The 133,313-nt window shown below is 41.1% G+C and overlaps 9 protein-coding genes and 2 long non-coding RNA genes across 13 annotated transcripts; 4 read left to right on the top strand and 7 right to left on the bottom strand.

The window, feature by feature from the left end:
* Nucleotides 1-3,167: 3,167 nt before the first annotated feature.
* Nucleotides 3,168-5,996, bottom strand: LOC125020255. Its single transcript, XR_007114184.1, has 8 exons — nt 5,939-5,996; nt 5,627-5,846; nt 5,425-5,513; nt 5,128-5,321; nt 4,756-5,004; nt 4,159-4,241; nt 3,822-4,063; nt 3,168-3,706 (listed from the first exon to the last, which is right to left on the bottom strand). It is a non-coding gene; the product is annotated as an uncharacterized LOC125020255 (long non-coding RNA).
* Nucleotides 5,997-6,474: 478 nt separating this feature from the next.
* LOC125020256 lies at nt 6,475-11,955 on the bottom strand. Its single transcript, XR_007114185.1, has 3 exons — nt 11,816-11,955; nt 6,637-7,304; nt 6,475-6,517 (listed from the first exon to the last, which is right to left on the bottom strand). It is a non-coding gene; the product is annotated as an uncharacterized LOC125020256 (long non-coding RNA).
* A 7,052-nt stretch (nt 11,956-19,007) lies between these two features.
* LOC125019440 (coagulation factor XI-like) lies at nt 19,008-23,240 on the bottom strand. Its single transcript, XM_047604214.1, has 10 exons — nt 23,222-23,240; nt 22,237-22,317; nt 21,821-21,977; nt 21,442-21,542; nt 21,191-21,353; nt 20,480-20,598; nt 20,253-20,385; nt 19,844-19,950; nt 19,302-19,461; nt 19,008-19,180 (listed from the first exon to the last, which is right to left on the bottom strand). The coding sequence occupies exons 2-10, from the start codon at nt 22,289-22,291 to the stop codon at nt 19,075-19,077; spliced, it is 1,101 nt and encodes a 366-aa protein (XP_047460170.1). The 5' UTR covers nt 22,292-22,317; nt 23,222-23,240; the 3' UTR covers nt 19,008-19,074.
* Nucleotides 23,241-27,421: 4,181 nt separating this feature from the next.
* Nucleotides 27,422-31,711, bottom strand: LOC125019644 (glutathione S-transferase A-like). 2 transcript variants are annotated; one of them, XM_047604543.1, is made up of 7 exons: nt 31,624-31,711; nt 30,683-30,863; nt 30,462-30,527; nt 30,149-30,254; nt 29,256-29,374; nt 27,844-27,929; nt 27,422-27,719 (listed from the first exon to the last, which is right to left on the bottom strand). In XM_047604543.1, the coding sequence occupies exons 2-7, from the start codon at nt 30,848-30,850 to the stop codon at nt 27,590-27,592; spliced, it is 675 nt and encodes a 224-aa protein (XP_047460499.1). In that variant the 5' UTR covers nt 30,851-30,863; nt 31,624-31,711; the 3' UTR covers nt 27,422-27,589. The 2 variants fall into 2 exon arrangements, with proteins under 2 accessions (XP_047460499.1, XP_047460498.1); XM_047604542.1 differs by lacking the exon at nt 31,624-31,711 and having other exon boundaries at nt 30,683-30,928.
* An 876-nt stretch (nt 31,712-32,587) lies between these two features.
* LOC125019643 (glutathione S-transferase A-like) lies at nt 32,588-35,968 on the bottom strand. The gene is made up of 6 exons (XM_047604541.1): nt 35,702-35,968; nt 34,395-34,460; nt 34,192-34,297; nt 33,636-33,754; nt 33,474-33,562; nt 32,588-33,343 (listed from the first exon to the last, which is right to left on the bottom strand). The coding sequence occupies exons 1-6, from the start codon at nt 35,867-35,869 to the stop codon at nt 33,211-33,213; spliced, it is 681 nt and encodes a 226-aa protein (XP_047460497.1). The 5' UTR covers nt 35,870-35,968; the 3' UTR covers nt 32,588-33,210.
* A 754-nt stretch (nt 35,969-36,722) lies between these two features.
* Nucleotides 36,723-40,122, bottom strand: LOC125019642 (glutathione S-transferase A-like). Its single transcript, XM_047604539.1, has 6 exons — nt 39,897-40,122; nt 38,335-38,400; nt 38,140-38,245; nt 37,565-37,683; nt 37,403-37,491; nt 36,723-37,279 (listed from the first exon to the last, which is right to left on the bottom strand). Exons 1-6 carry the CDS (start codon nt 40,062-40,064, stop codon nt 37,147-37,149), a joined length of 681 nt encoding a protein of 226 aa, XP_047460495.1. The 5' UTR covers nt 40,065-40,122; the 3' UTR covers nt 36,723-37,146.
* A 1,413-nt stretch (nt 40,123-41,535) lies between these two features.
* Nucleotides 41,536-46,831, top strand: LOC125020236 (ankyrin repeat and MYND domain-containing protein 2-like). 2 transcript variants are annotated; one of them, XM_047605566.1, is made up of 10 exons: nt 41,536-41,793; nt 42,371-42,435; nt 43,638-43,776; nt 43,886-43,984; nt 44,060-44,220; nt 44,719-44,933; nt 45,220-45,328; nt 45,562-45,690; nt 45,777-45,900; nt 46,030-46,831. In XM_047605566.1, exons 1-10 carry the CDS (start codon nt 41,727-41,729, stop codon nt 46,206-46,208), a joined length of 1,287 nt encoding a protein of 428 aa, XP_047461522.1. In that variant the 5' UTR covers nt 41,536-41,726; the 3' UTR covers nt 46,209-46,831. The 2 variants fall into 2 exon arrangements, with proteins under 2 accessions (XP_047461522.1, XP_047461521.1); XM_047605565.1 differs by having other exon boundaries at nt 41,537-41,793; nt 45,220-45,355.
* Nucleotides 46,832-55,573: 8,742 nt separating this feature from the next.
* On the bottom strand, nt 55,574-58,368 carry LOC125020154 (sclerostin domain-containing protein 1-like). Its single transcript, XM_047605441.1, has 2 exons — nt 58,133-58,368; nt 55,574-57,998 (listed from the first exon to the last, which is right to left on the bottom strand). Exons 1-2 carry the CDS (start codon nt 58,326-58,328, stop codon nt 57,565-57,567), a joined length of 630 nt encoding a protein of 209 aa, XP_047461397.1. The 5' UTR covers nt 58,329-58,368; the 3' UTR covers nt 55,574-57,564.
* A 1,832-nt stretch (nt 58,369-60,200) lies between these two features.
* ssr2 (signal sequence receptor, beta) lies at nt 60,201-64,564 on the top strand. Its single transcript, XM_047604594.1, has 6 exons — nt 60,201-60,286; nt 61,259-61,419; nt 62,869-62,967; nt 63,402-63,510; nt 63,600-63,677; nt 64,004-64,564. The coding sequence occupies exons 2-6, from the start codon at nt 61,265-61,267 to the stop codon at nt 64,112-64,114; spliced, it is 552 nt and encodes a 183-aa protein (XP_047460550.1). The 5' UTR covers nt 60,201-60,286; nt 61,259-61,264; the 3' UTR covers nt 64,115-64,564.
* Nucleotides 64,565-66,621: 2,057 nt separating this feature from the next.
* si:dkey-240h12.4 (death-associated protein kinase 2) lies at nt 66,622-85,338 on the top strand. Its single transcript, XM_047604593.1, has 12 exons — nt 66,622-66,997; nt 74,136-74,310; nt 77,300-77,521; nt 78,423-78,561; nt 78,643-78,772; nt 79,493-79,541; nt 79,759-79,785; nt 80,043-80,195; nt 82,286-82,331; nt 82,441-82,530; nt 82,837-82,923; nt 83,449-85,338. Exons 2-12 carry the CDS (start codon nt 74,249-74,251, stop codon nt 83,527-83,529), a joined length of 1,086 nt encoding a protein of 361 aa, XP_047460549.1. The 5' UTR covers nt 66,622-66,997; nt 74,136-74,248; the 3' UTR covers nt 83,530-85,338.
* Nucleotides 85,339-90,165: 4,827 nt separating this feature from the next.
* On the top strand, nt 90,166-102,192 carry LOC125019524 (homeobox protein MOX-2-like). The gene is made up of 3 exons (XM_047604344.1): nt 90,166-91,005; nt 94,949-95,121; nt 101,443-102,192. Exons 1-3 carry the CDS (start codon nt 90,528-90,530, stop codon nt 101,671-101,673), a joined length of 882 nt encoding a protein of 293 aa, XP_047460300.1. The 5' UTR covers nt 90,166-90,527; the 3' UTR covers nt 101,674-102,192.
* Nucleotides 102,193-133,313: the final 31,121 nt, after the last annotated feature.

Genomic DNA, 133,313 nt, shown 5'->3' with positions numbered 1-133,313 from the left:
CTGAGCGCTGATGAACGGCAGTTGCGACGAGTTGTTTCTCAAGAAGATCAGAATAATTGTGCCGTGCTTCACCAAGAGTGCTCCTGGGGGATGAGAGAGCAGAGAAGAGTCTTGTGTGTGTTTACTGCTGGGGAACGCTTTGATCTACTTCAGGATGCAATGTCTGTGGTCTGCGGTCCAAAAATGTGTGTGTTCCGCAAAGTGCATATTGTTTATTTGAGCGAGTGTGCGAGTGTGCTCTCAAGCCAGTCTCATGCGCTCCCTCTCCTCGTGTGTGTGTGCGTGCGAGCGCGCGCGCGCTTCTTCCGCGCGTTTTGTTTATGTGGTGCGCACACATGGCGTGTGTGCGAGTGTGTGTGTGTGTAATGCGAGTATTCAGGGCTGGCGTCAGGACTGAACCGCGGTGACGGCGTGGCTCTCGTGCGAGGCCGGCCGGCGGTCGGACGGACGGTACGGTGGTGGAATGTTTGTGGAGGGTGCATGCAAACACACACACACACACAGACACACACACACACACACAGGCGACACACAAACATAGACGCACACTGGCTGGCTGGCACTATTCTAGCCTCTCAGCGGAGGAGCCAGAGTCACCACCACAGCTTCCAGGAAGGACAACCACAGTCACACTGCGCTGGGTTTCCCACGGGGGGAGGGGAGGCCGGAGGGAGCGGCGAGGAAGGAGGGAAGGGAACTTCGGAGAAAGGAAGAGCCGCCGAGCGCGTGTGTGTGTGTGTGTGTGAGGCAAGGGGACATGAGGAAGAGAGGAGGGTTGCAGGGAGGGAGGACGGAAGAAGGGAGATGGGGTAAAAAAAAAAAAAAAAGAAGCAGGAAGTGAGAGGGCATTTTTCATCTGTTTCTGCCTGATCAAATGCGATGCGGCATTACCTGAGCACATTTCTTCAGTGCAGATTAAGTGTATTTTTTACACTTAGGAGGGACGAACCGCGGTGATTTATGAGATGATGCCTAGCGCCTAGAACACATGCACTGTGTCACAGGCTGCAGTAGCACCAGTTTATGTGAATTAACTTAAAAAGAGTCTGAAAATGATTGTCAGGTTTGCAACAAAGCCACACAAATGCTCAGCTATGTATACACCTGGGTCCTTGGTCTACCACATCTGGGAAGGTCGTGGCTATTCCCCTCCAGAGTCGTGAGAGAGCAGGTGAGTTCTTGTGTCTGACCATGATATACACAGAGCAGTCTACGATGACGTATGGCTGTGCAGAAGTGAAATCACAGAGTAAGTGACACATACAGAAGAAAATAACACTCATCATCTTGTGACAATTCAGTGTTCTGCTGGAAAACATTTGGGCCTGTCATTCATGTGGATGTTACTCAAACATGTACCACCCACCTAGACCAGACCAGACACTCCGCACATTAACAATGACACTCCTGGGTTGCACTGTACCTGATCCACAGAGGCCCCTCCCCTCGATGTAGACGACACTGGTCATAGGACCTAAGGCCCCTCTCTCAGAAGTCCCATGTCCATTCTCTGATGAGTCACAACTGATTTGGAGGCACAAGGGAGACCTACACAATATTAGGAAGGTGGTCATAATGTTATGTCTGATGGGTGTACAATTATCTGCCAGGGTCTTTAAATGGGTTCCAACCCTCCTGAAGTTCGTTACGTGACATTTGGGGCTGTGATCATTTGAGTTCACGCTTGTACATTTCAGATCCACCGGGGAAGTGAGCAGCAGTGGTTTATCTAAATGTTTCAGTGACCTCTGCTGACAAAACTACCAAAGTACTGAAAAAAAAAATAATAATAATAATAAAACAGCAGAGGCAAAGATGCCACTCAAAAAATCTCTATGTCCAGCATATGTATTTTCTGCTTCACGGGCATTTCTACGCAGCATCTCTGCAACCACACAAAACCAATTTGAATATACAACTTTAGATTGCACCAGAAAGTGTTAAAATACTCAGGAATCTATAACAACATCAGGCCAATTGCCTGTCAATGCGGCCCAGTTAAAATTACAAGTCGGTTATATTATTTGGAAACTGGTAGGTAGCCAGAAAGACACAGTTATTATCAACTGTCCCCATGCCGAGCTGGGGTTAAGGATGATTTGTATGTAACAACAGACAGGAACCACAACATTATCCAGTCTGAGTCTGCCAGTACAGTCAATGTACTGACGACATGGAGACAGAGCAGGATGGAAAAAACTGGCAAGAATATTCATGATAGACTACATCCTGCACCCTGGGAGACTTTTGTTATAGCTATATATATATGAAGTTGTAGACTGGCATTGATTCTCAGTGTAGGCGCTGACACTTTTCAAGTCTACAGACTTTAATATAGCGAATGTCATCTAATGGGAACTTTTATGCGTGGCAAAAAAGAAAAAGAAAAAAAAACTTGAATTTGCTGAATTAAATTCGATTTTGGATGGAACACACTGGGTACGTGGTACGTGCTGTGATCCAGCTGACAGAAGCCTGCCGGTAACTCATAACTCATATCAGATGTGCTCCCAGCTGCTGAAACTCTGAGGACCATTTTAAGTCCGTACTGAAAATGTTTTGACATACTGACGAAGACAGCACAAGTACCATGCAGGTATCAGGGCTCCCAAGTTTTGAATTTAGCTTGGAGTAAGCTAGAGTAAGACGTTTTAGCAACTAGCAACTACCATAAAAAGTAATAATAATAATAATAAATTAAGTGACGAAGTGATTACCAGATCCCTGACTTCCACTTCTTCTTCGACGGGTGCACATTTTCGGGAATTTGTGGAAGGCGTGGTTTCATCGCTCCTATTTCACCTAGCAACGACAAATGCTATTTTCTTATTGGCCGATTCGTCGCTAGTATTTTTCGATTGGTCGCTGATCGAAGCGGAGCAGCCTGCCTCCGTCTCATCCGTTCATCGATTACTATTCTCGTTTAAAGTGTATGTGCGGCGAGTTTTATCATTTTTCGGCGTGAGAAATGTCATGTGTGGCGTGAGAGCTGAACTTTTTTTTAAAAAAAATGCGTGCGTGAGACTTCAGAGCCCTGGGTATATACACTGTACACATTATTCTAATGAGTAGAAAAAGCAGATCTTTATATTATAACCAATGAGAGAAAAAAAGAGTGTACATACTTAATTGAGTCCAGTGATCTCAGTTCAAATCTTTGTGGCACCTTAATTAAAGCCAGGATAACCTCTTCTGATTAGACCTCCTAACCAATATTCCTTTGATAAATCTCATTCTTTGTCATTTTAGATTCATGTGAGCAGCATGACTTGGTAAAGAGACAAAAAACACTACACAATATATACAAAAGCTGTTAAAAATGTTTGAATCTTTTCACACCGTCCATAGAGGAAGTAAACAAGGATAACGTAATAAAGCATAAAACAATAACTTGACCTGGTTGACAGGTTTAAGTACGTTTAAAGACTTTATGGACCACATAATTTTATCAGGAGCTGTAAAAATGAGGGCTGTTTGAAATAGATGATGTATTGGAGTGTGTAAATATTTCAAAAAATAATAATTGCAAATCCAGATAAAATTGTAATTAGTGCCTCTTTTCTATTGTTTGTCAGCTTGTTTCCAGAGGTTTTCAATATTGTTTGTGACTTCTGACAAAGCCTTTGGGCTCCAGTTAATTATTTCATGCAAATCATCATCACAACTTCTTGGCTCTTCTTCTTCTTCTTCTCTCATCATATTATTGCTTCGAAGAGAAAATAAAAATGATAAAATTAACTTTAGGAATTATTGTCAAGATTTCTTTTAGTAAATGTATGGGATAATTTATAGGATATTTACCATTATTAATGAGCCCTTACCTTCCATATGTTCCCCTGTGACCTCCTTTTTGTCCTTTGGTTCTGTTTCTCCTTCTTTTTGTCATGTTTCTCTTGCTTCATCCTTACATAATTGTTGCTTCTTGATTTAACAGGCAGCAGCTGTCATCATATAGAGGTCAGTGCTCTGTGTTGTGGCCGTTGCAACCCCGGTTTGAATCCTGGGAAGAGTCTTCATTTGTCTTACTTTTTGCATAATTTCTTCTTCTCTTTGAATCCTCTGCCTTGACAATGAAAAACAGTCAAAGAAATAATGGAATTAATTCATTGAAACCATGTGTAAAAAATGTATTTCTCACAGGGAATCACCATGTTTTACCATAACGTTCATTCAGAACACATCCTCACTGGCTCCTTCTTGTTCTTTTTCTGTCTTGTTTCTTTCTCACGTCATGTCTTGGCCTATTTTTAAAAGAAAAAATGGCCGTGAACCCATTGGAATCATTGGTTAAAATAAATACAAATTATACTAAATTCTGAAATACAGTATATGTTTACTTCACAGTGCAGGTGACCATGTTTAGCCTATGTGGCTTCTTCTACTTCTTCTTTGTTTTTACTTCTACTTCTACTATTACTACAATTTCTCCTCTTTCTAAAAGATTAAAGGCAAATAAGAGGATACATTTCAAATTCCTTAAGCAACAGAAAAACTACTGATTATTCTCAGAAATTTTACACAAAATAAATGTACAGGCTGTTTTTGGAGGATTTGGAACAGGGCCTATACTTTCATAACACCCTACTCTTCTTCTTTTTGTCTTTCTTCCTCCTTTCTTCTATTTTTCTTTTTTCCTCCTCACGTCATTGCCTTGTCTTGGTATCGCACTTCTGCGCCCATTGTAAGGTTGATATCAAGGGGTCATACAGGGACACCAGATCAGCCGTGAGTGTATAGAGGTGCAGAGGTTCGTACTGTCTGTTGTGGCAACAACACTGGTTCAAATCCGGGTGGTGGCAAAGACTGCTGAAGAGGAAGAAATCTCTCCTGTTGTTGTCTCTCCTCTTTGAAAAAGAAAAACTGCCAAAGAAACAATCAAATGAATTCACTCAAATCACGTGTGAAAAATGTATTTCTGGTATAGAATCAATCACCATGTTTTACCATAGTGTTCATTCAGAACACATCCTCACTGGCTCTCTCGTTTCAAGGCCTCTCTTATTTCTAAAAGATAAAATGGCGTAAAAAAAAATAAAAAAAATTAGGGAAACATTTAATCAACCCATTAGAATCATGTTAAAATAAAACGAAAATATGATACATTTCTGAAATACAGTATATGTTTACCTCAGAGTGCAAACTGTCACAGGGACTTGGCTTCTTCTTCTTCTTTGTCTTCTTCTTCGTTTTTCTTCTCTCCTCACATCATTGGTTCTAACTCTCTTGTCTTGCTTTGTCTCTTTCTCTATCAATTGTAAGGTTGATACCAGAAGTGGAAAATCACTGAAGTGGAAGAAACTTCTTTTATCTTAATTTCTCTCCTGTTTGAAACAGAAAAATGACCAACAAAACAATGAAATTACTATAAAGGAAACCACATGTAAAAAATGTATTTCTGGTGGAAAATCAATCACCATGATTTACCATAGCGTTCATCCACAACACATCCTCAGTGGCTCCCTCTTATTCCTATTCTGTTTAGTTTCTTTCTCACATCATGGCCTCTGTTATTTCTAAAGGAAAAAATGGGATAAAAATAATAATGAAGGAAACACTTATTGAAGCCATTAGAATCATGTTAAAATAAATAAACATTATTCAATTCTGAAAGACAATATATGTTTACTTCAAAGTGCAGGTGGTCACATGTCCTTGGCTCCTTCTTCCTCCCTCAGTTGTGAAGTTGGTATCCAGAGGTCTTTAAGTGTCGCTGCCCAGCGTCAGTCAGCCGTTAGCCTAGCTGTTAGCCTAGCCGTCAGCGTAGTAGAGGAGTAGTGCACTAGCCTCGTATTACCGGACCTATACAGGCCTTCGGCCGAAACTGTGCAAGCTGCTCCTCGTCCTCCCTGGGCAAAAATGGGCAAAAAAACAATTAATTCATTGAAACGATGAGTAAATAATCTAGTCTGGTAGAGTATCACCATGATTTTAAATTTACCATTTTAATAGACCAGGGTGTTTCCTTTCATAATTCCTGCTGTGATGTCTTTTTCTTTTTTCCTTTATGGAGAGAAATAATTTTAAAATAATGACTGATCATAACGGACATTTTGATAAAATGAATAAATGAATATATACTTCAGAATGCAGGTAGTCTCTTATCCTTGAGTCCCTCTTCTCTTCTCTTCTCTTCTCTTCTCTTCTCTTCTCTTCTCTTCTCTTCTCTTCTCGTCTCTTCTCTTCTGCTCAAAAGACAAATGTCAAATCGATTTCAGAATATCAGAAAAGTGATTGAATATCAGAGAAAATTATCATCACACCATCAAGTAGTTTTACCAACCGGAGAAGTTGTGGGGACGTTTCTTCTCGTCGCGTCTCAGCTCATTTCTTCTTTTCTCTCTTGAGGAATGAAGAAACTGCAATAAAGAATAAAAATAAAATAAAATATGGAAAACTGCATCAGAACAACACGATAAATGTTATTCAATATTCAGAGGAATTTTTATAATGACATAAAATAAAGGAATATTTACCAGTTTTAGAGAGAGTGGCTGCAGTGGATGGTGTCTTTCTCTCTCTACACAAGACACAAAAATAATAGTAAGAGTTAAAACCTCCAGATTTTTTCCATAATTTGGGGGAATAACTTCTGGCTTGCGTCACATGAACTTGTATTTACAGGAATGGACTGCTTACCTTGTTTCTTCACATGTTTGCAGCTCATCTTGTCCTTGTAGCTCAAACTCTAACTCTCTTTCTTGGTGGAGAAGGGCTGCTGGTGATGCTGACGCTGTCTTCCTCTTGTTGCTTTCTCTTTGACTTTGCCAGCTGGACTGTGTGTCTCATGAAGTGGCAGAGGACAGACATGGTGAGCTGGCCAGATGCATCATAGTTGGTGACTCTCCACCGGTTTGTGAGCTGCTTGTCTCGTGATCGATAAACAGGGGAGATGACTCTCGTAAAAGTGCTCCCATCGCCGGACTCCAAAGTGTGGACACAGTTTCTACGGTCCCCCTTCAGCACTTCCATATCCGCTTTCTCGGGGATAACTGGAGTGAAGATCCGTCGAATGGGAGCGCCTGCAGCCGGAGCCAGCATGCCAGGTGGTGTGCGGGTGAAGGGAGATGGTGTGGCGTTCTCCCAGTTGTCTGGCTCCATCTCCTCGTCAAAAGGACAAAACACATACATCAAGCTGACAATGTTGTCGGCCTTGATCATGGGGAACTCTCTGGATCCCGTGAGCAGGTTGTGGTAGAGGCTCAGGATGGACTCGCTCATGGAGTTAACGTCGTCATGGGTCAGAGGACGGTTTCTCATGTTGGAGAGGAGCAATTGCGGAACGGTTCCTGGCTCCACCAGATCAACTACAAGGAGACAAAGACACGAGTCACGTTAATTTTGACATGATCAGAGTCATTATTATTATTAAACATCATTAATGTGACTGAAACATGGGAAATAGTCATGTGAAGTATTCTTTGCTCTGTAAGAGTTCACACTTATTTTTTAACTGAGCACGTTGTAGACGAGCTCAATGTAAAAAGAATAGATTCAGTGCATTAGTTCTAAGCAGAGACTGATTAATATCCGATATATGTCTGTCTGTCTGTCTGTCTGTATATATGTCTATATGTCTGACTCGTGGGCACATTGCCAGTTGACTTTAAACTCATTTGCCACTTCGTTAGGTACACTGGTAAACACAAATGCATTCTCATATAACAGTCCTGCATTATTTCCCTCTGATCTAACCTGCTGCACCCCCCTCCCTGAAACCCTGTTCCCATAATTTAATCTGGAAGGATATAATCTTTTCTTTCTTTCTTAGTTTTGTGTGTGCATACCACACAAATTTCATCTATCGTTGTCACAGCACTTATACTGTATGAATTAGCTATTCCTATGTTGTACCAGACGTCAGATATTATTATTATACTATACTACCATGACACTATTATCATGACAAAATATTAGCAACACTGTTTCTCTTTGTATCTCTCCTCCTTTACATTCATTTACTTCCTTCCAGACTTAAAAATTCATAAAAATGACACAACTCAGCACAGTCTGTGATTGTTAAAATGTTCAGTTTGTGTTGAAACAGTTTAAGAAACATTGTAATTGAACTCATTCTATGGAGGTTGTAGTCTATGGCACTAAGATATGAAAGATATCTAAGTTATATAATAATATGATGCATAATATAATGCTGTGTAAAAATATACAGTAGTATCAGCAATGACTAAAATGGAGCTGTCAAAATAATAGAAATACAACAGAATACATGGAAACAATAATAGAAACAAACCAATCCACAGAGTACGTGGATAAACTTAAACTTTCTCATGTTTCTCCATCAGGAGCTGAAATACCAGATAATGATCACACATGGAACACAGGCTTTGACTCCACCATGTTCAAACAATAACAGACCCAGACTGGCCACACTGAGGTCGTATTCATGGAGCTTGAATCATTCAGAATTTTAGCATCATTCAAAAACGAACCAGGTGCCATCCTTATATCCTTATATCCCTTTAATTTTAATGTTGACTAAAAGGCCTTGGTGAACAAACAACCCCCAATATATAAATATATAATGTTAGATATTTTGTTAAATGAATAAAAAAAATAGGTAGAGAAATGTATTATTATGTCAGGTCGTTCCTGTGTTTTTACCATAGCGTTCATCCAGAACACGGACAATGCCGTAGGTGAGGAGAAGTTCCTCGCGTCTCGCTGTCATTTCTCAGACTTTGGTGAATCTCTCGTACAGATATCCACGCTTCAGATGCAGTTTCTTTCGAATTTCAGATTTCTCTCAGGCTTCTCAGATTGTGTTCAGCAACAACGTTGAAAACTTTCGTCGAAGTCCAAGTGAACAATCGATGTACAACTGTTACCATGACGATCACCATGCAGCGATTCGTTCAATTTCACATAAACATGTTTATATTTAAACTGCACAGTAATTAAATCAGAAAGGGTTACTATTTTTGTAGTTTCTTGATATAATTGAATATTTTAAGTGTTAAATAATTAGTCACTGATGAATTTGTTTATAAAATAAGAATTTACATTGGTTTTACTTTCATTTTATTTTTATATATTTTTTATTTAAACCACATTGTTTCTTACAGATTTAAAACAGAAATGGTCATCAACTTTTTTATTATATAATTTTTTTTTTTCAGATTTAAATATCTAAAATATTTAAATCTGAAAAATTTTTTGAAAAAAAGTGAAATCGATTAGGCAATAATTAGTTGGTTGGTATGTATAAAAAAAATAAATAAAATCAAGGACCACTATAACAGTGGGGACACAATCATCGTTTTTGTTTTTGTTTCTGTTTCTTATAAAGGTTGTAATCAGGATTTTTATACTATTAATTCTACACTCATACCTATACTTACTGCTTATTGCACTTCTAAATTGAGTAAAAGAGTTGAAATCACACACACAAAAACACACAATATAGTTCAAATCACATTTGAAATCTGACAAACTGAAGAAAGGATGAATGAGTTGGTTAAGAGACATGGTTGTACAATTACTGTTCCAGTGTAAAATCTGCAGTGTCGACGTACATGTGCTCTCTCAGAGTCTGTGGCGGCCGTGCATTTTCCGCTTAGGCCTTCAGTTCCCACCAGCCTTATTCAAACACCTCTTAATACGATTACTATGACACGACTGCGATAGAAACCATCAACGTCATACGGACGGTTGCATCACAGACGGGTATCTCCTGTAGCGAGATGAATGCCATGACAAAAGCAAGAAACTCATTTAGAACAGTTCAAAAAATCTCCTCTCACTCACTGCAGCCACCAGCGCCACATACTGTACGTCAAATCCAGCAAAGGAGCATCAATGTCGACCCAAGAAAATGGCGAAAATATACAAAAAAAGATGTCATTCATTTTACTCAACAGAGCTTAAACAATTTAGAGTTCTCCTCAGAGCCTGTCAACCAATGGTAGCACAGTCACTGTCCCGAAAGTTTCCCTGGGTCAACCTAGCCAGCTCTGGGGTTGGGCAGCATTTCCCTACAATATCCAACTGTAAAAATGTCTAAGAAGATCTCCAACCAGATCTACAGCTCTACTGACTGTGGTCAGCGTTTATAGGAGGCCAACTTTGTAGCCTGCAGTAGCCTACTCCTGTGCTTACATCCATGAACCGGTCTCCAATACTGTCAACAAGCCTGACAATCAGCCTATCCTAAGAAGAGATGACTAGATCTTTAGCTTTCTCAGCAATAACTCCCTTGAACATGTTGCTTTGAGTTCAGTCATCATTGGACCCTTTCTAATTAAATAGATCATACATTAGTACCCTTAATAATGCCTTTTCTCATTTGAAAAGCATTTATTTGAGATTTGTTTCAAATCAATACCTGCCTGTGCTGGAGTGCAGGCAACTGTATGCCTCTGCAATGGTAATGATGGATCTCTGGAGTGACTGTGATAGGCTATACAGATGACAGACAAGGTCGCATAGGAATGCTAAAACTGCATTTGAATGGCAACAGCTGACAGATTAGCCTTAAACAGATAAGCTAACAGATTGATTTTATAAGATTTTTTCAAATGAGGGGTCTAGATGTTTAACAAAGGCCTGATAACCTTCAAGAGATGGACTAGTCAGTCCAGTGCCTGCAGATCTTGTTGGCATGAGATTATTTGAATATTTGTAGCTCTTGACTAGGTTTGCACAGTTGAGAGGACTCACATGACAGAAACTGTAAAACAGCCCTGAGAGCAGACTCAGACTGATGCTCTCGATTGCATCTTTAAAACTGAGCTCAAGTCTGTGTGTCATGCAGTGGACCCCAACAACATAGGGTGTCTTTTCCTTAAGGCATGAGACACTATTCTGGCTCCTACGAACACTGATGGCGACCGCCTTGTCCTCCCAGGTGTGACACACTGACTCCACAATCCCCTTGATTGCAGTGGTGATGTTCCCTGTATCAGCCTTCTCTACTGTGGTTATGCCGATGAATGTTGTTTCCACTTTGCCTGCCACACGTGTTCTGACCAGGCCTTGATTTACAAACTTTTTCATTTTTAAATGTAAATGACCCTTGTACACAAGAATCATGAAATGTTTAACACTGCAGGTCATTATCAAATATTCAGCTCTGATAAGGTTCTGCCTAGGCCTAAAGCTCCAGTCTATAGTAATAAAAAGTGCTTAGAACACAGCTTACAACTAAATTATTCGATAATGTGACTCAAATAATGATTCAAGGAGATTTTTAAAAGCGCTCTTTTCTTTTCTTCACTGGGGAAATGTTACTTTTCAGCCATGTGATTTACACGGGAATTTAGTGGCGCAGCTCAGTTCACCTGCAGTGTGAAATGTGAACCACCAAATTACCTGATGATGTCGATGTGCCTGCCTGTGGAAGCTCCAGGTATGTATGTTTGTATGTATGTTCCCAAGTATACATGGGCTTATGCGTGTAAGGTTTATTTGAGTACTAATAATTAAAACAAAAAGCTCCAGGGTTGCAAGAGCTGCACATTCAGTTCTCAATACAGGTCCACTCCCATAATCCCAGAGACCGATCTCTGAAGGGCAGTGATTTTTTTCAATGTGAATTAGCCCTATGTCATCCTGGTGACAGCTCTCACAGCGGGAGGTCAAGAGGACTGCGACTGCTGGCAGTCTGAATGCCCACCAAGGTGGGCCGACCCTGGTCAGAAAATCCCGCGTTAACGTGCCATTTTCAGTGCGAAAGCGGGAATACTGCACGTATATGCACATACAAACACACACACACACACACACACACACACACACACACACACTAACGATCAGTATAGACACATGTAGGAATGAACCAGGTGAGGAAAAAAGCACTTACTGACACATCCAGACGATGTCTGGCAGCCTCTTGGACCATTTCACCAAGGCATGAACAGTGCGAAGGAGATTGTTAATCCTTGTGGCGGTCAGTTTGGTCATAGTGAGTTCTGTTGTAAGGGACACCGCTGCTGTTGTGGACATCCTTACAGCACTTACGTGGCGTTTGATTTACATGCTCTTTGACTGTTTCCAACTTCATCGTGGTAGATCCAACCACGAAGGAGCATGTACGCCTCTCTCCATTGGAACGATGCATCAACGTGGCCGCCATCTTGGGGAGTCGTGTCCACTGACTGTATGAAAGGAGGCAGAAGCTTAGATATATACACACAGGTGATGCATTCAGGCTTGTCAGACATGTCAATGCGGCTAAATTAAATTAAACGACCGTATCTTATTACTAGCTTGTGTAAAGGTAAGACAACAAAATATGTTTTTGTTAGTAAGACATCAGTAATGCGATCAAATATATAACATATAACATTAACTGCTAACGTAAGTTATGCATCTGAATTGTAACTACATACTCAGAACCCAGCGTTGGTCAGATGGAGTTGTTTTGTCCTTCAAATGTAAAGTGCATTATAAATAAAATCTATTATTATTGTTATTATTATATTGTGTTATTTCACACATACTCTTCCGGCAACTGTCTTGTTTTATTTTGATTATTATATCATACATTTGATTCTATTATTATTATTATATATAATATTGTTATTATTTTATTTTATTACTATATCAGTATATATTTTATTATATATCATTCCGTTTTGATATCAGTTTATAAATACCTCGAAGCTTTTAAATAGTTTTGCACATTGTCTGCATTTTTGATTTAACCAATCTAGGCCTAAATTGTATCATAGATATACAGTGGGGGAAATAAGTATTTGATCCCCTGCTGAATTTGTAAGTTTGCCCACTTCCATAGAAATGATCAGACTCTGGTTTTTATGGTTGTTTACTGGTTATGGGTATAGACAGAATATCAATCGAAAATGCATAAAAAACACACAATCTAAAAGTTATAAATTGTATTTTATTAAGGGAAATAAGTATTTGATCCCCAACAATTCACTTAGAATTCAGGCTCCTACAGATTGGCTGGTTCGCATGTGGCACACAGCTGTGCTCAGTCAACTAATTACCAATACTCCTGATCTTAACTCGTCATGTATATAAAGCACACCTGCTCTAAGAATCAGTTTCTTACATTCCAACTTCTACAGCACCATGGGCAAGACCAAAGAGCTGTCAAAAGATGTCAGGGACAAGATTGTAGACCTGCACAAGGCTGGTATAGGTTACAAAACCATCAGCAAAAGGCTTGGTGAGAAGGTGACAACTATTGGTGCCATTATTCGCAAGTGGAAGACCCATAAAAGGACCATCAACTGTCCTCGGTCTGGAGCTCCCCGCAAAATCTCGCCTCATGGAGTGAGGATGATGATGAGAAAGGTGAGGGAGCAGCCTAAAACAACACGGCAGGAGCTTGTTAATGATCTGGAAGCAGTTGGGACCTCCGTCACCAAGAAAACAGTTGGCAACACACTGTGCCGTTATGGATTGAACTCTTGCAGTGCCCGCAAGGTCCCCCTGCTCAAGAAGGCACATGTACAGGCCCGCCTTAAGTTTGCCGGTGAACATCTAAATGACTCAGAGAAGGCTTGGGAGAAAGTGCTGTGGTCTGACGAAACCAAAGTTGAGCTATTTGGCATTAACTCGACCCGCCGTGTTTGGAGGATGAAAAAACGTGAGTATGACCCAAAGAACACCATACCCACGGTTAAGCATGGAGGTGGAAACATCATGTTTTGGGGCTGTTTTTCAGCAAAGGGTACAGGGCAACTTCACCGCATTATGGGGCCAATGAATGCAGCCATGTACTGTAACATCTTGGACAAAAACCTTCTTTCCTCAGCAAGAACACTGAAGATGCCTCGTGGGTGGGTTTTCCAACATGACAATGACCCAAAACATACTGCCAGGACAACAAAGGAGTGGCTCAAGAAGAAGCATATTAAGGTCATGGAGTGGCCTAGCCAGTCTCCAGACCTTAACCCGATCGAAAACCTGTGGAGGGAGCTGAAGCTCCGAGTTTCCAAGAGGCAGCCAAGAAACTTGAAGGATTTAGAGACTGTCTGTAAAGATGAATGGGCCAAAATCCCTCCTGCGCTGTGTGCAAACCTGGTGACCAACTACAAGAAACGTCTCATCGCTGTGCTTGCCAACAAAGGTTTCTCTACAAAGTACTGACTTGTGTTGTGCTTGGGGATCAAATACTTATTTCCCTTAATAAAATACATAACAATTTATAACTTTTAGATTGTGTGTTTTTTATGCATTTTCGACTGATATTCTGTCTATACCCATAACCAGTAAACAACCATAAAAACCAGAGTCTGATCATTTCTATGGAAGTGGGCAAACTTACAAATTCAGCAGGGGATCAAATACTTATTTCCCCCACTGTATGTCTGACATTTATAATAAACCAAACAGATTGAAAATCGGTTGAAAATTCAGTGAGTTGTGATGATTTTAATCTTTGATAGACCTCTGCCTCCGTTGACTAACGCAGTAAGTGGACACGGCTCCCTCCTCCCCAACGGCCGCGTTGACGCATCGTTCCAATGGACAGAGACAACGGAGGCGGCATATACCTAAGAGCAGAGGTCTATCAACCATTAAAATCATCAGGAAGAGTGTGTGAAGTAACATAATATTATAATAACAATAGATTTTATTTATAATGTACTTTACATTTGAAGGACAAACAACTCTATCGGAACAACGCTCAGTTCTGCATGCTACAGTAACGTTAGCTACAATTCAGACACATAACGTTACCTTATGATAGCAGTTAACGCTATGTTAATGTTATATGTATATATGAAACTGATTTAATCAATAATTTAGGAATAATATGGCCTACTTGGTACAATTACATACAGTGGCTGATAGCGAAATGTCACTTTCATCATCTTACTGATATCTAGCCAACAGATCTTTATCCTTACATAGCTAGCAATAACATTCAACACGTTCATAACAACTAAATAATATAAAACTTCTTCTCACTGGTTAAATATCATTCCCTGTTGCTTGGTTTGGGTGTTCCTTTCACGGGAACACTGGTAGCACAATAGTCTATCATTTTAGTCAGTCACTGTGCACTGACAGCGGTCTGTCCACCATTGCTCAGAAACCCCTGCCCAAGATGGCGGCCGTGTTGACATATGGCATAATAGGTCAACCGGAAAGATGGCCGTATTAACTCTCTGAAAAGACACATATCGCCACCTAGTGTGGAGGAGTAAGACATGATCTCGTCAGTTATTCGATTTTCTTGGCTGCATGTAAACTGGGACAAGGACGTATTCAGAAATTCGAATTTTGAGCACAGCTTGATTAAGCTGTGCATGTAAACCCATTGTATGCCATGTCCATTTATCTCAGTACTTGAAAAAGGCTTGCCCCTATGTGCAGGCAAAAATGAGGCATGCAGTGTTACCGAATACAATGGTGTGGTCTCTGTGTGTGCGTTTGTTTACCTATGTTAAAGGTTTGTGTTTGAGTTTGGATTTTATTAGAGGGTCCAGACACCAGCTCAGCTCTCACTACAATGTTATAGGCATCCTTGGTATTGTATAGGCTACCTAAGAGCAAATGGACTAATAACATTACAGAATGACGAGATAAATGTACAATGCAACAAAGAGTTAAAATAAAAGTAACCGGATTTTCCCAACCCTAAACCTAACCCCAACAAATTGGTGGGAGTTCAAGGCATTCCCCCCCTTATGGAGGGCTGTTAATATGTTAATATAGGTTAATATGTGAGCAGCTAGTATCAGATCAGGCTGTAGGAAAGTGTCAGTGACGAAGAGAGCCTGTGGAATGGCTCGCAGCTACAATTTCTTTTCTTTGCACTGGAGGGACTTCACAGAGTTGGATAACAAATGAATGAATAATGCATACAACTGTAAGCGCTTTGAGCATCTAAAAATCAAAAAACGCAATATAAAACCAGTGCATTATTAGTATTATCACACAGACTCTTGCAGATGTAAAAAGTATGGATTGGCCTTCAAGCTGTCCATGGAGGGACCTGCATTGTAAGTGCAGTCATACCATAGATTAAAACTCCTTTTTCATTTGTTTAATAATGGTTGTTCTAGTTTGACATAGATGCCTTATTTACCAGTGTGAACCATGGGGCTTTTTCGGGCAAAATACTATGTGTACCTGTATATGGTATTGTAATCATAAAAAGAGTGTCTCTTGTCCTTCAGCTGTAGGTGGACTGCTGAGTCTTTCCCTAAACGTGGCTTTCCCCTGGTTTGGCATGTGCTTGAAAACCAGTACCTTTGCTTTCCCAGTAGTACAGGTGTGTTCATTCCCTATTGAAATGAGTAGCGCAGATTACACTGACCATCTTATTTCCTGCATGTTTTACCCTTACGTTGGACATTTTCTTTCTTCCTGTTCTGTTTTGACCAAGGCCTGTTTTGAGTAACCACCAGATACACAACAAGTGTTTCTGTACAACTTCTCCGTTTTCTCTGTGTTTGTGAGCCCAGAACTGTGGACTTCTGATTGTCTTTAGAGAGTAAAAATTCCCAGCGTGCGTTTTTGCGCTCATCTGCCTTGTCCGACCTAAGCCACCAGATGTCACCGTTTGCACGGATTTGCTCTACTCAGGACAATTTAGCTTGCAACAACAAGCTTAAAATAGCCATTCAAGTCAATCATTATGTATGTTTATTTTACACCATACCAGTTGGTGTTTGTACTTTTGGTCCCTTTTTATTCAGGAAATTGATTTTTATTTTGCAATGACCATTTAATGAAGTACCCTTGACAAAACATAGACAAACGTTTAGTAACAGAAGTATGCTTCGGACTATAAGAAAATGCAAAACAAACATATACACATCACAAACGCAGCATTATGTAGAACTGTCACAACCCGGCCCACTCAGGAGAGCAGTAACATATAATTGAGATTGGAAATTAGGTGGAAGCGACAACTGGACAGGCTCTGGTTAAAGTCAGAAGTTTAATTAACCAATGAGAGTGCACTTGCACAAGAAAATGTCACAAAAAAACTATACAGGTGCTGACAAATAACCAGTACACAAAGTGACGGACTTCAGTGCAAACACCCTAAACTCCGCAGGTCCGGTTGAATCAATGCCACACCAGTGACAGATGCCAGGGAACAGCAACCAGGAAGTAGGCGGTCTCAGCTTCAGAGGGACCAATCCTCGACAGGGAATCACACAGCTGGATTTGCATATCCAGCAGAATCACTGAAGAAAACACAATTAATACCTGCTAAATGGCAGCCAGTGGCAGCCATAATAAGAACAAAGTCTGAATGCTTGTATTTCAGGTTATAGTAACTGTCGTGCCCTCATGCCTCCCAGTCTGAAGGCACCTTTCCTTTTTCTCTTGCCTTTCTCATCCTTAATAACAGTAGTGGAGTCACGTGTGATGAGCGGCGTTCATCAGCTGCCTGTAAAATACCACTGACCCTAATGGGAATATTAGGCTTTTACTCCACCACGTAACCAGATTGTAGTCTCAGTCACCACTCAGCTGTTTGTAAGGTCCCGTGTTTCTTTGCCTCTGACCCTGTTTGTTTACGCCTGTATCTGTGCTTGTTAGTTTTGGAACCTCTTTGAAATTGCAATAAAGCACTCTCTACCCAGCTCAATAAATACCCATTGAACACCTGCTGAAACGCCAATTGTGGTGTTCTGCCTCGAGGCTCTTACCTGCCACAAAATGTCCGTGGGAACTTAGAGTGTAGTTTGGGTTTCCGTGAGTTTCTAATTTATCCATATAAATGTGTTCCCCTGTGATAGACTCCAGATCTGTCCAGCAACTAAAGAGCAACATTACTGAGAATCTACTGCATGTTGTTACTTGTTGGTTTTATCTGACATTTTTTCCTCTTGATAAGGCCGGCTGCTTCTTCTGATGGTGACTGAGTTGATAAGATGTAATTCCTACGCCGTTCACCTGATTTGAATATAAATACCCTCAAATTAAAGCAGAAAGTCTGCAGTTGAAGCACATCTTGTTTGTTTCATTTCAAATCCAGTGTGGTGGCGTATAGAGCCAAAAAGATTAGAATTGTGTCGATGTCCCAATATTTATGGACCTGACTGTAAGTGAAACAACATAGCAGAGAAAATGTGAATGTGCAAAATGTACATCATCTATCATTAACTTTAATTTGGGGAAAAAAACATTTTCCAGAGTCAATTGTCTGTTTCTGTTCCTGTTCACTTTAAAACTGAACTATAGTCTTTCTTTTAGAGAAAGAAAAATAACCACATTGTGAAATCTATTACTGCATAAGTAAAGACTAACTCTGTACTCAGTCCAAGTGACCATCTGTGCCATGTACTGGATAAACAAGTCTGATTCTTCGAGGCTTATCTCCACCCTGGTAACACAAGACTTTCAGAGGTATTGTGCAATTTGTGTCTTGACTGAACCGAGTGGTTTTGGCAGTAGGAGAGGATTACAATATTAGGCAGTTGGTTTCAGTGTTGTGCATCTCCAGCAAAGAAGCACAGTGTTACAGATAATGTGCTCATGTCTATCGTCATTTATCTACCTCACAGTGGACGGACCTTTGGAGGTGTTGTTTGTTTGTTTTTCCTGACTTTGATGCACTATGAAATGACTGCAAAGCATTGTCGGAACTAGTCCTCGATTCACAAAACTTTGTATAAATTCTGACCAAGTGGTTCAAGTGGTGTCCACACAAGTGTTCATCATAGTGCAAAAGTCAGTATACCAGTAGACTGTAGCAGACCCAGTTACTGTAGCAGGATGAAGACTTTTAGGAATGTGGAGCAGCTATTATGAGAAGTGGCGAAAAGTGGAGTTTTCATTATAAAGCATTACTCTCCATCTGCTGTATGCAAGTCTGTATGCAAAATTATTTTCTATTTTTGAAATATCTCATTTGAAAGTATGAACATTCTGTATGAATACCCTTTCTCCCTATTGAGGCAATAGAGAAATGAAGAGATGAAAACTAATTTTAAGGCAAAAGGAAATTGAGTTTTGTTGACAACTAGTTCTGGAAAAGAAGGAGGCATGAATACGGAGTGAAGAATGTGTGTTTGTCAGAGAGAAGAGTCAAAGAAAGGTAACACGGAAGCTCAATAAGAAAACCACTTTTGGTTTAATCTAGACGTCTGTGTACATCTTCAGGTGTATATGAGTAGGTCACGCTGCGCAGTTCCTCAGGGAGAATCCAGACACAGCAGTGGACAGTTTGGTGACTTCAGGAATAATAGGCACACTGATGACACGCTTCAGATAGCAACGGCCCCTGGAACACCAAACAGTCATCATTTAAACGACTGGAAATCCAGTCGTCAGAACATTGCAGAACAATTATTTATTTGAAAGGTGTTGCTTAAGAAGGTTTGAGTGTATGATTTGTACTGTACCGATATTCCCGGACAGAGAAATTTTCATCGACATAGGTGTAGAACTGACAGTTATGATCGTCAGTGCAATTCCTCTGACATGATTCTGCATCACTGAGCAGCTCAAAGCGAATGTCAGAACCTGTGAAATCTATTCCTTCATGAGCCACCGTAATCCAGTCTGTTAGCAGAGACAAACAGGATTAAACTTCTGCTGCTAGCTAAAATGGACAGGCAGATGAAACGAAATATACGTATATACTCTACATAAGTCGCCATGTTAGAAGCCACCAGAGATCATAAAAGCCATCATGGTACATCATCTGGCAACCATGAATGTAAGCCCGGTTCTATTGATAAAGAATAGTGCATAAATGTGTGAAATGGGCTTGAAGTGCTGTTATTCAGACACAGCTCCATGACATCACAGAGAGAACGTCTTTCCGTCATTTTGTTACAGTCCATCTCACAGCTGTTGAAATATTGCAATGGATAAGTGAAAAACGTACTGACCCACTAAGACTAGTATTGCCATGCTTCTAGTGCTCATCAGTGGTACATACTTTTATCAGGCTGGCAGAAGCGTGCTGGAAACCCCGAGGTGGACCCTTCTTTGGATCTGATCACCATTTCATTCGGATTGTTCTTCAAATAACAGCTGAGGTCAGGGCTGCATAAGTATTACACATTTAAGTACAGTACACTACGAGGTAAACAACGGGCAGCATGGTTTTTGTCAATGCTTTCAGTTTTTTGATGAACTGAAGAATGGACAGTCTGACAGGCAGTGACAAAATCAGAATGTGACAGGCAGGTACATCAACATCATCGTGTAAATTAGCGGGTCTACGTGGCATTCATGTTCACATCAAAGGCGAGCCAAGCCGAGCTGATAAAATCCCGGGTCGATTGCCGGGGTCTTTCGTCTGATGTGAAAGGGGCTTAAGACAGTGGGTCAAACACATACACTACCTGATGTAAGAGTAGTAGGTGCAGAGAGGGTGAGCAGAGCACAGTGTCTGGCAGAGTTCAGGAGAGGGAGACGGAAGCTTCTCAATGTCATTTCCTGGACTGTCAGTGCTCAGAAACAACTTGCTCTCACATGCTGGATGAAGCATAAGTAATACAATAAGAAAAAGTGCACAACCACCTGCAAGATAGGTCCATAGTGCAATGACTTTGATTTTGACTTTGTATACTTGGGTGAAAGTCTTGAGTTATTTGCAGTCTGTGGGAGAATCCGGATGTTACACCAGTTTTCCTTTCTACAGTAGGAGGCCTTGGTACATCAGAGCTGAATTTAAGATGACACTTGTACCTAAAATAGACCAAGAAATGACACCGTTATTGAATCAACACCATTCCACGCTGCTGTTGCCAGAAACAGATTTTCATTCAGTCATCCAGGACACAGTATATCCAAAGAACAAAGTTTAACCATGGCAGCTGGATTTGTTACTTGAAGATGTTTAACCACTCATCCAGATAGCTTCTTCAGTACCAATCTGTGTTTGGTGCCCACTGAAGCTTATATAAGTAGGGTCTGTAACAACCAGATACTTACCGGTGAATGGTACTCTAATAACCCCTCATTGGCCCAAGACTCCAGACTCAAGATGTGAGCAAGGGTGAAACCTTCTGGGGACAGATGTTTTGTGTGTATTGTGAATGAAACTTTTGGACAGGACTTTTGGGGACAGCCATAAGAACAGCAAGAAAAAAGGAAGAAAACACATCAGAAAGTTCTGTTTGTTGATTCAGTGTATCTCCTTGGAAGGAGAATTGCTTGGTTCCCTCATGGATCACTAAAGTCTAAGTTATTGAAACCTGAAGACATTACAACAGCTCTGTCTTCAAAAACTAATCAGTCTCTTTGAACTACAGTGTCACATTACCCGGTCCAGGTTTACCTGTATCTCTCTGGTGTGAAGTCCACTTTCAAAAAGGTAAAGAACCGACAGCCAGGGTCGTGGGTGCAGGCCCTCTGACATTCTTGATAGTCGGCTGTGAACAAGGCCCTGTAGTCTGCCCCTTTGAAGTCCACGTTCTGGTACACCTCAACCTGGCAAGGGTCTGACACAAGAGAGATAAGGAAAACATGAGTATACCTTATGAATTAATGATGGTTTTTGGAAAAGTTTGACAGTGTTAGTCAGCTTACTTAGATCTGGGGGGCAGTGTTTAAGAGATTCACCAGAGGTGACGCCCAGTAGTGGTTTCCTGGCTGGAGTCGGATTGGACTTGAGGTAACAGTAGAAGTGGCTGCACATATATTAGTATTAGTAGTATATCTTTTTAAACAATGCCTCAAAACTATTGTTCATATTACAAATACTTAAATACCGGAAATTTGATAGATTATAAAAAAATAATAAAAAAACTTAAGTTAAGTTTATATATATATATATATATATATATATATATGTTCAGTGAGACAGAGTTCAAGATTGATTTTTCTCATGTGGTCTTCCAAATAATTTTAAATAAAATGAATCAAACTCTTGGCAAGTACTCTGAACTGTTCCTTAAGCATTTGTGACCTGTTATCTTGGGTCCAGTCAGCTCGGATGAAGGTGAAGAAGAGGCAGGCGGGGTGCTGGGTGCACAGCCGCTGACAGTATTCCACGTCAGGAGCGTATAGGAACATTATGTCCCCTCCTGGATAATCTATGTTCTCGAGAAGGTCCCGATTACATTCTGAAGAAATGCAAAGTGGTATGTTATTTTACTTTAAATGTTATTGTGGGCAATGTTATTTTACTTTATAAAATAAATACATGAAATAACTTAGTAAATTAGTAAACAAAACACTAAGCATATAGGTGGAGTCCTTTCTGAAAAACGGGAAAAAAATCACATGTAGAAATCTTTCTAAGAGAAATAAAAACACATGCTGCCACAGATAAATAGGATAGTAACTCCTGTCATTACAATATATAGTGTAAGTATGTACTACCTTGACTAAAGGAAAGGCTGCAGAGGAAGAGCAGGCCCACCAAACGTGTCACCATCTTCTGTGTCTGGTTGATACACTGTTCTGCAGAGAAAATGAGATTCCTAAAGCGGAGCAACAATTTATTCAAGTTGTTCTGCCAGTTGAGCAAAGATCTATTTTGCTCATCTCCACACACATCAGATCTGTTTGCACAATTGATTGTTCATGCGTTTATTGACTCAGTTGCAGAGGACTATGTACCTCAAAAGTATTCAGCCCCCTACTTTGTGGAACCGCCTTTTGCTGCAGCAGCTGCAAGTCTTTTGGGGTATGTCTTTTTTTGCCCGTTCTTCTCTGCAAAACTGGTCAAGCTCAATCAGATTAGATGGAGAGTGTTTGTGAACGGCACTTTTCCGATGTTGACACAGATTCTCGATTGGATTTAGGTCTGGACTTTGACTGAACCATTCTAACACATGAATATGTTTTGTTTTAAACCATTCCATCCCTGGCTTTCCGTTTGAGGTTGTTACCTACTGGAGGGTGAAACTCCTGCCCAGTCTCAAGTCTTTTGCCGACTCCAACAGGTTTTCTTCCAAGATTGCCCAGTATTTGGCTCCATCGATCTTCCCATCAACTCTGACTATCTTCCCTGTCCCTGCTGAAGAGAAGCACCCCCAGAGCATGATGCTGCCACCACTGTAAACCTTTAACTAGGGCCAGGTTCACTTCTGGGTGGAGTTTGCATGTTCTCCCTGTGTCTGCGTGGTTTCTCTCCAGGTACTGCGGCTTCCTCCCACCATCCAAAGAAGTGCTTGTTAGGCTAATTGGTCATTTTAAACCGGCCATAAATGTGAATGTGAATGGTTGTCTGTGTTATCCCTGCCAAAGACCAGAGACCTGTCCAGGGTGTCATTACTCGATGACAGTTGGGATAGGCTCCAGCCCCCCCACGACCCTCTAGAGGACTAGCAGTTATGGAAGACAAGAATGTGAATGATCCTACCTGACCCCTTGGGTTCACTGTCATGCCTTCTGGAGACTTATGCTCCTCTTTCTCAAAGGAGGGCAGTTTTTGGTTGTATCCCTGCAGGTTCTTCTCCTCCAGGGTGATCATCACCCTCCACCAGGTGGAGCCCTAGCAGAGAGTCATGTCCTTTGATATGGTCTTCTGAGGGAACTTGCCTTGAGAAGTGGCGAAGGAAAGGAAAGAAGCAAGGAGTAAGGAGTAAACACACACACACACACACACACACACGCACATATATGAATTGTTGGAATTGAGACCCATCCCACTTTTGTGTTATCGTTACTGGCCTGTAACTCAGGGTGGTTAAGGTAGTATACACATTAAGTTTGAACTTAGTGATCCTAGGCGTGCATCACTCTCCATTGGAAGATTTAAAGGGCTCTTGTTCATGCTGCACCTATTTCCTACTGCTAAAACATTTCTAAGAATATATAATGAATCACTGAATGAATCAGTCTACCTATTCCTGCAGGAATGTGCAATTCTCCTGTTGCGTGTTGTGCCAATGATTGTGATAGTTGAACACTCACAGTGACACAGCACTTTTCACTCACCCCTGCACACACAGACAAAGAAAAGTCATTTCATTCAGATCCTCGCTCAATGTAACCAACTCCGCCCATCTAATTCATCCTTGCATTTGAGATCCGCGTTTCAGATGGCAACGATTGGAAGAAATGCACCAGTTCACGTAGCCCGAGGGTAAGTTGCCAGTTTCTTTGTGCCCCTCGTTCCTCGGGGCCGAGTTGCCAGTAACAACGGGGCAGCTTGTGGAGAAAAACAACAGTTCTGCCAAACGTTTAACACACTTTCTCTCACGCCGCTGTTCTCGCTCTGTTGCGGCGATCTTGCCGAAGGAAAGTGTGCGCAAGAAGTCACCAAGAAGTCATCCTTTTCCGTCAAGAAACACGTTTAGTGTTTGTGTGGTCTTATTTTATTTCCTGAGATACTTGACAAAAATCTGAATGCATCCTCTGCCTCTTCCAAATTCCTTCCACTGGACAAACCTGCATCTCGGTCTTTATCAGCATGCAATCTGTCTCACCTGCAAATGAGCTGGTTTTGCTTGTGCAAAATGACATAAACATTTTCCATTTATTGTGTTGGTGGAATCCAGTGATCCATTTACTCTCCACCAGTGCCACCTGACCTTAATTTCAAAGTCTGATTGAGGGATTTCTTATGTAAGATTGTAAACATGGCCTTTATGTGGATGACGGCTGCAACCATAAAAGTCAGGGCGTGAATCTGTCACCGCTTTTAACTCGACAACTAAAACACTTTGGAGCATGCAACACCTTAGTTGAACATAAACATTTAAACACTTTGCTTAGTTGATTGCGGGCAGGGCAGATGTCTCGTCTCTCTACCACATGTTATTGAGTGATTTCACCCGACAGCAGAAAAAAACGTTGAAGACAAGCATTTGCTTACTTGGTCTCGTCTTTATCAGCATGCAATCTGTGTCTCGCCTGTCAGTTTACTTCAACCTGGAAATGCGCATGAACAGGTTTTGCTCGATCAGCATGACGAAAGCATTTTCTGTTGCTGCAGCAGAGGAGAACAATGGTGTTTATATTACAACTGTCATGTTGACCTGGGTATCTGCTTTGCTATCATGTAATAACAAACATGTAATCCCTCTTTATTCTTTTCACCCATGCGCCACCTTGGTTAAATAAAAGTCGTGTGGATGGATGAATGCAGAGTGAGGAAGAAGTTCTCTGATACATTTTCCAAGCAAAAGTCACATTCAGATGGTCACTGTACGTTCACTCATCCTGCGGCTGCATGAAGAAGTAGGTCTGGTTTGCAGAAAGTGACTTTAATGGCATGTAACAATATGCAACCCGGTGAGAGGACGTGCACTCAACATAAAATGCAAAATTATGCAAAGGGTGCGATACCTGATTCATGTAAATGATAACACAGGGCATTTGAGTTACCTTTGTGCAGAACAAACGTGGCATTGTGAAACTAATTAATAACATCCACTGAGGAAACGCCTACCTACTTTTACAGTCATCTAAACACAAATAGAAGCGTCTGGAAGGTCCAAACTTCACTTTGCGTTTTACACTCAAATTATAGGCATTTTTGTGTTGTTTGTCCTTGTTGTAGCCCCGGTATGTTTGCAGAGAGACTAATATGAACCTGTTTCAGCAGAACAATTAGCTTCAGAGAACAATCAACACATACTACAAACTGTTTTTATAGCAACCTGAATCTGCAGAGATCGACTTCAGATATAAACACAATGAATGCGGGCACAAAGCAGCAATGTCCCTTGACGGGGGCAATGTCAATGTAATACTCTCCAAGTTTAGGGTAAAGCTCAGCAGACAACCTGCGGATCAGACGGTAGCAGGCATTTAGAACTGCAATATAAACCAACTATGACTTTTAATTGGAAAAACCAGCACATCTGCGCACCATCCCATATCGTCAAGTTCACAGAGGGCACGACTCTTGTAGGCCTGATTAGTTACAACAACAGGACGACTGCACGGATGAAGTTCAAAGACTCTGAAAACCCAAAGAGATGGTATTTGACTTTAGGAGGAACAGGGGGGACATGCTCCTATGTACATAACAAGGAGAAGGTCCGTGAGTACAGATTTCTGACAACACACATTTCTCAGGACCTAGCATGGCACACCAACACCATTGGCCTTGTGAAGAAAGGCACAGCAAAGACTGTATTTCTTGAGGCCACTGAGAAAGATCTGCTGCTGTGCCGAGGAAAGCGCAATCACCCACCACATCCTGGTGTTCAGAAGCTGCACCGTGACTTAAAAGAAGGCTCTGGATAGAGTCATCGTGCCAACACAGGACATCGTCAGAACACAGCTTCTCACACGCAGGGTGAACCAGAAATCTGCACAAAGCCACAGACATCCCAAAGCACTGCTCCCACCCAGGCCTCTTTACGCTGGGAGGCGCTACAGAACAGTCAAAGCTCGCACCTCTGGACTCATAAACTGTTTTTACCGAGCCAAATGCTTGAGACTCTGGACTGTGCAACCCATGATGCAACTTCACTGTGCAATGTCTGATAAAAATACTTGACACTGATACTAGTATTATAGTCTTACACTTATTCCTGCTGGTTTGACCTGATCTGTCGTCACTGGAAATTCTTTACATAACACTGTACATGCACCACTTAGCCCTAGTACTGTCATCTCTATTCATACCTGCATCAACACATCTGATTAAATGCTAGTTGTGTTATATTGTGCGTGCACTCAACACAGTGACAATAAATTTGAATCTAATCTCATCTTATTGACAGCATAGTAACCTTTGAACCTGGAACCTGGAGTTCCTCCATAGTGTCTGGGGCCTTCATTTAACTTTATTGACGGACAGCTTTTACAACAACAACATTTAGCACAGCAGTGGTATTGCTGTGTGTATGGATGCGTCCAGAGTTCAAGTCTTAACCCTTTGACTGGCTGACATGGTTGACCTTTTTCGTAGTAGTAGTAGTACTAGTAGTAGTAGTAGGCAATAAAATGCTTAATTGCTCTTTTTATAACCAGTGAGAGTCATTCAATTTGTCAGATACACAAAATTGCCCTTTGCCCACATTATATATACAAATATCTAAGCTGTGGTGTGTTTTATATTTTTTGAGCTATAGCACTTGTGAACTGATGACCATAGCTCGAAAAAATACATCATACAGTTTCAGTATTTATATTATATGAATCTGTACAATCAAGTGAACATTTTAATAATGTTATGTCAAAATACTCAGTTTGCAGTGCACACTATTAATATAGATTAAAAATTAATTATATTTAATCATGATAAATCATATTTCTTAGTGTGGAAGTCAAAGGGCTAATCTGAGCTTTTAGGCAGGTCTCTGTGAGACAGACTTAACAGAGTGTTATGTTCCACATTTTTTTTTTAATCATGTTACCATGCCCATACACAACAACCAGCTCTGTTCATGGCTATGAAACTGTGGTAGCACGGTGTTGAGCAGTTGTTTCTTCAACATTCTACTGCATCCCAAATGACACATTTTAATGGCAGGCATGAACACACATCTTGTCTAAGGTCTGAGCATGGCCTCATAGATGTTTAGCACCTTTTTACTCCCCCCAATGCATTTGACCTCTTGCTGTGTGGATAATAACCTAAAAATAAATAAGGCACATAATGTTGAAATTCAGTTTTTATTGATTTTGTTTATAGCACAAACCATTCTATAGTTGACGTCATAAGTCACCGCTATAGTAGTGCAGTGCAAGGAGTGGTTACAAGTTAAAAAAAAAAAAAAAAACATAACAGGCACAACGGTTAAGTTAAGTGCATCAGCTGATCAGTGTCTCAGATGTCTTTCAGTGCGGACTGTCCTGGAGTCTCCAGCCAGGTAGGGGGCCAGGAGGCTTTGATGCTGGGTCTGTCTTTAAGATTGTTATAGTAAGCGGTCAGCTTAGGGTAACGTTCCTCAGAAATCCTAAAGAAAGGAGAAAACAGTGTGTAAGTCTCTTTAAACTGTGCGTCCATCTGCGCTTATTATTGAATCAATTAATGTTGTTAAGACGCTAATTGCAATTTTTGTAGTCCTTCAGTTCACTCACCCAAGACGAAAGAGATAAGCAATCACTGGGAATACACACACATCAGCCAATGAATAGGTCTTTCCGGCCAGGAAACTGCCTGTTCCCTGGAAGAATTAAGAAAAAAAGTTAAGATGTTAGCTTGAGGAAAAAAAATAGTACACTCATGCAATTTCCATAATGTAACAATTTACTTTTTTAAAGGACCAGTCTGTTGGATTTAATGCCATCTAGTGATAAGGTTGCAAACTGCAACTAAGTGAATCCCCCCTACCCCATCCTATACACTTCCAACCACACAGTGTGGGTGCCCTGCCCAGTGCTGTTATAGCATCATGGAGGAGATGAGATTGGTTGTCCATCAGTGATGACAGCAGCTTCTTCACCAGTCTATTCAGTCTTTTCTTGTCTGCTGCTGAAATGCAGCTGCTTCAGCAGACGACTCTGTAGTGGACATCTAATGCCACCACAGAGACGTAAAGGATCCTCAGGACTGCTCCCTGCACCACGAAGGACTTAAGTCCTAAGGCAGAGTCTGCTCCGGCCTTTCTTATTAAATGCCCTAGCACGGTCAGACCAGTCCAGTTTTTTGTTGGTGAAAACCCAGGTACTCCTAAGAGTCCACTATATCCATGTCCATTCTCTAGGTGTTCACTGGTGTGTGCAGTGTCCATCAGTTTTCCTGGCACCAGACTACAAAATCCCAGATGAATCCTCTATATTCTCCGTCGTCCCCATCCTGGATGAGGCAGACAACTGCAGAGTCATCTAAGAATTTTTGCAGATGACAGCTGGTTGAGAGGTGTCTAAACTCAGCGGTATGGGGAGAGAAGAGGAAGGGAACCAGGACAGTTCCCTGAGGGGCCCCAGCGCTGCAGACCACCACATCAGAAACCATTGTTTCCATAGTTCTGGTAGTCCAAAACCAGAAAGTGAGGTTGTGGTCCACTCCTGTGTGCACTTGCCTGTCCCTCAGTTTAACAGGCTGAATGGTGTTGAAAGCATTGGCAAGGGTCTGTAGCTCTTTAGATCTTTGGGTTGTTCAATCTTAGGCACAGGTATTTCAGATACCATAACTCTGAACAATGAGTGAAGGTGTTAAATGGACACTATCCAAAACCATAAAAAGGTGCCAACAGTATTATTTGAGATACAAATATAACTACAAACAACTATTTTCCAAAGAGTTGCTGCTAAACTGCTGAGCAGCCTTCCTTAAATGCACCAGCATGTATCTACCAGTTTAGTTTACAAACAGCTCCTGCGGCTTTGCAGCCTGGCATACACGTTTCAGGGTATGGTGAGTTTTGTCTCACTATACCCAAACAAAGGACACTTGACTTGTTTGATGTCTGAGGCTTGTGTGTAGTTGCTTTTGATGCAGCTATGTTTAAGATTGTTTTGTTATGTTATTAGATGGTCTTCAGGTTTACCTTCTGCAAGTATCCTTCCCAGAGCTTGACCTCAGCACTCAGAGCCTCTACGTTTCTCTTCACAGCAGAGTCATGTCTCTCTGGCTCGGGGACCTTATAGGTGTAGTAGACAACATCCACTAAAAAAAAAGAAAGAAAGAAAGATGTGTTCAGCAACAAGACAAAGCTCTGAAATAAATTCACATATTGGTAAAACATGCACTCCCAGTCAGTCTAGTTTGAGGCTAATTACTTTAATTTCCCCCAACAGTAATGGGAGGGATCAGTCAGGACACAGTTATGCAATATCAGACTGAGGAACATAAACACAGCTCAGGCAAAAAAAAAAAGAAGAAGTCTCATGAGTTTACATGCAACCTAATGAGAGCATGTGATTCCTTGTGAGATTAACACATGACCTTTCAACATCACTACCTGTTGTGAGGAGCGCACAACATAGAACCGATGTATTGTGTCATGGTTTAATTACTTGGATGCACAGCTCATTAGGGCATGCCGTGTGTTTTGAACTTGTCTGGGCCCCTGGGGAGGAGACAGTTTATGTTAAACCTCCCTTGAGGGCGGAGGTTGACTGAAGTCATGAAACCTCAGTGGTTTGGGTTAAGGTGGTAGGTTGGTTTGTGATGTTGCCAAGTGAAAAGTTTTTCAAAGTCTTAAAGGGGAGATCTCAAAATGGCATCCACAACCAACAAGTCCTGTAGTAATAACTGAGAAATAGCTATAAAGGCCTTGATAGTCTTGGGAGAAAAAAAAAAACCTACTTATCAAAACGGTTTAACTCTTATTTTGACTGTTATCTGATCTATTGTTATTGCTAAGCTGCAGGATTTTCTACACCAACGAGTATGTCTGGCAAAACTACAAAAGATGACTGCGCATCAGGGAGAACGTACCAAATTTCTGCATGAGCGCGAAGCCCTCAAACATGCGCTGGTACATCAGCGCTAGCTCCTTGGGGCAGTCAGGGGTCAGCTTGGTTCCCTGGGACTTGTACTGGGCCTGTTGTTGGACACATGAAAAGAACAAGTGTTATGAAAAGCAGCATGGAGCTCCGGTTTCTGCTCCTCCGGGGTGTAGGGTGTCCGTTTGTCTGCTAAGCATTGTTGATTATCCATGCACATGTCTCCCTCTTGCTTATTAACTCCTTTGTGGCATATGGCCACATAAAACGTTAATTAGGTCAAAGTTTTGGAACATCTTTCTCACCTCCAGGTACAAGCAGGCGGCGTAGGACTCATTCAGAATCAGATCCTTATCCTTGAAGGCAGGAAGCTTTAAAAGGGATACAGAATAGGAAATATTAACCTAAGGTTCATTCATTCTTATTTGCATAAGCAAATTGAATCTAAATGAGTGAATATCAGTAAAACAACACAGACACAGATAAATGAAGGATCTATGTAATGCTATGTGTGAAATGAACCTACCTGACCCCTTGGGTTTATTGCCATGACCTCTTTGGACTTATGCTCCCCCTTCTCGAAGGAGAGCAGTTTCTGGTTGTATCCCTGCAGGTTCTTCTCCTCCAGAGCGATCATCACCCTCCAGCAGGGGGGAGAGCCGGAGCCCCACAAGAGAGTCATGTCCTTTGCCATGGTTTACTGAAGGCTGGAGACGTGTGCAGCGAAGGGAAGGAAGGAAGAAGCGACGAGTGAAGCAGGAGCTGCAGAGGCTGCTGGTTTTATAACGAGTCCCGGCCCCTCACATCCGGATTGGTGGAACTGAGTCCCATCCCATTTTTTTTGTGTGCGTGTTATCGTCAAAGATATGCGGCTCAAGATGGTTAAGATTGAAACCAGTTTGAAACTGGTTTTACAAAAACACTTCTGTTGAGTCACTGCTATTAAGTGTATTATTGAAACCTAGTGCATTTCAGCAACAGCACAGTTTATTCACTGCTTTTGTGCGTGATTGTGACTCCAGCTGCTTGTGTCCAGAGGGAATAACTGGTTATGAGTAAGGAGGAGTGACTTCTCTTGCTTTGCGCCGAAACTCTTTGCTCTAATCGTGACCTAGAAAATTACATAATAGCACAGAGAATGCAACAGGAAAGATGTTCCCTAAAGTCAAGTTTTTATGTTTAAAGCAAAACTCTTATAAAAGCAAATGCAGTAGACTGTACAGCCTGAAGAAAAATAAGTGTAGATTGCAAAAATAAGTGCATTCTTGTTAAGTTAACTCAACTTAGTAACTCTAAGCATGCATTAGCCTCCACTGGAAGATTTAAAGAGATCTTGCCCATCTCGCAGTTGTTTCCTTTAATCTTTGCCTTGCTAAATATTCTACTTATTCCTGCAGGAATGTGCAGTTTCCCTGTTGCGCGCTGTGACAGTTGAACATTCATGGTGACGCAGCACTTTTTACTCACCCCTGCACACACAGAGGAAGAACACACCAAACAATCACGTCCTCACTCAATTCAACCAACTCCACCCATGTAATTCACCCTCTTATTTGAGATCCACGTTTCAGGTGGCGATGATTGGGAGAAATGCACCAGCTGTTCACATAGCTCGTGGGCAAGCTGCCAGCTCCTCTGTGCCCCTTGCCCCTTGCGCCTGCCCTCAAACTTTGTACCTGAGCAGTTGCCAGTAACAACAGTGTGTGGAGATCAACATTTTCGCTCGCTCTGATGTTTCTGTTGTAGCTTTCTTGCCAAAGGTAAATGTTCCTCTTTCAGATTCTTTCCACTGGAAAAAACTGCGTCTCCGTCTTTATCCGCACACAATCTGCCTCAGTTGAATATTACCTGTAAATGAGCAGCACAACGAAAACATTTTCTGTGACTGTGGCGTACAGCGCAGGGCAGGAGAGAACAATGGTATTCACCGTTTCCCTCTTCATGCTTTTCACCCACCTTGGATAAATAAATGTTGAGTTAATGGATGAATGCAGGTTGTTTTTTAATGTAGGCGTTCTGCAGCAAGGAAGAAGTTCTTGGATACATATAGCAGCGGTACCATTTTCCATGCTCTCTTCCAATTGGCTTTCATTTTTGAAATATATAAAACAAACCAGGCTTGCGGGGAAGGTTTTGAATATGTGATCGTCTGCACCTACGTTCGTTCATCCTGCACCTGCTTGAAGTCTGCTTTGCAGAAAGTGATTTTCATGATCCATCACAATATGCTTGATGACATTTGACTGACGTGATGTTTGGATGGGGCAACCTTGTGACAGTAACTTTTAAGACTTCCAAATAAAAATCATAGCTGATGAGGCATGTGATGGAGGCCTTGTGTACATGGTGCCGCAATGAACTCGTGATCCAGAACATCAAACAAGGACCCGGACCAGGATGTGAACAGGGCCAGACAACACAACTACGAAGCTAACTAACAAGCTTTAGTTTTTATTAAAGTTACTCAGACTGGACATTCATACAGCATGGGCAGTGTGGCTCAAAGGGGACATGACCTCAGCATAAAAATAAAATGCAAAATCATGCAAAGGGTGCAATACTGAACTATCTGATTCATGCAAATGATAACACGGAGCATTTGAGTTACCTTTGTGCAGAGTAAACCGGTTGTGGCATTGTATAACAAATTAGTTACATTCACTGAGGCACCGCCTACCTACTTTAACCTCCTTTTACAGTCACATCTACGCACATGCAGAAGCAGGGAGACAAATACCAACCAGATTCAGCAGAACAATTAACTACAGAGAAGAATTAACACATCATACTAACTGTTGTGATAGCAACTTGCGAGTCCGCACAGATCGACATAAGACACACACACACAATGGATGTGGACATAGAGCAGTTATATTGCCAAGTGACACTGTGAGTCAGAACACATATCGTCATCAGAAGTCTCTGATAGACAGTATGTGTTGAGAACATACCAGAAAACTAGAAGCTGTGTCATCGTTAAGCTGAGACTTGATTATCTGAAGCAGGATACAGGCACCAAAGCAAATCAATACATTTGTCAAGTGTGTGTGAATATCAGACGTCTTTCAGCGTGTCTTGTCCCTTAGGGTTCTCCAGCCAGTGTGGAGGCCAGCTGGCTTTGACACTGGGTCTGTCCTTCAGCAGAGCGTAATACTCTGCCAGTTTAGGGTAACGCTCAGCAGACAACCTGCGGATCAGAGGGTAGCAGGCATTTAGAACGGCGACACACACAAGTTATGACTTTAAATTATTAATGAGACCTCAGGGAAACGACCTCCCTTTGTTTGCATTTCTCCCTCCCTCTGTGCCTCTCTTACCCAAATCTGAAAGCATTGGCAACGGTCGGAAAAACCAGCACATCTGCGAGCGAGATCGATGGTCCTGCCAGATAAGAGCCCGAGCCCAGCTTCAAAGACACAAGTAAAAAGTGTGAATACCTGAATGCACGTTGAGTCTGTGTGCGATGCTCATCCACATACCTTCTGCAGGTAACCCTCCCAGAGTTTCAATTCAGTGGCCAGAGCCTCTTTGTTTCTCTTCACAGCAGAGTCGTGTCTTTCTTCTTCAGGGAAATAATACTCATAGTAGATAACTGCAGCTAAAAAGAGGAAAGCATTAAGGTTACACAGAGGTCAACATATTCAGCAGGCACTGACCTCAGCCAACAACCAAAAAAAAAGAGAAAAACAACAGCAATGCCTTATTCTTTTGGGAAATTTTCTACACTTGTGTTATGCTCTGCTCACTAGTGAAAAACCCATTTTAATAGAACAGTCCTGCTCTGAATCTTAACTGCAAGAAGGTTATGATGTTTGGCATTTGTTTCAAATACCTGAGACAGCTGTTTTTTCAACTGTGTTTTCATGCTGGAGGCTGTGGTTTGTAGTACTACTGAATGGTATTGTGACACATGTTAACTCATCCCCATTTTAGTCAGTGGGCTAGGCTAGGTAACAGAAACAGAGAATAGCCGATCAAGATAATTATACGTGGTTTTGCTATGTCTGGAACAAGAGCAAGCATAAACTTTCTTACTGAGTTTATCGTAGAACGTGAGACCCTCAAACATGCGCTGGTACATCAGAGCTCGTTCTTCTGCGCCGTCTGGGATCAGTTTGCTTCCCTGGGACTTAAACGTGTTCTGAGAAGAGAAGACACGAGTATTTGAATTTGTCGCGAGCTGTGACACTGATTTTACCATCGGAATTCATATATTTGAGCTGGGTTTGTTCCCTCACCTCCAAGTAAAAACAGGCTGCATAGGATTCATTCACCACAATGTCTCCATGTTTGAAAGTTGGAAGCTGGAAAAAGCAAACAATGGGGACAGATTATTAAAGGGTTAACTGCTCTCAGGGTTATCATCACATAGCTTGTTGTAATGCCAATACTACTGGAAGCCAATTCATACTGTGCTCCTCCACACAGGAGGTATTTATGGACAATTTATTACTGAAAATATTTTCTAAAAACAAAATAACTAAAAAAAAAATGTAAAAAAATTATATTGTTTTCTTTAGGATTGTTAGAGTAAATATAAAGGCATCGTTTTAATTAAGTACTCAATTATGTCCATAACTCCTTTATGCCAACTTTAAAATAACACAAAGTTAATAATTTCATCGCGATAATGGTGCATAAAATATAAATATCTTTCTGCTTTCGCATTAATGTATGCATGGACCCTGTGGTGCGTCAGCAAGGAGCCACTTAGCTAGCAAATATTCACAAACTTTGATATATTTGTCAAAAATCACTTTTTGTCAAACGGGACATACGCCGAATTACAAACTCCACTCATGTGATTTGATGAAAGTGTGGAGTGAAATATAAACAAGAATTTTTATTTTGGTTTTTTATTTGTCAATTTTAAACGGTGCAGTTTCTGAGTGGAGTTTGGCGTGGTCTATCTTGCAGCAGCACTTGAGTCGGGGTTCGTGAACGTTAGCAAAAAGACACTAGCATTAAGTCACAAACAATGTAGATCGTTTCAAAAATCTGTAGCTTATTAGCCGAATTAATACAGTATCTTGTATCTATCAAATTATTAGCATTATTGGTGCATTATTTGGAGTCTTCAATGTGGCTCAAACAGGTTGCATTATGCTTTTTTTTGTTTTGTTTTTGCCAATACTGAAAATCATTAAATGTTGATATTTTTGCGAGGAGTTTGGCGTTAACTACCGCGAAAAGCAGCACGTATAATGTCAGGGTTGTTACCGTAAGGTTGCTTAAGCGCTTAGCTAGGATTAACTTATAAACATTAATGTATGTGTCGTGTTCTGGCAAACAAATTATAACCGAATTAAAAAATACAGTCTTGTGATTTGAGAAAAGTATTCGTTGTACTTCGAACATGGATGCTTTTTTGCCAACAGTGGAAATCATTAAATGCTACAATTTGTTAGTGTAGTTTGGCGTGGACTAATCGGTAGTTGTATTTTTTTCTCTAACATCATTATTTGATTTTGGGGGAGGAAATCAAAGATTTTGGTTCATTTTTCATTCGAAATATTGGGGTTTCTAAAGGCTATCCCATACCTACCTGTCCCCTGGGGTTTATATTCAACACTTCCTGGGACTTGTGCTCCATTTTGTCGAAGGAGAGCAGTTTTTGGTTGTATCCCTGCAGGTTCTTCTCCTCCAGGGCGATCATCACCCTCCAGCAGGGGGGAGAGCCGGAGCCCCAAAGCAGGGTGATGTTCTTTGCCATAGTTTCAAAACTAACGGACTAACGATCAGGCTGACACAGACTGAATGCACGAAGAGGGACGGAAGAGCTCCTCAAAAGCAAAAGTGAAGCCAAAGCATGTAGAGCTCCCCCTGGTGACTGGCTGCAGTATAGGTCATAAACTCCAAACCTTAGTTACATAACGGAGACCACCAGGTGCCAACCGCTCTATAAAGAGCCGGACTCATTCGCGTTTAGTTGAATTAATGCTGCGCTCTGCTCTACCTCCACCAGCTACAGGGAAATGTTGGATTTATTTTTAAAAACTGTTTTTACAACTTTCAAGGTCCCACAGGACACTTTATGGAGCAGATGACATGGCAACTGGTTACCCTAAAAACTGACACATGAACAAGCATCAGAATCATATTGACTACGTAAAATGACTGAAATCTTCTTTGAAAAAAAAAATATATATATATTACATCATATTTTATTGTTTAGTTTGGCCAAAGTCCCATCCACTACAGTGGAGGAGGTGGAACTTGTGACCTATACTGCAGCCAGTCAGTAAGGGGGGAAACTCTACTTGATTGGCTTCACTATTGAGAAGATGTTCTGCCGTCCACATTTATATACAGTGTCCTGCGCAGATTGGACGTAACTGAGCCACACTAGCAAGTCTGAATACTTGAAAATCGAAAGTCAGTTCGTCATGACAAGTCATGATCTAGTCAGTTCTTTCTTTCTTTACAATGTTAATATTCACAAAACGTAAGGGAATAATATAAGCATATTATGGAACAGACAGACAGTAGCTTACATAAAGTATTTATGGAAAACCAATAGCATTTTATAAAATCATATTAGGAGATGAGACAAAATAGACAAAACGTGCCATCAGTAAGATCCTTTAATCATGGCCTACTAACATTATGATTTCATTCACTGTGCAAAACAATGGCTGTCAACCTGTATGCAGAGAGACTAATATGAATGATTCTGCAGAACAACTGACTTCAGAGAAGAATTAACACATCCTACTAACTGTTGTTATAGTAACTTGTGAGTCACAAGATCGACATAAGACACACACACACAATGGATGTGGACATAGAGCAGTTATATTGCCAAGTGACACTGTAAGTCATGGTGATCTTTGCAGAACACATATAGTCATCAGAAATCTCTGATAGACAGTAGGTATTGAGAACATACCAGAAAACTAGAAGCTGCGTCATCGTTAAGCTGAGACTTGATTATCAGAAGCAGGATAGAGGCACCAAAGCGAATCAATACATTTGTCAACATTGTGAATATCAGACGTCTTTCAGCGTGTCTTCTGCATTGGGGTTCTCCAGCCAGTGTGGAGGCCAGCTGGCTTTGACGCTGGGTCGGTCCTTCAGCAGAGCGTAATACTCTGCCAGTTTAGGGTAACGCTCAGCAGACAACCTGCGGATCAGAGAAAGCAGGCATTTAGAACGGCGACATACACAAGTTATGACTTGAAATTATTAATGAGACCTCAGGGAAACGACCTCCCTTTGTTTGCATTTCTCCCTCCCTCCGTCTTACCCAAATTCAAAAGCATTGGCAACGACTGGAAAAACCAGCACATCTGCGAGCGAGATCGATGGTCCTGCCAGATAAGAGCCCGAGCCCATCTTCAAAGACACAAGTAAAAAGTGTGAATACCTGAATGCACGTTGAGTCTGTGTGCGATGCTCATCCACATACCTTCTGCAGGTAACCCTCCCAGAGTTTCAATTCAGTGGCCAGAGCCTCTTTGTTTCTCTTCACAGCAGAGTCGTGTCTTTCTTCTTTGGGGAAATAATACTCATAGTAGATAACTATACCTGAAAAGAGGGAAAGCATTAAGGTTACACAGAGGTCAACATATTCAGCAGGTACTAACCTCACCCTGTAGAAAAAACAAATAACAGCAATGCCTCATTCTTTTCTCCAATTTTCTACACTTGTCTTATCCTCTAAACACACTTGCCACATATTACGTCCACTAGTGATAACAAATGCATTTTAATAGAACAGTCCTGCTCTGAATCTTAACTACAAGAAGGTTATGGAGTTTGACATTTGTTTCAAATACCTGAGGGAGCATTTTTTTTCCACTGTGTTTTCATGCTGGAGGCTGTGGTTTGTAGTACTACTGAATGGTATTGTGACGCATGTTTCTTTTCTATTCACAGCTCCATTTTAGTCAGTGGGCTAGGCTAGGCATAAGAAATATGATATACCCGAATAAGGGCAATATATGGGGAATAAGGGCAAGCGTAAACTTTGATCTGTCTCACCGAGTTTATCGTAGAACGTGTGACCCTCAAACATGCGCTGGTACATCAGAGCTTGTGCTTCGGCGCCGTCTGGGATCAGTTTGCTTCCCTGGGACTTAAACGTGTTCTGAGAAGAGAAGACACAAGATTTTTGCGAGCTGTGACACTGATTTTACCATCAGAATTCATATATTTGAGCTGGGTTTGTTCCCTCACCTCCAAGTAAAAACAGGCTGCATAGGATTCATTCACCACAATGTCTCCATGTTTGAAAGTTGGCACCTGGAAAAAGCAAACAATGGGGACAGATTATTAAAGGGTTTACTGCTCTCAGGGTTATCAAAAACCACCATCTACTAGCATAGAGTCCACAGGAAAGCAGCCTCCAACACCAAGGACTCCACCCACGCCCAACATGGACCATTCACACTTTACCCTCAGGCTGAAAGTACAGAAGTGTGAAATAAAGGACCTCAAGACTGATGAAGTCCTTCCACCCCCCATTGTTTACACTCCGTTTTGCACATGGTTATTTTCAGTAGTTATTTTAGATTTTGTATTATATGTATCTTGTATTCTACTCCTAATATTTTATATTGTCAGGCATTTGGCTGGATGGCAAAATAAGGATTTCATTGTACGGGTAAACATGTGTCTGCACTGTGCGCCTGATGGTAAATTATTTGGATCTAGCTTGTTTTAATGCTAATGCTACTGGGAGCCAATTAAGACTGTGCTCCTCCGCACAGGGAATATTTAGGAACAATTTATTACTGTAAAATATTTTCTAAAAACAAAATAATATAAAACGTGATTTCATTATAATTGTTTTCTTCGTGACTGTGAGAGCAAAATAAAGCAAGTAACAGCTCCTATGTCGGGGTTTATGAATGAAAGGTCGCTGAGATGCTGAGTGGTAACTGTTACGTTAGCAAAAAGCTATGATGCAAGCGTTCATATATCTGGGTTTAAAAGGCTGTAGTAAATACACTATACGCCGAAATTTAAAAATACATTCCCGCGAGCTGCTAAAATCATTCACTTTGTTAAAACAAATAGGGTTATTTGCCTGTACTGGGAATTATTAAATGTAAGATTTTTTGAGAGGACTTCGGCGTCAACTACGTAGCAGAGCAACAGCGTCTTTGTAAAAGAAAACATTATTTCTGAGGGGCCGAGTGGTGCGTCAGCAAAAAGCCACTTAGTTATAGCAGTAAGTCACAAATATCTCGTTTTGAAAAGTCGTTTCAAATAAGAGTATTAGCCATATTAAAAAAAAAAAGATATATTGTGCTTTGACAAAAGTCTTATGGGTAGGCCAATGTTTATTTATTTATTTATTTTTTTATTTTAACTAAACAGGAAATCATTAACTAGTGCTGCTCTGCCAGAACTCCCGTGCATAGCACTACGCTTATTATGTCGGGGTTATGATCATAACGTTTCTCAAGCGCTTAGATAGGATTGACAAACAAATAGTACCTCGTATTCTGGCAGACAAATTATAACCCGAATTAAAAAATACAGTCTTATGATTTGACGAAAGTATTCGTTGAACTCCGAACATGGATACTTTATTTTCCCAATAGTGGAAAACATTAAATGTTACAATTTGTTGGTGTAGTTTGGCGTGGACTACCTTGCAGTCGGGTCGCTGAGATTTTTTTTTTTGTTTTGTTATTCTCATATCACAATTTGACTTTGGGGGAGGAAATCAAACATTTTAGTTCATTTTTCGTTCAAAATATTGGGGTTTCTAAAGGCTATCTCCTACCTACCTGTCCCCTGGGGTTTATATTCAACACTTCTTGGGACTTGTGCTCCATTTTGTCGAAGGAGAGCAGTTTTTGGTTGTATCCCTGCAGGTTCTTCTCCTCCAGGGCGATCATCACCCTCCAACAAGGGACAGAGCCGGAGCACCACAGCAGAGTCATGTCCTTTGCCATGGTTTCAGACCTAACGGACCGACGTTCACGCTGACACAGAGAGACTGAATGTATGAAGAGGGACGGAAGAGCTCCTTAAAAGCAAGCAGCAGTGAGCCCAAAGCATGCAGAGCTCCCCCTGGTGACTGGCTGCAGTATAGGTTATAAGCTCCATGCTAGTGGATGGGACACGGAAATACACGTCAAATAATTATTTTATAGGATGATTTCAGTAATTTTAGGTAGTTGATACAATACTGATGCATATTTAAGTGTTTATTTTTCTGAGAAGTTTATTTTTAGTTAGTCCGTTAGTTATTTGACGCTATATAAACAGGATGTGACATCATGACCACTACCGCATGGCCGGGATCAAGTTTTATGTGTTGTTTAATGTGTTATAGTGCCACCTACTGGCAGTTAGAAGACACTGCCTCTGTAGGTTTTTACAACCATATGTACTTAAACCAGGGGTGTCAAACATAAGGCCCGGGGCCCAAAACCGGCCCGTCACAGCATCCATTCTGGCCCGTGGGATGAATTTGCAAAAATTACACTGAAGATATTAGCTGAAAATTTTTTGATAAAATAAGAAATTGCACTTGAACGTTGCACTTCTTCAGAAATGTAATGTTGTTCGTTACATGTAGCCGTACTGTTTGCACGAAAGCAAAGGGAAACATTAGGAGTTGTTGTTATTTACCAGGTAATATGCTATTGTGTTACTGGTCCGGCCCCCTCACATCAAATTGGGATGTATGTGGCCCCTGAACTAAAATGAGTTTGACACTCCTGACTTAAACCCTGCAATAACTGCAATTCAGTTTTCATTTTTATTCATATGGGCGTCCATAACAATACAAATTGTCTCAAGACAGAAACCACCCCCAGAGCAAGCACTAAGGCAGCACTGGCAAGGAAAAACTCCCTTTTAACAGGACAAAACCTTACAGAACAGAGCTCATATGGAGGATCCATTTGCCTAAGACTGGCCAGAGAAGGGAAGAGAAGGAGAAAAGAGCAGCAGGACATCTGCAGGTTAGAAACACACAACTTCAGGCCGGAGGCAGTCGCACGAAGCTGAGAGGGTTAAACAGTAGCAGCACACAATACACAAGTAGTAGCACCGAGGAGAGAGAATATGAGCTGGATGCAAGAGAGAAGAAAATAGAGGACAGGTGGTCAGTGCATCAACCCCCAGTAGCCTACGAATGTAGCAGCACAGCTAATCGATGGTTCAGGGTCACCTGAGCCTACCCTAACTATAAGCTTTATCAAAAAGAAAAGTCTTAAATCTAATCTTAAAAGTAGAAAGGTTGCGCAGTGTATGTGTTTTACAGCCGGCAGGGGCTGCACTTATGGAAATGGAGCTGGACATCCGCACTTCAAATTTAGGATTTCTAAGACTTAAATCGAATGACAGTAGTAACACTCGCTCCTTTTCCATTGAGCATTTTTACTCAAACCAAAACAGGTGTCCACCCTCCCCTACTGGCTCTTATAGTGGTTTGTTCCTGGAATGGCTCAACTCTCAGTAGTGCGGGTTGTGCCCTCTGGGGTCTATTAGTCCACTTGCTGCAGGCTGAATGGTCAGCTGGACCGATCAGCAGGGTAAATTACAATATATCAAATCAGGGTAGGTAAGGCTCAGAAGCATCATCAGAGCAGAGCAAACCACAGAGGATGGCTGCACCGCAGAAAGGAGATCTGTCAGCCTCAGAGAGGAAGATTCTGCAAGTTATTGCTGCTGGTAAGTACGTTCAAAGATGACACTGCTTTTAGTTGTCTTTTCAATAAGTTCTCTGTTATAAGGATCTTACCGTATTCCATTGAAACTTGTTATCTCGTACCATGTAAACGTCTAGGGACAATATCAGCTCTGAATGTTAGAGATAAAGTCAAGTGCATCAGTAATTTCTTTTGGAAGTACATTTAAGCTGGAAAATATGCAATGTAATATTAAATGTAGTCCTTTAGTCAGGTCATAGAACGTCAACTAAAAAAGCGAAAATTGTCTTCAGTTCCAGTTCCAGCTGCAGTAAGTATAGAATAAAGGTCACAGGAACAAACGTATGACATCTTTCTTTTAACGAAAAACTTTATTTCCAAGAAACTCTTACAGAAATTACAGACCCACAAAATATAAGTTTTACCAAAATCCATTCTGAGTAGCACAATAGTCCTGCAGTACTAGATCACACAACTCTTGACAGGACTTCAGTTACCAAAGAAAAACAAAAAAAAGTCAAAACTCAGAGATGGATTTGCACAAACTCTCCTCTGTTGCTACTGCTTCCGTTTTCACAGAGATACTTTTTTACACGCAGGTGACGTACAGGAGGCCGCTCAGCTGCTTGAAAGCAATGAAGTACGGGTCAACTGTTTGGACGAGGTACGGAAATAAAAAGGATCAAGGAGGACTGCTGTAAAGCTGCAATGTCAGCATTTGCATTCTATTATACAACACCATCTGATAAAATGTGTGTTGATGAAACGTGTCTGCCCCCTCCACCCCCCCTCCAACCCCTCCCAACTCTCCTCCTCCACCAGCAGTTATGTCGCTGTAGCATATGTTGCCCATTGTGAGGGAGACATATGGAGACGACTCTTGAGAGCCAGACATAGTCCTCGATGGTATTCCATAATAGCATCACGCCTCTACATGTAGCTGGCAGACGGCTGTAGACCGCCTGTCTGTCAGAATCAGGTGTCCTGATGGAGATGCTCATCACTGCCCAAGGAAATTCAAAGACTGTGTTTATTGTTGAAAATCTAGAGTTTCTCTGAGGATTTTCACACGCAATTACAGAAATCCTGCTGGCTACACCTAATAAACTGAATAAAAAAATATGATAATATGTGTAAAATGTCATATTGTAGATGATCACAGAACCCAGTCTATATAAAATAATGATATATGTTTAAAGTCAGTTAGAGTTTCTATCATAATTCTTGAAAGCTATGGGTCATTTACAGAGGCAGCATGATGTTAGCATGGCTTTGAGGCCCGCTACTCTCCCAAAACACATTGCTGAGTGATGTTTGCTCGAATGCTGGGAATCGCCAATGTAGGATTTAACCTGGTACGCCATTTATTGGTGATTTGTGAGGCTGGTGACTCAGAACTTACTCTCCCCAGTGGAGGCAGACGAGAGCTAGAGATATTAAATCATTATGGATTGTTAAGTGGATCTGCACCTGAATAATACTCAGTACAACAAAATCCTTGGTCTCGAATGCATTGAGAAGACATTCTTTATTTTGAATTTAGTAATCTGTTAATCTAGTTGTTATTATTTTAGTAAAATACTGTGTGTAATCAACTGTGCTTCCAGTATAAAGCCACCACATTACCTGCCTGTCAGCAAACAACAGGAACAAAACAAGCAAAGATTATTTAGAATGTCAAGAGATAGAAACTCTTCTCAGGAGGAGATGGAGACCAAATGAGACTGCAGAATAACAATGTCAATGCTTGTTGCCCTGTCCACACGTGTCAACCAAATTATTTCTCTGCCTCAAGTCAGTACCTGCTTCTTCATGCATATGATCCAGCTACTCTTGCAATGTTGTCTGTCTCATTTGTTTCTTAAGCACGGCATGACTCCACTGATGCATGCAGCCTACAAGGGGAAGGCAGATATGTGTCACCTGCTGCTGCAGCATGGAGCCAACGTCAACTGCAACCAGCACGAATACGGTTACACTGCCCTCATGTTTGCCGGCCTGTCAGGTATAATTGTGTGTCACCACGTTCTGTTTAATTGGCCTGGATGAGTCATTGTATGTGCAATGTAGGAGCGCAGTGCTAAATGTCCAGCCTCTGCTTCCACCTCCTCAAGGGAGGACTGATATCACGTCCATGATGCTGGATGCTGGAGCAGAGACAGATCTGGTTAATTCTGTGGGTCGCACCGCTGCTCAGATGGCGGCGTTTGTTGGTGAGACGGGCAAAGAGGGCGAGGATGGTTGACGATGATGATGAGGGATTCCTAACCTGTGAACTGTCCCTCCAGGCCAGCACGATTGTGTAACGGTGATCAACAACTTCTTCTCACTGGCGAGGCTGGAGTACTACACCAGACCACAGGGTCTGGAGAAGGAGGCCAAGCTGCCTCCCAGGCTGGCAGGACCCCTGCACAAGATCATCATGACCACCAATCTCAACCCGGTCAAGGTGAAGCCTTTTAACGTGGCTGATTGAGTTGCAAATATTACTCTGATGACTCTAAAACCTGAGTCATGAAGGAAGAGTCTAAAACACAAGGCCCTGTTTCCTTAATCGTAAGACCAAACGTGGAACATTTGGTTGGAGAGGTATCTTAGAAAAAGACCAAGGCTGTTAGACATGAGTAAAACATGATAAGAATAAAGGTGCTTAGTATAATATATTCCTTTAGACCATTGGTGACTGTTATGATAAATGACCACAGCTGTCAGGGCGCAAGTCTGTGTTCCCATTATACACGATTAGCCACAACATTAAGACCACTGGCAGAAGAAGTAAATAACATTGGGACAATTGACCATCTTGGGACAATACAATGTCCTGCTGGAAAATTTTTGGACTTGGCATTCATGTGGATGTTACTTAGACATGTACCACCCACCTAGGTCAAACCAGGTAAAACCCAAACTGAGACAAGTTTGTCTCACCAGCTCTCTCATCTGTCAGATAGTCATGCTGGTGAAGGAGAACCCCGTGCTGGTGGACGTGGCAGCTCTGGAGAAGTGCTACCAGGTGATGGACCTGCTGTGTGAGCAGTGTGTGAAGCAGCAAGACATGAACGAGGTCCTGGCCATGAAAATGCACTACATCAGCTGCGTGCTGCAGAAGTGTCTGACGTCCCTACAGAAACGAGACGACAAGCTGGACGCTCTTGTCAAGAGGTGAGGCTTCTGTCAAGAGGGATCCGTAACACAAGGTTTTCAAACACGTGTCTGCATTGAGCCTTCCGAGTCACTGTTTGGAACGCCCATATGCACGTCTCACTTTGTCCCATGTCCACTTTGGAAGTTCATCGCACAGTTTGGCATCATCAGATTTAGAGTGCTGAAAACAAATGGCAGCAAAATGGTGCAAATTAAATTGAAGTTTAAAGTTAAAGAGCCAGCACAATGAGTTAGATTCATCCTCTTGGATCTCCTAACTCTTTTTTTTTTTCTGGGGATCCAGCCTGCTGAAAGGGAGAGACAGCGATGGGTTCCCACACAACCAGGAGAAGTTCATTCGGGAGTGCATCAGAAAGTTTCCTTACTGCGAGGCAACGCTCCTGCAGCAGCTGGTGAGGAGTATTGCACCGGTAGAGATCGTAAGTGAAGAAGATATCAGAGAACTGAAGTGTAGTACGAAGGTCTGCTTTTAGGAGAATGGCTGTGTTTTAAGGAAATGAGGAAGGATAGTGTTAGACCAGTCGTTGCTAATGTCATACAGTCGTACATTTTTTGCTGAGTAAAATCTTTTTCTTTTTAACCACTGATGATGTAACTTCAACTTGCCGTTGCATCTTGTTACCAGGGCAACGAACCAACAGCTTTCTCAGTGTTGACCCAGGCCCTGACAGGTCAGATGGCTTTCGCAGACGCTGACTACTGTGTCACATGTGGGGAGAGGGGTGCAAACAAGAGGTGCTCCCTTTGTAAAGCGGTAGGTCAAAGTCTGTTAAAAGCCAACATCTGAGATATAATTCTGTTGCATTTGAGATCATGGTCCCTTTTACATTCTTCTTCAAGGTGACTTACTGCGGCTTGATGTGCCAAAGGCTCCACTGGTTCACCCATAAAAAGATGTGCAGATCTATGCAGGAGCAGGACGCCGACCTGGAGAAGGACACTCCGAGGTTGAAAGAGCTAAAAGGTTCTCATTTTCGATATGCGCTCTACACCCGTTGCCTCTCAGTATTTTGCAGATTGCCTGTGGATTGACATCCAGAGAAGATGCCCCGACTTGAGCGCATTAACTCTGTGTGTGTCCGCTCCCTGTTAGATGATGAGAGTGACCTGGTGATGGAGACGGCCAACTTCCTCCAGGAGCTGTGTCTGCGGGCTGAGGAGAAGGTCGCTGCTGCCGGAGGCTGCCCAGCAGACCTGCTGGCCTGTCCCTCCGCCTCTGATGAGGGACCGTCCAGCGCCCAAGACAGATGGAAAAGCCAGCCGGAGCCGTAACGGAGCAAAAAAACATGTTAATGGAATCCATCCTGTTTATATATATTTTGTACACAGTTTCAGGATAAGTACACTGCAAAAAAGGAATTTCAAGAAAGCAAAATATATCTTATATTTTGTTCAGATACAAGAACTTATAAATAAATATTTATACAAAATATTTGTCAAGCAAAAAAAGCTTGACCCCATTGGCAGATTTTGTTTTCTTAATATAAGATGATTTTGTTGAATAGAAGAATATTTTGCTTGGTTCCAGTAATGCTGTTTTTGCAGTGTGTACACACAGCTCCAGAAATGTAGTTTCGAATAGCACATTAGTATTGTATGGTTAAAGTAAGGGATAGTGTTCTTAGAGCAAACAAACTATGTTTAAGCTTTAATAAAAGTTTGACTTCAAAACCGTTGGTTGTGGTTGGAGAAACAAAGGCAGAATTGGATCATTTCTCTCATTTCCAACCTGTTAATCCATTTTTGTATCATGGGTTGTAATATATTGTAGTGGTAAATAGAGTGATGCAGCCGTAGTTGCAGTTATAGTGGTTGTGTGTGTGTGTGTCTTGTCAGCCATGTGTAGGGTTAGTGTGTTATGTTTATGGTACAGTATTACACGCCTGAACGTGACAATAAACACAACTTGAATCTTAACCCCTTACTACTTTGGCTTTTTTTTTTTTTGCAGAAAAATGCCTATTTAGGACATACCCAAAGTAAACTGAATGCTGTTCATGAACAGTTTAGAACTCATCCATGGTCTTGGTCTCTTTTGAAAGCCAAGACGCTGAAGTTTCTATCACAAAAATAGGAATCACTCTAAGTGGGATCGTCCTTGAGGAATCAAAGTTCTCACACAGTTAAAAATAAGAAGTTGTTGCGTTCACCTGATTTTTTATCCAGTTCAAATTGCATATAAAAATGACCAAAACTGAGTTTCTTTTACCATTTTGTCTAAGGGCATAACCAAGGATTTCCAACTCGGAGGAATTATATTTTATAATTAGAGTAACGGACACAGAGTTAGTGAAGTAAAATCACTTTTTTTTTCATTGTTTCTCATTTGAAAATTACTTACAGACGTCTGACTCCAATACGCACTAGTCTGTCTCACTGACTGTATATGCTACTATATCCCACTATACTCTCTGTCTGCAAGGAAACCATACCAAACCTTTTTTTATAGCATATCATTATTTAGAGCAGCTCATTGGCTACATGAAATGCCAATCATCCACTAAGTTGACTGCAACTGGTTCAGCCTGTGGATGAAAGATTCTTTCCAGCGCTGACTCTCATTGGCTTCTGAAGGCTGTTGATGGGACAAAGTAATTGGTTCAATGAGGTGTCAATCAAAAGAGTTCAGCGGCGATTTAAAAATTAAACACTGGTAACATTTGTGTGTAGTTTTTAATAAAACATGAAGATTGCGACTTAGGGATACTTATGGATAATATTCATTGTGAGATCAATATGAGGCTTTTCCAGTGAGTTTTTGCTCGTTTCTCGTTTTTATTGTTTTGAACAAAATGTTTTGGTTGAATCCTATAATGGTTTATATCAATGAAATCAGAAGAAAATGAGCTTTCCAACAATGGCATATAGCATGCAGCATTTACTCAAACACAACTCATGTACAGAACTCGATTTGTTCAAAAAAACTACTGCCGTCCCATATATGACCCAGCGGGACAGAACTACTTGCTGGATTGGGTTGAAAAATAATAATTTAATATGGCTGAAATTGAGTTTGTTATCTTAGAACTTACAGCAAATTTAACAGTATATTAAATCACAAAGTCTTAAATTAAGTTTGTGTAGGCAAAATACCGTTTTAACACAAAGGGGTCTCCATAGCGTAAACTCCATTACAGTCAGTGACCTGAGCAGAGACTTCATATCTTCCTGTTGATGGTCTCCCAGAGCTCCCTGCGGACACCTTCAGCTTGAGTGGACACTCTGAACGCATCCTTTTGCTCCTGTTAGCACTGAGATCATTAATTATGAGGATTAGCATGGTGGTGCCTCATTGTGAAAGGAGAACATATTTGTCTACATTTTGCATCCTTGACTTGCTGTGCAGTCATAAAGGTTGTTTTTTTCTTTACCATGCAAACCAACTGCCATGGATATCTCTTCTTCATTAGCATGGTCCAACAGTGCTACCACACTGGACTGTCACGCAGCTGCACAACAGACATCATGTAAGTGTCCAACTGCTTTTGAAACCATATCATTTGGCAGTATGTGTGAAAAGAGCTTAAAGAACTTTAATGTGGTATTGAAAATACAATACAATATGAAATAAGGCTGACTACCGCAATAAATTGTCAAATATCTGAATGATAGTTTCAAACTAGAAGTTATTTGTACATCTGCTTATTAATTAATTACCCAAGTTTCACACCACTTTGTGGTATTTTCTATGTTAGCCATGTATGGTAAAATCTGAATAATCCTAGTTTTCTTTAGGAAGTAGGAGGGTGTTCCTGTTTGCTGCACAAATTCCATGCATTTTTTAACATTGATGTAGTTGTGTGCTCATTCCTGCAAATCCCAGCAGTAGTTAATAGTTTGCACATGTCTACCCATCAACGTCTGATCTGCAGCAGAGGTAAATATTTTGACATGTCTGACCTCTTAACTTCCAAAGCGGGTAAAGCTGGTTTCGGTTTTCCATGCTGTGTACACATACACTGATCAGTTACAACATTATGACCACCTTCCAACTGTTGTCCCTTCCTGTGACTCACCAGAGAATGGACATCTGAGGGTGTCCTGTGGTGTTTGGTAGCAGAATGTTGTTTGGCTCGTTGCTATGGGGTTGAGGTGTCTGGTCTGGTCTAGGTGGTACATGTCTAACATCCACATGAATGCCAGGTCCAAAGGTTTCTCACTAGAACACTGAATTGTCCCAAGATTATCAGTGTTGTTTACTGCACCTGTCAATGGTCATAATGTTATGCCTGATTGGTGTAGGGTGCAATGATTACATCGAGGTAAAGTGTTTTTTCCTGTCTTCACCAAATTTATTTCTATGTGCAAAAAGGTAAAAGGAGAGTTTCAGTAAGCCTCTGTATAGGTGTATCAGTCCAGTTACAACACTAGATGGCAGCTTTTCCTTTCGTTTATGTTCACAGTGAATCTTTGAGATTAAGTACTTTCTTATCGGCATCTATATTTATGCCAACTGAGGAGAAGGTTTTGTTAGACGAATATGTGTCATCACACACATATTCCTCTTCCTCTAAATAGGGTTGAAATAATCCCAATGTCCGACTCTAGCCTAATTTTTTTTTCTTTGTTAGTAATTCATCCCATACAACCTTTCAAGAAAATTTCCCTCCATTTTCACTTTGTTCGTTCTCACAGTCCATCATGTAAACTTGAATGACACTCTAGAAGAGACATTTTCTGAGTGATGACAAGTGTTGCCAGGGTATTAAAAAAAAAAAAGAGGGGCCTCACTTTCTCACACATGATGAACATCCTTCGGCGACGCATTACATTTCTTTAGAGCTCTGTCTTCCTGACTGTATTGTTCTCTTTTTTTTTCTTTTTTCTTTTTTTCTGCAGCTCTGCTCCCGTGGGTGCCCAGGGACCCCTATCACAGCAGCGGGCATGGTTGCTGTCACGCTGATTGTCAGGCCCCGCGCTCTCATTGTCTCCCCTCTCCTTCGATCTCAATGAGATTTAAAGATGGTCAGACGCTCTGTTGGGTCAAATAACTTTAATAATCTTCTTTTTTTTGTCACTCCCTTCTCATCCATACCTCAGCCTCGATGATGTGATGTGACAAACATCGCTTTTTGGGGTAATTGGAGATCATTTTGAGAGCAAAAGAGAGGAAAAAAAAACACTCTCTGCCTCTGTGTAACAATAATGGCATGAGCTGGACAGTTTTGGAGTGGATTTATTTTCAGTGCTATCAAAGGGGAGACGGGGAGAGTTGGTGTAAAGTCACTGTCAGAGAGCCCTGGGAAAGGCTTGTAAGCAGACACCGCTGGTCTTAGGGGCAAAGTTTCGGCAGAATGAAGGTGGAGAAGGAGGCTTTGTCTTGTTATCGTATGATTTGGATAATGGACGTACACATACATCATGACGGTGAGCTCATCCGCACAGCTTCAACTAGATGGGGCCCAGGCAGGAGCACTGAGCCAGGGGATGGGATAGTGTCGAAGCATATGTCCTCAATCCTGCTGTCACAAGATTCCCTTCGTCGCATTTAAAGCCGCACAAATCTGAAGGAAACATGTCTGGTTTAAACGTCGTCCTGCACCTTCCTTTACTAAACACGCGGTAGTTGTTTTTAAACGGTGAAGGTTACTTTCCAATGATGACAGCAGTGTAACTACTTCTCTTATTCTCAGTATTTCTACACAAGGGTGCAGATTTGCCTTTGGAATGAAACGGAAAATACTAAGGTTGATTTTAGGGTAGGCTTTACAGAATACAGTGTCACATATTTAATGATTTGTATACGTTTGTTTTATTAAGTTGTTTTCTTATTTTTTCTTGGTGTTAACCTTCGCTGTTTGAATGAACAGCTACCTTTTTTTTAAGGTGTTTATATGATTTAGACATTTATGGAGGATCAGGCTCACTGTAACTTTATTCTCAGAATTCCATTTTTTTTTGAATTCATAAAAAAAAAATTATTTGGAGAATTCTGCCTTTTCCCTCAGAATTCAGATTTTGTTTTTGCAATTTAAGAATTCCGTCTTTCTTCTTTTTTTTTTTTCTTTTTAACAGTGACCCCAATCCTCTTCCATATATATTGATTTATGTGGTCTTGTAGAAGCATTGTATAACCAGTGTCAGTCTTATCATAACAATCATCACCAATAAGGTGTTTAACTTGAGGGGTGAAAAAAAAAATAATTCCATCTAGCACATAGCGGAGCCATACAAGTGAAAGCTGTCTGCTTTGGGTGTATAGGGAGAACTGCAGTACAGACGACATAATAATTTGTGTCAGCTCTTCTTGGGACAGTGCTGGCAGACATTCTGAGGACGGAGGTAAAAATGACTTCAGTGATAATGAAAGACCCTGAAACAGTGAAAGTAAAGGGGACGTGTCCAGTTATCCCAGTGGAAAATACAATCTTGTTTTTTTCTGTCAAAAAAATAAATATATATTTGGGATAATTTGGGATATTATACAATGTGTATGATCCATCTCTATCCATCTCTTGTGGTCCACTATATGAGACTGTTTTGAATCAAATCTCTTTGACAGAGTGCTCTGTCCTGCTGTTGGCTTTTAACTTTGTGGGTCTCCCAGAAGACGGGAAGAAGATTCTCTTTGTCATCTAGTCATAAGAAAAAGAGATTTTTACAAATGCAGGTTAATACAAGACCCGTGTGCATTACCTGTATTTTGAACTGTAATTTAAGAGCATGCTGGTGCTAATGCAGTTTTCCGAAGGGATGAGATCATCAAGAAAACAACAAGGCTATCAAATGCTCCTTGAGCATTCTGTGAAGTCACCTAATACCTGATGTAGAACAAACAGCGAGGCTTTTATGTTCCTCTGTCTGCAGGGGTTCTGTGTACGTTACAATAAGACAGCCTCGTGGAAAAGAAACCCTGTATTCTTAATGTGCGCCCTAATGGGCCATCTTAGATTTATCATTACCACTTCTTACTGCTCGGCTCCCTTGTGAGGATCAGTGACATAACATGTGTTTTAGTATGGAGAAAACAACTACAAAAATCCTGCTGCATGCAACATGTAATGTGTAATATGTTTTTTTATCAAACATCTACATTAACTGTATCCTGTAAATCTATACAATAGCATTAAAAAAAATGATAATAATAAAGAAAAGTTGATATAATGATTTTAAATGCCAATGACAAGGATTCACTCCCAACTTCAAAATACCTGGTACTACTGGTTTAACTAACTAAGAGGGGGGATCTCTGTGCAAATCTCCGGTGGTGGCAGCATGCTATGAAAGGTACTCCAGGTGTCCCTCCTTCCCCAGGCATTCTAAAGCTTGGCAAAATGCTTCAGCACTTCTCCTCCACTGCTTGAGCACATTTCATAAACTTTCAGTTGTTTCATGCCTGAAATTAACAGGTTTGCCGTCAGTCATAATGATTGACTGGAAGTTCTTCTACTGGTCTTGAGTTAAGTTGATCTTATGTTTTGGATGTTTGCATCGGTTTAAGATTAAGCTGTGCATCAGTAGACGTGTGCTATAATTATAGATTATGTCTTTTTAGGGGGGTGTTTCGTGGTCCTGATAAGGCAAAGAGCGATGCTCAGTGTGTTGCGAATTTGTTCAGTGTCTTGTGTGAGGGTGATATGACAGGCGTGAGGAATCGGTCAACCATTTCTACCCTTAGTACCCCGAGGCATGACTTGAAACTACTTCTGACAACCTGACAATATTCGAGAGAGAGGACTCCTTCTGTTTGTCGAACATCTGCTTGTGTTTCATCTACAGTTCCTGATCTGAAAGAGGAGCTATGTCTAATTGGCAAGACTGTCATTTTAGAGATGATTGGATTTTAGGAATGTTGCGGGTTTCCTGATCCTATTTTAGTGTTATAGTTGTTGCTAGACAGAACTTTCTTGGCAGAAATTAGTAAAATGACCAAGTGTTTTATGAATCCTTTTCTTAGAGAACACCCTAACCCTAACCCTAACACCATCCAAAACCAGTGAGAATCTACCACCTAGATAATTATTCTCCATTATTGTTAACCCCCATCCTAATACCCTAATTTGTTAATACCCTAATAAATGTTGGCATATGTACAGTGAAAGCTTAAATTCAGTCATATTTCTTTCAGGAACACTAGCCTATTGCAAGCAGTATTGCCATTTGATCAACACACATCCCGGAGGTCCTCTAGGGCTCAGATGGACAAACCCTTGGATTGCCTGCAGTTGCAAAGCTTGTCAACAACCGATCTGTTGCCAGCAGTTGTCTGTTTTTGGTTAAGTTTACTTGTGTTTTCTTGTGTTCCAACTACCTAGTATAGGTAGAGTAACCTCTGTGAGCCCTCAGGACAAAACACAGACCTTGGGCATTTCCTAAAATTGTTACTCCGCAGGCAAACAGTGCAAAAACAGTACACAGCACAAACAAGTTGAATTGATGTTCCTTGTCTTTTGTCTTCTCAGACCTGCTTTAATAGCAGCAGCAGCATTATAATTGGATTTAGCAGAGAGAGCCTGTGTGGCGGCGAAACACAGCGCCCCATTGTTTGTTGTGGGTGCTCTGAGTGTTGTGGGTACGAAGGCATCCTTCGCTAACATTCTGTTTGAATGAGAAACGGGTGTGTCTGCAGCACAGAGATTAAACTCTCTTTCACTGTTTGAGGCTATTGAGCACGGAACACGCAGACAGCAGGCACCTTTCACAGCTTCAAGCCTTGGGACACCGAACAAAATGGACCTTTGTATGATTCCGTTTTGGTCTTTTTACATTGCATGTTTGCAGAAGATGAATTTCTACAGCTTTAGATGTGGCTCCCACCCTCTCTTTGATGTATAGAATACAACAAAATTCCAGCAATATGATTCATAATGATTAGCACTTAAGGTAGAGGGGCTTTATGGGCTATAGTCTGACTGTGACCCAGCAGGGGCACAATAGTGTCTCATGTTTATCTGCTGCTTGTTCTGGTCTGGATTGTTACCACGCAGCTTCCTTACACTTCTTTGTCGTTCACATCCATGAGTTTAAAAAAGCCACCAGTGTCCCCGGCGGTACTGTTATCTTCCTATTCAGCTATGTGTGAACTCCGCAGGCCGTTATGTGTTTGTTATTGCCAAAGAATGACAGCGCTCTATCAATGTAAGATACCGGGGTTTGGCAGGATGTGGAGTATAATCCGGTGGTTAAGCTGTGCATAAAAAGAAATGTACTGTAATTACAGGTTATGACTTTTTGGATGTTTCATGGTCCTGATTGCGCAATGAGCCATGCTCAATGTGCTGCGAATTTGTGGTTATTTTCATGTTGATTGAATAATAAGTAAGCTGTAGCTGCATGAAGGTCCTGAAACTCGCTGTTCAGTGCCTTGTGTGTGGGTGCTTTGACAGGTGTAGAGAACAAACCCTTATTCCCCCTGGTCCTGCCTGACAGTGTAATCAAAAAAACAAAAAAAACAAAGTAACATTAAATTTTGTATGGCTTAATGAGCAACAAGTGAGTCATTGAACAGCAGAATGAATGACACTTGTGTTTCATCTACGGTCCTCATATTTGGGTATGGATGTACAATATTTCCACATCAGTATTCACCATTGCCAGAAGGTTTGCTGTGTCTCCCAGCACAGTCTCAAGAGCATGGAGGAGATTCCAAGAGACATGCAGTTACTCTAGGAGAGTATGACAGGGCTGTAGGACTAGTATCTGCTCCTTTGTGGAAGGAAAACTTCCAGGGCCCTACAAAATGACCTGCAGCAGGCTGATGTGAATGTCTCCAACCGAACAATCAAATGAAGACTTAATGAGGGAGTCCTGAGGGCCTGATGTACTTAGTGGGCCTGGTGCTCACTGCCCAGAACCGTGGAGTTCGATTGGCATTTACCATGGATCACCAGAATTGTCAGGTCTACCACTTGGCTCTTCACACATGAGGACATGTTCACTCTGAGCTCATGTGACAGGCATGAAGGGGTCTAGAGAAAATGTTATGCTGCCTGTAACATCGTTTAACATTACCAGTTTGATGGTGGGTCACTGATGGTCTGGGGAGGGACAACACCCAGACTGCCATTAGGTATCCTGATCATATTCTTGGATCCACTGTCAGACACTATGTTGGTGTAGTGAGCCCAGGCTTCAGAGGATGGACATGGCCCTTGTGAAGATGTCCTGTTCAATCTGGACACAGAATGTTTTTTTTTTTTTAGTAGTTCCTAAATTGTTTTTGTGTGTGTGTCTTTGTCAGACTGCAGACTACATTCTGCTGGGGGTGGCTGCTGCCATGAAAGGCATCTGCTCTCTAGGTGGGTGCTACATGTCATGCACACAAATGAATTCCAGGTCCAAAAGTTTTCTTGCAGAATACTGTATTATCACAAGATGGTCAATGTTATTTACTTCTCCTGACAGCGGTTGTAATGTTGTGGCTGATCGGTGCATGTTCTTTATTATTTGCTAACAAAGCCCATTGCTTTATAGGATAATGTCATGTTTGTTTGTGGTATCAGCTAATTTAGCTTTATTGTGTTAATTAAACATAACTAACTTGTTTTTGTTGGCGTTTATCAGGTATAGTGTTTGTGAAGTTTAATACTATGTTGAATATATGAATGTAGTATGTTGAACTCTGACCGCCATATGCCGGTATTTCAGTATGGGAATTATCAGAGTAAAGGCACAGATTCCACACAATTTGAGTAAATATATTTATTTCCACCTTAGTCAGTTTCTGCTACAACTATACAAGTCCCACTCAGAGGTTGTCTGAAAAAAGTTTTCTTTCTACCTTCTAATCAACATTCCTAGACTTTATCTTGTTCTGAAGCCCAGTCACTATTACAACAGGATATAAACCAACAAAAGGACATCAATCCTTTTCACTCTGCAGGTAACACAAGTCAAACATCCTGTTATCATCCAGTGCAGGTGATTCTTTTCTTCCTATCTTTGCCCACAGTTCTCAGAGGGGGGAGAGAAGAAAAAAATGAATGGATACATGAGACAATAAAGCATGTTGCCGCAGCTGGAACAAGCCCCAGTAGCCTGGAGGTGAAGGTATCCCCTTCACAATAAAACAAAGTATGGCAGCTGTTGAAAATAGAGTTTCATCACTGACTAATGCGTCTGTTGTTAGGGAGTTCCTGTTTGTAGTGAGGCTGTCTGACATGCCTGCAGCCTCATGTCAGACCACAGACTTGTAAACAATTCTCATTATTTCTGACAATGACAAAAAAAAATCATTAAAAAAAAGAACGTTTAAGTAGAAAAATAAATTGCATACTATACACTCTTAAAACCCCTACTTTACCCACACATTGTACATTACATTCATACTATAGGCTATTTGGATATCACTCTATAATATATAAATCTAACTTCACATTAGAAATGTTTATAAATCACGCATCCAATGCATCGGTGGAACATTTACTATGTAATAGATCATAATTTTTTTACATTAAGTTGCTCTATGTCAAAACAAGCTGGTAAGCGTGACACAATGAACCCAAAGACCTTTCTGAAGCAAACCAAGCCCTCATATTGACAGACAGCTGTGTGTAACTACAACGTGTTCTTGTGTGTTTTGGCGGGTGTCAAGTGACATGCACGCTCTGATGGAACCCGTCACATCTTTTGGAGGTTTTAGACCAAACGCGTGAGAGCAAATCATTAGAGGCATTTTGAATGATATGCGGTTTACGATTTTCGCTAACGTAATGAGGACATTAATTAACTCATGAGGAGATTTGATCGCATCAGTAAAATCTTCACTGGCAATCTGTTTAATTAGGTCATATTTTCATTTATTTTCCACCAAAACATCCGATGCTACAAAATAATGCCCGATCGTACTACGTTGTAGTGACGCTAATCAAACTTCAGTGCTTTGTACACTCGTCACTTGCTCCAATCACCTCCCTGTGACCCAGCGAAGCACTTTGTTTCCTCGAAAATAATAATAATAAAAAAAACAACAGAACATTTCCTGTGAACATTATCCAACCAGTGATGGTATGACTCACTGGTGTTTTCTACCATGCTTAAGGTTTGACTAAGTGTAAAGTAATAACACAAAATCTACTTTCCCATTCTTCCCTACAGAATAAGAGGTCTTACATTTTGCTGGATGCTGCTGCGGTATTTCTCGACTAACAGCCAGGTGCAGTGACTGTGCACCACACCGTGCACCGGGTTTTGTCATCACATCGGAGTTAGTTTGGTTTCGTTTGAAGCTATTGTTCCTGTACAGAAACCAAAGTCAGATCTGTGGTCACTGACCGTATCCGCAGTGCTGAATGGATAGGTTTCTCATCAATAAACAGTTCTACCGTGTACACATGAATTGTTGCTTCAGCTGAACAAATGAAATAAAACATGTTAACGTGAGTCTTGTTGATGATCATTCACAGGAGAGTGGTTTCCATCTGAATGGCTCACTCTCTGAAGTAGACCAGATTATATTAATCCAAATGCCGGATTTTGGCTATAGACTCAATTTTACTCACTTTTTTTTATGTGTGTGTGTGACAATAACTATAATCTACTTTCTCTCATTTCTCATCTAGCCTGGCCCTTAAATATCCGGTTACTGTTTGCACATTTAAAATGAATCCATCCATATCCAAAGTCCTGATGAAGACGGGAGTGGCTGTTTGGAGTTTCTCTTTGTAACTGCTGCTGGATTACGTGGGTTTTAGTTTTCAGGCTGCCTGCTGCTGGCTGTCACCTCCTGGAGCCCAGGCTTCACCTGGCTTTTCTTCTGTTGTTTGCTGCTGTGGGTAGATGTGTCCTTGTGTCCTGAGTCATTCTGCTGCCTTGTGTAGCGCTTGCATTTGCACGAGGTCACCACGGTTATCTTGTAGGTCCTGGAGCTCCCATCGTGGCACTGCAGTCGGATTCGCTGGGTCCTGGTTCGGTCGATGACACAGCGCCACTCTTGGGCGTCCCGGCGGCTCCAGTACCTCCCAGTGTAACCGCTACTGCCAATCCAATTTGGCAGCAAGTGGGCTGGAAGACACTCCCCAGCACAGACCAGCTCCTTGATGGGGTTCACGCTGGTGCACTGCCCATCAGAGATGTACTTTGTGGACCTCAACTCTCTGCAGCCCACTTGGCTCTGGTCTGGGCCTGAGACACAGAAACGCAACTTTACTGACAATGTCACAGGTAAATTTTACACATTTTACAATATATATATATATTATGAAGCCACACCATTTCCCCGTAGCCTACTGTAATCATCCAGAGCAGTTTGGACTCACCACTGTTCCCTGCGTCCACTGGTCTTCTTCCACCGTTCCTTGCCTGGTTTGCGTCTTCTTCAGCCGGCTGTTCCTGGGTGTCCATCTCCGGCTGGGGACTGATGGACTCTGTGGCATCATTGTGAACAGCTGGGCTGCTCGTGCTCAGCAGAAGAAGGAGCGCAAGGAGCTGGATTGATCTGGCAGGATGAAGCATGACGGCTCCTGGCTAATCTGAGAGCTGCTGTCAGTTGAAATATCACACCTGATGAATGACTTACCTGCTGCAGTTGTGCCTTATATATCCCTCACTGCAGCAGCATTTTATGAATGAGCTGGGCACACCCACCTACACAGCAGCCCGCTGGACTTCAGTGACTTCAGTTGCTTCCACATTGTCTGGTTACTCATTGTCAGTGTTTGAGCTCACAGCACATTCAGTCTGAAATAATGGAAGCTACATTGAATTTATGACTCCTCTTTAATACGAGTGTGTGGAAAGGACTGTGTAGGGCTTTCTTTAAACATGATAGTGTGCATGAATAGACAAGAGGAAAATATACCAGATAGATAGAGGAAGGTTTGCAAAAGTCAAGGGATGAGAACAATGAAATGGTGATTCTGGTCCCCACCTGCTGATGATGGGACTGAAGACAGAAAAATTATAACAAAGGGAACAAAGTGTGTTTACTGAAGGTCTGGGAGACCATCAGTGGAAAGATACTCAAAGAGTCTTCTGGTCTTTGTAGGACCAAAACTGCTGGTTGTCACTGATTCCAAAGGACAATTTAATAAGTTCTTTAATTTATAATTTGTTTAAATTGATATACATCTGCTCAGTTGCTCTGGAATCTCTAACTCTAGGTACTGTATATTAAAAATTATACTTTATATATCATACAAACCCCTCACAGGTCATTGTGATATTATTGCAGAGATGTATTGGCTTTTTTTTAAAAAATGAAAGAAAGAAAGAAAGAAAGAAAGAAAGAAAGAAAGAAAGAAAGAAAGAAAGAAAGAAATCAGATATGCAAATTTGGTCATGTAAAACTGTCTCAAAACATAGTGTAGTTTATATATCTGACTGCAGAGGCTTCAGAGACTGTCAGTATAGAACAGGGACTGTTTTGCAGAGGGTGGAAAGGAGGTTATTTGTCTCCACCTAGTGACTCGTGTGGTATACTATATTATATTATATACTGTATATGGTCTGGCCAAGAAAAATAGTCATTTCAGTAGTACTAGTGTAGTATATGGTCCTTTCCATTAGTTTTTTAGTATTTGTTTCCTTTTTTGGGGATGTCTATATAAAGTTTAAAGGTTAAAGGGTGATGTACCAGTTGTCAGTCCATAAAATTGCTAGACCTTGTAAGGAGACAAGTTGGGTTTGTGAATGGGGTTCTTGGGGATAAGAACCATATATAAGGGGTCTGTAGGAGCTGAATGGCAGAGAGGATTCGACGATTGGCTGGAAGCTCTCTCAGATTCGGCTGTGATTTTGACATTGTTCTATCTTGTAATAAACCTTTTTAAATACAAGATAAGACTTGTCAGCGGTGATCACTTCTTTCTTCAGCACATCAATATACAACAGTAGATTACGACCCTTTTGCTAAATCTACTAAATGTAGTCATTCTTTTCTTCTTCTGACTGTGAGGAAACAGTTTTTAGTCAAAGCCTACAGTGAAGGCTTCACAGGAAACAAGGACCTACTGAACTGCTAAGTGGTTTGTGGCTGTGAGGGGAAGTAATATATATGTTACTGTGATAATAATAATAATTTTTACTGTATTAATCCTCGAGGGGAAACTATGTTGCTGCTTTGCTTGCTCAAGGCACTGCAGCACAGGCATGGGGGGAGGTGCCAAGCTGCACTTTTAACCACCACTTATCAGCTCCCCAAAACATCCCCGACTGTCTAGCTGATCGGTCGGGAAAAATGATAATTTTCACACCTTACAACCGCAGTCTAACAACACGGTACAACCTCAATTCACGTGATTTCACAATTCGAGGCACTGTCGCACCTCCGCCAGGACAGCAGGGGCGCTGCAGTCTGCAGCCTTCCTCAGCGCTCCCCCCGGTACACGTCATGTAAAGAGTGACTTAAAGCTTGTGAGCATGCGCCGGTCTGGTTCCTTCAATATCTGCGGTTCGAAGACGACTACTGGACGGTAACAGCCTTTATTACTGATTCTGTTCATTTTACCAACTGCGTTGATTTACCGATTTAATTATTTATAACCAGACATGTTAACATTGCCGAGGTTACACCCTGCTGTGTACATTTAGACTGTAAGCGGCGTTTTTATTGTAATTTTGTCACTGAAGGCTAGCATAGCAATGAGTCGACTGGTCCACGTAAGCGTCTGTACCATTCAATGATCGACACCTTGGCCCGAAGCTAAGCTGTTTAAAATGTGACTCTTTTAGCTCAGTTTAGTCATTAAAACGCTCAACTTATTGAAGGAAGAGCTCTCTGATGTCAAATAAAACACGAAATGCTGAAATAGCACGAGTTCGGTTCATATGAACTGTTACAGATGTTTTGTGGCGACGTTGAGCTCTTTACTGGATAAATTCCAAAAAAGTTCACCTCATGCCTTCTAAGCTAACAAAATCATTCATCTCATCAATCACCACAGTCCACATTCTTATGTGTATGGAGCAGGGGTGTCAAAGTCATTTTAGTGCAAGGGCCACATTCAACCCAGTTTGATCTCAAGAGGCCAGAGCAGTTTTAATTCAAACAAGTACGTCATGTAAGTGTTTACACTTAATGATCTGCACTATTTTTTACGCATGTAATGAACAACGGGACATTTCTCAAGAAGAAGAAGAAGTGCAATTTGTGTTTAGTTCTTGATTTCAGTGTTGTGTTGTGATCACAACTTTCACTAAAACTGTGAAACTGAAACCTCGCTATAGCGGTTACATTTCTTTTCAAAAATTGCAATTAATGTCTTCAGTGTCATTTTTTCACTTTGCAAACTGTTCCCTCAGGCCAGATTTGACGCTCTGGTGGGCTGCATTTGTCCTGCGGGCCATATGTTTGCCACCTGTGTTATAGATCATGGGCATTTACTGGTCCCGTCTCCCCAGTGGTTTGTCATTTAGTGGGTTATCGCTGCTTCTCTTCTTTCCAGGTCATCATGATGCTTCCCGTGTTTGTCCTTCTGGTTTTGCTCGGTCTGAGCACAGGAGAAGAGGGGGCCCGTTTACTGGCCTCCAAGTCCTTACTGAACCGCTACGCCGTGGAGGGACGGGACCTCACCCTGCAGTACAACATCTACAACGTGGGCTCCAGGTCAGTTATCCGAGAGAGAGAGTTAATAAAGACACGTGCAAGCTGCAGAAACTCAAGCAACATTGTGGATGTCTCGTCCACGTGTTGGGGGCACAGCTTCCCTGTACTCAAAATCTGAGGAAAAGCTACTGATCACCAGATCTAGACAAACATATGCAACACTGTATGGTTAATTTTAGGGCTGCAACAAATGATTAGTGGTCCAGTCGATTAGTCCGTTGATTAACTACTAAATAATTAGCACGAATCTCTCAAATAAACTTTAAGTGATAAACGATGAATGGATAGGCCCAGTATTGATTCAAAAATATGAAATTTCATTGTTTCAGCCAGCAATATACAGGCACTCTGCATACTATACACAATCTATAATGATGCAGACGCTACAGAGCGTTTTGTCATCTAATGAGTTTGCCCCATCTGCATTTCACTGTACTTGTATATTGGCAATAAAGACATCAAAAAATGAAAAGAAATCGCACTGACCTAAAAAAAAAAAAAAAAGACAGAAAAAAAAGAATCATGTGTTAACTGTGCCAGTACAGTAAGTGCAGTGTCGCGCGTAAATGGTAGGTCGTAGTAGAGGCCTGTGATTTCCTGTTGCGGCCCTTGAGAGAGTGTTATCCAGGGTTATCCACGATGGATAACAGCTTGTCTGGTGCCCTCCTCCCCAGCGCCACTTCACAAGTCTCCAGTCTGCAGCCAGTTACGCAGCCAGCCTTTCTGAGTCTGTTGCTGTCACTGTTTCCCCCGAAGCAGAACAGACTGGTGAAAGATTTCCAGTCTGTCGTGCTCTCATGAATTAAGATTTCAAAATTTTACCAAATGTTCAGATTTATTCAGGGTTATTAGTAAAGTTATTTTTTTTCTGTATCCTGTCATTAATTCGTATACACAGTGTTGAGGGTTATTTAACTTCAGTGACCTTTGCTGATTGAAAGTGAAAATGCAGCTGTATTATCTTGTCGAGTTTCACCCTTCACACTCACATGAACACACAGTACACCGATGTAGAAATAGTGATGACATCATTCAGTCAACTTGACTGGATCAATGGCTGCGCCTCAGGCAGCATATAATCATGATTTAATCAGCATAGTATCTCATTAGAATGGGTTGAATAAATGTGCTGTAACATGCTGTAACTACTGCTTTGCCTACGAGCTGAGTGCAGAGACCGTGTGCATCGTTCTGCACTGAACACAAACCCTGTGCTTGCTTACTGCATTTGTCAGCTCACGCAGGAAGTGGAGACACTGCAAAAAAGAGCTGTCATGATGGATAAACTTCTGCTTCTCTCAAGAAATAATTAACGTTGATGAAATGCTTATTCGTTTGTAACTCTGAGCCATGTGCAAAATGCAGCAAAGCTTTTAAAGTAAGTGTTGCTTCTGAGCATTAATGTTCACATAATCTAAGTAAACGTCCTCCTCTCGTCTGTCTCTACAGTGCTGCCCTGGAGGTGGAGCTGTCAGATGATTCTTTTCCTCCAGAAGACTTTGGAATCGTTTCAGGCATGCTGAACGTTAAATGGGACAGGATCGCACCGTATCCTTGAACACGAGTGTCTCAATGATCTTCTCACCTCGCAGCTGGTGTTGGCTTAATGGTGGTTTAATGTGAGAAAAACTGTCCATCCCTCTATAACTTGTCAAACGTTTGTATAACAGGAAGCTGCTTTTAGCTGCTTCACTTCCATCTTACAAAGACTACTACTGTAAAATGGCTTAACACCACAAAACCTGTAACCGTGTTAAAGACTGAGAATGATACAGTTTGACAGATGAAATGCGAAGCAGGTCGACACCACACTTGCATGCAAACACTTTTTGAAATGTCAAACTTACCGCCACAAATGGCAAACTACAGAGTGGGCCAGCTTGTTTATTGCAGTTTATTATTCTGTTTAATTGATTTCAAATTTGCATGGTTGGACTTTTGATCTTTTGTAAGTCGTTTAAGATTTAACTCAGAACTTTCAGAGCCAGCAATGTCTCGCACACGGTGGTGCTGCGCCCCCTGAAGGCCGGCTACTTTAATTTCACCTCGGCTTCCATCAGCTACCTGGCCCAGGAGGGAGGACAAGTCGTGGTAAAAGCACTTAATTACTTCAGTCACTCAGAGCTGTACGTGATGTGAGGAAACTGAGGTGTTTTTTTTTTTTTTTAAACGTCCTGTAGGTCGGCTACACCAGCGCCCCTGGACAGGGAGGCATCCTGGCTCAGAGAGAGTTTGACCGGCGCTTCTCCCCACATTATGTAAGTGCAACATTCAAAACTGATTTGTAGGTTCTTCCCAAGCCGACTGATCTGTAGTAATCAAAGTAAAGGCACAAGTGTCACTAATATAAATGGGTTGGATGTGGAAGTATCTGTGTGTAATTGAATATAAACTAATTACCACGGCAATAAAATGGCACCTAAGTATAGATGTTGAAGTTATTTCTTATTCCTTGTCCTTGTTGTTTGTGACGTGACACTGAAATTCAGAAATGACAAAGAAATGCATTTCCCTGTTTGAACATGCCAGTTGACTCACTCTCCCATGCTTCTGTTTTTTTTTTTGTTTGTTTTTTTCCTCATAGCTGGACTGGGCTGCGTTTGGCGTGATGACTCTGCCCTCCATCGGCATCCCTCTGCTGCTCTGGTACTCCAGCAAGAGAAAGTATGACTCACCAAAGGCCAAGAAGAACTGAGGCGTCCCCGTCGCTTTGAAGGCTGGGGTCGGCTCAGGGAGGGAGGAGACGCAGCTTAGTGGACACAAGACCTCTGGGGGGAAAAAAAAAATAGAAAGAATTGTACAGTGACCAAGGAACACAATTGTGATTTGATCAAACATACAGGGTGGTAAAGACTGCAACACTCTGGTGCAGGATGTTAAAAGTGGAAGGTGGAGATCCTCAGCGGAGGTTACCAGAACATGAGCGTTTACACGCGACCTGCCTGTTCTCATTAACACCTAAACGGCCATGGCATCACAGCTGCCGGCCAGTCCTTCACATTTGCAAGCAGGTTCATGCATGGTGAGCAATTACAATGGCTGGTACTACTACAGAATTTTGTAATTGTGTGTAATGAACTGAATTCAGATGTGAAATTTCTAGCCTGATGCTAAATTAAAAAGGTATTTTGTTTTTTTTTTCTAATCTGTGTCTGATCAATTTCGGTTTACTTAACATTTTTTCAGTTTGTGTACCTTGTTGTTTTCAGTGAAGCCACAAAAATGACATGGCATAATACTTTAGAAACCGGTCAGGACATCAGAGAAACAATTAAGCTCAATAAGTGGGCTTGTTACACACTACAATACACCGTTTGACTGCCAAAGCTCCACTGTAGAACTTTTGACATCTTAATTTGAAGTCTGTGTGATATTTTTGGAACGATAGTAAACTTGAAACCCAGCTTGTTTTGGCCTCTCGTGGCCACGCAGCTCACTGGGGGTGAAGGGGCCTAACATGAAATAAACCCAAAGACAGGTTTCAAAACGCACAAAGGTCCCCAAATACATTACAGACCACGTGACCTTCACAGAGTGGATTAAAGGTGACCTGCTGCACTTGAATGTTCAGTAGGTGCGCTGAAGATAACGGTGGCTGGCGCTGAGAAACCGGACGAATGGGTGAAAGAGTGAGGTGGATGAGGGGAGGAGTCGGGAGGCCAGCAGAGAGCGCCTGTCTGAAAGGAAGGAAGTCGTGCAGGTCCATTGTCAAAAAACAGGGGGGGAGTGAGGTTAGAGGTTAGACACAGATGCACACAAAACCAAGAAAGAGTCAAAACAACTATAGCACTTTGAGCTGTTGAGACCTGCACACAGATGTTGAAGTCCATGGACCGTGAGGGTCTGGTTTGGCTCCTTGTCCTGTTGTAGAAGCCAGATGCCCTTGAGTTCACTTCCTTGACTGCAAACATTTAAAAAATGAGAAGATAATCTTTAATTTATTCCACAGTGGGAGTATGTGAAGTGTTGCAGCAGCAGAATACAGTTTTAAAGACAAAGACAAAAAAGTAATACATATAACTGCAAATTAACAATAAATAATGTGGTCTATAGGGAGCAGGCTTGGTTGTACAACCTGAGAGCAGCAGGAAGGAAGGACCCGCGGTAACCCTCCTTTACACAGTGTGTGAAGCACTATCGCCCACCATCTCTTCAGGCTCAAGAGGGAAGCTCAGAACAGAGCCGGCCCTCGTCACCAGTCTGTTCAGCCTCTTCTTATCTGCTGCTGCCCGTCGTACAGACCAACCCGTAATCTGTAGTATAACACTGATGTCACCACAATGTTCGAAAGACCGAAATGTCCTCAGTCGGTAAAGGAGAATTCTCCCTAAATTAATCATGAAGGATTCCTTCCTATAAACAGTTGTCCAAGCTCATCATACCTTAGAGAAAGTAACCCCCTCCTGGATATTTTCTGATGTGCCCAAAGGACAGTGCAGAAGAGAGACACAGCCCCATGAATGTGTACATGTCCACTTGCTGAATTGTGTTATTGATGACCGATTTTCACACCAATGAATTTGTTGAAGCCATTTAATTTTAGTCGGTTTACATTCTGCTAATAACTTATTCTCAAGTGTCACTTCAATTTACAACCCAAGGCACTGCTGTGGTGCCACATTTAAGACTAAACCCTCAAGGACTCATAGACACAGGGTCTGTTGTGTTTGAAAGCTGAATGGTGGTCAACTATCTACACCGATCACCCACAACATTGAAACCACCTGCCTCTTACTGTGTAGGTCTCCCCCGTGCCTCCAAAACAGTAGTGACTCATCAGAGAATGGACATGGGCCTTGTGGGGGTGTCCTGTGGCGCCTGGTAACACACTTCTCCTTTGTATTATAATACACCTATTATATTATTATAATAGTTTCTTAGCTTAGCTTACTACTATTATAGTATTTTATAGTGCTGTAATTTTTTTTAGCATTTATTGTGGACAGCAGGTGTTATTCCTGATTACTGTAAGACAATGAAGTTGACCTCGTTGATTATTATTAATAATAATAATAATAATAATAATAATAATAATAATAACTATGCTGTGAATGTTAACTGGCCAGTTAATAGTATTAGGTAATAACATTGCTCACGGTGGTTTTCGCATACACCAAAATAAAGAAACACTTCCGCTTTTATTTTGAAGGCTGCGTGCAAGCCGGAATTTTTTTTTTTTATTTCACCCGTGAGTTTGGCTTGTCCTTATATAAAAAAAATATAATAAAGCACGACAACCAGGTGTTTTCTCAACATCTCATTCGCCGGTAGGAGGGGCCGTGAACGCCCCTCGAGGTCGCCTCCCCGGCATCTATAAAAATCGGACATGACATCAAACTGTGCACGCGGGTGTTTTCCGCATTCCCCAACTACCTGCGAGCTTCAGGGCCGTGCGAGCACCGCAGCGCACGCTTTCCACTCCATCTGTCGGGAGCAGGGCAGGGACACATCCATGGGATAGACGGCCCACAACAGGGGGACATCCGACCAGGAAGCCGAGGGGCCACACGGGAGGCGAGGACGCCTGATTTGAGGGAGGGCAGCTGCTGTCGGGGATACTTCTACGATCGTGTCCATGGTCAGTGCGCAATAAATATTTCTCTCTTGATTTAATTTTTCCGCAGTTAATTGTCTGCGAGATGCGAGGATGCGATCGCGTCCGTTCTAAACTGCGCCGCTTTAGTTGGATTGGAAAGTTTTGCACCTTCATTTGCAAACGGACAGATTCAGGCAAGCTTTTTTTCGCTATACATCGTGCATGTCACAACAGGTTGAGATCACAAAACGCCGCAGGCTTCTTCTAGTGTGGAGCGCATAATGGACATCTGAAGTCCTAACACATTTAAACAGTGGGATTATAATTAATATAGACTAATATGTAAAAAGGATTGAGACTTTGAAATAAAATCCCTGAGTAGTTTGTTTATGTTAGTTAACATCATATAATTATATGAATATAAATTTAATTGTGCTCTTTAATGGAGTGAAAGTCCTATAACCAGTGCTCTGACAGATAGATCTACATTGCTGAGCATCTTGGAGAAATTGCCACAGTTCTTTTGTGGATTTAATCTGCCTCCGTGTCTTGTCTCTTCGTATAATCTCAGTCTCACTCCACAGCGTAGAGATCAGGGGTCCCTGAGAGAGATGCCAGCAGACAGCTCTTTGTGACTCTGACTTGATGTTTCGTCAGCAGGTTAGATTACGGGACAATTCGCCATCTCTCTCGGCGGCACCCTGCGATCCACACCTTAATCCTGTCTTGCTTTATTACCTTGGGACCTTCCCTGTTTTTATTTCACCAGGTGAATCACCGGGACTCTACTCTGATTAGTGCAACTGAATTTCCAGGTAGTTGCTGAACTGATCATGGCCCTAGAATGTAGCAGTCACTGGTGATCTCACTTTCACAAAGCGGGAATGAATGGAGTTGTTCAGGAGGTTCAGCAGACGCGGCTCTCACATGTGGCTTAGCCTGCGTGTGGACTACAGAAAGACCTCTGTTTGCGTCCGGCTTATTGACATGAGAACCAACTGTGCCGGAAATAGTTCACATCGGGTTTTTACGGCTATCAAGGTTCACTCCTCTCTTCTCATTTCTCAGCCTGTACGTCCTTAAACCCTTCCTGCGCTTCCCCTGCTCACGTCTCAGTTCCTCTCACCAAGGACGGGAGCGGACGAGGTGAAGAAGAGAGGGGCTGACATTTAGCAAAGTATGATTCGCGGCATAGCTGCGTCATTGTCGCACTTTCGGATGAGCATAACATGAACTCAACGTATCATTAGATGCTGAATTCAGTTCACAGTGTGGCGTAGTATTCCAAGTCTTTTATAAGTCACGGACGCACAGCTCATCCGGCCGGCCTCCTCCTCTTGTCGAGATGTGTTTCAGGAACTGAGATGAGGCGAACGATCCCGCTGACAAACACCTCCGGGTCACAGGCAGCAGGGTGGGGGAGAGGAGAGGAGGTGGCAGGAAAATGGAGAAATGAGAGGGACCCACAGTTGCACTGACTGCAGACTATTGGTACCCTTCAGCAACTACTTAGTGAAGTAGCAGACGACTGCCTTAGGTCCACGCAGTGCCTAATCTCTGCAGTGCTTGAATCAAGAATATTCAATTGATGTATGCACTCAGTGACCAGTTTATCTGGAACAGCTCTGCACGCTTATGTTATCCAATACAACTCCTCCTGTCTATTCTGCTGGAAGGAATCCTTGTCGAACAGCTTTCTCTTTTATATTACCCTGTTCACTCACATTCGGCCGCAGATGAATATTTTGCTGCGGAAAAGGTGGTCTGGAGCCACTCCGTTGGGAGCGATCAAATCATTCAGGCGGGCTTTAAGCGGTGATGGACAGGAGAGTTAAAAGTTATGCAGTCACACAGGTCACGTCAGTATTATACACCATTCAGGCATAACATTATGACCACATTCCTAATATTGTGTAGGTCTCCCTTGTGCCTCCGAAACAGGTGTGACTCATCAGAGAATGGACACGGGCCTTCTGAGAGCGTCCTGTGGTGTCTGCCACCAGAATGTTGTTCGTTTGGGGCCTTTGGGGAGAGGGGACTTTGTGGATCTTCCCACAGATACTAGATGAGCCTGGAATCTAGTGAATTTGGAGGCCGGGTCAACACCTTGTGCTGTTCTGCCCTGAGGCGCGACTGTGTTTATAAACATCAATGCGATGATGTATTAGAGGGAGGATAAAACAGGCATCCTGTGTCGACCCGGTATTTTGGATGTGAAAGGGGTTCGTGTCAGGCTGCATCCTGCTCGGGGTGGCTGCTGCGGGGTGTGTGCCCATGCTATGGGGTAAGACTGGTCTAGGTCTAAGAAACATCCACACCAATGAGTGAATGCCGGGTCCAAAAGTTTCCCCTCCGAACATTGAATTGTGACTAGATGGTCAATGTTATTCACAAAGTTATATCCAACCACAGACACACTGTTGGACTGGATCCAATACGCTCCATTATCACGCTGTGACCCTGACTACAGCACAACAGCTGCAACAACAAGACCTTCTCTGCGCGACTGATTATAAATCTGTTTAATGAATTACATTCATGTGCGCAATGAGAAATACAAACAAATACTCCAGCGTGGGGACACATCTCTCTGATTAACACGCTTGATATGAGTAATCGAGGAGTGCGTAAAAAAAAAAAGAGGCAAAGGGTTACATGACGCAACAACGGCAACTCCTGTTGTTTGCCTGCGGTAACGTGCTGTCATTGTGGGCAATGTGAGCTTAGACTTGTGAGCAGTAACAAATAATGCAGAAACCTTCAGCTGTGAGAAGTGTTTGGACTAGCTCGTTTTGGTCTGTGAGAACACAACGCCGCGGCAGCAGGAACAGAGTAACCAGCCCGTTTACATGAGAGGATGAGTCAGATTGACTGCTTTGCATCTGCACACCATCACAGCACTGTGTAAAAATAAAGTTATCCATGCTCAGGGTTGGTTAAAATAGCACTGACTTTTTCACATGACTTTGTGGACACAGGGCTTTGTAATCAGGAGAACAGTCGTGAACCCCACTCGCTTGTTCTGGCGACTGCGTGTGTGTTGATCGGACGCAGTATCCCAGAGGAACTGCACAACATTTGCTGAGGGTCATTGGACATCCTGGAAGAGACTGAAGGGAATGTTTTAGGAAGAAGCTAAGAAAAGAAAAAGAGAGTGAACAAGAGGCTGGATTGTTGTCAGACCAGGAAGTAATACGTTTGGCTTGCTGTGCCTGCGTTGATTCTTCTCCTTTATGCCAGGGCCTAGCAGGTGAATCCAAAAGCGGAGCGCAGCAAGCTGGTAGTCAGGGGTTTTTTAAAAAGGCATTTGCATTCACAGGAAACCACAGAGGCGGGCAGGGTTTGCGAGAGTCACTTAAGGGCAGGAGTCTGATACAGGAGATCGGACTGCAGGCCTGCCGGTTTGCGTGTCTTTAAATCAACACGATTATCAGGCGACCAGAGCCTGCGTCGTGGTGGAGTTGAAGCCGTGTTTGTCATAGCAGTTGATGCTTGTAGATAGTTGGCAGCAGGTAGGGCCCACTCCCACACCTGACGCGGAGACAAAAGGAAAGAACAGGAGGAGGAGGCTGAGGGTGTGAAGGTTTACACTGACCAAAAAAGCAAATAGCATCGACCGTCTTGTGACGATACAATGTTCTCCTGGGAAACCTTTGGACCTGACATTCGTGTGGATGTCACGTAGACATGTAGCACCCGCTTAGACTAGACCAGGCACCCCCACAGTGCGATGGTTTGGAGTGTTTCAGGGATCAAACCAACAAAACCAACATCACTAACTGACAAAAAGAGTAAAACCTTTTAATGTGGTAATAATCTTCTCCCCAGATTCAGTACGCTGCTGTGCCACATTAGTGGAAAACCTGAATCCTGCTTAAACTATATAATACAAAGCCTCCAATATCATGAGTGCACATCTTTCTTGGTGCTTAGCCCTGGCTTTACACTCAGGCTTTCTACATACGTCATATTGATGCCGTAATTCTTTCGAGATTACCGCCATTACCGCAACTCACCATCTTCCCAAACCCCTATTTCTCGCCTTCTCTTATGGGCATCAACCTTAATGCAACCTCCATGTGGTTACCTGCTGGTTGTGAGTCCGCATACAATAGTTCACGAGTCACATTTCTCCGTCTCGTGGCCCGATCGCGGAAGTCCCATCATTTGACTGTGACTGCATTAGCGATGCTGCGCTGTTGTGTTTCTTACGCCTGTTCGGGTGTCAGCAGGCTATTTAAACGTACGTTTTAGTTTTAGGTTGAAATCAGGACAGATCGTTCTGTCTGTCGAGCCACTCACTTTTCATCCACCCACTCAGCTGTTACCCTCACTGTTGGCAGGTTGGCACACTTGTAACAAAAAAAAAAAATATATATATAGATATATAATTGAAATCTGGTTTCTCGGCAGACTGAAACCAGAAATTGTCAAGCTTCCCCGATATGCAACCTTATTTAGATTATGAGAAATGCATTTTTCACACCTGTACAACTACGGTAAAGTTGTATCAGTTTCATTTTTAAGCCATTCCTAAATCAACATGCAAATGAACTTTCAATTGCAAATGAACTTCCTATGCAACTCTGCGACTTAAAACTTTACAGAACGCAAAATAATCACGCTTTGACAGAATGCAACCAGCAGATCAGATTAAAAAAAAACAAACACTGTAGAATGTGCAGTAAAGTACACATGGGCAGTTTCTACCTTTACACACCAACGGTGTGTCCTCTTTTAATCTTTTTCTACAACAATGACACACCTCACCAGCGGCAAAAATAACAGCCATAGGTAACTCTGTTCAGGAACAGTCCCTCTTAAAGGGACAATGATACCCGCACACAAAGGCAGAACAAACCAACAATTGTCATGACTTAAAAATGCAAACAGAATGTTTAGTTTCTGCGTAAACTGCACGTATGCGTGAAACGCAATCCTGTTCCCAGCAGATAAATATGGTTCGAAGGTGTGGATTGTCGCAAAGGTTTCTGTGAGGTGTCGGACAGCTTCACACAGACTAACAGAGCAACTTTTTCTTCCCTCTTTCCCAGCGTGTTTCTTTCGTTCTTTATCACATAGGGAAGTCAGATACGGGGAGGGAAGTTCGTATTGCGAGGCTGTGGGTTCATCAATGGGCAGATGACACACTTTACACAGCGGTGACTCAAAGACGGGATAGAGAACTACTCATGGTAAATAAAGGTCTCAGGTTACAGGGAAGAGCCTCCATCTTTAGTTACCGTAAGTCAGGTGTTCCACTTTCTAATATCTATAAATAAATAAAAACCTTAGGTTCACAGCTGAGCAACAGAACCTGAAATTAGGGAAGTGCAACACCCACATGTGACCTGGTATTCTGTGAAGGCAGATGATGTCACCATGAGACCTTCCTATTCCACGGAAAGTCCTGTAGCAATAGTTGAATATTACTGTATATGTATCATTATGCATATTAAGATGCAAATGAGTTGTCAGAACCTGCTAACCAAAACCGGCATCAATCTCTTCTAGATACTGAATGTTGGCATGTTTTTATTTCATACTTAAGAGCGGAGACGAAAAGTCGATGCTGAGATGTTGAATGACTGCAACAAATACAAGATAATTAAATATCTACCCAGGGATTATAGTGTGACAGGAGCTTTTGACTGCGGGGGGTAGTTCTTTCAGTTAACCCTGTTGGGGGGTTTCTGCCCACAAGACAATCTCCACAATCTTCCATTTCACCACCCACACCAGATGTCTTTCTTTACGAGTTTCATAAAACACGTTTACCTTCCCACAAAAACAGGATGCAAATGATAAGCTTCATTGTGAGAAAGTTGAGCATATTGTTTGCATGTGGCTCAACCACAAAAGCTACTTATAAACACAGATGAGGCATGACTCATCAGAGAGTTGACATGGGTCTTCTGAGGGTCTCCTGTGGCATCTGGTAACAGGATGTTGTTAGTAGGGTCCTATGGATTGTGGATCATGGTCCAGTTCATCTCACAGATACTTGACGAGCTTGGGATCTAGTGAATTTGGAGGCTAGGTCAACACCGGTTTTTATTTTTCTTGTATTTATTTAAATTGTCAGAAGATGGCCACTTCTCCTGTCAGTGGTTTTAATGTTGTGGCTGATCGGTGTATTCATTTGTAACCATTTATTATTCCTCACACAGAGATAATATCATTCAGGATCTCACAGTAAATCCTAAATCCTACCGTGTACTGTGCTAGACTTCAGTCAGGTGAACTGTCACACATAGAGACAGCTTTACAGTTAAGCCATTTGTTACACAACAACCTTGCAAGCTGTCAGGACAATTTTTGTTTTATTGTTAATGAATGTCTGACCCGTTTACTGAGGTCGTTTTGAAAGTGGACAATCCCTATTTATGGCAAAAAGAAACAAATATTAGTCGACATCAACGCCTACCCCCAGTTCTTCCTCTCTCAGTCTTTGCCAAGATGGTCTGAAACAAATAAAGAATGAAAAGCTTAACAGAAACCGCTTGATTAATGTGACCAGAAATCTTTCCATACGCACAGCAGAATAATGAACAGAAATATAAACAGTCGATTGCTGTGTTTCCATTACCCCTAAAAATGGGGGGGGGTCTAAATATCGCAATATTAAAAAAAAAAAAGGTAATGGAAACACCTACAAATATCGCTAAAACATTTTCACGCTCTCATGAGGTCGTTTTTCAGATGTATTGATGTAAAAGTTTATTGCAAAGGTGCAATGGAAACACTTTTTTTGCAATTCCCAGTCACACCCGTAACCGGAGATGATTTTGTGATGAGTTCATTTGACGTCCATCTTTCTCAAACTGAAGTCTCGCGTGACAAGAATTTAAGAGACTAATGCGGGAAAACTGTAATGGAAACACATCTACTTACAATCACAGTCCACTGAAGTTTAGTAATGACTGCCCTATAAGCTCTGGGATTTGGCAGGGAGACAGGAGATCATATGAAGTCATATATATATATATATATATTTATTTATTTCAGAATAAATACCATATCTGTTTTTAGTCCTGTACAATAGTTTAGATTTTAAAGAATCATTACAATTGAATATGCTGGTACAGTTGTTTCCCTGCCAAAATGTTGACTGTACCCAGCTTGTGTGTTCTTTGGCTTAAGGCTATTCTGTGGTAATGTGTTCTTTCTGTTATTCCAGGTCCAGCTTTGATGAATGGCAGATTTGGAAGACCATGAACCACAAAGCTGACCGCTGAACAGCCAGCGACAGACAAACCAAGGAGCAGGGGGATTAAAGCGAAGCAAAGCAACATGGCCGTCTTCAAGCCTGAAAATGTGGAAGACTTCTATGAAATCGGGGAAGTTCTGGGAAGGTACGGATTCAACTGTTTTTACTGTAGCAGGGGCTTTAGCACATTGCAGTTATAAAGTATCTGGGCATTTATGGATTTTGTTGCCATTGTTTTGTCCCCTCTGAACATTTAACATGTACTAAATTGTAGAATTTTCTTATCCCAACTAGGCCTCTCTAAAAGATAAAAATATATGGCTAAAAATGTTAAACTGTGCAAGAATAGTTAATGACTTTTGCAGTGAGAGACTGAAGAGATGTGAAGGCAGCAAAGTTACATGCTTCACGTCCTAAAAGAGCTTTAGATTGACCGGAGAGTAAATAAAGGAAACTCTCTTGGATCATTTAACTTAAGGCATCTGTTGTGCTTGGTTTGACCATATCTGGTACGACATATGTTGACGGTCTTGTTCCAGTGCTACACCACACTCAAGCACGTTCCATTTCATCTACATTCATAGAACCATGGTTACCTTCTGTAACCATTCGTTATTTGCTCAATTATCCAGTCAGTCAGATTCAGTTTATGTTAAAGCCAATCATAGAAATAAAGGAAAAAAACAAAAAAAACAAAACAAGAACCATCTGTTGATGAGAAGGGTGGAAAGATGGTGATCAGGCTGTGGTGGTACATGTTTTTGGGCACACATTTGGCTTGTGGATATAATATAAGGCAATCAGGCTTTGAATGGTGTTGCTGATGACATTGTCAATCACTCTGTGGCCTCAGTTAACCTTCTAACACCAGTCTACAAGCCTGGTTACATACATAAATCCGGAGCCACTGCTACTGAACAAAAACTGGTTAAATGCCCCTTAAATCATCAACAGAAAAGCCCATACAAACGGAATAAACATGCCAAATTATAAGTGATTTAATCAAAATTGCCGTTTTAAAGGGAACAAAAAAAGGTACATATCCAGGGTAACTTATCCTCTGTTTCTGTCTGTTGTCAGCTCAGTCTTTGTCCATTAACAAGAAAACAAAATAAGAATCCTCGGAAAAAAGTCGATCCAAAAAGGGAGTCCAATGCAAAACACAAGGAAAAAGAAAAAGTAATCCACAACGCGGAAATGCTTTCCCAATTCTCACAAAAGAGGGGGGAGGAGGTCTTGTGGTGTGACACTCCCTGGGCCCACAGTCACCTTTTGATCCTGCCTCAAACTAATGTCTACAGTGGAGGTAAAGCGTGCAGGTTGGAAAAAAGTCAGAAGCGGACACTGGTCTGCTCTCTGTCCTGGCTCAAACGAGAAGAAGCCAACCTGACTGTTCTGCCTTTGTCACCTCCTAATCACCCTCCCCCGCTGCTCACCTGTGGCTGCCAGGCTGCAGATCCCCTGACCAGACAGGCAGCAGCTCTGAAATGAATTAATATTTTGAAACCACCAAATCGTCACACTTCCATTCCGTGTGCTCACACTCACACGCTGCCTCACATGTTTGTCTCATCTTTGCACCACTTTCATTTGCGTTTGTCAATCCAGTGACATGGCAAAAATTAGTGCCCATACACTATAAAAAATTCACTAGATCCCAAACTGCTCAAATGCGTGTGAGATGGGAACAAACCTGATCTACAGAGACCTACACGATATTGGGAAGGTGGTCATAATGATGTGCCTGATGGGGGTGTATTTAGTTAGACCACGTCTATTTACAGCACAGCAGCCGAGCAAATGTTGTGGAATCCACACACTGTTGCGAAAGCCACAGAAAGCCCCGCGATCATCCAACTTCTCATTTTAATGAAGTGTTCTGCAGTTTGAACTGATAATGATTCAAATGGTCTCATGAAAAATGCCAGATTAATTAAAACTTTTTCCACCAGTAACGACTTCCTTGCCACCATCTGTTCCTCCCAGACCTACCCCAGTGGAGCGTTAGTGGGAAAAACAGTCTCAGTGTTGGTCCCAATCTTTTTAATTTTAGATATGGCCGACCCGAGTAACCCCCAGCGCCACACTGTTAATTACGACACAGGTAGACGTATATGTGTGTTGCTGGAAGCGCCAACGTGATGTGATGGATTGTTCAGACTGCGTTTTATAGTGGTGCCAACTGAAACCATCAAGTTATTTGTGGACTGTTAATTGAATCACATTTTTGTCTCGGAATGAATTTGAAGCAGAAAGATTTTTCTTCACGAAATTGATAACAATTATATTTCCATGTAAAAAAAATAGGAATTATCTTGTATCAATAGGTAACCTTTAAACAGCTGTGATAGGTTTTGTGTCAGTCAGCTAGCACGCTGTCATAAAATAGTTGTATTTTTGCCACTTATTTGACAAGTTGTAAGTTTTAATTCGGCTGATAGATCTTTATAATTTTACACACTTATTTGCAGTCAAATGTCAGAAAAGGGGTTTAATAATTACAGCCACGTTTTACAACCCATCAGTCCATACTTCTGCTTGAGCAGTCTTTCAATGAAAACAACAGCGTAACATTTTCACACGTATTTCAACACTTAAGTTACTCTGGCTGTGGCTGTTTGTGGCAAATAAGACGTGCGCATTTTAAAAACCGTCAGCAGAAGTGTCTCAGACATCATTGTTAAGTCACATAAATAGAAGCTTTCATTAGCTTCTATCTCTTTTTTCCGTTTACATCATCCATATGTGTCATAATATTCATGAGATAATCACATATTCTCTGGTCTGATGTATGCTTGAGATGCGCATATTCTCACCATATTCATTCTTTTTCTTAGAAATAGAAGTTTACTTTGAGGAATGTTTTCTAGTTTTTGCACATGCACATTCTTCATACATCTGTTCCTAGAAATGCATTCACCTGGTTTTGCCGATAACATCTTGTATTCTGTAGTTGGAAGAGTGAATTGACTCAAATATGTGTTCAGTCACGTAGGTTGGAATGCACCACAATGTTGGTGAACATGTGGTGTCTGCTGAAAACGTTCTCCCTGTCATCTCATCTCTTGCTTCTCTCACTTGATCTTTGATTTTTTTTTTTTTTCACCATGCGCTATGTCCCCCGCCCCACCCAGTGGGCATTTTGGCCAGGTTCGACAGGTTCGTGAGCGTTCCTCCGGGACCTGCTGGGCAGGGAAGTTCATGAAGATTCGCAAAATCGCCTGCAGCCGCTTGGGCCTGGAGAGGGCCAGCGTGGAAAAAGAGGTGGAGATCCTCCAGGCTGCACAACATCCAAACATCGTGACCCTCAAAGATGTGTTTGAGAGCCGAGCGGAGGTGGTGCTCATTCTGGAACTGTGAGTTGACAGTCTGTGTATGTGTGTGTACGCATCCATATCTGGATATTCTCATAGGTGTATTTGCCATTGGCAGCTTCTAATCGCAATGCTGCTGCAAGTTTATTCATCTACCTTTCAGAATTGGTTCTTTCATACTAAAACCATGGGAGAAATATTGTAGTATCTTTGCATCTTTCAAAGTTCAAATAATCAAAATTATTTCTGTTTGTCTGTGCATTGGACATTGAGACAATTTGTGAGCCTTGAGGGACACCGCTGGCTTTCCTAACTAAAATTAATATTGCCACAGTGAGCCATCTTTATCACAGTTCGAGGCAAACAACGTTGTTAAAAGGGCTGAACTGAGAACAACCCACTAATTTCCCTATAAGATGGCACATCCACTGTGGCAGAACTGATGCTATTCCAGTCAACATATGAATACTATCATGACGAGCCACAAGTAAAAGGAGAACAGATACTTCTGATATAAATGAGATATGTGGAGGTGGAAAGCGTTTGAATACAACAGAAAGATCCAAGCTCCAAGTTCATTTGTATTTTGTGGGTTTTAGATTTAATTTTTAGCTTTTTGCGTTTGGCCACAATACATCTGCCCTTATGATTTGGTCTTCCTCACCTACTTTCATTTTATCTTTCCGGTTTAAAACCAGTCAGATGGGCTACATATTTGTGTGTTAAGAGTGTTAAGACTCTAGTTTGATTTCATTATTGCCAATTTTGAAAATGATACAGAAAAAACACCTCTGCACACAACTGGAAAGGCCATCAACCAAATGATGCATTACTATAACATTATCCTCTAAAGTATTTAGTTGCCTTGTCCAGGTCCTGCATAGGGTGCATAAGATATGTGATCAGCTCTTTACAATACTCTCTCCTCTGTTTGGTCTGTCAGCGTTAGTGGAGGGGAGCTGTTTGACTTCATTGCTGAGAAAGAGAACCTGTTGGAGAGCGAAGCCATTGAGTTCCTGAAGCAGATCCTGGAAGGACTGGTATTCATGCACAGCAAGAACATCGCCCATTTCGATCTCAAGGTAAATACTAAACTGACTTTGTTTTAGTTTTTGGTCATGTTTCAGAACTGGGTCACTGACAGTACTCTCTATTCTATTCAGCCAGAAAACATCATGTTGTCAGACAAAGTGTCACCACATCCCAGAATCAAACTCATCGACTTTGGCCTGGCCCACCTTTTTCGCCCGGGAGAGGAGTACAAGAGCACGAGTGGCACTCCACAGTACATAGGTGAGGACATGGTGTTTAATTTGCCACATTTTGCGTGGCACATTTATTTCTGATCAAAAGTTAGTTGCACCTTATTATATAGATGCAAATGAAACATTTACAAAATGTGGTGGATAAATGTGGACACAGAGGGAGAACCTGTTCACATGTAATATGAAAGCATCCAAAAGTGTGTGTAGTCAGTTGCTCAGCAAAACAACCAGAGAATGGATTTCAGGAAGTAGGAGACTTATTGTGCCCTAAAAACCTCAGATCATTTTTGATTGAGGGAGTAGATGTTGCAAATGTACTGTACTGTAAATATACATTGATCATATACATTGATTATGCATAAGTTGCACTTTGAACCGTTTCAGTCACTCTGCCATCATATCTCACATGACATGGTTTAATGTAAAGATTCAAAAAGAATCAATAAGAGGAATGTAGCATGTAGACTAATGATATGGATGAACTGAACTGGTTCTCGATGCCCATCCCTAATTCATTTTCAGCTCCACTTTTACAGTTTTGCGCTTTACAGTTTTCTTAGCTCATTGTTTAGCTCTCTGCCGCATAAAGTTACTGTCTTGGTTATTGCATGCTTAAGGAATTTACAAGCAACGTACTAAAGTTTGTCATCATCACATTCACAGCTGGGATTATTATGAGTAAACCCCACCCTGTTTTTCTTCTCGCTCTCTTCCTCTCTCACTCCGTCTCCCTTTCTCTCCCTTTTAGCCCCTGAAATCGTCAACTGCGAGCCTCTGAGCACAGCAGCAGACATGTGGTGAGCAATCTGTAGGACTGACTGCATGTTCAGGCCTGTTCCGGGCACTGCTCATTGCACAAGATCTCAGTTGATCTCAGCACCAACTCAACAATGAGTTAAAACGTACCAATCATAGTAAATGACTCAGGGACATTTACACAATGAAACACTGTGTTTGTCTTAGCTGTGCTGTACAGTAGTAACATGCTTTATTCTGTTTTTCTTGTTTCTCCAGGAGCATCGGAGTTATTACCTACATATTGTAAGTTGTTTGTGTAATAGGTAGCATGTGAGTACTTGTAGACATATGTTAATGTGCGTTCTTATGGTAACTGTATTGAAACATGTGCTTTTTGACATCATATATCGTGGCCTTCAGCCTCGAAATGAATGTCCAGATTTCTTTATATTGACTGATGTAAGGTCTGCTCTGAGTTTGCCAAAGGTGAAATGAACTGAACTGAATTAAATAAGCAAGTTGTGAACATGAGGTAGCCTAACTCTTGCTCTTGTCCTTAGACTGAGCGGTTTATCCCCATTCCAAGATGACACTGATGAAGAGACTCTGAAGAATATCATTGCCATGAAGTATGAATTCAACGAACGGCACTTCAGCATGACGAGCTCCATGGCCAAAGATTTCATCCAGAAACTCCTGGTGAACGATCCCAAGTATGTAGAATATAATTATGACTATACTAGTTACACATTAATTCAATCATGTTTATAAGGTACAGTATTTGTCACAAGGAATTTCAATGTATTCTCCAATAGAGACGTTTGTAAACGGTGTGAAGTTTTTGAGGGGCGGGGCTTAGCTGGAGGCAAAAGATCCCAAACACTATAGCCCGTAAATGCTGGTTACCATATATTAACGAACTATTTTCGCTGGAATGAAGGAGGAAAATGCATATTTTGGGGCATATACTAATGCACTCATGTCCCGAGACTGAGTGTTATTTTAAAAAGTTGACTGATGGGACTATATTCAGCGACCCCAACGCTCTCACTCACTGGATGGACAATTTGACCAAAGGAGGACACAATGAGGACAGAATGTGGTCTGTCTTTATTAAGTGAAGCCATTCCAACAAAGATATTACAAGAAGTAGAACCACTGTGGGCGGTAACGTAGTAAATGCAACTTCTGCTTGGATACCCATGAAACACGTAACTAAAGTTGTGTTAGTTAGCAGTTGGTATGTATCAAGAATCCTCTAAATAATAATTAATTTAACATTATTTTAGTCTATTTTAGTTTAGTTTAACCCATAATGTTATCTAGGCTGAAAACGGGGATGGATTAGATATTAATCTTACCTGATATCAAGTGTGCACTGCAAACAGAGAATTATCGATGGTTGTCTCACTCCAATCCTTTCTTTTAATCGCATTCAACCAAAGTTGTCTACGACTGACAGTGGCTGATATGTGATAAAACTTCAAGTTAGTGTTATTGGTTTTTTGGTTTTGGCACCAAAACATACAGTAAGAGACATTTTCCTGGATGACAGTGACGGTGTTTGCCTCATTGACTGTATAGCTTCCCTCTGTTTTGCCTCCAGCTAAGACCATGACATCACGGTGACGTAGGCCATTAAGGGGTCTATTAGGTCATTAGGAATTATAAAAATACACACGTCTTATGGAGTTCCAAGACACCAGACAGTATACTTGAGATAGTCCGTCTATCCGTCTAGTGAAATCCAATATAACATTAATTCACTGCAAAAGAAATATTCCACAATTAGGGGGTCGGGCGTAGTGATGAAACCTTCAGCATGTGAAGCTTTTTGTTATGCAAATTCCTGCCTCATACTTTGCATATCATTGTCAGATTTACCTGTTTCCCCTGTCATGCAGGTACGGCTTGATGTTCATTTGGAAAGATGATTAATTAGCTTGTAGCCTAGCTGGACGTCTGCTAATCTATTGTTTTTCTTCCTAGAATTTGGCTAGGTTGAAATGACTTAAGCTTCTTTGTTTTAGTATTTGTTAAAATCACAACAAAAGGTTAATTAGGAAGACAAACAAGCTCCATAATCAGACGTTGCTGTCAAGATTCTGTCCTATGATTTTCCATTTTTCTTTGACCAGTTGTAATATTGATGTTTTTGTTGCATTTTCTTGTTTTAACTACGTTTTATTAAGTGTTTAATATCTTTGTTTTGGTAAGTGCTGGTAGATGAAACCCACCCTGACAGCCCAGGTCAGTGGAAGATTGGGGCCGAACTAAAATAAATTACATGCCAGTAGAAAGGTTAGACTTGACCTTAGCAACAGTTGTTAGTGTTGGGAGTGCGCCATCTAGTGGAATCAACTTAAACACAAGGTATTGCAAGATAAAGGCAAAATGAATGCAATCGTTAGGACAATTTTAAAAATCTACGACAGTCCAGATTGAACAGCAGAAGTGGCCGTGTGTGGCCTGCAGACAGTAGTTTGCCCAACACTGGTATGAGCTAAAGTTGTCACAACATCCTGTCGCATCTTTTGTCATTTCCTTCCATTGTTGGTCATGGTTTCACTGGCTGCAAATCCAGTCGTGACTTTGGGGGCCATGCATTATCCCATTGTGGCTTTAGGCTGCACCCTGCTCTGCAAAAAAACGAGTATTTCTAAAATACATTTCTGTATTTCACATATCTGCTATTGCAGAACAGCAAAATACACGCATGACTACGAGAGTAAAAATTGTTGCCGCTTAATCTGACTTGTTACTGTTTTACTGAGCATTCCTTCCGTGTCGATGTTTATTTCAGAGAAAGAATGACCGCCGAGGAGTCTCTGCTTCATCCATGGATAAAGGTTACTACAACTTTTATGGCATTTTTAAGAGTTTTTTTTTCTTTTGTTCACTTCATCCTGTTGCTGCGCGTTGCTTATCATTCATACAAATTTACATTGTCTGTTTCAGCCCATTACACGGAAACAGGCGGCCAATAGGAACCGATCCTCAATCAACATGAAGAACTTTAAGAAGTTCAACGCCAAAAGGAAGTGGAAGGTGATTCTTGATATTTATTCTGAACTATTACATAGTATAATATATTTGGCATTTAAGGTGTTTCTTAGAGAGTCAGTAGTAGAGATATAACGGGAAAGAAGAAATGAGAAATAACATATAGCAGAGATCTCAAACTGGTACAGGGAAGCCTAGAAGATTATATGAAATATTACAACCTTGGGTGCAGTAAACCAAGATTGAAGAGCTTTTATTTGTCCCTGTCACAAAGTAAATTAAATAGAAAGAGTGATGGAATATGTTATAGATGGATATGAAACCTTTTTTGTTTCTCTCTGCCCCCTCTAGATGTCCTACAACATGGTGTGGATGTGCAACCGGCTAAAAAACCTTAGACTGCTTTGCAAGGGGACGACAGACTCAGATCTACTGCAGGTGAGAACTCACACATTCAGAATCTCACAAATACAGGGGTTGCAGCCACTGTGTGCCAAAATAATAGCTTTGCACGCTATGTATAATTCTGTATATGGGCTCTATCTCCAAGAATAGTTTTCTGTAAACAGTACAATAATCTAGGGGAAACCCTCAAGAGGTGCTTTTCCCGCTTATGTAATCACATTCAGAGAGAGAGAGAGAGAGAATTTCTCCAGAGAACATGTGCTGTTCATGCTAGCCACTGTGATTCGGCGCATAGCTTGCACTGCAATGTGTGCTGAAAAGAATCGACAGTTGCAAAGTATGATGTACATGATGTAGTAATTGTACGGGCCAGCACAATTATTTGTCTTTTATACATTTTCTGGGTTGCAACGGGTGAAAGAGGAACTCCACTGGGAGTTTAATTTGATGCACGCACACGTTTTATAGTTTAGTTTGGATTGTCCAATTCCAGCGTAAGCTTCAGAAAACACACAGTAAACAGTTTTCACAGATGGCTCTACTGATTCTTCCCACCAGAGACAATGTGAAAGCGACGTCGAGGACACGGAGAGCAAGCCTGCCTCTCTGCTGCGTCGAAGACTGAGCAGCAGTTCCTAGAGCTAGCCACAGGATGGCAGCAGAGTCTAGGCTTTCCAGGCCGAAGAGGAGGGTTACGGAAGGCATATACTGTATTTTACTGTATTTTTTGTTACAGTTTTCAAGTAAAATGGATGACCAAATGTTTAAAAGTGCGACATACTCGCATAGAGTATGAGAAGTGCCTGGAATATTAGCATTTCTTTATAAGAGACCTTAAGAAGGGAACAAGGTGGAAACTTTGGTTGAACTGTGAAAACAGTGAAAACAATTAAACCCGTTTGTCTCGAAAGTTATAGAATATATACTTGGATAGTTACTGATTCTAGGACACTCTCTGATAAAAGAATGTGCCCAGAAAAGATTTGGGTAGGACTATATTTTCTCTGCACAAAATGTTAAACGTATTTTATGACTTAGTCTTCCACGACTTTTAAACTGATGACAATATTTTAAACGTCAGCCAAATGCAAATGCTTGGTATGTTCTTGACTTAACTGTTTTCCGGTTATGGCTAACTCAGTGCGCTGCAGCAGAGTGGTCAACCACTGGGTCAGAAAATAATCCTTTAGTTGCATCCAGCATCAAAATCCCAAATAGCTAGTTGAAATTCCACTTTGGACTGGCGAGGAACAAACCTCCAGGTCCACATGCATGATGTTTTGTCCGTGTTCTCGTAGTTGCAACTGAAATGTAGGAACTTTCAGGAATCATCATCCACCTTGGTTTAAGCTTGACACTGGCCCCTTGTGATGACTCTTTCCAAGCTCGAGGAATAACTGTCAAGCTCAAGCGTCCGTTGATACTATGAACATCAGCAGTTAGCTAGAAGGACATTTTTTTTTATTTTTAATGTGTGCGGGTGTGGGGCTGGTGGTTTGTAACACTATTGATGTATATTTAATTATGTCTTTGTACAATGTCATACTGCAGAAGCTACAGGATCTCATTCAGTACTGTACATAGGACTTTCACTGGTTCTCCTTTGTGTTCTTATGCATTGCTCGCACGCTGCAGCATGTTTAAATGGCACATCAAACATGTGCTGTGAATGACCTCAGTACCTGCAGCTTCTATCACGCGGCATCATCCGAAACTTGACAAGTCAGAAGTATTTTGAAATACTGCCAAATCTCTCGTGTCGTCCTCTCTTCTTCTCAGTTATGTGTGCATGGGCGTGACGTGTGTCTATATGTCAACAGTTGAAGGTTCTCTTTATAAGATTTTCACGCTTTTCACAAAACACCTGCCAGTAAATGCAAGCTGTAGTGACTTCGATGAGTGTGTTGAGTTACATTTGTGTTTGAATACAGTCTATTTATATCACTAGAGAACTGAAGTGGCTACAGACGGTGCCAAAGCTAACAGCAGCGAGATGCTTGAGGAGACGATTTCTAAGTCAAAACCCGTGATTCATTTAGGCCGGTGGTCAGACATGCTCTTCTCGTGTATTGCTGTGCCAGACTGCACACAATTTGTCATATGTTAATGGTCTTAAGAGTAAAAGAAGGAGACCACACTCACAAGTCAGTTTTGAGTGATTGCCATTTTCAATAGAGGTAAGATTAGCCGTGTCTGGCTCCTATCAGAGCTGGCTATTGGCAGAAGCAGAGTTGTAAACTGTGCCAAGTTGTCCAGTTTTAGCCTATAATGATATCCGCCAGCAGACATATTTAGTCAATTAATTAGTTGACAATAAATTAATCGGTTGCTACCCTGACCTTGTGTGATCTCATTCAGTTCACTTTGTACTCCACTTCCTGCTATTCTTCAAACTAGTTGTTTTTAAAAATGTTCTGGTGTAAAGAATAAATATATATTACAAGTCTAGTTGGTCTTTCTTCCTTGTCTGGCTGCATCTGGAGTTTAAGCCATGCTTTCTAGGCTCTTCTCCATTTGGGCCAATCAGCGCTGAAGACTACTTGAACCATCAGAGAGCTGATCAACGCTATTGCTATTGACCAACAACAGAGCTTTCTTCAGCTGCAGGCACTATAAGTATTAAATTGTTTGAATCTTTATGAGCTTCTAGAGCATTTACTTTTGTATTGGCAATTTTAAATTAACAGTGCTCTATTGTGTTTGATCCGGAAAAAGGAGAGTAACGGAAAACCGGAAAACAACCACCGGGCAACGAGTAACATGTTTCTAACGTAACCTCTAATTACTGATACCCCATATTTTTAATGGGTACTCTACAGCAGGCGTCTTCGAATTTTTCCAGGCCAACGACCCCCGAACTGATGGAGAGATTGAGTAGGGACCCCCTCCCCACTATGTTAAACTCAGCCTAGTGCAAATTATAAATATATTATTATTATTATTATTATTATTATTATTATTATTATTATTATTATCATCATTATCATTGTCATTCTGCATTCAATATTAAGCTATTCATATAATACACAGGTTCAAATATTAATTGTTTACTGTAACTATTGTTTACTGTGTGCAGGAGGCTTAGATTGAGTCTAGTGCTCTGTGTGAAAAGTGCTGACTAGAAGATAATGTCTCCATTTATCCCTTTACTAAAATATGTTGGATTCACGTTAATGTGTATTTAAAGAAGTTTAAATTTGTGGGGGAAATTTTAAAAAAACAAATACGTAAAAATGTCTAAACAACCAAAGATTTTGTAACTCCCCTGCAGACCCCATGTTGAAGACCTGTGGTCTACAGATATGACCAGGGTTTGGATCCATACTCTCTGAGCTCTGAGGGTGTGGACATCAGTATCTTCTGGTTTGTCGTCTCTGACACAGACACCTACGACCTGGATGTAGTTGGGCTTCTGTGTGGCAACACTACAGGGAAAAGACTGAAGGTGCAGCAGCCGCTTATCTGGGTTAAAATGAAACCATGTGAGCATTATGGTGATAAAATGCACTGTTGGTCCACACTGAAGGAAACATTATAGCTTTAAATGGTCCTAATTTGTTAAGTAAATACTGTTTTTGGTGCAGGACCTTAAACGCAACCAGTGATAATCTATCCTTCTCTTTTCCCAGCCTCAAGGAAGCTAAGCATTATTTGACGCAGACTCATATTTCTTTTTCTAAAGTGAGCAAATTTATATTTGTCAGAATAAACTCATGGACCTGCCGGACATTGTGAAACAAGGGACTAAATCTAACTGACCTTCTGTTTCATCCGCATGTACTAATAAGGTTGCCTGAAAGGAACCATGTGATAAACCCTGATATTTTGTCACCCTGTGAAAACACACACACACACACACACACACACACACACACACACACACACACACAGTGGACTGTTAAAACCATATGGATTTTCCGCATTAAACCTGATAAACTGCTATAATTTAACAAAATCCTTTACATGTCACCATTATTCTGCAATTAGTCACACTTGGGACACTCAAGAACATACCTTTAGCAAGACACTGAACCCTCAGTGGCTCTCAGTGTCTGGCACTTGTGTGTGTGAATGCTTGTGTAAGCAAATGGGTAGATGTGTCACTGTGACTGTGAAGTGCTTTGAGTACCAGGAGATAGAAAAGTGCTGTCTAAATGCATTAACATTCACCACTTGTTGTGCAACCTGTTACTACACTAGACAGCTTTCCCTCTAACCAAAATTAGTTGCACAGAAACCGAGCTGCTAAAGTCTGAGATGATCAGCTCACTGCTTAATTAGCTACATAAATGTTTCAGAGCAAATTAACTCGACCAAAAAAAAAGCTACTGTGACCAAGAAATTTCCATAGCTAGTAAGGCTCTGTGTTTACTAGTTAAGTCATGAGGTCTAAAATATCCACCTGTTAGGCTACTGTGAGACTTTTTGACATACAAACTCGTTAACTGATGATGTCCACTTGTCTTCAGGTGGGCATGAAAGATAGTAGTGGCTAGATTGGCTAGTGCAGCGGTTATGTCCCTCTCCTTCTCTACGGTTCTTCCTGTGTCAGTCCAAGCGTCTTTGGCAGGTGCATGAGCTTAATCAGCCTAATCGGACACACCTGTGAAGGTATGGATAAAAGAGGGGCTGGAGAGACCACTCCCTTTAGCTTCCAACCATGACACACTGTTTCTTGTTAGATTTTGTTTGCATTCTTAGAATAAGGTGTGTTTTTGAAACCCTGATGTTCTTTTCTCCGCTTTATGTCATGGCCCTAGAGCTGTGAGATAATGGCGACAAAAAGCACAACAACTCACTGGTTAAACATACAAGCGCCAAGCAAGACATTTAGAAGTAAAAGTCTACAAAGGCTTGCTAGCAAGTCACCATTTTTGCCTTGACTAGTTCACATATGAGTTTACTTGAGTTTACTACATGTATTCCAAATGGGTTAGAGGATAAGGCTGGAAGAATGATGACAGGAGGCCTGGGGCTGTGTTCCTAAAGAGTCTTAGTGCAAAGAGTTTCTCCAAGTGGACAAATTCTAAGAAAATTCTTTGATTCATGATGCTTTCTAAGAATTTCCCCTCAAAGTTAAGAGTAGATCCTGGTAAAGATAAAAGGTAATCCTGAAGAATTTTAGCTCTTAAGAGAGCTCCTAATAAGGTGAGATCTGTTAAGAGCAGGGAGGAGGACTTTCAAGAGGCTTAAGAGTTTCTGAAGCAGCGGAAAAAATAGTGGAAAGAAGAGGCAGGAGAGATATTCTCCAAACACCGCATGACAGTGAATGAATTAAACGCTACAGATTGAATCATGCACGAATCAGCCAGTTAAACAATCACAGACATTGATGAAAATTGAGCCATTTTACCCTCATTAATACCAAATGAATGAAGAGCAAAAATGACCAGCATGGTAAATGAATGTAAGATAATTTTAGTATAGCATAGCTTACTGTTTATTTAACATATTTTCTTTTTATGTAAAATATTATTTATAATTACACAGTCTTCATAGATTGGATTCTATGATTTAGTCTACTGATTTGGTGGCCCACTCTATGCCCAATTTCACCAAAAGTGTGTTTTTGTCTAGCTTTTAGAATAAACCAGTCACACCTTTTAAAATACTGAACATACCTTTTTCTTTAAAATACGGGCCCTGGTTTGCACTTATTTTGAACTGGAGAGCTGACAGGAGGCCTCAAGGCATGAACATGATGCACCTCATTCGTTAACCATTAAAGTCTCAAAGGCTTTAAGTGGAAGTAGAGCCCTTCACAGTGTGTGAACAGTATGATGCTTTTTGAAGGGTGAGGCTTAGCTGGAGGCAAAAGACCTCAAACACTATAAGATGTAAACTGGTTATCATATGTCAACGGCATGTTTTGGCTGGAATGGACGAGGCAAATGCATATTTTAGAGAATATACTAATATACTCACTCCTGGAGACCGTGAGTGTTATTTAAAAAAATTACTATATTCACCGACCCCTACACTCTCACTATCTGGATGGACGATTTGACCAAAGGAGGACAAAGTGTAGTCTGGCTTTATCAAATTAAGCCTCTCCTACAAAGATATCATAAGTAAGTGGAACCACTGTGGAGGGTAACTTAGCAAATGAAACTTCTACTTGGACACCCCTAAAACACATAACTAACGTTGCGTTAGCTAGCAGTTAGCATTAGCAAGAATCCTTCAGATAGTGATTAATTTAATGTTATTTCAGTCACAATTTAGTCTAACCCATAACGTTATCCAGGCTGTAAATGATGATGTATTAGATATTAATCTTATCTGATATCAAATGTGCGCTGCAAACAGAGAGTTGTTGATCGTCGTCTCACTCTAATCCTTTTTTAATCACGTTCAACCAAAAGTGACAGTGTTTGCCTCGTTGATTGTATAGCTTCCCTCTGTTTTGCCTCCAGCTAACACCATGATGTTATTATGGCATTGGCCCTGAAGGGGTCTATACTGACCGACTGAAGTTGGTCTAGTACAGGAGACCAATTTTGCACATCTTCTTGTTTGTGTGTACATTAATCTGTGAATGTTCAGAGAATCTTGTATGTTTCAAGTAAAGACTATATTAGTCTTGCTGTTTCAGTGGATGGAAATGCACAAGTCTGCTTTTCCACCTCAAATATGGCTTAATGTTTTGTGTGCATGTGACTTCAACTGCGGCAATTGTTTGTCGTAAACAGTTAGATCAGTCCGCTTAAAAAAAGGCTAAAAAGGCCATTTGACAATAACAAACTCTGACCATGCCCTAACCCCAAACCCTAACAAGCAACTGAGACTCCCTTTCTGTACCAAAGCTGTAATCATTGCCACTACATCCCAGGAATATAGCTATATAAATTTCTATTGATGCTTCTGGCGCCCACGGTCAGGCTGTTTAGAAAACGAGGCACACTATAAGGTTAGCGGATCACAGCCTAGACTTTCATGACAAAAGTATGCCAATCAATGGACCGAGTTGGACTTCCCACAGGCACGGCAGCTTCGATTTAGTAATTTTACCAAATATCACAATTTCAGAGTAAATACTATGCCATCCTCCAGCCTATGCAACTCCAACTCTACGCACCTGAAAACCTACAGCTGATGCAGTGCAGTTTGGTTCGAGATTTTCTAGCTAGAAGCAGATTTTTTCAGCTGCTACGGAATGATCACATGCATGCTGTCAGTAGCAGTGAGCCAGAGACCCAGCCTACCTCTCAGGTTACACCCTATATATAACATCTCCCCTCTTCCTCCTCCCTCTCCCTCCTTCCCTCCCTCCCTCCCTCCCTTCCCGGCTCTCTTCCTCTCCAACACAACTTCCCTGGAAGCTGCTCTCCTTCCACACTCCTCCTGGCGTCCTCCGCTGTCATTTGAGAGCCTCCTCACCTTCTCAGTGTTTACCCACCATTCGCCTGGCAACCGTCTGCAGCCTGAGGATTACCAGAGGCCGTTATTTTAAACGGAAACATCTCTGCCTTCCTTCGACTGGCTTTTTTGGGGAATTGGGGTCTGGAGGTTTAAACCGCGGGGACTGCAGAGGAGACGGGGACCCTGACTCCTTGCTTCTTTTTTCCCATGATTTTTATAGAGTTATTGGTTGACTCTGACGGGCTAAATTAGGGATTTAGAGAACTCCCCGCACCATGGATCACTCTTTGTTTGGCTGCCTACGCAGCCCTCACACCTCGGCTCAGAGCCTGCACCCTGCCATCCCTCAGTCTCCGCTGACCCTGCACAAGAGCAATCATGTCTCCTACTTGGATCTACCCAGTTATTCGCCTCCCTGCAACTATTCTGGAGGAGAAGAGAATGGTGCGTTTGGTGGCCCAGTCCATCGAGGCCCCGTGCCCCAACAGCAGCAGCAGCCTCATCACCCTCAGTACCCTCCTGGTTGGCCTGTCCCGCCGGAGATGCCCTCATCTAACCCTCGGCACGGTGTGTGCATACCACCACTTGAGGCACCGGCAACAGAACTGCGCTTGAGGGTCTCGAATCTGTGTGACAGTAACTTTGGTTCAGGTAGTGGTGACCAAACGGAGGGGTCAACAGTGTGTAGGCAGCAACACGGTCTGTCTTCCGAGGTCTCAGACAGAAGGAGCAATAAGGACAAGAGTGATAACGGTAAGAGGAGGACGTATAGTTTGCTCATGGTTTTATAGCGTTTCCAGTGTGACTGTGCGTACGTTTAGAGAGCTCACCATCTTTCACATTATCTGTACCTTATTATCTTATTCTGCGCCCAAACTAACCTCTTTTATAAAACGGTTCCATACACATGTTTTTTTTAAAACCATGTTTCCTTGTCTTAAAGTTCACGCTGCAAAAAATTAAAAATAAAAATTAAGAGAATTGTTTATTGCTGAGTTTTAAATCTGCAGTAATTAACTGATCTGCAGCAGTTTGCATAGTAAACAGAAATCTGCCAGTACGTTTTCTTTTTTTGTTTGTTTTTGTTTTCAGTGCAAATTTAAAATTGCTATAATTAATACGTAAATGGTTTTGGCCCATTTTCACTGAAACACAAAGCAACTGAACAATCTGCGTGCATTTTCAGTAGTAATAATGTAGAAAAGAAGAAAAACAATAACAACTCTAATTGCATGGTAGTCAAGGAGCTATTCGTTGTGATGCAAACAGTGGTTTAATGTGCGGAAAAACCTACTCTGCGCTGGAATAGAAAAAGAAGAAAGAAAGAAAGGAACAGTTAAAATAATAGAAACCCAGTGTAATTTAATATATTTACAATTAAAAGCACATTTGTCATTATATTTGATACTTGAAAAAAAGTCATTAGTTACATGGCTAATACAATACATGGTCATACTAGGTTAATGTTATTTTACTTTAAATGCAATATTAATATTAATGTCCTTTTAAATGGCCTCAATTTATAAGCAGATTTCTCCTGGAAAGTAATTTAGGTCGTCTTTTAGCATTCCTGACGTTTCATGTATTTTGTAATATAACAGATCTGTTGAACATTTAACATTGAACGTTAGTAACTAAAGAATTGTGGCTGTATTTCAGAATACAAAAAAAATATTATATAAAATGTAATTTTTACGAACATACAATTTAAAAAAATAAAAAAAATAAAAATACGTAGCAGATGCGATCACAGTAATTGAAATCCGAAATCATCAATCATACGGAATAAACGAAAGATCGGGCGACAACAAATTTCCATGGCTTAAAACGCCGTTTAGAACTGTAGATGTATTTAGATCTTGTGTAATAAGATGGATTTAAAATCTGATACTGAATCAAGACATTTGCAGTCATGGCTACAAATTTGTCCCCAATCCCCTCCAACAAAACAAAAATATTAGTCAAGATGACCAAGAAAAGATTCTATAAATATAGAGTTTTTCATTTGTTACCGTCCTCCATTGTCTATAAGCATGGAGGCCCAAATAATAAAAAGAAAAATGGGTGGGGACCTATGATACCCATTCATTTAGATGTTTGTTCTGGCTTACTTTTACTATTTTATGACTGTATACATATTTGCTCCATGAGCAGGACACCAAATAACACGTCACTGTGAAGCTATATCCACATGATTTATAAGCAGGAACCGTATCTTCATCGTTAAGCCCCACCGATGAGTAGTTTGGAAGGGGAGCCAAGCTAAGAACTTTCCGATTTCCCAGAGTCGATGACCCAGCCAGAGGAGGGTGGGCTTTGACAGACAGAGTGAACATTTGGAAAGGATATCCTGAAGCTGACAGAAGTCTAACCCAAATCCAATTTCCTAGCTCGAACTTCACTGGCGCTCACAGAAGTCCCAGATTTTTTAAATTTGTTTTCTTCTTTTGGACTTGAATTCTCAAACAAAAAGAAAAAGGAAAAAAAGAATCAAGTGATGATGAAATAGACCTATAAGCCTGCAAATAGAAGTTTTTGTGGAATTACCCCGCTATTCATCAAATGTGGTGATTTTAAAGATTTAAAAAAAAAAATGCAAGCTGTGTAAGTGATACAACTGCTCTACATGAACTAACACGATAAAATGACACAAAAACACTAACTACTTTTTGTAATCTCTGTAAATAACACTGGGATAACCCTGTAGTCTGACGTTTCCTGGCACATTGCAGGTTGTCATCACATCCCGCATTACACAGATAATGAAAAGTTGGATTTATGAGGCAGGAAGTTCAGAATAGTAGTAGAAATTAATATGGAGTGTTTTCACGCTATGAAGGATTAACAGTTCTCCATCCATTCTCCCCAGCCACTGACAGCAAACACTTAAAAGTGATACGACCACTTGATTCCACTGTCAAAATATGAACAAGCTTAACACAAAAAATTAAATATGTAATTACTGTACAGGTCTTTTGTGACATCTGCACACTCTGACAATGGTGTGGACAAACTTGTGGAAAGACAAGATTTGCAGTCATGGCAGTGAACTGAATAATGATTAAACTGCGGTTAAAACTATTCTGTTTGGGGAACGTTCGTGATCAATGTTAAAACAAAAGAAAGCATTAAAACCATCCTGTTGAATTCTGATTTCCAACAGAACCTCTGAGAAATGCAGTGATTGATTCAGTTGCTTGTTGTATTTCATGTCATTCACATTCCCGCCAATTATCTCGTGTGGTAACACTGATTGATAGGTGGTGAAAAAAAAAAAAAAACAGTGCAGCTCACTGCAACTTGGAAAACAGATGCAAGTAGACACAACCCCAATGTGTTAACACAATCAGATTGCATGTGGAAATTGCACGTTTGAAACATGGGATGAGGAATTCTGAATGTGCGATCTAGTCAATACTTGACACTAGTACTACGCAATATATGTGCAATATTTATATATATAATACATATAAAAATCAACCTCTCTTATCAGAATAAGAAAAAAAATCCCCTGAGGGGATACTGTCACTCAGTATAGACCAGGGGTCTTCAATGTTTTTCAGGTCAAGGACCTCAAACTGATGGAGAGATTAAGCAGGGACAAACTTGACCTAGTGAACCTAGTTATAAATATACATTATTATCATCATTTTGTATTCCGTATTAATCTGTTCAAATAAAATAATACACAAGTTCAAATATTAATTTTCTATTTCAAACATGTGCTTGTAGGATGTTTGAGGGGGAAAATTGTGAGAAAAAAAAAACATAAAAAAACATATTCCGCATTACCTCCGCAAACCCCCTGTGGAAGATCTATGTATATAAAGTATACTGAGTGATATATATATATATATTTCTTATCACAGTTATTGTTATTTTAACAGTCTGTCCATTTTTAAAGTGTTTTTTTTATACCGTCTTGATTACTCTCACACACAAACCACAGAGGAGATTTTAGACTTTAATTCTCTCTGTGCTGCGTGCAAGCGCAATAAACGTGTTCTGATTTACAGATGTGGCAAAGCAAAGAGAACAAATAGACCCAAACTTTTAGATAATTTTTCCACTGACAGAGTGTTCACTCTAGTAACTTCATTAGTCACCATTGTAACTGCAAACCCTGTCCATCACTTTTTATTTCCCCACCAGAGGCATTTCCATTTCCATTGTCGTCCCTGCCATCTGCCGCTCATTTCATGTATTTTTGTAGCATTTCTGTGTTTTTGGCATCAGGTAGTTGTCAGGGACTTAGGGAAGGATCTGAGGATGAAACGACACCACGGGCAGAGGGGACAATTACACGATTAGACAGAACTTCAAAGTGTAAAGATTTTACAGAGCCCTATCCCAGATCTTCAGATTTGTAACCATTAGAATTATTGTGGCTATTCATACAGGTTATTTTATTTATTTAGTGGTGTGGGGGGCAGTTAAAACACTTAAGGGCTATAATCACTGTGATCTATGATCTTGTAGAATTCTGTCTCTAAAACTAAAAAGTGTTTGGTGCTCCTTATTGATCATCTTACTTTTGTTTTATATTTATCTCAAGATCCCTGCAGTACATCGACACCCCACCCCCTTACTCACTTTTTCTTCATCCCCCACTTTTTTTCTTTTTTTTTTTGTTCCTTCTCTGCCCCTCTTTTGGACACACAGTTGTGGCTGGAAAATGTTCTGTTTTTTATTTCAGAGTCCCAAGACGGGAGCTATAAGTCAGACATGAGCAGCAAGCCCAGGAAGGAGCGCACGGCCTTCACCAAAGAACAGATCCGGGAACTGGAGTCTGAGTTTGCTCACCACAACTATTTGACCAGACTGAGACGCTACGAAATCGCTGTCAACCTCGACCTCACGGAACGACAAGTACGGTACCTGCTGAATGACTGAATTAAGATGAAACACAGTCAATATCAACTAAAAGGACTAACATCTTCCAAGTTAAGAAATACAAATAAAGGAAGTTTAGATCTTTTGGCAAAAATTAATTTTTCACGAGACTTTTCTAGACATCTGATCTGATACCATATCAACAGGCTTCTTGGCAGTGGTATAAGAGGTATCTAGATAAGTGTGCAACTCTAACATTGGTGATGCTATTCCACCTGGTTGGTAACCTGATGACTGAGTGCACATAAAGATACCACTTGGGATCAAATGCCCTAGCAGCTGATTTTTCGGTTAGGGTTAGGGACATGCACTTTGGTTGCATGCCATGTTTTGACAGTGTCTACCCATATAAATGTCAAATGGTAAAAAACAATAACAATAACAATAACATTGATAATATTAGAATAACAACAAGTTAAGCATGCCGGGGTTTGGCTTCAAATTCCTGTCCGTAAAGCCTCCTAGAACAATTTCTAACTGCATTTGAGATCACTGTACAAGAAGTATGTCTGGTTGACCAGAATAACTCTTCAATCTCTTTGGATAGCAGTTATAAATTTTAAAAAGTTGCGGTCTCATCCAGGTTTAGATGGATGATGATGGCGGTAATGATTGATGTCAGATTTTACGTCTGTGTCTAGTAGAAAGTACAGAGACACTTTGGCTTAGCATGAAGACAAATGGCAGAAACATAATCTGAACAGTGTGGTTTGTTGAATTTCGGTCTGGAAATAGATTCAGGCAAACTGGTTAATCCTGACTTCTAACAACCAACTGCTTCACAAGGTGTGAACACACACATAAGGGAACCTGAAATCAAACTCAGGAGGCTCATGAATGCACCATGGATTGGTTTTAGTATGCTACCTGACAAGATGCAACACCTACGCATGTTTTCTGCATATATTGATATTACCTTAACATCCGTTTTGACAATTTAAGTGTAGTGATGAATAATTGAATTTCTTTGTACTGACATTAAGTATCTATGCGCTTCTAAAAGCTTTGTCATCCAGCTGAAGCCTTTATATGGTTTAAGTTCACTTGCTAGGTCACAACCATTTTAAAGCCTGCTTTTATTTTGCTGTCAGTTCCCATCATGTTTGGGCATGACCTGAAGTAGGTGCATGGTGTGTTTGGGTCAAGTAGTTATTTGCAGATGAGAAAACATGATCCGTGATGGCCTGTGACTGTGTCAGATACCGTTTTGTATTAAGACACTGGTGCACATCAGTTTGCCATTCTTGTACGTATTTCCGAATAAGGGCTAAAATGTACAGCAGAGGCATGATGACAATCTGGAACATGTGCTCGTTAATTCTCGCTTGTGTAATCCACTCATAAGCTTTAAGAACCTGTGTTCACTACTGGCCTTAAAATGCATCTCTCCAGCCAGCTCCTCAAATGTGATCTCAGTTTCACAGGGTGTATACGAATGAACACCAACATCATTTCTGGGTGCCGTAGAATATTTTAGCATCCGCCGTCTTTGATGGAGCTCTACCTACTGCTGTTTACTGTGTGTGCACCAATGTTAGTTCTTTTTAGAAACCTATTCAAAGTTCAGTTCATATGTCATGATTGCATCGATAATTAATCACATCCCGATAACATTGTTTGTAATGACAAATCACACGTATTTATTATTCATGTTGACTAATTCCATATGTTTATTGCTGTTTATCTTTAAACATTCATTATTTAGCTGCTAAACCGCTACAAGGACGGCATATTTTAAAAGTCTCTCATTACTAATGATCTCATTTTCGCTTGGTGGTGCTTTTTCCTTTTTAGAAGATCATTTATAATAGCAGCTTTGTGGTGTTTTTTTTTGTTTTTTTTTCTGAATGAATGAGGGAAAACACTGCTGAGTAGGTGGTGATCCAAGACACATAGCCAACTGAGTTACAGACCACCTCCTAAGATCGATGGTCTGAGATTGAATCACTGAAATGTGCCTTAGGCGTGTTCACACCTGTACTCTAAGATGCCCATTTGCAATAGGATCCCAAGGACAGCTGAGAGGTCTGGTGTCAGTGTCATGTCTGTACAGAGCTGGAACTGGGACATTAAAACTAAAATGTTAACGTACAAAAACTATTTTCTGGAACTTGCTTTATTAATGAACTGTGGTCACATGCAATCGCTGTGCATTACCAGATTAGTCCCACCACAGGCCTCATCCTAAGTATATAGAGCATCTTGGTCAAAAACACAAAAACTGAGGTATTGCGGGGCAAAAATGGGCAATATTATGCTTACAGGACATGAGACACCAGTTTTTCATACATTTCTACAAAGAGCAAAGTCACGTTCGGTAACACTTAAATCATTTAACAGTCCACATTTTGTAGGCGTCTCCTTCAAGAAATCCATCACTCTGTGGTTGAAGACAGTTGATGCATGACTCCTATTAAAAACCAGTAGAAGACTTCACAGAAGAAAAATTCCTCTGTGTTTTGACATTAGGAAATGGTCGGACATGTCATACTAATGCTCCGAGGCTAATCAATTCCAAACTACTGAAAACTCTTTGAAATATCCACGTGCTTCTCTCGCTGACTGCGGGCTGACTTTCTAATTCTGCTTGTCCCGGTCCAGATGGTCTTTTTAATACTCACAAAGAGACATTTGTTTGAAGCTGGCGACTCTGACACCAGCACAAACCATTTGGGCAGTTTAAGTGTTGGGGAACAGCTGTGTGTGAATGGTCATTTTGAAAAGATGACGGCTTAATGGTAGTCCTGGAAAGCTGGAAATGCGTCAACTGTATATCAATTCTGCTTATACCATATACTGAGGTAATATGTCATAGATGAGATGTTAACTGTTAGTTACATTTAGAATTAATGAAAACCCTTAACGGTGAGCATGTTTACTTCCACTGTAGAAGTCTTGTTCATGTATTATCTGTTTTTTATAGCAGATTTGTTAAATGTTACTAATGCTATCATCTACTTTGCTGTGTGAGAGGCACAAACTGGCCCCAAAATAAAACGGTCTTCCACTAAATGCCTTTTAAGCAGATCTTGGATTGTAATCTATTACATCATATTCATGCGAGAATACTGCATATATTATTGCCAGCAATGTATTTACATTGTATACCAACAACAATTTTACATTTTTTGATGCTTTTGCCCATTGTTTCTATCAGTATTTTTGCCGTCTGGAGCACTGTATAAATACTGTACTATATGTACTTCACACGGCATTGTTGAAATAGCACAAGCAAATAAGAAGAAATAGAAATGGACCTTTGCAAGACTTAAAAACAACATCAGTACCTCTAAAATATCAAAATGAATTAAAATAAATAAAACTCAGAAATTCAAGTTTGCAAATGATGACAAACCTTTTAATTAAAAGTGAAAAAGATGTGTCTTAAAGGGAAAATTTCCTTTGAAACATTTTCTTATGGGAATATCCATTAAGCCCTGTTGAAGGAATGAGTTCCTCCATGCGTACTCTGTTGACAGAGAAAACTAAGTTTCCTGATTTGTCCTGCTTGTACAGCTGTTAATTTACTGCCTAAATGACTGCATGTTAAGCAATGATGAAAGGATACTGTAATATCTGGGATTTTTTCCGTGAACCAACAAACCACATTGTACCACACTGTCTCGGAAAGCGTACATTTTCTTGAACCCACTGTGATATATGGTATTTTGTGATAATGGACACACAATTTACATGTGAGCTTTCACATTCTTTTTCACATATGTGTGACGGCACTATTGACATCTCTTTCAGTGGTTATTTTATAGTAGGTTAAAACTGAAGACAAAATTATGAAGGAACACATATGGAATTGTGTAGTGACCCCATAGCACCTCGTCCTCCATGGTTCACAGTGGGAACCACACATCTAGAAACCATCAGCTCACCTGATCTGTGTCTCAAAGACGTGGTGGGTGGCAGAAAAAATCTCTTCGTAAAGTTTGTGAAGCATTTATGTGGTGCGGGGCTCTGAAGTGCTGTTGATTTGTGGTTTCTGAGGCTGGTAGCTCCAATGGACTCGTCCTCTGTAGCTGAGGTAACTCTTCGTCTTCCTTTCCTCACAAGAGCCACTTTCATCCTAGCATTTGATGATTTTTGGTATCTCAAATTGAGCATACATTCAGTTCTTGAAATTTGACTGACCTTCGAGTCTTAAAATGATGATGGACCATCATTTCTCTTTACTTGAGTGGTTCATACCAAAATAAGGATTAAAACAGTAGTTGAATAGGGGCTATTCACTGCAGAGGACCAACACAAGAAGTGTACCAACCTTACATCTACAAAAAAGTTGATGATGTCAAACATATTAAGAGGTCAAAAACCTCCATGAAAACCAGTCCAGGTGACTACCTCGGGACTGACTGATAGAATCTCAAGGGTTAACAAAGCTGTCAACAAAGCAAACCATGACTATTTTGAAAAATGTAGAGAAAGATCAAGACCGACACTTTAAATCTACAGTGTACCTAAGTCACGTGAAGTTGCTGAACAGTCTAAGATATAAAATGTTCTGGTTTGTTTAACACTATATTGTCCACTACCTAATTCCATATGAGATTCTTGACACTGTTGGTTTCTTCAGTATATTATAGTAATGTATAATTAAAGGAATCCCATTGAATGCAGTGTCCAAAAGTTTAACTGGTGCTGTATGCATTAATCTTACATGTATAGGTTTTACTTCCACTGGAAATGTATTTGCATAGGTTTAAAGACAGACCAGGACTTCTATCCAACAACAACCCTCGGCTCTGCACCCCCAGGGCATTCAAAGGATTGTTGGCTAGAACCAATCAGTGTTTTGGCTCAGTCAACACCTTGTCCGGAAACAGGCTCTCGGTACTCCCACTCATGTTGGCTTCTTCTCCAGACATCTATTAACTCTGTGCACGAGAGAGCCGATTCTAAAGTTTTAACTGTTATTTATATAAAGGCGTCTGCTTCCCACCTAACGTTCAGATTTATGGTCACTATTAGACCAGCAAGGGCACATTAGTATCATATACTCCTTTGCCTTTTCATAGTCTGGATTGCTAGAATTCTCTCCACAGCGCTGTGGTGGAGGATGCTCCATTTTTATTCTATTTTTTATTTGATTTGATCTAAAGATCTACCAAGACTATGTACATACTGTAATAGAATAGAATAAAACAGGACTACCTAACTCTACAAGCATTGGATTGCATGGCTACATGGATTAAGTGTCAAATGTAAATGTAAAATCCCTTATTTGTAGGCACATACAGTATATATTTTACATGGCAAATAAAGCTGACTTGATTTTATCTGTAGTAACAGGACAAATTTGCTTTTTATTTGAAAAAGATGAACAAAAAAAAAACAACAATGAACTACAAAGGGTGCTCTATTATCCTGAGCTGCAAACTGAGGCGTGCTATTGAGGGTTAATTCTACTAGTTAGTTAGTTCTACTAGCTAGTTTCTACTCACTATTATGATTATGGAGATGAGTAGTCTGTGGACTTAATTCTCCAGTCTCATTAAGCCACTCAGAGACAGAATTAAATGACTTCCTATGAACACGTAAAAGGTAAAAGGTATGGTTTTATTGCTGCATGCTGATCTGTGTCTTTTTACTTTTTATTTATCAGTCATGAGTCACTGTGAGCGGAACTGAAGCGGGCTAATGTTGTTGAAAGCACTCTGTATACAAATTACCCCATTTCCTTTTTAAAACCGCAGTACATATGGGTTTCTGGGTAAGCTGTTTATGAGACAATAAGGCACACATGAAAGTTTATCCTGTAAACTGAACTGTGAGTGGCCGCTATGCCAGCACAGCCCAAAATAAATTCTATACAAGAAGACCCCAGGGTATAAGTGCCCCAGGGAAAGATAGGAGGCGGGTAAAATATTTGTTTATAGCGTTGTATTTGGGTATGGGGTTGAAAATGGGTTTGAAATGTAATATCATTGGATGGTGACTAGGAATGAATAGGACGAAACTCGACCAGATTGGATGTCCCTGTTTTCGGCAGCAGCTTACTCATCACTGTGACTGACATAAACAAGAGTCAGGGAACGGAGGCAGTGGGGACGAGCCAGCAAGCCTCTGGGACTCATGGATCAGCACATATCTGCCTATGTGGAAATACTGTATGACACATTGATACTAACCACCACACCCAACAAACGAGCCCACTGGCTTGTAGCATTACACTGACGGCCAAAACATAAGCCAGAATGTCAACCGCACTAATGGGCTTGTGTACACACTACACAGAAATACATGTCGAATAAACCCACACAGTCATGTCTTTCCATTTCTTCGCAGGTGAAGGTGTGGTTCCAGAACAGGAGGATGAAGTGGAAACGTGTGAAGGGAGGCCAACAGGGAGCAACAGCAAGGGAGAAGGAACTGGTGAATGTGAAAAAGGGAACTTTACTCCCATCGGAGCTTTCGGGGATTGTCGCACTGCAGCTGTCGGCGAGCTCGCCAACAGTGCCTACGACTGAGGACGACAGCCATGACAGTGACCAGAGCTCAGAGCCCCCGCACCTATGACCTTCCACGGTGCCCCTCCTTCAAAAGTGATGTCGGGCAGAATAGAAATGAAGGAAGCGTTGGTGAGGTGTTTGAAAAACCACATGTACGCAGCAAAACTCCCTAGCAGACAACAAAATGAGATGAAAGAACATTCCACGAACGCTTTGCATTGATGAAGGTGCTTGAGTTTTGCACCACTAAATGTTTGCTTCAGTCAAATTCTACTGTATTCTTTGAACAATCAGACACCAATGTTTCTGTTGTGTGTAAAATGGAATGGAATTGAAGGAACTTGTGCTTTTGAAACGTTTCTAAATCACCAGCCTAGGCACAAATGTTAAATGTACCTTTATACTATTGTTTTGCATCTCGCTTCCTCTGAATGTTTACAAGCTTTTTACTTAACAAAATAGTTGGATTTTCAATGCAAATAAATCTGAAACATCCAAGTAATGTCCTTATGTCAATAATTTAGCACCTATATTTATGTATATATCGACATTTGGGAAAAATCAAGGTGAGTCATTACTACACAAGATTGACCGGGCTGCCAAAGTGATTGCCTGATCCATAGAGGCCCCTCCCCTGAACCCACAGGACCCAAAGACCCCAACTAATAACATCTTGCCAGACACCACAGGACACCCTCACAAGGCCCATGTCCATTCTCTGATGAGTCACAACTGGGAGACCTACACAATAGTAGGTCATAATGTTATGCCTGATCGGTGTAAATATGTTGTTGTAGGTCACTGTGTTTTGGCAATGCTCACAGCTCAGACACATTGTTATGTGTATGCAATAGATGCCAAGGCTTCGTGACAAGATAAAGTTATTGAGTTGCGAAAATGGTTGAAGTTCCCTAATCATTGTGGGAGCATGCATTCTAATTCATGCGTGGGTGTTTTGACCAGAAACATTTACAGCCTCTAACTCATAAAAAGAAACCGGAACACATTATGTACAAACTATATTCTTTTAATAAACTTCATACAGTTGTCCTCCATCACAGGCTGAAGTAACTACAGGCCTGTTGCTCTGGCTTCTGTGATCATGATGTCCTTTTTTTTTAAAGAAATGGTGTTGACCCACCTAATGGACATCACAGAAACCCAGCTGGACCCTCTGGTGTTGGCTCACGGCCTAAATATGTCGATTTCCCCCCTCCAGGGAACAATGCACAGAGTGTGTCTTTGGGCTTCAGCTCTGTACTCCACCCCGCCATCCACGCTCATCCAGCTCCCTGCACCAGCCTCTAGCAACCAGTGGTTCTCTTCCTAACTAACCTGTAAGTCTGGGAAAAGTCCAACAGCCACACAATAAGTACTGGTGCCCTTTACACCAGTTTCATGCACATCCATCACTGTCTGGTATGGATCAGCTGCCAAACAGAACAGGAACAGACGGCAATGGACTGCAGAAAAGATTACTGGTGCCAGCCTGCCCTCCATCTATGACTTATGTACGTCCAGATCAAGTAAACAGGAGCAGGGCAGATCACTGTAAATCCATCACGCCCTGGATATAACCTGCTCCAACTCACTGTACGCTAATACAACCAGAAACAGGAACAATGAGTCACTCATAGTGTTATACTTTGTTGTACAGATTATTACACTGACTTGCTTTAGTTTAATTTATTGTAAATGCACGTATGCTACAGTGAATATACTTTTTTTTAATTATTTTGCTCACATTTACACATTAACTTACACTTTAATTCCACATTGACCTTGTCCTGTCTACATCACCTATACAATTTACTGTGTATTCCACTTGTTGTTATTTTGGATCTTTTCTTTTCCTTTTATTATGCTTATACTCTATGTATGTATACTGAGAGCAATGTGTAACCAGATTCAAATTCCTTCTATGCGTGTACTTTCATGGCAAAATGAAGCTGTTTCCTCGTGACTGTCTTGTGTTGTTAGCAGTCTTGTTGTGGCTAAGCCAAAAACAGTTTTCCACAATGTGGGCAACTCCCTGTGGACAAGACATATTTAATATAAGTTGCAATGGCCAAGCGTGTATATTTAACCTAAGATCAAGGTTTGTGTTTGAAGTGAAAAGAGGATGGAAACCTCTGCATTTTAGAACAGATCTGGCCAGTGTCATCCCGATTTTAGTGAAACTCGTAGCTTAACCCATTGAGAGAGCAAGTTTCCCTCAGCAGGAAGGGCCTTGTTGTCATTACAGCCCGCCATGCCAAGATAAACAGAGCCAACTGAAGACTTTTCCACATTCGACTGAAATGCTTTCTCAACTAATTTACAGTACTGCACTGGTGTTGATAGGTAGTGTACGCCGATGGAGGACTCGCTTTGCTTTTGTTCGATCCTTGTGTGAGGTGAAAACCAATACAGATATGGAGATCAGGGCTTTCAATCAGAAAATGATCTGAGCACAGATCTGTCTGCTCTTAAAGCTCACACATTTCCATGATCTCACATGGTTTTTCAGATAATAACTAGGAGATTTGTGGAGTTGATCTCATTGTCTTTCTGGGGGGAAAAATACTGATTGAAATACCACTTTTTAGACAGTGCACTTTAAAGTTGGTTGTTTATTTGCTCAGACTTGGTTGGATGTAGCTGTAGGAGCGTTATATTCTGATGATAAGCTTTGGGAGCCCAGTGCAGCTTGACAGTGGAAAGTGGGACTTGGTGCCAAGAAATATTCTTGTGGTCAAGAAGCTTTGATTCAGCAGATTATGGCTGAATGACGAAACACAGGAAACCACAAGCAGTCCAATAAACTGGCATTGGATCATGACTGACAGCTGTTTTACCCTTTTAGAACTTCAAATGACGATTTGTGGTAAAAGGGTAGTTGGCTGCCTGGCTCAAGACAAGAAGGTACACGATGTGATTTCACACCTGGAACACTCAGATACCAAGACTTCTTTTGTACTCATTTTGTCCGGGGGTTTGGGGTGTCGACTGAGGCATAAAAAAACATATGAACATGAAACAACCTGCAATTCTTCAGTTCGTTTTATTTATTTAAACAGCATCAGTAACAAACAAAATTTTCAGAAGATAGAGAGAAAGTCACGTAGTCAGTGACATGCCATGCAGGTGTCAATTCAGTACAGCAGTTACCTAGAGTGGAGTCGGCAAAGTCTATATTATGACAAATAAGGATGTGAAGCTATGTCAAAACTGAAAAATATGGATTGTGCAACAATCCTACAGCAAGTGAGAGAATAGTAGTCTCAGTATGAAGGTGACAGCCTTTGTGTTGTGCCTGGGAAGCAATTAGGGCAAGTTTCTGTGTGTGCATTTCTATAAGACCACAACTACAACACTACAATAAACCACACTGTAGCAACCATGGCATCATGAGAGGCAGCGGCAACCCGAGCGATGCACCCAGGAACCATAAAAGGCTTCCTTCGCAATGCAAAAAGCTGTAGCTGCACTGCTGGAAAGCATGCCAACACCTAGTTACTGCCCTATTAAAGTTTTCAGCCTAACCTTAAAAAAAGGAGAGGGTGTCTGCTCCCAATCCCAGGCTGGTTCCAGTGGAGCCTCATACTTTTTGAAAGTAGGGACCATGGCTAAGCCTGCACTTTAAGAGAGAACTGGTCTATTAGGGTAACACGGAACCATCAAGCCGTTAAGACACGATGAAGGTTGACCCTTATATCTGAGAAGGACTTTAAATTCTGTTCTGGATTTTCCAAGGAGCCAGTGAAGAACCTAAAATTGAAAAAATATGTTCTCTTTTGCTAATTCCAGTCAGTGCTCTTGTTGAATAAGTTAGAGACTTTTTTAGAGAGCTAATTTGACCACTTGAGAACCAGTAACCAACTAGCATACATACATACATACATACACACACACACACACACACACACACACACACACACACACACACACACGAATAGAGATGAAAAGAAGGGAGGACCAATCTGCATTGGTCAGAAAAAAAGGAATTTGCGCAGCGGGACATTTGAGCCTCCTTAGTGTGTTAACAGCCAAGAGTCTCTCATATTGATGCCAAAAATTCCAGGACATCTGGAGAAGACAAACTCCTGTGCTTAGACCAGCCATTAAAGTGGTGGATAGTGAGAGGAAGAAAAGAAGAGAGAGAACAAGGGAGTAGCCGGAGTGTGGCCAGATCTGGCTATTGTCAGTCAGTCTAGAGCCCCTTTCAAAACGACCCGGGTTTTTGACCCTAGTCCAGTGACCCGGCAATTGACCCAGGGTTTTATTGGCTCGGCTTGGCTTCGATGTGAACAGGAATGCCACGTCGGCCCGCTAATTTACACAATGACATTGATGTATCTGCACGTTCTGATTTTGTCAGTGGACGGCCTGTCAGACTGTGTCATTGTAGAAGCTCCAGGGTTGCGAGAAGGTCAAAAACAGAGCAAAGTTTTGGTCTACTCCCATAAGAGACCGATCTGTGAAGGGCAGAGATTTTTGTCCATTTTAGCCCTACGTCATGTTAGGCTAATGTTTTGTCTGGCAAGACGGTGAGATCTGTGAGCTGCTCTGCATCCATGGAGAAGGAGGTTCGGCACTTAAATGCATAATGATGATGTTGTCGACGCGATGGCGTGTGGGAAGGGTTATTTTCAAAGTGAAAGGGGTATAGGTGGTACTGTGCTATTGTTGCAGGAGGTGACCAGTAAGGCAGTGTGACTTTTAAAGGCTTACAATTCACAGTAACAGTTCATTCCATTTCTAAACAATGTACACATTCATCTGCTCCCAACAACTAAAAATATAAACACAAAAATATAACAACATGTTATTAATATCATTGAAATCGACATCCTAACACTGACATATCTAAATAGAACACAATAATTTTTTTGCCCTACATTTTTCCTGCTGCTACATATACAAATATGCCTTTTTAAAATAACAGTTCCTTGAAACACCTTGTTTTATTTCCCACCCAGGAGCTTTAAAGCTGTTAAAAATAATTACAATTGCTGAAAAGAAATCACAAAAACAAGCGTCTTCCAGCTCAAACCCATGACAACACTTTTTTAGGTGCCTTCTGCATATTTTTGTCTTAGAATGCATTCCCATAGATCCAGTGGTGATAATGCTAATAATGATTGTAGAATTATCGACTGGTAATATCTTCAGCCACTAGCGCCAGTAAAATAAGACCATGTCACTATGTAGTGTATTGACTGTGTTGTATTTCTCTTCTTCTCAGTTTTTATTTGACCTGTGGGGTTCAGAGTTCTCAAGAGACTGCGCATATTTTCCTTATTGTACAAATCATTGTGAAATCACTGTGTCCATACATGACTGCGGCCTGTTCTGACCTTTACAGTGCCGAACAGCCCTCCAACGTCTGGGCTGAGTGCCCACACACCTGCAGTCTCCATGCCTATTGTCTTATGCTGTATCCCCTGTCTGAAGAGCTGTTTGTGATGGGCTTTTAATAAGTTGAAACATTTCCATGTTTCTCCGCTGACATCGTACATCACAAAAATGCTGCTTGCCGCAAGAGGGAAGACGTCCATAACCATCTATGTGACTTCTGCACTCAGTGTGGTGAAGATACTTGTGGCTATACAAGTAAAGAATCACAACAATATTTCAGTACAATAAAATAAACTATTCAAAATAAAGTTACAATACTGCACTGTGTCCATAGTGTATATACATAGATAACAGTCTACCAAAACTGGACTGTGCATCATCTTAAATGTGTTTGAATTTGAAAGATTTAACTCATTCTACCAAATTCTTTACCAAGATAATTTAGTTTTCATTGAAAACATATGTTGTTTTTTTTTTTGTTTGCAAAAAAATGAAAACTTTCACCAGTAAAATGCATATGTACTTTAAATGCATATTGGTGGATTCACTCCAGGAAACAGATTTATGGCCCGTAAGCAGTGAGAGAGTTTACTGGCCAGGTTACTCTACATCTGTTTTTACACAGCAGAATTCATGAGGTTGCTGTCTGTGTACAAACTGTACATGACAAAATGTCTTTCAACGGTCTTAGGCAATCACCTGATACAGATGAGTATGAAGTGTCATTTTAATGGACTGTGACATTCTTATAGACACATTTTCCTTTATATCTTTTTTCTATTCCTGGAGATTTCCAGGGTTTTCCCATTTCCAGAGATCAGTTTTCTCTACCATCCTTCTTTCAGCCCAGTGGGATCTTGCCAGTCACTCTGCAATTTTCCAGGGTTTTGTTTTCCAGCCATCAAGACCTTATACCACTACTGATCCAGTATCCTCTTGCTGCCAAAGTGCCACATGCTGTCATTGGCCTGCTGGCTTTTTCCAACCACTGACTCCTGACACCACAGTCCTTCATTAAACCTCCTACTGCAGGCCTTCAGTCAGTGTTCCACAGAACCACAAATGTGGTTGACTAGCATGGAAGAGGCAATTTCCTCTTTTTTCCCCCTTTTCTTCTCATGGTTAAGGTGTATGGCACCCCATTAATAGAAGGGATCACAACATAACAGGAAGAAAAAAAAAAGCAAAAGGAACATCAAACAGAGGAGACTGACGGAGAAGCTACATTAAAGGCTTTGGCGGAAATGGAGACGTGTGGTGAAGTGCTTACTGGTCCTTGGGGGCTAAATAAAGCTGTAGACCAAAAAAAGAGGGAAGCAAAAAAGAGCAGGTTGTTGAGAGATGAGACTCAATTGGTACCATCCTCATCCTGGAGAGTGTACTAGAGCAGATGCACATGTTTTTCGAGTGGTGTGGCCCATATAAAGAGAGAATACAGATACTTTATTTTTGTTTTTGCAAGGAAGAAAGTTTAAAAAAAAAAGTGAAATCTGAACTTTTTGGAAAACTTATTTGTTATTTCTAGGAAAGTGAGCTAAGAAGACCGGGAATCAGTGTTGCGTCTGTATCTTAAATAGGCCCACAAAGCTTCAAGAGTCTGAACATGGCTGGCCTAGCTTGAAGGACTGGGAGCAGCTAGCCAAAACCCAACTACTCATAAGGCTAAGCTTTGACCTAGAAAGGTTTGAGTAGTTACAGCCATGGAATCAAGATAAATCAAAACAGACAAGACCAGGACAATTCAGAGAATGAGTCATATCTCCAATAATCACAGCAGTTATTAAGAGAAAAATCTTTGTGACAGAACAAATAGCTGCATGCAACGAGTGATGTCCACTAACACAATACAGATGTGGCGTGGGATTACAAAAATCATAGGGAAGGATACGATACATGGTGTGATTAACAAGCAAAAGATGATGACACATGAGAACAAGGAAAATTAAGAAAATATAATTGTTTTCACTTTTTAACATTACTAAATACTTTTCCCAACATCAGTCAAGTAGTTTGTCAAGTCTTTGTCCACACAACTCACCCACATCTTTTAAGAATTAAATAAAGGTGAAGCAAGCATGGCATCTATGTAGTGTTTAAGCTGAGACTAGTCTCCATTTTGACCTAGATATATTTCAGTCCAGTGACTGTCATTTCTTGAAATTCTGTCAGTCTCATTTAAGTCAGTTTTTACTTTCTTTAGTTTTGATGTATTGACTATCTATAACTGTCGGGAACCAAGCAAAATTTTATTTCACCCATAGTATCAAATAAATGTGGCAATAAAGTAATTCCAAACTAAATAAACTCCACTTCTGTATTTAATTAAATGCCTTAAAATGTTCTTAAATTGCAAAAAGATATTAAACCATCAACCTGCTGTATTGTATACTGAACCTGATGTAAATGGTTTTAATTATAACGGTGATAATGATTCAACAAAGGCTCATGTACCTTTCAATTCTGAAACCTTTTGCATAGATGGGGCTGCTTTATTCATAGATAATATCCTACTGTACCTTTTAGGCATTTGATCAAATAACTTTCTTTTCTTTTCTTCTGACGAGGGTAGTTGTCATTGTTTTAATATTCTAACCATTAACCCTTCAAGTTGGCATTCATCTAGCACCAACTTTCAAATACTTTCAAATATCTACCGCAAGTTCCAAACAAATGGTATCCAGACATGTCAAACCAGTCCAAAGCAAACGTCTTTCCTTGCATTGTTCTTGAACTGTCGAGAGCCGCTGGAAAAAGTTAAATAAACTGAGGCCTTTGCTCTCAAACTTTATTACTGAAAAACCCCTAATAGAAAATATACTAAGAGGCGCGTGTGCCAGCAGCGACAGTCTCCTACTCACGTCTTTGAGTAAAGGAGTGGGACAAAAATTTAGGAGCGTCAAGGCCATGGCGACGGGGTGGGGCGTGGGCGGGGGGGCTTCAGAGGAACGAAGAAATGTGGAGGAAAGGAAAGCACATGCAGATGAAAGCAGAATTAATAAAATGTTCTTTACGGTCTTTATGGTGGTTAAAGTACTTCACACACTTGGAAGCTTGTATTCCAAAGCCATGACCAACGGAGGGTAATGAACTACAAAGACTGTCTTCATTGGGTAATTAGTTTTCCTCAGACATAATTTACATCCGAGTTTCTTGAAGCTGGGTCCATTTTGCTGTTACTTCTGTCTGCATTTAGGTCCTGCAGTTAAGACCTTTCTTTGCTGCCAACAGCATATTGGATGGTTGGTCGGCTTTTGGAAACCTCAGTGGTTTGCTTTCGAATATTATTGTTAAAAGAACAGACCCACTGTAATAGAGGTTACCTCTGTCAGTGAGCACTAAATAAACCTTGACAGTGATTGCAGGTTGCTAGCGGTACAGGTTGGAGGACAGACAAAAAAGCACCATTAGTCCAACTGTCCTTAGTTGTGACACTTAAACCAAAGATGCTTGTCTTTAAATACTCCCAATAGGACGGCTGGATGGGAAAACACTCTAAAGCACTTGGAGTATCATTCTAAAATATAAAGCTTTTATTCTTGGCCGGCTACAGTGGAGAGGGCGGCATCAAGTGATGGCAGACAACAGTTAGTGCAGTGTCCTGGCTCCCAAGCTGCTGATTTCGTTGGCTTCCTATGAAAAGATCTTTTTGCGCCAAATACCAAAACCTCTCACAGCCCATTGACAGCATGACTGACAGAGCATTGAGTTACTGTGCAAACTATAAGTCGATGCCTCATCTGTGGTCACTAGATACACCTCAGTATATCATATTTATCTATTGGATGTATATGTCTGTGAAAAGGTTAGCCAGCTGAGTGCTGTTCTGAATATTTCATCATCTTCCAATGGTATGAGTGTAATTTCTCCTGCTAACCCATCCATGTTATTTGTAGGCACACTGTGCAGCGCCCTGATGCATGGCAGTAAAACAACAAGCCGAGCTGAGGCTTGGCCACATTGACTGCTCCAGTGACAGTCCAAGTAAGCATCTGTCCCGAACTCCTTCAAAAGAAAAAAAAAAAAAAAAAACAGGGAAAAAAGCAAATCAGAAATGACTCAAACTTTCTATGACTGATGTTTGAAGCTGACGGCAGAAGTTAATTATGCGTCAAATAACTGTTCAAATAGAGCTTCCAATTTAGGATCCAGTTTCTGTTACAAAATACTCAGATGTGCTAAATGGAGATGCTAATGTATTTATCAGTGAATAAACTCAGACATTCTAGCAATAACACAGCATGTCCCTTCAAGCAAGTCTGCTGCATAAAATTGCTATTTGTGCTACTTTATACTAAAGAACAGATGGTGAGCGCTTCTGACTTTGTAAGCAGAAAATTATATGGGGTCTTTTGGTGATGTCCATGTAGTAGGAAGAATGTTACATGAAGTCAGCCTCTATGGGCTGTTCAAAACCATCAATGGTCACAGAATTACAATTTGCTAAAGACGAGGTCTGATGAACCCAGACAGCATCGGAAACCACAATAATTCTGTGTAATTCTGTGTAGACTGGAGACCTGACCAGGACTACCACTGTGCTCACTGTGAAACTGAAGTGCAGTGTTGGACAAGTTACTTAAACCATAATGCATTACTCTTCACTGTAATTTCAAAGTAAGTAGTTATATTATAATAATACTGTCATTGAATTGTCATTGAATACATTACTTTTGCATTACTTTTAAGTTACTCCCACCAAAAATAACTGGCAATATGGATTTTGCATTCTCAATAGATCTTACTGTTCATTAACACATCCAGTAGAAGGTGATGAGTAATCACATAATGACTTAGATGGGCCACAATATAATGGCTGCAGTTATGGCTCATGGTGCAAAACATATTGTGGAAGAGATACTGTAAATTTAGGTGTATTCATATTGAAATCAATATTGCTAGAAGCTACTACTGTATATTGTAACTGAACAGGGAAGCTGTTTCGTTAAATGACTTGCGCTATTTCGTGAGGCACAGAAATCTTTTGGTTTCGCACATAGAGTGAACATTTGTATAAAAACACTCAACACACAACTGATATTTGTACCGAGTATAATATTACAATTATTTTTCTGTTATGCCTTACATTACCACGTTACAACAAAATAAATGCATTACAGTAATTGCATTATCATTTTAACGCATTACTCCCAACACTACTGAGTGTGTGACAGTGTGTTGGTGTGAACTACATGTCTCGTGATACTTGGTGAGAAAGGAATGGTCCCAAACATCTTAGTTGATCATGCATCATGCAAAAGTTTTTTGTTTTTTTTTTTTATAGAGGACATACTTTTGCAGTTGTAAATAATGGACTCCAAGGACTGTTTGAAATATATGGCGCAAATAAATAATTCAAACTGAATAATGGCTTGGGCCTCAGTAAAAACTCACAAAGTACTGCTCTGATTGGTTGCTAGTCAGTCTGTGTATTTCTTCTCACGCACAACTACCCGCAATTACACATTTGCCTGAAACAGCCTGTCGGAAGAATTAAACTATTATAACAAAAATCCTGCGGACTAATTCAGCCTTGATTTGGTATAACAGAAGTTCACAGATTAGTTTAAACAGAGCTCAGTGAGCGTCAGTAAACAGCCTTGGTGCTGCACTGGTCGTGCAGCTGCCAAGGTTTCTGCACAGTGATGGATGGGCGGTCTGTAGCAGCTACGTCTTCTGCCTTTTGTCTCTGTGTTGTTCTGATCCTCATTATCTGCTTCGTCTGCCAGCTTCCATAACAAATCTAGCTATATACGTTTGCATGATTTGACTGTTGCACAAATGATGCCCTTCTTCCGTACTTTAGGTAAATCAGTGCATATGTTGCAGTTTAGGTTGATGGCGGTGTTGACATTGTTGCCAAATACATAGACAAAGAAGAATCAGAAGACCTCTAGTGACACACAATGAAATTGTGATGGTTCCTCTTAAAAATCTTTTACATATAAGTTACACTCCCACCCTTCTTCCCCGAACCCACTTATGAATTCCACATCCGCATACCCTTACACTCCCTGCCTCACCCATGCATACACTCCCACTCACTCATTACAAATATATAGTTCTAGGACATTCAGTCTAAAGTGGGAGGACAGAGTTCAGTCCAATAACTGGATGCTGGATGAAACTTGTTCATGAGTCTGACTGAGCTTGTCCTATACCATTGTCCAGAGTGTAGCAGATGAGCAAATGATGAGAGGGATGTGTAATGTTTTTCACATTGTTGCGGGCCCTGCTGCTGCATCTGGACTTGTAAATGTCCTCCAGAGGTGGCAGGGGGAGACCAATGATGCCCCAGGCAGTCTTTATTACCCTCTGGAAAGATGCTTTGTCGGCTGTTGAACAGTTTTCGAACCAGGCAGTTACACAGTATGTCAAAACGCTTTCTACCGAGCAGCAGTAAAAGACTCCAACATTTTTTTCTTTTTCATCCAAGGTGTTCTTAGGAGGTAAACAGCAGCAGAGTCCACGGTCCATTTAAGATCCCCGTTGATGTTGACTCCCAGAAATGTAAAACTAGGCACCTTCTTCACCTCCTCTCCCTCCAATACCAGTGCCCTGAGCGCCAATTTAGTATGATGATTTCCTTTGTTTTTTTTTTTTTTTTTTTTTTTATTGTTCAGGAACAGGTTGTTATGAGTTGTTAGGAGTCAGACTGTACACTTATTCCCTATAGGCGACCTTTAGAAAGCAGCCCCACCACTATTGTGTCATCAGCGAACTGGATAATAATATTTGCAGGATAGAGAGGCATACAGTCATTGGTGTACCGGGAATAGAGGAGAGGACCCAGCACACAACCCTGTGGTGCTCCAGTGTTAAGGTGTCAAGGTTGTTGAGGTGTGGGGACAAAGCCTCACCTTCTGTGGACGTGTACTCAGATAATCCAGTATCCACCTGCCTCATTGAGGCCTAGTTCTGCTTGCTGGTGGTGTTAAAGGCTAAGATTTTTCTTTTCCTGTGGGTTGAATGTGCACATTCAGCAAAAACATCTAATTTCTCACTAAAGCCTGTAATGTGATCATTTACCAGTTGTCATAGTTTGGCCATAGGTCGTACTGGTAGTAAGATGATTGCATTAACCAAATGAATTGCTATAAACCTTTTTAAAATGTGGGGACATCACCATGACAAATCCAATGGAACAAGAGACATAACATGTCAGGGATGTTATAAACAAGGAAGCCGTTTATTTAAGTTATTCATCTGGAGATAAAAGTGAAAGTATGCACATCTATTATGACTAACAATCCTTCTCTAAATCCCTGTGATCTCAGAGATATTGCAGGTTGTGTACATTATTTGTATTTTGAACCAACTCCAACCAATGTACCATGGGAGGATGTGCAGTGAATTAATAAATTGTGTCAAATTCCATAGTTCAGCCCAAAGATCTCTTAGTAAATCCATGTACTTTATAAAGTCCACAGGCAGAGACATTTCCTGGGAGGTAGAGTTTTGGAAGTGGTGGGAGTTTAAGTGGCCACTGGGCTATGGGTTAGACCAATGTCTCTGGTAACATGAACACAATAAGGCTTTTATTGTAGCTCAGAGAAATGTGGTGCAATGTTTCCTTCATGTGGCTGTCTGTGTCTGTTTTTGCGTTTTGTTTCTTGGCCCGGGAAGCTGGACTGAATTTACAGCCTGAGCTTAATACTTTTCTTAATAATAATCATAACTGAGTTGAGACCGTTTATTGGTAAAAGCCCGAATGTAATAGTGTGATCATTAAATGTTTAAATGGCTAGTATAATTCCTGTATCCCAGCTGTGTGGATGGAGACTGTCTCAATACATCTAGTTTTAGGGGGTTGTTGGCTTGAACCTTCCCTTTTTCATGAAAGAAATTAGATAATGAATGTATTTCTGTGTGAGTTATGTAGTTTTATGTGTAAGTCTGCTGGTAAAAATCAATAACATGGCACTGCATTACATCTCTAATATTTGTTAGCTGTCTTTGCTGTGCAAAAATGCGTGTAGTTACTAAAAAACAAGTCAGGTACACATTTGTTGTGTACCTGACATCAAGTACATTAATTATTATTTTGCGACCACATGCAGTTGCCTTTTTGTGCTGGAAACTAGGATGATGAGAGTATTGGCTGTTTGTGGGTTGTCATTACAAATTTATTTGCTAAAGATGCTAAATGCTCTGTAGGGCAGCAGGGAAGCCTTTGGCTCCCTGTTTTTGTAATTATGAGAGAATGGAAGTATTGATTTGTTCCTATGACTGTGTCAGCAGCTAAGTCGTTTTAAATGTGTCCCAAGTTAATGCTGGCAAAGTTTGGGACAGGTCGAGTCAAGAACCCTTAGAATATCCTTAAATTGCCATTTTTTAAAACTCCTTGAATGGGTTGAAAAGATCTTATAACAACTTCAAAGAACCCCTGAAATACACAATGACCCCTAGAATGCTTTCAGCGTCCCCTATGTGACTTCAGCTACTCAGACCTGAGAATAATAATAAGTACTCAAAAACTTCCCTAATCATCGACTGGTGTCCTTGGCTTTGTTGCATAGGTAGCTGACATTACTGGTCAGAATTTGCACCTGATTTATTTCACACCTTTTCACGTTGGCGCCAATAATAAATGGACAAAGCTTGATTAGAACAGGAAATGACGGGATGTGGAAATCCTACACCAGCGTTGCTGTTTCATTGCATTCATAGCATCTTTTCACCCCTGTGCACAATTCTGAAGGTTGTATATCATCGCCATTTAATTACAACCCTAAAAGTGTTTAACCACAATTAATGGCGCAAGGGGTCCCTCTCCAGTAAAAATATTTACTCAGGTTTTACTCCAAGTATCCACGCTCACCGAGCAGAACCTGGGGAAGATGCTTTCCGTGCATAACGGCAGTTTGGAATTCATTCAGCCTCCTCGCTTGTCTGTTTTTACTACTGCTGTGTTTCTGCTAGGTTTCAAATTCCATTTTCGTTTCTTGAAATTGCAAACCGGCTCCCTGTGGTGCTTCTCTGTGTTATATAACGTTATATAGTTATTTTTTTCCATAATCAGTCTAAAAGAGATTCTCTAATGAGTGAAAATCTAACTTTAAAGAGCAAAGCCATCCAACAGGCATTTCAAAAGAATCATACTAACACTGAAAACTGGGGGCAATAGCCTAAATATAATACACTAGAGAGCATCTGTCAGATATCTCCTCTTGAGAACCCACAGATCAAACTTTAGGGACCGATGGGAATCTGGAAACTAACATTGTTGATCTATTTTAAGGGGCAAAGACATTCTTGTGTGACAACCTCTCCAGGAATAGTTTCAATAGTGTTTCGAGGATGGGTTGGGGGGGCGACCTTCCGAACTGTGAAGGCTATTACGCTAAGAGGATGTGGCTATGGATAGCGGAGTATGTCAGTGCTGATTTATGCCTCTTTAGAGCAACATAAAGAGGCAGAGATGTTATGGCTGAGGTTTCCTGCTCTTTTCCACGGTGACTTCCAGTCACAAAAGAGAGTTTAGTTTCCGCCACTCGCACCTTGACTCTTCATTTTAGGTACAAATCCTTAGATTGTGTTTGCCAAACACCTCCTCGGCTGTACAAATTGATTGTTGTTTCCGAACCTAAGCCCTCCTACCAGGACCCACAAACACATTCAGGACCTTCGGTGACTATGCCATTGAAGTTCAATGTGTGTGCGTGCGTGCGTGCGTGCGTGCGTGCGTGCGTGTGTGTGTGTGTGTCGGAGACAGAGAAAGAGAAATAGAGAGAAAAGAGTCTGTCTACCAGATGTGGAGCAGTGAAAGTCCCTCACTGTAGGCGGTGGGTGTTGCCGAATGTGTCTGCAACCATATGGACAGAGGGGTTTGGAAACATCCCATTACAAGTCATACATCAGAGGCCTGACAGGCTCTGATTCCGGAATATTTTGATTTCAGTCACGAGTGCTGTTGCTCCAGAAGTCCCAGACTGGGTTTCTTTTAACCCCTTATCATCATCCTTGGATTTGGATTTTCAAGGATAACAACACTTTGGCTAGAAATGAGAGAAAACAGTGTTGTGTGTCTAGTTGTGGGAAATTAATTCCTTAAAACAAACATCCAACAATGAATAACTGGAATAAATAGAATAAATCAGTCCCGGTAGAGATCATTCATCCTGAATTGTGAGACGCAATCCAAGTTCAACTAACATCCCCCACACTGTAAACACATTCTTCAGTCCCCACACATAAGCATACACTCCCCTCATGCAATCATGAATCTTTCAGATTTGCTGGGTCTTGTAATTATATAGAGATTTTCCACCTATTGACACATCTACCCGCGTGTTCACACACAGATCCGTGTACCACTGCCAACTCTGAACTGTCCTGGACCAAGATACCGAGAGCGTGATCCGTGTGCCTTGTACTGAACCGCTACCCCTCTGGCGCATAGACAGCTCAGTGTACCAACTTAACCAGATGATAGTTTATGTTTTTTGGAAACATTAGCCCACGTATTTTCTGAAGGTGATTTGATCCTGGTGGGTTTACGTGTCTCTGGGTATTGTTGAATAGAAAGGAGTGGAAGTGGGAGTATCCTGCTGGAAGGAGCCTGCAGGGCATAATCATACAATCATTATGGATGGATTATGGAGCTCTTTTAGTATGAGAAAGCCTTCATCTTCAATGACGAGGTGGAGGAAGTGGCTTAGACAGCTGCCCCTGAAACTTGATAGTATAAAAGACAGCACACAATAAAAGGGGTAAACCAAATATAAAAAGATTATGAAGTATCTTGTCTGACTGCATTGTGTCATATTATTTTATACTATACCTTAATGCATCTGCAATGCTTATGTCCACTGTATTGTGCCGCAGCCACATTCATATTTTGTTGTATCAAATTGTGTTGTATATTACTGTATTATATGTCATTTCAATGCACCACATCAAGTATTATTCCACTACTGCTGCTTTCAAAATGAAACACATCCTATGTCATGCGACCAAAAAGCAGTGCAGACACACTGAGGTTTGTTAAAGGCAGATTCATTATCTCTGAGTATTTGAACTATATTACAGACTGCCTTTCAAGCATGAACAAGTTCAAATCCAGCTTTCAACCAAAAGTAGAACTCAAAAGTGTTTCATTACGAGAGGCGCTTTCTTCTTGACTGTGTCATTCTCCTACTGCCATGTTGTGTTGCTGACATAGAGTCATTTGAAGCTGTCACGCTGTGATTAAGAGTAGTATATTGCAAAGGCATTTTGAACATCTTTTTAGACTTTTAATGACTTACAAATTGGCGACAGATGCAACGAATACAAGAGTCTTCAGCAGAGCTTGAAGTAAGTGTTGAAAGGAAAAGGAAATGTAGATAGTATTTCCATGAGTACCCATGGTTTTTCGATGGGAGATAAATGAAAACAGGGCCTGTCTGGGGAACTCACCAAGAGTTTTCTTTAAATACTGAACAGATGAGATATAACATACAGTATACTCACATGTTATGTGGTGACAACTATCAGAAGTTGATAATTTTACTCAACATATTACTTTATAGGTACACGGATCAGGTATAACATTATAACCACCTTCCTGATATTGTGTCCCACTAACACAGGATGCTGTTAGTGGGGCCCTTTGGGTCCTGTGGGTTGATGGGAGAGGCCCCTATAGTGGATCATCCTACAGATACTTGATCAGTTTGGGATCTAGTGAATTTGGAGGATAGGTCAACATCTTGTGCTGTTCTTCATGTTAGTTGAGTTGTTCCTAAACCGTTTTTGTGTGTGTTTGTATCAGGCTGCATCCTGAGTGTCATTGCTATAGAGTGGTGGTGCCTGGTCTGGTCTAGGTGGGTGAAACATCCACATGAATGTCAGGTCCAAACGTTTCCCAGGAGATCATTGAATTGTCATAAGACGGTCAGCGTTATTTACTTCTCCTGTCTGTGGTCTTAATGTTGTGGCTGATCAGTGTGTGTTATTAAAGAGCAACATGGACAATCCAGCGCTTTGGTAGTAATAGAGATTGAATCATTTTCAAGTATTTTCTACGTCCTTTAAAGTGAGAGAAGCAAGGGCCCATGCAGCTCCAATCCAACTGTTTATTTTCTATTAAAGGGTAATTAATCACTGTCATGAGTGATAATGTGTGGGAAGACTGCTGTCCACCTAAAGTGGGAGTTAGGGGTGGTCTCCAAATGTACTGGAAACTGCGTGGTAGACCAGTATTTACAGTCCTGCAGTACCTCTATATAGCTCCCACGCCGTCAGCTCCCATTTACCCACAGGTACAGTATGTCAGGGTCAAATTCAGAAATAATAAATTATATCTTTTCTGGGAGTACAAACCTTTTGTTTTCTTACTAAAAAAAAAAAAAAAAAAAAAAACTCAAGCAGATGCCACTTCTCTGCATAAAAACTCAACAACTAAAGAAAAAGAGAAAGAAAGAAAGAGTTCTTTGTGTTTTTGTCTATTTCCAGATTCATGTGTGACATGTTTCACACATTTTTCCCTGCTATCACACCAAAGCGACTGTTTACAAGTGTATGCAGTATATTCTGGTCTGAAATTTTCCAACACAATATTTGCTTCGTAGCCTATGTTGAACAGCTCAGAAAAAAAAAAGAATAATTAATCTGTTATTATGTCCTGTAGCTGCCTAGCACAGTGGTCACTGTAGAAGAATGTTGGCTTGGTCGATAACAAAATACAAAAATATCATTCATACGGAGTCAAGGGATTCGGTCCACCACATAACGAAATGTCCCAGGATATTGTAATTTATTCTGAGGGATTTCAGAGAAACAGTCATCGTCCCTTCAGGCATTACTGTTCTTCCTAATACCACACCTCCCTGCTTCCCCTGTAATCCTCTGATGTGAGAGAAAACTGATGGACAGTTCAAGCGAATGTGCTCCAACAACACACACACACACTCACACTTAGACTCCCCTGCATCTCCTGAATGATCCTGGCAGCTGCCGAGCAGCAGATCTGGTGAGAAAATGCAAGAAAAACCACCGTTCTTTATCTGGGGAAAAAAGACCTGGCTCTTGGCTCAGGCTGCTCTGAGTCCAGGCAGTTTAGGGCTTCCCTCTGCTTCGCCTCTGTCAACCTTCTGTTTTGCTTGGTAGGAACACTGACAGGAAGAAATGAACTATGAGAAAAATATGTTTTAGAGTTGGTGAGAGGAAAATGCATATGGGTTGTGCCTGAATAAACTTAAGAAGCACAAATAGGAATATTTTAAAAACCATGTCTGACTTTGTTTTTGAAGATTTGTTGAAGTGGGGTTGCAAAGCGGGTCATTTCAACAGGTGAGAGTGCCACAAATTACATGAGTCACACATGCTGAGTTATTGTGAACAGAAAAAAAAATGAATTTCAGTTTTATTTATGCAGCACCAGTAACAATCAAAATGTAAAGATGCTTTACCATAACCTCTACAGCAGGGGTCTTCAAGTTTTTCAGGCCAAGGACCCCCCAATATGATGAGAGATTGTGTAGGGACCCCCTACCTACTTTATGTGATCTATATTCAACGGCCTAGTGCTATTTATAAACATTATTATTATCAATTTGCATTCAATATTAAGTTATTCAAACAATAAACAGGTTCAAATGTGGCATTATGTGTGTAACGGTGAGCTGTATTGAAATGGAAAAAAAATATATATAAAAATGTCTAATCAACCAAAGATTTTGCAGTTCCTCCATGGATCCTCTAGGGGTCGTGTACCCCCTGTCGAAGACCCGTGCTCTACGGGAAGAACTACGGAGAAAGTGACAAGGAATGAAAATTCCAGGAAAGTTTCCCAGGGAGAAACTTTGTGAGCTTACCTGCATGAGGCCTGTAAGACAGATAGACAAACAGAGGAAGACAGAAGAGAAGGGAGGAGACTGCGAGAGGAGGAAATCAGAAACATGCATTTGGATAAAGCAAAAGACCCCCCTCTGACCACATCCTGTTTCCAGACACCACAGGACGCCCTCAGAAGACCCATGTCCATTCGCTGATGAGTCACAACTGCTTTGGAGGCACGAGGGAGACCTACACAATATTAGGAAGGTGGTCATAATGTTATGCCTGATTGGTGTATATTGTATTTTTTTCATTTATTATCTTGAATATAAAGGCGTTTATGTTTGATGTTGCACAGAAGTGAATCTTGGCAACCTCTACTGTGTAAAACTCCAAATCCTTCAGTAATTAATGTTGACTGGTCATTTTAAATATAGATTATATTTTAAATATATATCATTTAATTATTATTATTATGATTAACTAAACTTGCTAATTGTTTAGTGGCCCCTGTTACCATGGTCCCTGTTAAGAAATTCATAATTTCATTTGAATAATAAAAAACAATATATAAATGATAATTACTTAACAAATTAATTAAATAGATAATTAATTTACCTCTACAGAGCCCTACAACGTCTTGGTGTAACGCCCTAGAGCGCTGTCCTCCAAGAAGCCAAACTTCCCTGCTAGCATCAGTGTGCTGCACTGGCAGATTCTCAGCAACTGATTATCCTCCTCCAGAACTCACTCACAACACTCGTCCATCACTGATGAATGGATAGTCGCCTCCAGCTGTCCTCAGGGAAAGGTCATTCCAATCCACCCAGCGACCAAACTATCGCTCCCTCTGAACCAGCCAGCAGATCATATCCACCACCACCTCTGAGTTTACCTGCACGCAGCGCAATGATGTCCTCGCACCACCCACCGAAGTACAGACGGGCCAAGCCTCCCCGGCCAGTGGGCCCGATCGTATCGCCCGTCTACGTCTCTGCCGTCTGATTTAACGAGTTTATCATTTCATGCTTCAGCCTACATTCCTTCAGCCCCGCTTTCTCTCCTCTTTCTTTTCCTTCAGCAACTCCCAAAAAGGTTCCTGTGACCTGTATCACATCCGTCTGCGCCTCAGCCTGATTTTATTTATTATTTCATTCCTCGTTCATTCATCCCTCCATCCCACCTCCTTTCCTCGTCCCTCCCGTAAGCCACTCAGCAGCGGCAGGTCACAGGAGTTCCTCTTTGCGGTCTACTCCCTTGTTTACAGCCTACTCCATTGCGTACAGCCACCAAACCACCACATTTCATCTCCTCTGTTTCTTCCACAGCCAGACCTCCCACTCTTCCCTCTTCGCAGAGTGTTTTGTTCCACCATCGCCCTGGCCTACCCGTAACCATTATGCCTCTACCCTGACCCCCATCCATGTCACATCATTCAGGTTAATGGCTTGTCACTCATCTTGTTGCAGTAAACCTTATTAAAAATAAAATGAATAACCTCCTTTTAGAGCCCCTTGACACGTCGTCATCATCAGCTATAAGCTCATTTATCGGCCCGTCAGCATTAGTATTGTGGAGTCATAGGAATGCGAAGGCCATCCCCATCACGACCGCCCACACCTACAACATTAGAACACTAACCACCCAAGTGTACTGTACACCAGCAGCTTAATTTCCCCTAAATCAAACCACCCATAGGATCTGCTTACCCTTTATTTCCCTTTACAAATCAACGTGCTAACCGCAGCTCAGACTATAGCTTGTTCAACTCTAACACCGGACCCCTTCTCATCTAGCCCAGCCTCCATTTCCCAGGGACTCATCCGAGTGCTTTTCCTACAATCCTTTCTGATTTACACTGTATGCACCGCTCCCAGCCAAGCAAAACTTGATCATTGATCTTTGGACAACAGTTTCCAAGCCAAATGCTATATTTACACCTAGTTAGACGCCTAGGCATGTGAAAAGTCTGCTTGCCCACTTTAATCTGTCTGACATCAAGCAGATGTCTCTCTGTCCCTATACTCCTGCTTTAATTTCTGTTACCTGCCTTGTTATTGACATTTGTGGACCTATGAATTCTGTTTATGTTAGTTGTGAGATCGGGGTACTCTCCTCACGTAGTTAACCTTTTGTTTATATACAAGCAGGGTTGGGGCCACCCATGTATTTCTAATGAAATCTTTTGGTAGAAGATAATCAGGCCTTTTGTCTGTTGCTTTCAAAATGTTTGTTAGGTCAGGTCTAGTTTTGTTATATTGCTTTAATTTATTTGGTACACATGGTCCAGTCCTTCCCTTATGTGCACGCTTCAAGTAGTACTTTTTTGAAATAAAAAATAAATAAACTTGCTAAGTTTGCCTCACATCCTGACTCGACTCTGTTGGTTCATACTTTCGTCTGATCTTCGTCAAATCTCCAGGCCAATATTGAGCATAAAATGCCTGTTGTACACGGTTAAAAACTGAGAAACAGCACCACCCCCTGTTCACGGATAGAAAGGATCCTTTCACAACATATTTTATCTATACCAGTGCACAAGAAGCTTTTGAAATGGACCTGTGCGGCAGAAAATTAAGGAAAAATAAAAAGAAACATTCACTGAAATCAACTTTAATTCTTTGGTAAATTTACTTCATCGTGACAGTTTATTACGAAAAAAAATCAAGACTTATTAACTCTGAAGTTAGTCTTGATAATTTTTTTTTTTTTTTGCAAGCTAATAATTAAGATGCAGGAAATGAAAGTAAATACTCTGCAGTATAGAGTACTGTGCAGATAATTTCCACAAACAATTTAAGTTCTGGAAATCTGACTTGGCATTTCCTGAATGTGTGTTGCTACAATGAACACACACTCTGAGTATTGCTTTAAATAAAATAAAATAAATAAATAAATAAATAATCCAATTACATGCACTGAAGAAACAATGTATCCTAGGAGATAAAAACAGCAAAAGCAAATTAAATTAAATGCAATAATGTTCTCAAAAAGAAAAAGGAAACTTGGCCATAACAGTGCATCTGTTACCACTAGATGTCAGTAGAACCCATGTTAAACTGAATGGTTGTGGCAATGTGGCAAAGTCAAGATGACTCAAAAATTACATTATATAATGTTTTTAAAAATTAAATAAATAAATAAAAATAACATTATGTGTAGTGCAGCAAAGATAAATCAACCTGTCAAATCAAAGTTTGCTGTGAGCACCTTTGTTTTTATGGTGAGGTCTGTGTGAGCATCAGTTGTAGGATTTCTTGTTGTTCTTCTTATGCTTTAAGACTCTTCTGCTTTAAAACGTTTAGGCTCATTTGTGCTAAATAGACACACCCCTAATGGGAGATGACGTTTAAAACTTTTTGTAGTTTTACAAGCCAAAACTTACATACGTCAGGGATGCGTCAGGACCGAAACGAACAAACTTGAAACGCCCTAGATGATGACTTCATCGGACAGGCTGAGAGAATGAAAGTGTTATCAGTAAATCGATTAATTTGTGTTCATTCATATTACCACGCAGCACATTGAGGACCAGGCACTATTACAGCAGCGTATGTGGGAGGAACAGGCAATTAATAAAGCTCAATTCATTTTTGAGATAGCTGCTTAACAAGGAAATGTGTTCTTTGAATTTGATGAATATCTATGCAATTTAAAAGCCAGAAAGCATGAGGCACTTATAAACTGCATCCTGGTTACTATAGTGGTTATAGTCAAGCAGACTTGCACTCTACTGACCAGTTAAACTGAGAGGAGACACTGAAACATTTTCATACACACGACATATTCACTCGTTCTCTTTTCAAACTGTGACAAAAGCTCATTGTGGTTGTCCAGCGGTGTGAATTAATAGAACCATCCAACCACTGTAATCCTTGCCTCCACCAGTGAATCCTAAGTCAAGTGCTTCCACTCTGCCCAGTCAAATAAAGAGATTTCTGTGTTCAGAGGCCGTGGTGCAGTTACAGAAGCCTCAGGGCTCAGGTCTAGTTTACTTTGTCGTCTTCCATCTTCTTGTGTTCACATGAAAAAAGAGGGCATTATGGTGGATTTCTTCATGCCAGATAATAAAAGATACTCCATTGCAAAGAGAGTCCAGAGTCCTGACCCGGTGTTTATCCCCGCTGTCTTGTTGTTTCACCTTAAGGACTCTCTGGGGCCAGCTTCAGAGGACAGGAAATGTTTGCTGAGGTCTGAGAGCAACACACAGATGACCAGGGGCAATGGAGCCGCTAACAGGATGGACAGCAAATCTGGGGACTGTTTTCTTTTGTTCCACTCAAAGTATGTCCTCACATGCAAACGTTTCTATTTTTTCTACACAACAACAACAACAACAAAAACATTAGCATTGTCAGCTTGGTTTAACTGAATGTACCATTTCTTACTTATACTGTTGTCATGTAAAATAATGTCTCTAATTTAATAAAAGGATACTGTAAAAACACAAAACATCCCTGGGTGGAGAGCTTTTAAGGAGGTTTTGATTCTTCCTATAAATGACCAATTATTTTCATGTTGATTCTGATATTTGTCTTATACCTTTCACCCCCAACTGCTCCAGCGTGTCCTTCAAACGTTCATATGTAGTAGCCTACCCGGTATTTATTTTCAGCTGTGTCTGTTCCAAACTCTGCAGACACAACCTTTGAACCTCGGCTGCTGACAGCGATTTTGTTTTTCCCAGAAGATGTGAACACCCGCTTTGCTGGGAAAGCATATCAGTCATCTCTCTTCCAGCCTGACATGTGAGAGTGATTATCACTTTTTTTTTATTTTTTTTGCCGTTTAGCCTCCCCTCCTCTACCTTTTATCTTCTTTGTCTTTTTTCTTAAAGCTTCTGGTACACCTTTGAATCTGTGCCTATCCATCTTATGGAGAACATGTGTGACACATCACGTCTAAGTTTCGGGGCAGAAGGGCAGCAAAGCCTTGGTAATTCAGTGCAGCTGTAAAGGTGAACTGACATGAGGCATTTTTATCAGTAAGGGCTGCAGGAGCTGTTGACACACATGGCAGATATGGTAAAAGCATCTGATACATGAGAAGCTTAAATACTAGTCTGAACTCGCCGCCAAACCCCAATTTGACTGATTTCTAAGATGACTCAATAAAGTAGGGGTTGTACACTAGTCAACTAGTCAGTTTTTGTCAACAACGCTTTAAGCATTAAGTCAACTAGTCACTGGTCACATGACAATAACAACATGGACACCTCAGAAGAGACAGGTGAGGAGTCCAGTGGGCCATTGCAGCAAACTAGCAGCTGTTCATCAAATGTGTGGAAATACTTCACAAACAATGAAGCCCTATCTACCATCAGTCTTGAAATACAACTGAAGTACTACTGCAATCTACGCTCATCTGAAAAGACATCCGCTAACGCTAGCAGTGGAACTATTCAAATCCTCGGACAGAAATCAACTTCGCCAAACGCCCTGTAGTAACAGAGAGAAGGAGGCAGGACATCAACAATTTTCTGGTGAATTTTATTGTCAAAGTTATTCGACCTTTATCTGCAGTATATAGAGAAGGTCTCAGAGAAATCCAGCATTTTTTTTTAAACCTGGCTACGCTATCCTTTTTTGCAACACATACTACTGATAGTGCTGAGTTGCAGCCTGTTTTTATACAGGCTATACATATCTTCAGGGCACAGTATGAATACATCATGTGTATTCAGGTCAAGAATATAGTTTTCATTCATTCAGTCACTCTGGCAAGCATGTAGTTGCAACTGGGATGGTATGTAAGTATGTATGCCATTATAATTCCTAATTTAAATCATTGCATGTACATCAACCAAGTGGCAACATGAACACTACACATCTGTGTTAAACTTTGCCTGAATTGCTATTCAAAGGTTGAACAGAAAGTGTTTCCATGGAAAGAAAAGGCCGTGTGCGAGGCATTACAAGTGGGTCAAAAAGGAGGAACATAAGCATGAGGGATTTTCATACATTTATCATGGCCTCTGTCTTCCCTGTGCAAACACCACCTCTATCTTTTATGTCAGTTGTATCAGATTCTGCATGTGTGCTGTGAATTCATTCCATTGCCACGGTTCACAATCAAAGGGGAATCACGCAACAGCTGAGACAGAAGCGCGTCAGGGGAGATGAAAAAAGGAAACGGCTGGAAATGTAGAAGCCACTATAGAAAGTGAACTCCCTTCATGGAATACGACAAGTTAGGTCATGTGAGACACAGATCCGGTAGACACAAGTACTACACACTGACTTACTGCGACACGTGGTATTTGGCAGTGGCACCAACATACCACGCATGTGAAGGTTGAAACAGCTCTCGTTTTGATCTTCTTTGCCCACTGTCTAGAAATGGTTTCAGTTGGAAAACAAGTTTTCTCAAATCTGCAAACCACAAGAGAAAGCAGTTTTGAGGTGATCCAAACCCAGTCCCTCGCTAACTTTAACAGGGATTATGGTCTGAGAGACACAAACCAAAACTAGTTCAATTTATGTCCTTAACCCGGGATGCTCTCTCTCCATGGCAGCTCCAGACTACAGACACTAAAACAGTTGGCCACGATTTGACATGACTGTTATGTGAGAAATATTTATACAAAACATGGAGCATTTCACTAAAGGGATTAGCGGCCCAACAAATATTTATATGCCTTCACTCAGCTTCTGTGTCTCACTATCAGCATCATCTATTTGTGTCTGCGTTTATGAACACAATATACCCGTTACGTATGGTTTTCGTTCAGGATGTGATGCACTGTATTATCATACAGTCCTGTCCTGGTGATCCAATCACAAGCGGCTCTAACGGACCCAAGGTGCATCAAGAACCATCAGAGAAAACTGGAAAGTAGAAAACAAAACAAAAACTTATTTTAAATTATTTATGGTTTAATTAAATATGGTTAAAGACCGTATTTGGAGATTGTCTGGTCCAAAGACTTTTTGATGGAATGAATGACCGTGCACCCAACTGATGTCCTCTGTCTATCCCACACTTCTCCTCATTTTGCACTACAATTTCAAATGTTTCTTTGAACTCTGAACTCAGTGATGCAAACGGTGCTGCAGCAGCTTTAGTGTCTCAACAGAATGACTCTATGTCGTCAACCTGCCCTGGGTAAAAGGCAGATCTGAACGGAAAATATCCCTAGTGGGAAATTTCCAGAGTAGCATGTGCGTTTAACCAATCTGCCAAAATGCTGTGGTGCAACACTGTAGCGGAATCTCAAAGTGCGTTTGTAATTTCTCCTGAAATTCACGACAACTGTTTTTGAGAGCTGAGTTGTGTTTTGGTGTTTGGAATGAATCTAAAACCTCCTTCAGACCATTTAGTCCAACTCAAAGACACAGATCCATCTTTCCGGTCCCTGTCTGGCTGCCTCTGAACTCAGCCGTCTGCACTGAATGATTTATCCACTTAGCGAGATGTGTGGGCTGAAGCCAGCAATAGGGCCAAGGACACATGATGAGGCATCATCTTTTATTGGGGTTGGCAACAAAGTTGACTTTGTGTTTTCCTGAGTAATTAAGTTAACCACTTGCGCCTCTTTGAGTAAAAATGCGTGTTGTCATTACATTTAATAACAACATGGGTGAGGCGTTATTCACTTTTCACATTAAGTTATTTTTAAACTGAACTCTGGGAAGCCTTGATTAAATAGTGCTATAAAACTTCCCCTGTCATCCAGCTCCCAAACACATTCTGTCCCCTCCACAAAACCACAGCGTGACACCATCCACCCACTCAACATTCACTTGCAACACTTCCACAGATGAGCTTCAGGGCCACCCTGACTGCATTAAACGCGGGATCTATTCACTACGCTGCATGCACGGAACACTGATGGGACAAGACAAACATTTCAGGCAGTGTTATGTAACCATCCGAGCAGATCTTTCAGCACATAAATAATGGCTCCACGGCAGTTTGTGGTTGGAGATTGTGACAGAACATCTGGGTCACCCTCAAGCTGTTAGTGTGGTGTGATGATGCATAGATTTGTTATAATTGTATCTCAAAGTAAGTTTGCTAAGTATTTTTATACCACAATGTTCAAATGCTATTGCATCAGAGTACATCAGCTGGCATGTCTTAATTACATTACTGTGTAGAGGAGGCGACATCAGGAACATTTAAGTCAGGGGTGTTCAATGTTTTTCAGGCCAAGGACCCTCAAACTGAAAAAGAGATTAAGCAGGGACACCCTGCCTACTCAATGTGTTCTTTATACTAAATTAAAATATGTTGGATTTGTATTAATAAAGAAATTGAAATTTGTAGGGGGGAATTAAAAATAAATAAATAATAATAATAATAATAATAATAATAATAATAATAATAGTGTAACATAGTTATTTACTTCTCCTGTCTGGCGGATATGTGAATATTTAAAAGCACCAAGATTCACATTGAAATTCATATCTAAAAACTTGTAACTTGTAAAAACTTGTAATTTTGGGACTGAAATCAGTACTTGCTGCTAATGCCAGCACACAGACCACTGGTTAAAGTCACCCAGCCAGTTAGGAAACAGGTATGAGTGTGGCCAGAAGGGTCCTTAGACCCGCTCCTGCTTCAGTGACTACCGTCCGGTAGCACTCACTCCCATCCTGATGAAGTGCTTCGAGCGGCTGGTCATGCACTAAATCAGGTCTTCCCTCCCCTCCTCCCTGGACCCCTTCCAGTTTGCATATCCGTCCAACCGGTCAACCGAAGACACCATCTCCCCTGCCCTCCCCTCAGCCCTCACACACCTGGACACTTAAGACTCCTACGTTTGAATACTGTTCATAGACTTTAGCTAAGCATTCAACACAATCATCTCCCAACAGCTGATCTACAAACTGGACCGGCTGGGGCTCAACACCTCGCTGTGCAACTGGCTGCCGGACTTCCTGAGCCACCTGGCCATGTGGTGCACACACAACAATCTCTCCCTGATTCCGGACAAGACAAAAGAGGTTGTTGTGGACTTCAGGAGAGCGCACACCCAGCATGCTCCTCGCACCATCAACGACGCTACTGTGGAGAGGGTAGAGAGGACCTCTCCTGGGATACCACCATGTCATCACTGGTCAAGAAGACTCAACAGCGCCTCTACTTCCTCCTCAAACTGAAGAAAGCCAGAGCCCCAGCCCCCATCATGTGAACCTTGTACAGAAGCACCATCCTGACCAGCTGCATCACTGTTTGGTAGGGAGCCTGCCCCGCATCCTGCCCTCCAGCGCACAGTGAGAGCAGCTGAAAGGATAATCGGCCTCTCTCCCTTCCCTCCGGGACATTTATAATACCCACCTAAAGCCCTCCTGCATTGCGGGTGATGCCACCCACCCGTCACACAGCTTCCTCTGTCTGCTGCCATCAGGGAGGAGACTGCGGAGTCTGCAGGCCACGACCAGCAGACTGAGGGACAGCGTCATCCACCAGGCTGATCCCCAGCTCACACTAACCAAGGACTCTGAACCCTCTCTTTAGTCTACTTTGTATATAATCGATATATTTTTTTATATATATATTCTCAACGTTTGCACATTTTATATGTACATTTTTCGTTGAGCTGCTGCGATGTAGGCCTTTTGAGGAGGGTAATGTCAATCCTGTTTCGTGTTGCACATGTCAGAATTGACAATAAAGTTGACTTGACTTGACCCTCTGTTTTTAGAACTTTAATGTATATATGAGATACTAAGAACTTATGGGGAAGGACAAACAATTTCTACAACAGTTGTTTTTGTAAGCAAAGTTGTAATAGCTAATACTAAAACGAAATGTGTTTATCATTTTCTCTTGTGACAATCAGCTTTTATATGTGTGCCTATTTCAATATGAAGTTGAGAAATGCTTTCCTCTCTGAATTTACAGGCATTCAGCTGCTTCACATGACGTGGACGTTCTTGTACAACTCAAGCCTCAAGATATGTGGGAAAAAGTGGGAAAAAGCTTAGAAAGTGGTCCTTAGTTTGTCAGGCACTGCAGCAGCTTTCTTTCATCCTTTTAAGTAACCGGATTAAGGTATGCAGACATTCATAATGAATGTCTGCTGGTACCATCTTCTTACCCTATACTTAAACAATGCTTTAGGGGGCACGGAGGAGTATTCACAGCTAGGATAGAAAGGTGGGGTTTCTCCTTCACGAGTACTAAACCTTACATCAAGCTGTAAATACAGCATTAGTTGAAAAGAATAACACAATCTGTGGAAAAGTAGGATGTATAAGGGTTTGTGTAGACATGCTTCTTATTTATCCACAAAACAGAATATGCTGCAGTGACCTTCTGCCTACTCCCTCAGCTTTAGAGTAGCAGATCAGTACTGGTAACTTTTCCAAAGCTTATTTATTTGTTTAATACATTGTTGCCTGTGCACAGTAGCAGTAAATTAATGATAATGTGTTGATCTGCGTTTGACGACCTTGTACTTTTGCAATTTGTGGAGGAGCATATTTGAGGCCTCTTAAGCTGTACTTCCAGTAAAATAAAATAAAAAAAAATCCTGCAGGTTTAACTCAGTGAAGCTTGGGACTTATTGCAAATTTAATGAAAAAAGATTAAACATGTGTATGTACATGTTCCTCAAACTAACAAGGAAACCGTGCAACTACGGCGTATGTGGGAGGTTTGTGTACGATGGTCAGCGACAGCAAGGTCTGTTGTTTTTTCAGAAGCCCCACACCAGGTTAATCTGCCCCCATCTACCCACTCTTGTCTTCAGACTTATGTCCCCGCAACAGCGTACAACTGCACAGATGGACCAAATTACACACTCTGTGGCCGTGGGCCAAAAAGCAAAACAGTAATCATGACTGATTCTTGTGTCTGCTACCTCTGGGCACAGACCGTCGCTTCACAGACAGGGTTATGTAATTGTTTGTCTTGGAGGCCTGTGCTTAAGTGTATACACACACACCCACACGCTCACGCAGCGTCCAAGGAGTCCCTCCACCTCCCTAAAAGGCCACAGCTGCTCTGGTGACAGATCATTGCAGTTATGGGACATTACGTTGCTGTCACTGGTCAAGTTGTTCATGTCAAGCGCAAAGAGCAAAGGAGAATATCTTTGTTCTCCATTCGAGGATGATATGTATTTAATCCCTTTTATATAGATGTAAAATATTATGGTTACGGTTTACGGTAGCTAGGATTACTGTGGTACTAATGGAATCATCGGTGATAATGTCTTAAAAACTCAGTGTGTAAATTTAAAATGGCATCGCCATCTAAGCAGAAGTTTCCCTCAGCTTCGCAAGTTGTCTTTTCCCTTTTTGAGTATTGTTTTGTTTTTTTGGCCGCAACCTTGCAGTTTCGTTTCAGTGAACTGTTTATACCAGAGCATCCAGCAGGCGACAGCTGTTTTCAGTCTAAAACCCTGACAAACTGAGCTCAGCTGCAGTTACTCTAGAGATTACCGAGCACAGTGGGCCATTTAGCTGCTAAAAAGCCAGTTATCTCAGAAGTTGGTGAATTCAAGTAATGGACCTAATATGAAGCGATCTCAGAGGAATGTTAATATTTTTCTATGTGTATAATATGTCTAAACAAGCAACTTGTTTGTATTGTTTTAGAAGTGATTTTATGAGTGTATTTTCTTTTGATCTAATCTATTCTTTCTCCTTTGTTTACTCTGGAGCTGTCTCTGTGATGATAGCCACTGACCACGAGTTTCTCACTGATCCAATACACATCAAACAACTTTGACATGAGTGTTGTGTACCACGCAGCTCATATCTAATCTCACTGGGGGATGTTCCTGTGGCAGCACTAAAACCTTGATCCAGGCCAAGTCTCCAGGGGACAACAAATAATCTGAGAGAGCTGGCACAGCATCTGGCGTGTGACCTACGCTACCTACGTCAAGATTTGTGCTGGTTCGCTTCCTGTTTGGCCGCCCTTATTTTCCTTGGCAGTCGTTTACAACCCCACTTGGACACTCTGCTTCGTCATAGTTCTTATTCTCGTGGAGAAGCCCTGACCTCTGGTCCATGGGAGGATGCCCGACGCATGGCCTCAGAAGGAGAACACAAACAACAAGCCTTGTAACTTTCGTAGCAGAGGGCCACGCCATCTGGAGAAGCAAACCAGGCAACGGCATTTCGCAATGACTAATGTACAATCCTCAAACCTTCCATAAATGTACTCTGCAGTGCATCACAGAGACGCCCAAAATACCCTAAGAACGGGGTCTTCTACAGTAGCTAGATTATAATGTGGTAACTACAAAGGGACTTGATAAGGTTTCATAATGTGTTACTGTGTTACATTTAGCATTACTGGCAGTTGATTTTGGACTTGTGGGAAAATGAACATTAGCTCCCCTAAAGTCCGAAGTAGTGGGTGAGAGGGGTTGTCGATGACTGATGTCAGCTTGGCCAACGCCCTCCTCTCACCCACCTCCTCGATGGAGCCCAGGGAGCAGTCCAGGACAGAGCCGGCCCCTCTGACCAGCTTGTTCAGTCACTTTCTGTCCCTCTCTGAGCTCCCGCTCCCCCATCAGTTTTCTTTGTAATTTATAATTTACTGTGGCCACTACATGTGACTATAATCACACTTGGCATTTACATCTTGGTGTTAGGCTAATCTGATAACAAATGAACAGCTCCGTGGCTGCTCATGTTTCACATCCGG

The sequence above is a fragment of the Mugil cephalus genome, chromosome 14 (genome assembly GCF_022458985.1).
Source record: "Mugil cephalus isolate CIBA_MC_2020 chromosome 14, CIBA_Mcephalus_1.1, whole genome shotgun sequence".
In the NCBI taxonomy this organism is placed as follows: Eukaryota; Metazoa; Chordata; class Actinopteri; order Mugiliformes; family Mugilidae; genus Mugil; species Mugil cephalus.
The sequence above is the reverse complement of the archived record's forward strand: the minus strand, read 5'-3'. Positions and strand labels throughout refer to the sequence as shown.

Coding starts and splice junctions, on each gene's coding strand:
- LOC125019440 (XM_047604214.1), bottom strand. CDS start 22,291: ATGGTGACACGTTTGGTGGGCCTGCTCTTCCTCTGCAGCCTTTCCTTT. Junction 21,354..21,441: donor ACACTGCCCCCCAGATCTAA/GTAAGCTGACTA, acceptor CTCTTGTGTCAG/ACCCTTGCCAGGTTGAGGTG. Junction 19,181..19,301: donor TTCTCTGTCCGGGAATATCG/GTACAGTACAAA, acceptor TTGGTGTTCCAG/GGGCCGTTGCTATCTGAAGC.
- LOC125019644 (XM_047604543.1), bottom strand. CDS start 30,850: ATGGCAAAGGACATGACTCTCTTGTGGGGCTCCGGCTCTCCCCCCTGC. Junction 29,375..30,148: donor CGCGCTCATGCAGAAATTTG/GTACGTTCTCCC, acceptor CTTTTTTTTTAG/TGGATGTTGTCTACTACACC. Junction 27,720..27,843: donor GCTTATCTCTTTCGTCTTGG/GTGAGTGAACTG, acceptor TCCTTTCTTTAG/GATTTCTGAGGAACGTTACC.
- LOC125019643 (XM_047604541.1), bottom strand. CDS start 35,869: ATGGCAAAGAACATCACCCTGCTTTGGGGCTCCGGCTCTCCCCCCTGC. Junction 34,461..35,701: donor ATATAAACCCCAGGGGACAG/GTAGGTATGGGA, acceptor TGCTTTTTCCAG/CTTCCAACTTTCAAACATGG. Junction 33,755..34,191: donor CACGTTCTACGATAAACTCA/GTAAGAAAGTTT, acceptor TCCTCTTTTTAG/CTGCAGTTATCTACTATGAG.
- LOC125019642 (XM_047604539.1), bottom strand. CDS start 40,064: ATGGCAAAGGACATGACTCTGCTGTGGTGCTCCGGCTCTGTCCCTTGT. Junction 38,246..38,334: donor CAGCCTGTTTTTACTTGGAG/GTGAGGGAACAA, acceptor TTCTCTTCTCAG/AACACGTTTAAGTCCCAGGG. Junction 37,492..37,564: donor GGGAGGGTTACCTGCAGAAG/GTATGTGGATGA, acceptor GTGTCTTTGAAG/ATGGGCTCGGGCTCTTATCT.
- LOC125020236 (XM_047605565.1), top strand. CDS start 41,727: ATGGCTGCACCGCAGAAAGGAGATCTGTCAGCCTCAGAGAGGAAGATT. Junction 43,777..43,885: donor CATGTTTGCCGGCCTGTCAG/GTATAATTGTGT, acceptor CACCTCCTCAAG/GGAGGACTGATATCACGTCC. Junction 45,901..46,029: donor GAGGTTGAAAGAGCTAAAAG/GTTCTCATTTTC, acceptor GCTCCCTGTTAG/ATGATGAGAGTGACCTGGTG.
- LOC125020154 (XM_047605441.1), bottom strand. CDS start 58,328: ATGCTTCATCCTGCCAGATCAATCCAGCTCCTTGCGCTCCTTCTTCTG. Junction 57,999..58,132: donor AGTGGACGCAGGGAACAGTG/GTGAGTCCAAAC, acceptor TCTGTGTCTCAG/GCCCAGACCAGAGCCAAGTG.
- ssr2 (XM_047604594.1), top strand. CDS start 61,265: ATGATGCTTCCCGTGTTTGTCCTTCTGGTTTTGCTCGGTCTGAGCACA. Junction 61,420..62,868: donor ATCTACAACGTGGGCTCCAG/GTCAGTTATCCG, acceptor CTGTCTCTACAG/TGCTGCCCTGGAGGTGGAGC. Junction 62,968..63,401: donor AAATGGGACAGGATCGCACC/GTATCCTTGAAC, acceptor CAGAACTTTCAG/AGCCAGCAATGTCTCGCACA.
- si:dkey-240h12.4 (XM_047604593.1), top strand. CDS start 74,249: ATGGCCGTCTTCAAGCCTGAAAATGTGGAAGACTTCTATGAAATCGGG. Junction 80,196..82,285: donor CTCCTGGTGAACGATCCCAA/GTATGTAGAATA, acceptor TGTTTATTTCAG/AGAAAGAATGACCGCCGAGG. Junction 82,924..83,448: donor CAGACTCAGATCTACTGCAG/GTGAGAACTCAC, acceptor TCTTCCCACCAG/AGACAATGTGAAAGCGACGT.
- LOC125019524 (XM_047604344.1), top strand. CDS start 90,528: ATGGATCACTCTTTGTTTGGCTGCCTACGCAGCCCTCACACCTCGGCT. Junction 91,006..94,948: donor TAAGGACAAGAGTGATAACG/GTAAGAGGAGGA, acceptor TTTTTATTTCAG/AGTCCCAAGACGGGAGCTAT. Junction 95,122..101,442: donor TCGACCTCACGGAACGACAA/GTACGGTACCTG, acceptor ATTTCTTCGCAG/GTGAAGGTGTGGTTCCAGAA.